The sequence below is a fragment of the Heteronotia binoei genome, chromosome 18 (genome assembly GCF_032191835.1).
Source record: "Heteronotia binoei isolate CCM8104 ecotype False Entrance Well chromosome 18, APGP_CSIRO_Hbin_v1, whole genome shotgun sequence".
Lineage (NCBI taxonomy): Eukaryota > Metazoa > Chordata > Lepidosauria > Squamata > Gekkonidae > Heteronotia > Heteronotia binoei.
The window spans coordinates 3,826,130-3,969,079 of NC_083240.1; the positions used below are offsets into that span (position 1 = coordinate 3,826,130).

General features: G+C 50.4%; 1 protein-coding gene and 1 non-coding gene across 2 annotated transcripts; one reads left to right on the plus strand and one right to left on the minus strand.

Annotated features, from left to right (window-relative positions):
- Positions 1-20,046: 20,046 nt before the first annotated feature.
- Positions 20,047-82,339, minus strand: DISP3 (dispatched RND transporter family member 3). The gene is made up of 20 exons (XM_060258766.1): positions 81,408-82,339; positions 79,562-79,781; positions 75,263-75,399; positions 69,742-69,876; positions 65,441-65,601; positions 62,378-62,517; positions 59,670-59,815; positions 48,127-48,288; positions 45,036-45,197; positions 43,831-43,956; positions 42,869-43,005; positions 39,271-39,452; positions 34,049-34,179; positions 31,846-32,021; positions 31,595-31,721; positions 29,905-30,050; positions 26,076-26,235; positions 23,171-23,284; positions 21,930-22,096; positions 20,047-20,472 (listed from the first exon to the last, which is right to left on the minus strand). The coding sequence occupies exons 1-20, from the start codon at positions 82,333-82,335 to the stop codon at positions 20,110-20,112; spliced, it is 4,020 nt and encodes a 1,339-aa protein (XP_060114749.1). The 5' UTR covers positions 82,336-82,339; the 3' UTR covers positions 20,047-20,109.
- Positions 82,340-131,152: 48,813 nt separating this feature from the next.
- Positions 131,153-131,224, plus strand: TRNAT-UGU (transfer RNA threonine (anticodon UGU)). The gene has a single exon. It is a non-coding gene; the product is annotated as a tRNA-Thr (tRNA).
- The last annotated feature ends 11,726 nt before the right edge of the window (positions 131,225-142,950 follow it).

Genomic DNA, 142,950 nt, shown 5'->3' on the forward strand with positions numbered 1-142,950 from the left:
ATTCAGACATTTGTACCCCACCTTTCCTCGTGGTTCAAGGCAGCTTACAATAACGGCCGCAAACCTTTTGAGTTTTAAACTGAAAATAAAATAGGAAACCCCCAAATCTCTCTCCCCTCTCTCCTTAAAGGACGCCTGCCATTCAAATAGGATTGCTGACTGTGGGTTAGGAAACGCCTGGCGATTTTGTGGGTGGAGCCTGGGGAAGGCAGGGGTTGGGGAGAGGAGGGGCCTCAGCATGACACAGTGCCATAGAGTCCACCCTCCAAAGCAGCCATTTTCTCCAGGGGTACAACAACAACACAAGTTGATCCGTGTTTGAATAATTGCACTGCGGCTCCAAAAGTAACAGCAATGAGAGAAAGCTGGAGAAGGGTTAAGAACTGTGAAACCATAAAGAATCCTGGAGATATGGTTCTTCTTTGTTCCTTGGTGAGATTTTTTTTTTTGCAGAACACCTCTAACTTCACCCAGACTACCGACTCTTGAAAGGAACTGAAGGCAGTGCCCAATAGCCCCTGCATGGCGAAAAAACTGATTGGGGGGGGAGAAAATACAGAGTACGTGTTCTGGTTTTGCATAGCTGCATAGAAATTGCTGTTACACTACATGTCGACTGCACTAAATGGTTTATTTATACGCACAATTTGGTGTGAGAGTATTCATCCAACTGGTGAGTTTCCCTGCAAATTTTCTCCAGGGCAGCTGAGCTCTGCCAGCTGGAGATCAGTTGCAAAAGCAGGAGTTCTCCAGGCCCCACCTGGAGGCTGGCAAGCCTACATCTGGGTGTAAGGTTGTGAGACCCACTCAGTGCCTTCTGCGAGGCTGAGATTTAATTGGTTGGACGTGGCTGGAAAAGTTGAAAAAGGCCTGGTTCTTGCCAAGTGTCAGAGGAGTTAGGCGAAATCGTTCCTTTTTTATGTCTGTCAGCGAGGTCGTCCAGAGAGGATGATGAGTCACTCCCTTTTTAGCCGTTCCTGACTGTGCAGATGACACGGCTCTGCCACCCAAACAGCTGGGGAACACACGCCTGTACAATGACTGCCACAGCATGTGCAAACAGACGCAGCCAGAGCCCGGCTGCAGGGCTCAGCACTGATAACCCAAATGTGCAAATATAGCAGGGGAGGGAAAGGAGAACTGGTTTGGAGGCTATACTCTGGCATTGGGTATGTTTGCTCCTTTAAACCCATCCTTTCTGACACCCCCCCTGTCTGCTGGGGATGCCAGCCTGCAGGTGGCACCTGGAGATCCCCCAGGAATTACAGCTCATCTCCAGACCAATGTTTCCTCTAAGCTGCAGAGTCTTGTGAGCAAAAATCTCACATTGTGAGCGACTGGCAGTAAAGCGGTAAGCTGCTGCATAAAGGATTGTGCTCCGGGGTCATCCTTCCTAAGCTAAGATAAAAATCTGTCAGCTGGAGGCCAAAAATCTGGGAGCTAGCTCACACTAACTCAGCTTAGAGGGAACACTGCTCCAGACTATAGTCTGGAGTTTCTCCAGTTCCCCTGGAGAAAATGGATGCTTTTGAGGGTAGACTCTATATGGCATTTTACCCCACTGAGGTTCTTATCCTCTTCAGGCTCCAACAACAACAAAAAAATCTCCCCCCCTCCCCCCCCAAAAAAAAATCTCCAGAAATTCTCTGTCAAGCATGCATATTTCTGTGTGCCATGATGGTCCCTAAGACAAAGAACAGAACACCTATCTCTCCTGCTCCCCCCTCTTTTACAACATAAGGGCAAGTAATAAATCCAACTGGCCCAAGGATGTTTAGGTTAGCCTGGCTGGTAACAGTGTGATGCGCCTCTCCCTGAGATTCACACAGACAGGTCTTATCTGGTCTCAGAGAAAGTGTGAGAAAGGGAGATGTTTTTAATAGCCTGCATTGCTTAGTAATAAAAGAGATACTATGTAGTAACCTTTGAACCCGTGACTCAGATTGCATCTGTATGTTATCCTTTGAAGCTATCCTAAAAAGTAACTACGTAATCGTGTATAGGTCATTACTTCCGAGGAGTCTGTCCTTGGCAAAGCTATGGAGTTTCTACAATAAAGCCACTTTTGATTCAATAACAAAAGACTGATTATTGGGAAATATCGATGCTTGACATTCTCAACCTGGAGCTGGCAACGCTATGCCTCCCGTCCCTCACCAGTGGCCGGGGGTGGGGGGGCACTGGCAACCCTAGCAAATGTATGCATTTGAGGCAGTGAGACACCCAGGGCTTTTTTTAGTAGAAAAAGCCCAGCAGGAACTCATTTGCATATTAGGCCACACCCCCTGGTGCCAAGCCAGCTGGAACTGCATTCCTGCTAAAAATAAAAAAGCCCTGGAAACACCACGCCCCATATCTAATGTAAGCCCTCCTATTCAAAACACTTCCTGGCAGTTCAGAAAGTTCTCTTGCAGAATTCTTTTGCTGGGACCCGGCGGGCTTCCTTCCCAATGCAGGATATTTCTGAACTTCACAAGTACACCGGGTAACGGCGAGGGCTTTCTCCAAATGTGATCTTAAGAACTTGTGGCATCTTTTTTTTTTGCAAAAGCCACCCAAGTGTAGTGGAGGGGGAAAAAAAAAATCTGTGGGTCTGAAAGTGAGAAAATGAAACCAGACACCTCCCTCAGTTGCAAATGAATCATTGCGTAAAGATTGGCTTGCGGCAGATCAAAGAAATGTAGCCCTGCTAATTTGTAGATTTTCTACCCTACAGAGGAACATCTGATGCTTTTCACACACCCCAATCTCCTCCCCCGGGAAACAGGCACATATGGATATGTGTTATTTTTAGGGTGCTAGATTTGGTGATCTGAGCTTGGAAAAAAGAACTCAGTTCCTTCTCCGGAATGCACAAAACTACAGCATGACACGTTCACTCAAACTCTTTTAAATTTCTGCTCTAAACTATTTGGTTTATGAATGTTTTCAAATTTATCCAGTGTTTGAACTTCCCAAATTTTGGAGCTCCGAATGACCTGATGCATTAGGACAGAGGTCCCCAAAGGAGGGGCCAGCCCCTGCCAGCGCCTTTTCTGGCTCCTGCCAAAAGTTTTTAAAAAGTGGGCAGAAGGAGATCACTTGTAAAAGCAGGAAGTCTCCAGGCCCTACCTGGAGGCTGGGATATGACCAAGCCCCACTTGGAGCCACTGTGACCATTTCAAGGTGCCACTGGAATTCCCACAGGTGCAAAACTGACCTTCCTCATCGGTCTCCATCCTCATCGGACCTTCCTCATCGGTTTTTTTGTAGAAAAAGCCCAGCAGGAACTCATTTGCATATTAGGCCACACCCCCGGCATCACCAGATGTGATATTGCCTGTTCAGTAGGTTACTTTTTGCATATTGACACAGAACAGTGCAGTGGAGCCTTGGCCAAGCTAGCTGGAACTGCGTTCCTGAGCATTCCTGCTTATGTGGCAATTATAACCATCAGAAATGCATGTACTGCAAAGCTTGTGCACAGAGCAAGAGTAGGAGAGGGAGAAAGAGAACGAGAGAGAGAGAGAGAGCAAGAAGCTTCTAAATGGAGAGCTGCAAGATTTAAGGACTCTGCATTTGTGTGCATAAATTGCCCACCCAAGGGAGGTGCAGAGAGAGAGACTCCGAGGTGGCTATTTAGAAGTCAGGCATGGGGTCGGGGAAGGAGACAGCGTGGGAGGGGAGCGCTGGGAAGAAATTCCAAGTGCTTCTTTAGCAAGAGGCTTTTGCCTCCGTGTGGCTGAGCAGTGAAGAGCTTCAAGGCCTGGTGTCTCCAGGTCAAGGATCTCTCACTTGTGTTGGGAAAGACCAGCAGATCTGCCTGCCAATTAAAGCAGACCGAAGCACTTAATGGACCAGTGGATTGGCTCAGCTTCACATGTGAAGATAAGCTCAGGGCAAGGTGAATAAAGAATGTTTTGCCTTCAGGAGTCCATGAGGTCAGTTCTTGGCCTCTGCACTTGAAGGATCTCAGGTACCTGAAGGACTGTGGCCAGTCATGCCAGACAGAATTTTCCTGCTATTTTTTGATCCAACCCTCCCCTTAAGGTGCTGAACATGTCACACCTTGGTCTCTGGTTTGGTGTAGTGGTAAAGAGCAGTGGATTCTAACCTGGAGAACTGGGTTTGATTCTCCACTCCTCCTCCACATGCAGCCAGCTGGGTGTCCTTGGACCAGTCCCAGTCCTTGCAGAGCTGTTCTGTCAAGAGCAGTTTCTATCAGAGCTCTCTCAGCCCTACCTACCTCACAGGTAGGGAAGGGCTGACAGAGCTCTGATAGAAGGGAAGGAGATTGTAAACTGCTCTGAAGCTCCAAGTGAAAGGCGGGGAATAAATCCAGTCTCTTCCTCCTCCTCCTCCATTTCACCCGGTGACTGAGTGACAGGAAGACCAAGGTCACCCAGTGAGAAGAAGATGAAGAAGAAGATATTGGATTTATATCCCGCCCTCCACTCCGAGGAGTCTCAGAGCGGCTCACAATCTCCTTTACCTTCCTCCCCCACAACAGTCACCCTGTGAGGTGGGTGGGGCTGGAGAGGGATCTCCCAGCAGCTGCCCTTTCAAGGACAGAGTCTCAGAGCGGCTCACAATCTCCTTTCCCTTCTCCCCCACAACAGTCACCCTGTGAGGTGGGTGGGGCTGGAGAGGGCTCTCACAGATGCTGCCCTTTCAAGGACAACCTCTGCCAGAGCTACGGCTGACCCAAGGCCATTCCAGCAGGTGCAAGTGGAGGAGTGGGGAATCAAACCCGATTCTCCCAGAGTCCGCACACTTAACCACTACACCAAACCAGCTCTCCAACACCAAACCAGCTTTCACGGCAGGGTAGGGGGGCTGAACCGCACAGATCTCTCCAGTCTTTGCCCAGCATGAACACTCCAGCAGGGGTTCTCTGCCTGGACCAATGATATAGATTCAGGAGTGGGTCACATGATGATCTGAAGCAGTAGAACAAACTTCAAGGCCAGTAGCATCTTTAAGACCAACAAAAGGTATAAGCTTTTTACAGGGTGGTTTGCCATTGCCTTCCCCAGTCATCTGCACTTTATCCCCAGCAAGCTGGGGACTCATTTTACCGACCTCAGAAGGATCGAAGGCTGAATCATCCTTGAGCCGGCTACCTGAACCCAGCTTTATAGGAGTCCTTTAAAAGACAAGCAAAGGGGGCAGCCTTGCATAGTGGTTATAGCACAGCTGGGAAAGTCTGAGGACTCTTATAATTCAGTTTCTGACCCTACTTTACACAATTTTTTTTTTTTAAAAAAAAACAGAAAGTAAAGATCTAGCCTCAACAGAGAAATCCAAAACTATAGGATACTGGTCAAATTTGGAAGCATATTTTGGAAATCAGTAACATTTGTTTTTAACCAGGGTTTTTTCATAGAAAAAGCCTTGCAGGAACTCATTTGCATATTAGGCCACACCCCTTGACATCATCGTTGTTCCACACAGGGCTTTTTTGGGTAGGAGAAGCCCCGCAGGAACTCATTTGCATATTAGGCCACACCCCTTGACAATCGTTTCACACAGGGCTTTGGGGGTAGGAGAAGCCCAGCTGGAACTCATTTGCCTATTAGGCCACACCCTCTGACACAAAGCCAGCCAGAACTGCGTTCCTGTGCATTCCTCCTCCCAAAAAAGCCCTGACTGTATCTGAATATTGTGTGAAATATACAGACTGTATCTTGCACACAACAGCTTATGCCAGAGGTAGCCAAACTTGCTTAACGTAAGAGCCACATAAAATAAATGTCAGATGTTTGAGAACCACAAGACTTGAACATTAGATATTTGAGAGCCACAAGAGGAAGGCAGGCAGGCAGGCAGTCAAATAGCTGGAAGAGGAGGAGGTAAAAAGAAAGCAATTTTAAATGCATTCTCCAAGCTACTGGCTGACTTGGCTTGGAGAAGTGATTGCAAGAGACAAAAGGCTTCTTCCAAGCCAGCCGACAAGGCAGCAGGGGCTTCAAGAGCCACACAAAATGAGTAAAAGAGTCACATGTGGCTCCTGAGCCACAATTCCCCACCCCCCACCCCGCTTATACCTTGAATAAAGTTTTGTTGGTCTTCAAGGTGCTGCTGCACTCAAAACTTTATTTAGTTTAATACAGCTGTTCTGCCAGGATAGGAACTCTAGGGAAATTTGGCTGCCAGTCAAAACGGGGCAGGAACTGCAACGCAATCGCAGGCTCCGTGATCTCTAGAGGGAAGAAGATAAACTCTCGACCTGCTTGGCGAGTAGAATGCAGGCGAGTCAAAGCCTTCTCCTTACAACAGACATCAAGAGAAAAGCGTTCATCTCAAAAGGCCCTTGGATGTTGCTCTAGATAGTTGAGCATCCTTTTTTTTTTTTTAAAAAAAAGAACCCCTCCCTCCCATTCCCTCCCCCGGAATAACCAACAGTGCCAACCATCAAAAAGCTACTGTCTCCTTGCTTCCTAGAAATTGGCAAATACTCCCTTGGTGTTTCTTTTTCAAAAGATTTGTCAACAGATTTGGGTCTCTGCTTTTTCGCTATTGTTTGCCTTGTGTATGCCTGTCATGCGGTTCCAAGACACCACTGAATGCAGCGGGCCTCTGTGCGTCATCTGGCTGCATCACGCTGATATATTGACGGACATCAAAACAAAGGCATCCATTTAACAGGGACAGATTCATTGTGAGGAGACAGACGACAGCACGGAAATAAAGACGGGCGAGTTAGATTCACGCAAGTGGGAAGCTGGGTCAAGAGGGGGAATTTTCCATTCAAAGCAGCTGGGATGAGGAATCTGAGATCCTTACTGATCCTTCCCTTGCTCCCATTAAGGTGTGCTGTGGAAAGGGCAGCACAGTCCGCCAGAGAGGGAGGAGAGGAAATCGGATCCCCAGCTGCTGGGAATTTGAACTCAGCACCTTGAACCTGAGTAGAAGCCTTCCCCAAGCCCATCAGCAAGGGATCAAAGAGACCCAAACACCCCTGTGAATTGTTGCAACTGATGGGTCGACTGAGAAACATCAACTGAGGGGTGACATGACAGGAGGTTTACAAGATGATGCATGGGGTGGAGAAGGCAGAGAAAGAAGTCCTTTTCGCCCTTTCTCACAATACAAGAACTCGTGGGCATTCGATGAAATTGCTGAGCAGTCAGGCTAGAACGGATAAAAGGAATTATTCTTCACCCAAAGGGTGATGAACACGTGGAATTCACTGCCCCAGGAGGTGGTGGTGGCTACAAACATAGACAGCTTCAAGAGGGGATCGGATAAACATATGGAGCAGAGGTCCATCAGTGGCTATTAGCCACAAGGTATAGATGGAACACTCTGTCTGGGGCAGTGATGCTCTGTATTCTTGGTTCTTGGGGGCAATAGTGGGAGGGCTTCTAGTGCCCTGGTCCCACTGATGGACCTCCTGATGGCCCCTGTGTTTTTTGGTTACTGTGTGACAGAGTGTTGGATGGGATGGGCCACTGTGTGTCATGACGAAACCTTACTCCCATCAAACTTTTAAAATTACTTTCTCCTGTGTGGCCACGGTGGAATGATGAAGATTTCTTTCTGCTTTATATGCTTTGGTTCTTTCCCCATTTTTTTTGTGGGGGAAAATATTAGAAAGTTTGTCAAAGTTTAGAGTTCAGCAAAATTCTTACAGAGGGGTTGCACAATAGAGCCTAGAAGCAAGGGCTTTTGGGGGGGAAGGGAGTTAAGAAAAAAGAGCACAATACAATCTAGAGGCTCCGGAGCTCCGCTCCTGTGAGCTCCTGCCCGAAATGAGGCCTGGTATTTTAATTGGCATAGCCGATGGACAATCAGAAACCCTGCTGGTTAAGACCTGGCCAACCACTTTCTAGAAATGCTTGGTGGGTGCTATGCCCAAGGACACCTCTTGGGAACACCGGATGTAATCTCTCAAGGCAATTAGAAGCGACTGAATCCTGCTAGGTTTTCCACTGGTGAAAAAGAAAGAACGTTCCTCTTTTGACAGCTAGAAAGGCTGCTGCGGGGATCACAGACTTGCACGGACAAAACCAGTCTGAATTCTTTATCCAACGGGCAGAGAGAAAGGAAACAAACGAGCCCCCGAAAGGAATGTCAAAATCTTTTTATTTACAACAGTCTCCAAAACCAACCAAAAACTTTGGGAACACAGGGCAGCAGGAGGGGGGTGGACAGGAAGGGCAGAGAGAAGGCAACCAAAACATATGCTCATAGTGGGTACATTACATGAGGAAATTGTGCTATGTAACCTTTTCTAAGCAACCCATCACTCAAATCCACATCCAAGGAGCAGAAATGCGTTCCCACCCCACTCGCCATCCCGTAACACTCAGCATTCTAGCCAACAGGTATTCCACCTTGCACTCTCTTCCCGGCACCCCTGTGGTCCCCACCTGTGCATAGCTAAGGCAGGTCAAGCCAACAGTAGGTTGGGTAAGATAGTGCCAAACAGAAAATTATGGGCCCAGCCCAGGTTGGAAATTCTGTAAGGGGCCCACCAGCCCACAAATCCCATTTCAAAATAAAGTCTGTCTTGACACACACAGCCCACACAGTTTGGGAAACTTAAAAGAATTAGGAAAATGTGTCTGAAGCTCCCCTCTCCATTTGAAGAAGAAGACCATAGATTTATACTTTGCCCTTCTCTCTGAATCAGAGTCTCAGAGTTGCTCACAATCTCCTTTACCTTTCCCCCCACAACATACAACCTGGGGCTGAGAGAGCTCTTGCAGCAGCTGCCCTTTCAAGGACAACTCCTACAAGAGCTATGGCTCACCCAAGGCCATGCCAGCAGGTGCAAGTGGAGGAGTGGGGAATCAAACCCGGTTCCCCCTGATAAGAGTCCACGCACTTCACCACTACACCAAACTGGCTCATTGGTTGAAAGAGCTGTTTCAACCAATGTGTGTCTCGATTCCAGGATTTATTTTAGAAACTCTTCTAAGTTAAGAAGTGACGAAGGAGAGGACCTGTGAAAATTCTAGAAAAACAAAGAACCGGGGAAATCTGCTTCTCCGTTCCACCAGGCTTGTGGGCTCGCCTTGGCAAATTCACAGTGGGAAAGGATTACAATTTCTGCGCCAGGATGATCAGCCCTTCCAAAGGTTGTCTTGGGCCAGCCAACGGCATCCTCCTTCTCCAGGTGGTGTTTGTGCACAGAACACCATTCTGCGCAAGACTTGGAGTAACTGAAAGCAGGGGTTCTTTTTTGGTAGCAGGAACTCCTTTGCATATTAGGCCACACCCCTCTGATGCAGCCAATCCTCCAAGAGCTTACAGGGCTCTTAGTACAAGTGCGCTGATCTTGATGTGGAAAAAGTCCAGAAAAGGGCAACTAGAATGATGAAAGGTTTGGAACATTTTCCCTATGACGAAAGGTTAAAACGCTTGGGGTTCTTTAGCTCTTTAGAGAAACATCGACTGAGGGGTGACATGATAGAGGTTTACAAGATTATGCATGGGATGGAGAAAGTAGAGAAAGAAGTCCTTTTCTCCCTTTCTCACAATATGAGAACTTATGGGCATTCAATTAAATTGCTGAGCAGTCAGGTTAAAATGGATAAAAGGAAGTCCTTCTTTACCCAAAGGGGGATTAACATGTGGAATTCACTGCCCCAGGAGGTGGTGGCGGCTACAAGCATAGCCAGCTTCAAGAGGGGATTGAATAAAAATATGGAGCAGACGTCCATCAGTGCCTATTAGCCACAGTGTATATGTATATATATAAAGCTAGAACCCTAACAGATTTACTAGGAAATAAGTCTCATTGAACTCAATGGGTAGGTATGTTTAGGACTGAACTGTAAAGGTGCAATCCTATTACAGTTACCTGGGAGTAAGCACCCTTGAACATAATTGGACTTACTTCTCAGTAGACATACACAGGAATGCACTGCTTGACATTATACACAGTGAAGAGGTGAAATCTCTATTGTTAACAGGGACATTTATGAACTTTCCCTCGTTGGAACATCTCCCAAAAGAAATTCTAAATGACTCTTGGCTCTTGTTGCCAAACAGCACCCCTGAATTACGAATTTTCAAAATGTTCAGAACATCGGAATTTTATGGCTCAGTTCTGTACATAGAAGAGCTGTACTGTAAGCTCCAGGAGGATTGGCTCCATCAGGAGTGTGTGGCCTTATATGCAATGGAGTTCCTGCTACAAAAACAGCCAAGGATGGATGCAGGCCTTTTTTTGTAGTAGGAACTCCTTTGCATATTAGGCCACACACCTAGGGTTGCCAAGTCCAATTCAAGAAATATCTGGGGGCTTTGGGGGTGGAGCCAGGAGACGTTGGGGGTGGAGCCAGGAGCAAGGGTGTGACAAGCATAAATGAACTCCAAAGGGAGTTCTGGCCATCACATTTAAAGGGACTGCACACCTTTTTAAATGCTTTCCTTCCACAGGAAATAATGAAGGATGGGGGCACCTTCTTTTGGGGCACATAGAATTGGACCCCCTGGTCCAATCTTTTTGAAACTTGGAGGGTATTTTGGAGAGAGGCACCAGATGCTATGCTGTGAATTTGGGGCCTCTACCTCAAAAGGCAGCCTCCCCGGAGCCCCAGATACCTGCAGACCCATTCTTCATTATTTCCTATGGGAATACATCTCCACAGGGAATAATAGAGTTCCCAGAAGACATTCCCCTCCCCTCCCTCCGCTTTCTGATTACCCTGAAGTGGGGGGAGGGCCTCCAAACCAGGGGATCCCCTGCCCCCACCTGGGGATTGGCAACCCTACACACACCCCTAATGTAGATAGTCCTCCAAGAGTTTACAGGGCTCTTCTTACAGGGCCTACTGTAAGCTCCAGGAGGATTGGCTGCATCAGGGGGGTGTAGCCTAATATGCAAAGAAGTTCCTGCTACAACCCCCCCCCCTGAACTGAAGTGTGTTGGTTCCACTTTGGAATTAAGGCCAGAGGTAATCTGGGAACACCAAACCTGAGAAGAAATTCTAAGGAGGAGAATTTGAGGGAAACCCTGATCTGCTGGAGGCATTCCGGCCATGGTACTGAGAGCTGGTGGAGGAAACAGACCTGTCCTTTGGAAGCGGAAGAGTGAAAGATCAGCAAGAGACTCCCCAAAACTGTATAAAGGTGTAGGGTTCATTTTTTACCCCAAGAGCCAAAAGTGAGGCGCTCTAACCACAGGAAACGGAGTAAGGAAGCAAATTAGCCAGGAATCCAGAGTGCTAGGATTCGAACTCCAGACATGCAGTTTGACCCTGAACAGCAGCTGAAAGAAAGCCCGATGTAGATCCAGCTCTGGGAAAGAGGGAGCTAACTCTGCCCACCCCACAGTTTCCTCAATTAAAGTTCCCTCTCCAGATTGCTTTAAGAGAATAAAAGACAGGTGCAACTAAATTGCCTCCAGCCTCTCCAAAGACCAGGGGGGGGGGGGGCGCCTTTTTGATCTGGAGTTAAGAACTGAGAAGCAGCAGAGAGTCCCTCTTCCCCAGCAAGGGGCCCGTTTGTATTTTGTAGTCTCACTATTTCAACTCAGAATTCCCCAGTTTGTTTTTTTGCTTTTTTTCTTGCACAAATAGAACTGCTGAGTCTTTGATTCCTTGTGCTGAATTTCTCCCAGTTCAATTCATAACCATATTTTTGCTTCAATGGCTTTGGAAATGACACACAACACACTAAAGGTCTACAATCAGCGTAAAAGAAAAACCAAACCAGGAGTGGGGCTTGGGGGGGGGGGGGCAACAGAAGCAGCCAAAACAAAGCAGCTCGCAATAAATGACAAAAAAAAAAAAAGAGTGAAAGGGTGTCTTTGGGCCTCCCTTGTCTCAGCCTGTGACCCTGATCCATACCAACCTCTTCCCCGTGAGGTGCTGCCTTTAAGAAGAAGACTGCAGATTTATACCCTGCCCTTCCCTCCGAATCAGAGACTCAGAGCGGCTTACAATATCTTCTTCCTCCACAACAGACACCCTGTGAGGTGGGTGAGGCTGAGAGGGCTCTCCCAGAAGCTGCCCGTTCAAGGCCAGAGTCTCAGAGCGGCTCACAATCGCCTTTATCTTCCTCCCCCACAACAGACACCCTGTGAGGTGGGTGGGGCTGAGAGGGCTCTCCCAGAAGCTGCCCGTTCAAGGCCAGAGTCTCAGAGCGGCTCACAATCGCCTTTATCTTCCTCCCCCACAACAGACACCCTGTGAGGTGGGTGGGGCTGCCCTTTCAAGGACAACTCTGCAAGAGCTATGGCTAATCCAAGGCCATTCCAGCAGCTGTAAGTGGAGGAGCTAGCAGGGTTGACCCTGGTCAGTATTTGGATGAGAGACCAAATGCTATGCAGAGGCAGGCAATGGCCAAACCACCTCTGAAGGTCTTTTGTCCTGTCCTGGATGCCCCAGGCAAGCTCAGTCTCTTCAGATCTCAGATGCTAAGCAGAGTCGGCCCTGATCGGTACTTGGATGGGAGACCACCGAGGAAGTCCCGGGTTGTGATGCAGACAGGGCCAGCCCTAGGGTGCACGGCGCCCCAGGCAGACTTGCCAACTGCCACCCCCTCCATGACTCTGCCCCCAGGCTGCCCCCTCCCCTTTTATCTGGCCCCTGCCCCCGTCACTGCTGATTGTAGCACTCTGCCTGGACAATGCTCAGAGAGTGATACAGAGACTGTGCGCCAGCCAGGAGCCCTGCCCGCCTCTCTCTGATGATTGGAATAATCAGGAAATGGGCAGGGAGGGCTTCTGGCTGGCGTGCAGTCTCTGCAGTGTTCCCTGAGCAATACAGAAATTTCACATTGGCCAGAAGCCCTCGCAGGCTGCAAAATTTGGGTCCAATGTGGCACCATCCCCAGCCCGGCACCCTAGGCAAATGCCAGTTTGGTGTAGTGGTTAAGTGCATGGACTGTTATCTGGGAGAACCGGGTTTGATTCCCCACTCCTCCACTTGCACCTGCTGGAATGGCTTTGGGTCAGCCATAGCTCTTGGAGTTGTCCTTGTGAGCCAGTTTGGTGTAAAGGTTAAGTGTGCAGACTCTTATCTGGAAGAACCGGGTTTGATTCCCCACTCCTCCACTTGCAGCTGCTAGAATGGCCTTGGGGCAGCCATAGTGGTGAAGTGAGCGGACTCTTATCTGGGAGAACCGGGTTTGATTCCTCACTCCTCCACTTGCACCTGCTGGAATGGCCTTGGGTCAGCCATAGCTCTGGCAGAGGTTGTCCTTGAAAGGGCAGCTGCTGTGAGAGCCCTCTCAGCCCCACCCACCTCACAGAGTGTCTGTTGTGGGGGGAGAAGATATAGGAGATTGTAAAGCGCTCTGAGTCTCTAATTCAGAGAGATGGGCGGGGTATAAATCTGCAATTCTTCTTCTTCTTGTCAGATCTCAGAAGCTAAGCAGGGTCGGCCCTAGTTAGTATCTGGATGGGGGAGATCATCAAGAAAGTCCAGGGTCGCTACACAGAGGCAGGCCACAGCAAACCGCCTCTGAACCCCCCGTTGCCTTTAAAAATCCTCCCGGGGCTGCCATGTCCGTTGTGACTTTACAGCCAAAAAAAATAAAAATAAAAATTCAGGGGGGTGAGCTGAAGGCAGTGGGGGAAGTGTTTGAGCGTTCTCTGAGGCAAGGATGATTTACAAAAGGAACAAGGAGACACCACCACCCCCCTCCGCCACCACCATCACCGGAGTGTGCCCAGTTTGTCTCTAAATCAATCAGCAGCGGCTCCGTCACTGGAGTGTTGGGGAGGATTTATGTCAGCCGCTGAGTAAATAACGGGCGCTTTATTACCTTCCCTGGAGAAGCAGCTTCTCCTGGAAGGAAAATTCAAGGCAAACAAATGACGCTCTGTGAACGGGCCAGCCCTAACTGGAACTGTGGAAAAACAAGGAAAAGGAGAGGAGACCTGAGGCAAAAGGAGGCCTGAAATCTCCTCACGTGTTTTCAAGCGTGTGTGTGGGGGGGGGGGGGGATTCCTACCCCATTCACTCGCTCTAGCAGTTCGGATAATTAAAAATTAGCCCTGATGGCTGAATGGAACCCCTGAATGGGTCACAGAATACCTGCGAATGCCAGTTGTGGGCAGGCTAGAGAGAGAGAAAAGAGACTGAAACAGACGCCCGATTCAGTGAGCCACCTGGAACTGCAGAGCAAAAGGCACTCTTCCAGGCAGCCCACGATTTCCCCATATACCCAGGGGATCACTTTGTAGAAAAAGAGGTTCTGGAGCTCATTAAAAAGGTAAAAGTAGTCTCCTCATTAAAAAGGTAAAAGTGTGCAAGCACCAGTCGTTTCCGACTCTGGTGGTGACGTTGCTTTCACAACGTTTTCACGGCAGACTTTTTACAGGGTGGTTTGCCATTGCCTTCTCCAGTCCATCTACACTTTACCCCCAGCAAGCTGGGGACTCATTTTACTGACCTCGGAAGGATGGAAGGCTAAGTCAACCTTGAGCTGGCTACTTGAACCCAGCTTCCGCCGGGATCGAACTCAGGTCGTGAGCAGAGAGCTCGGACTGCAGTACTGCACAACTTATTTGCATATGCCACACCCCCCTGACATTACCAGAAAGTATACTAAATTAGATCAGCTTAGCATCTACCTTAAAATGCTTCTTGAACAATAACTGTCCTGGTAAAACCTTACTCCCATACAGTGCTCTCTCTAAGCTAAGTGAGTGTGAACTAGCTCATAGTTTTTTAGCCTCTGGCTCACACGTTTTTGTCTCAGCTCAGGAAAACCGGCCCCAGAGCAAATTATTGTATGCAGTAGCTCACAACTTGAATGCCAGCAGCTCACAAAACTGAATTCTTGCTCACAAGACACTGCAGCTTGGAGGGAGTATACTTTTGAAATTACTTTTTCCTACATGGCCACAGTGGCATGATGAAGAATTCCATCTGTCTGCTTTACATTTTTGGGGTTATTTTCCCAGTCTTTGTGGGGGGCAAATATTAGAAAGTTAATCAAATCTTAGAGTTCAGCAAAATCCTCACATTTTGAACAATGGAGCTCAGAAGCAATTATTTGAGGGAGGGGGGGAAGAAAGAAAGAGAGCACAATAAAATTTAGAGGTTCTGGAGGTCCTTCCCAAAATGAGGCCTCTTCCAAGTTTCCTGGGGGGTAACAAGGAGACTTGGCTCTCTCTGTCCTATTCTTGCCTGCCAGATGTCCCCTAGAGTTTCAGCCCCTGAGATTTTGACCTCCTGCTTTTTGCGCGGCTTCCCTCGAGGTGCCAAAGGGGCCCAGAGCCTCTGCCAGAGCTCAGAACTGGGTCACAGCACAGACCAGAGAACTTGCCCCTTCTTTCCATTCTGAAGCCAGTTGCCCTGCTGGGAACGGAAGCTAGGGGGACCAGCTGCTGCAGCCCACATTCAGAGATGCAGCTATTGCAGAGCTATTTCCAGCTTCAGCCGTCTGGAGAAAGCTCACTGCCTGTAGATCAACCCTGGAAAATGCAACTCGGCGATACCGACCCACCCCCTGGCAAAGATTTTGCCAAGCACTGCCTCCCACCTTCCCAAACAGAATGCCGTGGCCATGAGGGCTAGGAACTTGGAAACAAAATATCAGCGCACACTGGCACAGAAACGCAGTACGTGCAGAGCTCAGCATAAGGCAATCCCTTCTATTTATTGCATCGCTGTATCTAACTGTAAACTGGCTCACCACCACCCCCTCCCCAACGTAGATGATGAACACTTCATATCTGGGTCACCTGCAAAGTCATGATTTCTACCTCTTGGGAGCTACCCAGGGTCTCAAGGTCTTTCATGCCACTTTCACATTACCTGATCCTTTCAGCTGGAGATGCTGCCGGGGATTGAACCTAGGACCTTTTGCATGCCCAGCAGATGCTCTGCCACTGAGCCGCACATAAGAAGAAGAATTGCAGATTTATACCCTGCCCTTCTCCCTGAATCAGAGACTCAGAGAGGCTCACAATCTCCCCTATCTTCTCCCCCCACAATAAACACCCTGTGAGGTGGGTGGGGCTGAGAGGGCTTTCACAGCAGCTGCCCTTTCAAGGACAACCCTCTGCCAGAGCTATGGCTGACCCAAGGCCATGCTAGCAGGTGCAAGGGGAGGAGTGGAGAATCAAACCCGGTTCTCCCAGATAAGAGAGCTCTGGCTGACCCAAGGCCATTCCAGCAGCTGCAAGTGGAGGAGTGGGGAATCAAACCCGGTTCTCCCAGATAAGAGTCTGCTCACTTAATCACTATGGCTGACCCAAGGCCATTCTAGCAGCTGCAAGTGGAGGAGTGGGGAATCAAACCCAGTTCTCCCAGATAAGAGTCTGCTCACTTAACCACTATGGCTGACCCAAGGCCATCCCTGCAGCTGCAAGTGGAGGAGTGGGGAATCAAACCCGGTTCTCCCAGATAAGAGAGCTCTGGCTGACCCAAGGCCATTCCAGCAGCTGCAAGTGGAGGAGTGGGGAATCAAACCCGGTTCTCCCAGATAAGAGAGCTCTGGCTGACCCAAGGCCATTCCAGCAGCTGCAAGTGGAGGAGTGGGGAATCAAACCCGGTTCTCCCAGATAAGAGTCTGCTCACTTAACCACTATGGCTGCCCCAAGGCCATTCCAGCAGCTGCAAGTGGAGGAGTGGGGATGGGGAATCAAACCCAGTTCTCCCAGATAAGAGTCCGCACACTTAACCACTACACCAAACTGGCTCTCTTAACAAACATGAAACTGCTTTATACTCAGCTAGACCCTCCTTGCATACACATACGCGCATACATACACTCCAGTTGGAATACATATCTCACAGGTGTGCCAACTTGCCAAGGGCTGCTGATCCATCGTGCCCCACGAGGCCTTTGCTCTTTGCGCTCTGCTTTTGCCAGTCTGGGCCAATTTCACAGCAAGGTCCTAAGTCTACTTCCCCGACCAAATGTGGATTGTGTACAAATGAGTGGGGGGGGGGCGAGTGTTGCAGCCCTCATGCGACCGTCTTTGCCATGCAATGTGGGCTCAGTTGCCACAGGAGGTGTGGCAACAGCAGTCCCACGAGGGCTGCAGCACATGCCCACCCCTCCGCTCCTTTGCCCACCAACCAGCCCCAGATGGTTTCTCAGCTTGAGCCCCCCATGGGAGAACTAGTTCTGGAGCCCTGTGAGTAATGTTCAAAATGCAGCCCCCTGGCAGATCGTCTCTCTCCCCCCCCCCCCCACCAGCTTTTTTGCCAGGGGAACAGCTGCGGCGCATATCAATGCAGACACTGAATTATATCCCAGTCTTAAGAATATGATGGGATCGGTGAGGCTTCAAATGTACTTGTTAATGGAGCCGGTTTTCAATTTCATTCGGAGCTTGAGACGAACCATCTGTTCTGAACAGGCGGTTCCGGGGTGTGTGTGTGTGAAAAGGAGGGCCCAATGCTTCTAGGGGGAGGGAAAGAAACTGGTATGTGGACCTTGATAGAAGTTGGCACCCCAGCTACATCCCTGGGCCTCCAGAAATTAAAACAGGAAATGGCCAACGACTTCCTGGGACAGAGGAAGAATTTCCTGTAGAGATTCCACAACTATTTAATCATGAGGACTAGCGACCAATGTTCCCTCTAAGCTACACAGACTCGTGAGCAAAAATTCTACTTTGTGGAGCTACTGGTGTTAAAGTTATGAGCTACTGGCATTAAAGTTGTGTGCTCTGGGGCCATCCTTCCTAAACTAAGACAAAAAATGTGTGATCTGGAAGCTAAAAATCTGCGAGCTAGCTCACGCTAACTCAGCTTAGAGGGAACACTGCTAGTGACCCAATTTGAAAGTCAAAAAAGCACACATGCCATGTCCCAGTGCATCAGACTCTGGGGGCTATGAAATTACTCTCTCCCCACAAGCACTGTTCTGAAAAACACACCATCTCCCATCTTTTCACGGACACCCCACCCCCCCACCCCAAATTCCATTAGCCCCTGTACTTCTTTTGGCTGCTACAGCATCCTGCATAAGAACATAAGAGAAGACATGTTAGATCAGGCCAATGGCCCATCCAGTCCAACATTCTGTGTCACACAGCTGCAAATCTCCCCTTTCCCCATGTCACCCTGTACAGGTGCTCAACATCCATCACAATAAAACCGAACACAGGTTCAGGGTGAGAGAAGCAGCTGGAAACTAAAGCACACCTGGAAACCATGGGGGGAGGGAGGGGGAAGAGAAACAAACAGGAAGAAGGGATTCATTTTCTTCTGGCCTTACAAAAAAGTCTTCTTATAAAATGAGATGCAGAAATTATGAGTCCCAACTGAAGTACAAAACCGCTGTTTGTCCAGAGAGGGAAAGAAGAAAACCACGGGTTCTCTTGTCCCTAGGGGGCAACGGGAGAGCAAAAGTTTGAAGTATCCTTCAGACATCCCCATGGGTCATTTAACCTCAAGAAACAGCTCTGTGTGTGTGAGTGTGTGTGTGTAGATCATGGCTGTGGTGCTCAGGAAAGGGAGGTCAAACCTCTCCCCGCCCCCTCCAAGGCCGATGTCTTTGAAGAAAGTCTTCCCCCTCAAATTGCTGGCTTTAACCATCAGAGGGTAAAAATGTTGAATATCTGTATTTTGCCTTCTCTTCCCCACTCGATCTCAAAGCAGGTTTTGACCTGAATGGCCTAGGCTAGCTACATCTTGTCAGATCTCAGGAGCTAAGCAGGGCCAGTCCTGATTGGTATTCGGATGGGGGAAACCACCAAGGAAGTCGTAGAATCATAGAGTTGGAAGGGACCTCCAGGGTCATCTAGTCCAACCCCCTGCACAATGCAGGAAACCCACAAATACCTACCCCAAATTCACAGGATCTTCATCGCTGTCAGGTGGCCCTCTAGCCTCTGTTTAAAAACCTCCAAGGAAGGAGAGCCCACCACCTCCTGAGGAAGCCTGTTCCACTGAGGAACAGCTCTAACTGTCAGAAAGTTCTTCCTAATGTCGAGACAGAGGGCGTTTTCGAACTGACCTTAATCGGCAGCGACGTCCCTCTTCACCGCGCAGGATCTGCGCGGATTTCGCACCAATTACTGCGGAGCACCCGGAAGAGCCGCAAGGTCCCGCGGCTTTTGCGTCGCAAATGGTTTTCGCTGAAAACCAACTTTACATTTGCGACGCAAAAGCCGCGGGACTTTGCAGTTCTTCCGGGTGCTCCGCAGCAATTGGTGCGAAATCCGCGCAGATCCTGGGACGTCGCTGCCGATTAAGGTCAGTGCGAAAACGCCCAGAAACTCTTTTGATTTAATTTCAACCCATTGGTTCTGGTCCTACCTTCTGGGGCCACAGAAAACAATTCCACACCATCCTCTCTAGGACAGCCCTTCAAGTACTTGAAGATGGTGATCCTATCACCTCTCAGCCGCCTGCTCTCCAGGCTAAACATGCCCAGCTCCTTCAACCTTTCCTCATAGGACTTGGTCTCCAGACCCCTCGCCATCTTCGTCGCCCTCCTCTGGACCCGTTCCAGCTTGTCTATATCCTTCTTAAGTCCTGGGTTGCTACGCAGAGGAAGGCAATGGCAAACCACCTCTGTTCCTCTCTTGTCTTGAAAACCTAACCAGAGGTTGCTAGAAGTCAACTGAACCTTGACTGGATTCTCCACCACTCCCAGGACTTAAACCAGCCTCTTTTTTGGGGGGGAGGGGGAAGGCAGTTTTGATCAGGGAAACATCACAGAGGGAAGTATTACCCCCCCACCACCCCAACCTTCTCCAGCACTCTGATCTCATTCCACACCTCCTTCTGTTGTGGCTGCTTTTTGAGGCTAAGTTAGGCACTGGGGGGAGGATCGAACCACAGGGCTCCACAAGAACGTGCAAGTTTGACCCACATTCTCCTCCACCTCCCTTCTCCCCTACTCCTGCCCAAAGGAAGAGAGATTCCAGTCGCCTGGAGAGAGAGAGAAAGGGAGGGGATCGAAGTGGGAAGGCCAAGCCAAGAGGAAGGCGATGGAGGCTGCGAGCCTTTCAAGTCATCCGGCATTCTCTGTGCACCCATCCATGCCCGCATGCAGGGGCTCACCCTGTGCACAAATGGACACCCAGGAAATTGCAAACGGGAAGAAAGAGCAAGTCCCCAAATTCTTCCTGACGCATTTCCACCTTCTAGCGTTTGATCTCTCAGGGTTCCTGCCATCCTCCAGTTTCAAAAGAAAAGGGGGAAGGAAAAGGAAATTGAAAGAGGTTGCGGGGCCTTTTTTGGGGTGGGGGGGTTAGAACTATAGGACCGTCCCGTTGGGGAGGGGGATCTTGAATCCGCTTCTCAATAGCCCCAGACCAACGCAGAGCCCCGCCACCCCGGCCAGCAGCACTCCGGCCAGGGCCTTGAGGAAGGAAGTCCGGCTGCGGGTGAAGGCTGCGGGACCCATGATGCTCAGCAGAGCGGTGCTCACAGTCAGGGTGTAGACGATGGAGACGCCGGTGTTGAGGGCCACGATCTTGCCGAACTTGGCAAACGGGGCGATGATGCAGAAGAAGAGGGGGACGGTGGCGATGACCGTGGTGACGGCGCTGGAGACGATGGCCACGCCCACGTGGCGGATGGCCTCGAGGGTGCGCCACTGGCGGCTGGAGCTGGCGTCCTGCGGAGGAGGGATTGAGGGGGCAGACAAGAGAACAGGAGTTACAGACGAGCGGAGGCAGAGAAGCGGGCGGCGCCGCGTGCCGACAGAAGCCGAGAAAAACAGCCGACAACACGGTTGGCAGGTGGAAGGCAAAACATCATTAGGAGAGACATTTTAAGCTCTTTGGTGAGTCACTTAGCCACACATCTTTATATATATATATACAAACACATAAAAGACATCTCTCTTGCAGCCTGCAAGAACTGGCGTTTACTTGCTCGCGGCCTTGCTTTGTTGTTTTCTCTCCCCCCCGCCCCACCCCGAGTTACTGTCCTATTTATAAAACTACTACAGACTTTGAGACCCACTTCTGAAATGTCAAATCAGCAGCGTCAGCAGAGGAGGCCTGTGGCACCAGGAAAGCGATTCTCCTCCTTTGAACCAAGTGGGTAAAGACCTTTCTTACAAAGGCTTTTAATACTTTCATTGGAAAAAGAAGAGAAGGGATTGGATTTATACCCTGCCCTTCACTACCCGAAGGAGTCTCAGTGTCTTACAGTCTCCTTTCCCTTCCTCTCCCCACACCAGACATCCTGTGAGGTAGGTGGAGCTGAGAGAGCTCTGACAGAACCTCAGAACCGGGTTAACAATTAAGCCAAGTAGACACTGGCCTATGGGCCTCCATGCCTTTAGGGGCCCCGGGCCAGTCTGGTGTAGTGGTGAAGTGTGCAGACTCTTATCCGGGGAGAACCGGGTTTGATTCCCCCACTCCTCCACTTGCACCTGCTGGAATGGCCTTGGGGCAGCCATAGTGGTGAAGTGAGCGGACTCTTATCTGGGAGAACCGGGGTTTGATTCCCCACTCCTCCACTTGCAGCTGCTGGAATTGCCTTGGGGCAGCCATAGTGGTGAAGTGAGCGGACTCTTATCTGGGAGAACTGGGTTTGATTCCCCACTCCTCCACTTGCAGCTGCTGGAATTGCCTTGGGGCAGCCATAGTGGCTAAGTGTGCGGACTCTTATCTGGGAGAACTGGGTTTGATTCCCCACTCCTCCACTTGCAGCTGCTGGAATGGCCTTGGGGCAGCCATAGTGGTTAAGTGTGCGGACTCTTATCTGGGAGAACCGGGTTTGATTCTCCACTCCTCCACTTGCAGCTGCTGAAATGGCCTTGGGATAGCCATAGTGGTTAAATGTGCAGACTCTTATCTGGGAGAACCAGGTTTGATTCCCCACTCCTCCACTTGCAGCTGCCGGAATGGCTTTGGGTCAGCCATAGCTCTCGCAGAGTTGTCCTTGAAAGGGCAGCTGCTGTGAGGGCTCTCTCAGCCCTGCCTATCTCACAGGGTGTCTGTGGGGGAGGAAGGGAAAGGAGATGGTGAGTCGCTTTGAGACTCAGAGTGGAGGATGGGATATAAATCCAACCGTCGTCGTCATCCTGCAGGCTCCCTGTGAGGCTAGAAGCCCCTGGCTCACCTCTGCCAGGTGAAGGGGCAGGTTCTCCCCTGCTAGAAGGTATCCTTCCACCAGGTGCACGCAGTAGTCGACTGAGGAGCCGACCAGGATGGAGAGAGAGATGGCTTCCACCGCCCCCATCTCCCAGCCGGACCAGTACATGATGGTCACCACAAGGCACACGACTCCTGCAAGAGGGAGAGAAACGGGTCATCTTTCCCCTAAAACACACCCTCTTCCAGGTCAACATGGAAATGACCCCTCCTTGTTTGGATTCTCACCCCTTAAGTCCTGACAGGCAAGACTCTGTTGTTCTTCTATGCCAGGCTGGGCCTCTCTTTTCCCTGCTAGCAGAGCTTAAAGCAGCCTAGGAGGGTATGAGCCTATGAAGCTGCCTTCTACTGAATCACACCCTCTTTGGTGCATCAAAGTCAGTATTGCTTACTCAGACTGGTTGCGGCTCTCCAGGGTCTCAAGCTGAGGTTTTTCACACCTATTTGCCTGGACCCTTTTTAGTTGGAGATGCCGGGGATTGAACCTGGGACCTTCTGCTTACCATGCAGATGCTCTGCCACTGAGCCACCATCCCTCCCCATGAACATCTGAAGCTGCCTTCTACTGAATCAGACCTCTCATGGTCCATCCAAGTCAGTCTTGTCTACTCAGACTGGCAGCAGCTCTCGAGGGTCTCAAGCGGAGGTTTTTCACACCTATTTGCCTGGACCCTTTTTTGTTGGAGATGCCGGGGATTGAACCTGGGACCTTCTGCTTACCAAGCAGATGCTCTACCACTGAGCCACCATCCCTCCCCTTTATATACTTTACTGTAGCATTAGTAGTAGTAGTAAAATGTACTGCGTAAAGCCATCGGCCATTATAATTACAGCAACTTACAAGTTGAAAGCAGCCAATGACTCTAAAATTAACACATTCAAATTTAGATAATTCACTATCTTAGTTACATACAGGTTTAGGTTTTATTAAATTTATACCCCATCCTCCCCACCAGGCAGGCTCAGGGCGGCTTACAATACAGCCCTCCCCCCCCCCACCCGTGACTCCATAATCAGGCTCTAATTGTCCAAGGAACAGCATCCAATTTACTGGCTTGGGGGCCAACCAGAATCCATTGAGACTGGGCACCTTCAGAGGTTGGCTTCTCTTCTGGGCCTCCACGGGAGAGCCACCCATACAAACGCCTCAGTATGCCAGTTGGTAAAATGGTGGCAAGACTCGTAGGGGCAGAGCTCCGCCTTCCATACCTAAAATGGTGAGCAAAACTGGAAGCAAGAGGAGGACGTGAGTGGTGAAGACAGCCACCGCAGCCACGCAGATCGCCAGCGACAGGATGAGGCCGTACAAGGCACTTTGCACACCTGGCGGGAGAAGGCGAAAAGGAGTGAGATGCATTTCTTCCCATTGACAACTGCTGACCAAGAAGCGTCATTAGAAGAAGGAGAAGACTTCAGATTTATACCCTGCCCTTCTCTCTGAATCAGAGACTCAGAGCGGCTTACAATCTCCTATATCGTCTCCCCCCACAACAGACACCCTGTGAGGCGGGTGGGGCTGAGAGGGCTCTCCCAGAAGCTGCCCTTTCAAGGACAACTGTGAAGGAGCTCTGGCTGACCCAAGGCCATTCCAGCAGCTGCAAGGGGAGGAGTGGGGAATCCAACCCGGTTCTCCCAGGTAAGAGTCCGCACACTTAACCACTACACCAAACTGGTGTAGAGAAGAAGAAGATATTGGATTTCTATCCCACCCTCCACTCTGAATCTCAGAGTCTCAGAGCAGCTCACAATCTCCTTTATCTACCTTCCCCACAACAGACACCCTATGAGGTGGGTGGGGCTGAGAGAGCTCTCACAGCAGCTGCCCTTTCAAGGACAACCTTTGCCAGAGCTATGGCTAACCCAAGGCCATGCTAGCAGCTGCAAATGGAGGAGTGGGGAATCAAACCCAGTTCTCCCAGATAAGAGTCCACACACTTAACCACTATGGCTGACCCAAGGCCATTCCAGCAGCTGCAAGTGGAGGAGTGGGGAATCAAACTCAATTCTCCCAGATAAGAGTCCGCTCACTTCACCACTATGGCTGACCTAAGGCCATTCCAGCAGCTGCAAGTGGAGGAGTGGGGAATCAAACCTGGTTCTCCCAGATAAGAGTCCACACACTTAACCACTATGGCTGACCCAAGGCCATTCCAGCAGCTGCAAGTGGAGGAGTGGGGAATCAAACCCTGTTCTCCCAGTTAAGAGTCCGCACACTTAACCACTATGGCTGACCTAAGGCCATTCCAGAAGCTGCAAGTGGAGGAGTGGGGAATCAAACCTGGTTCTCCCAGATAAGAGTCCACTCACTTAACCACTATGGCTGACCCAAGGCCATTCCAGCAGCTGCAAGTGGAGGAGTGGGGAATCAAACCGGTTCTCTCAGATAAGAGTTCTCACACTTAACCACTATGGCTGACCTAAGGCCATTCCAGCAGCTGCAAGTGGAGGAGTGGGGAATCAAACCTGGTTCTCCCAGGTAAGAGTCCACACACTTAACCACTATGGCTGACCCAAGGCCATTCCAGCAGCTGCAAGTGGAGGAGTGGGGAATCAAACCCTGTTCTCCCAGATAAGAGTCCACACACTTAACCACTATGGCTGACCTAAGGCCATTCCAGCAGCTGCAAGTGGAGCAGTGGGGAATCAAACCCGGTTCTCCCAGATAAGAGTCCGCTCACTTCACCACTATGGCTGACCCAAGGCCATTCCAGCAGCTGCAAGTGGAGGAGTGGGGAATCAAACCCTGTTCTCCCAGATAAGAGTCCACTCGCTTAACCACTATGGCTGACCCAAGGCCATTCCAGCAGCTGCAAGGGGAGGAGTGGGGAATCAAACCCGGTTCTCCCAGATAAGCGTCCGCTCACTTAACCACTATGGCTGACCCAAGGCCATTCCAGCAGCTGCAAGGGGAGGAGTGGGGAATCAAACCCGGTTCTCCCAGATAAGAGTCCGCTCACTTAACCACTATGGCTGACCCAAGGCCATTCCAGCAGGTGCAAGTGGAGGAGTGGGGAATCAAACCCGGTTCTCCCAGATAAGAGTCCGCTCACTTAACCACTATGGCTGACCCAAGGCCATTCCAGCAGGTGCAAGTGGAGGAGTGGGGAATCAAACCTGGTTCTCCCAGATAAGCGTCCGCTCACTTAACCACTATGGCTGACCCAAGGCCATTCCAGCAGGTGCAAGTGGAGGAGTGGGGAATCAAACCTGGTTCTCCCAGATAAGAGTCCGCTCACTTAACCACTATGGCTGACCCAAGGCCATTCCAGCAGGTGCAAGTGGAGGAGTGGGGAATCAAACCTGGTTCTCCCAGATAAGAGTCCGCTCACTTAACCACTATGGCTGACCCAAGGCCATTCCAGCAGGTGCAAGCGGAGGAGTGGGGAATCAAACCCGGTTCTCCCAGATAAGAGTCCGCTCACTTCACCACTATGGCTGCCCCAAGGCCATTCCAGCAGGTGCAAGTGGAGGACTGGGGAATCAAACCCGGTTCTCCCAGATAAGAGTCCGCTCACTTCACCCCTATGGCTGACCCAAGGCCATTCCAGCAGGTGCAAGTGGAGGACTGGGGAATCAAACCCGGTTCTCCCAGATAAGAGTCCGCTCACTTCACCCCTATGGCTGACCCAAGGCCATTCCAGCAGGTGCAAGTGGAGGACTGGGGAATCAAACCCGGTTCTCCCAGATAAGAGTCCGCTCACTTCACCACTATGGCTGCCCCAAGGCTATTCCAGCAGGTGCAAGTGGAGGAGTGGGGAATCAAACCTGGTTCTCCCAGATAAGAGTCCGCTCACTTCACCACTATGGCTGCCCCAAGGCCATTCCAGCAGGTGCAAGTGGAGGACTGGGGAATCGAACCCTGTTCTCCCAGATAAGAGACTGCACACTTAACCACTACACCGAACTGGCTCTCTGTCACTGTGCAGCGTAGGCTGGTGTGATCCTATCAGATCTCGGAATCCAAGCTGGTCACCACTTAGATGGGAGACCACCAAGGAAGTCGAGGGTGGCTGCGCAGAGAGGGGGGCAATGGCCAGCCACCTCCGAGTGTTTCTTGCCTTGAAAACTTGGCCAGCGGAGAGGGAGGGGGGCAGGAAGACAGAAGGCCACCTGCCTATGATCTCCATGAAGATCTGCTTCCAGTGCTCGCAGGTCTGAAAGCCCTGGCGCAAGGCCGAGTCCTCGGGAAAGAGACGCAGCTGGTCTTGCAGGAAAGATTCCCACTTGAGATAGTCCGAGTAGGTCTGGAAGGAGGATTTCCCCTTGTAGGTGGTCTGGAAGGGGAAGAGGGAGAGGGCTAGGAAAGAAGCTTGGCCACGTGATGGACTCGGAGATTCACACACAGAGAAACACTCCCTCTCTTAGGTTTTCGGTTGAGGCAGCGGGTGCCCTGTTCCAGCAACTGTTCCATCAGTTGGCCTCCCTTGTTGTGACGTCATGCTTCATTATGGTGCTTATTATGGTGCTGCATCTTATTATTAACACCATCGCTTTTCTGGGGCCAAAAGCTGCTGTATCTTTATTTTATTTATTTATTATTTATTATTTGATTTGATTTATACCCAGCCCTCCCCGCCGAAGTAGGCTCAGGCCGGCTTACAACATAAAATCCCAGAAACAATCAAAGTAATAGGTATTGAAAATACACATTCGGCAATAAAATAAAATGGTTAAAACAATTAAAACAGAAAAACAGACTATTAAGTTGGTGCTGTTCTGATGGCGATGGCCTTCTTCTACAGCTCTTAAATACCGGTGCCAGTCAATTGTATGCCAGCCGGAAGAGGACAGTCTTACAGGCCTTGCAGAACTGCATCAGGTTCTGCAAGGCTCTCATCTCATCAGGAAGTCAGTTCCACCAGCAGGGGGCTATGATTGAGAAGGCCCTGTCTCTAGTTGATTTCAATTGGGCCTCCTTCAGCCCGGGGATTACTAACAGATGAGATCCCGATCTAAGTACTCTCTGGGGAACATGTGGGGAGAGACGGTCCCTAAGGTAGGCAGGTCCTCAGCCATACAGGGCTTTAAAGGAAATAACCAGCACCTTGTAATGAACCCGGTATACTACTGGCAGTCAGTGCAGTTCCCGGAGTCCCGGCTGAATGTGCTCCCGCCTTGGAAGCCCCAATAACAGCTGAGCGGCCGCGTTCTGCACTAGCTGCAACTTCTGGGTTCGGCACAAGGGCAGCCCCATGTAGAGGACATTACAGTAGTCCAGCCTCGAGGTGACCGTTGCATGGATCACTGTTGCCAGGTCGCCGTGCTCCGGGAAGGGGACCAACTGCCTTGCCCACCTACTGATAACGCCCTTTATTTTGTTTTATTGTTCTGTCGTTTTGCTTTTTATCGTATCGTTTTAAATGTAAATTGTAGCTTTTTATTGTTCAATTTATGTTGTAATCCACCCTGAGCCCGTTACAGAAAAGGGTGGGATATAAGTCTACTAAATAAATAAATAAAAAGAAATAGGTCTTTTTCTCTCTCCCTGCCCAGCCAGCGTCCTGCAGAGTTAGGGATACGCTGCTTGATATTATTAGATTTAAGCAAGCAGGGATATGCGAAATTCGGAGGGGGGGGGGATCCCACTTCCTCCCCACCTACATGTTGAGCCCAGGCATGACACCAGATTCCCTCAGCTGCTTCTGGCCTGGCTGCAGGGGCTGTGAAGTCTGGGAGCACAGCGGCTGCTCAGACGCTGCCACCACCACAGCCAGGCCGGGCAGAGACCCAGGGAGGCACGGTGGCTCAGTGGTAGAGCATCTGCTTGGGAAGCAGAAGGTCCCAGGTTCAATCCCCGGCATCTCCAAAAAAGGGTCCAGGCAAATAGGTGTGAAAAACCTCAGCTTGAGACCCTGGAGAGCCGCTGCCAGTCTGAGAAGACAATACTGACTTTGATGGACCAAAGGTCTGATTCAGTATAAGGCAGCTTCTTATGTTCATATATGTTCAGACCCTGGACTCCTCCAGGACTCAGAAATTTTTATTTATTTATTTATTTTTATTTTATTTATCGACGTTCTATTTATATCCCGTCCATTCTGTACAGACGCAAGGCGACTAACAGCATAAAATAGACCAGGGGTCGCCAACGGTAGCTCTCCAGATGTTTTCTGCCTACAGCTCCCATCAGCCCCAGCCAGCATGGCTGCTGGCTGGGGCTGATGGTAGTTGTAGGCAGAAAACATCTAGAGAGCCACTGTTGTCCACCTCTGAAATAGTAAACAAAGACAGTATTAAAACAAGAAAACAATCATATAAACGACGACGGTGCTACTTCAGGCGGATCATGTAATATTTCCTTTCTCGCGCGCGCAGATCCTGGGCAGTTAGCAATCAAAGCGCTATGGATCCAGATGTGGCGGCAGCCCTCTCCCGTGAGATGTTCTACGCCATCCAAAACAGCTCAGTCTTGCAAGCACTGCAGAACTGCAATAAATTCCCGCAGGGCCCTGATGGCTTCTGGAAGGGTGCTCCAAAGGAAATAAGTCCATTGTCTGCACAGGGACAGACGACGTTATTGTTTTGGAGGGAGAACTAAAAAAAACCCTCGGTGCAATTTTTTTTAATGTCCAAGTTTGCAGAACTATTTGTTTGCGGTCAGCATAGTCCCAGTCTGCAGATTTAGATATCTGCAGATCAGACCCCACTTGAATATTAGAAGAAGAAGATGATATTGGATTTATATCCCGCCCTCCACTCCGAAGAGTCTCAGAGCGGCTCACAATCTCCTTTACCTTCCTCCCCCACAACAGACACCCTGTGAGGTGGGTGGGGCTGAGAGGGCTCTCACAGCAGCTGCCCTTTCAAGGACAACCTCTGCCAGAGCTATGGCTGACCCAAGGCCATCTTAGCAGGTGCAAGTGGAGGAGTGGGGAATCAAACCCGGTTCTCCCAGATAAGAGTCTGCACACTTAACCACTACACCAAACTGGCTAGAATATCAGATTGAAGCTTTGATTAAGCTTGAACCTGAATGGGCCAGCTGGACTCAGCCATTAGACAGCCGGTGGCCTGGAGCAACTCAGCACCTTCTCAACTGTGCCTGGGAGGGGGTGATGTAGGTTCTTGAACTGTGGTGGGTGGGCGGGTGGAAGAGAGACAGGGAGTCATTTTGGCCTGGACACTTGGGACATCTTCTAGATACTGAACCAGCACAAATCTGGGCGAGAAACTTGCTTGCCCCTTGAAAGCCCTTCAAAAGATGAAATCGCTACACATTTGGCATGAGCATCCCTGCTTCCTTTTGGGGGAAGGAGGAGGAGGAGGAAGAAGAAGAAGAGGAGTTGGGTTTATACCCCACTTTTTACTACCCAGTGGAGTCTTGGAGCAACTTACAATCTCCTTCCCTTCCTCTCCCCCACAACAGGCACCTTGTGAGGTAGGTGGGGCTGGGAGAGTGCTTTTGAAAAGCTACTTTTGAGAGAACAGTGACTGACCCAAGGTCATCCAGCTGGCTGCATGTGGAGGAATGGGGAATCAAACCCATTTCCCCAGATTAGAGTCTGCTGCTCTTAACCACTACACTAAACTGGCTCTCAGATTAAGGAATGGGGATGCCAAGTTCCTGGACCGAGCAGGGGTTCCCCCGCCCCGGAGGTTCCCAACCCACCAGCCCGAATTGGGCCGGCGGGGGGGTGGGATCCTTCCCCGATGTCGACAGTGTGATGGCATCACTCTATGGTTTTCCTGGATGCTCTAGCAGTTTGGGAGGGAAAACTCTACGGTATTTATTATACCACAGAGTTTTCCCTTCCAAATTGCTAGGGCGTCTGGGAAAACCATAGAGTTTTCCCAGAAGCTCCTAGAGTGGCTGGCGCGTGATGTCGCTGGTGTGATGATGTCATCAGAGGCTGCGGGGGACTTGGCAAACCTAATAAGGAAGGCCCCAAACCCCTTCAAGGCACAAGAATTGGGCAATGGAAACAAGGTGGGGGGACACTCACTGACTCGAAGGCCATGGAAATCCACTGTACTTTCCCATCTTTCACACCCACTGCCCCATGGGAGAGCTGACCAGGAAGAAGGTTTGGCTCCGGAAGATTCTTACACTCCGGGTGGAGCCTCTGAAGGAAGGAGGAGATGCTGTAGCCTGCAACGAGACAGACAGCCTTTTTTCACACAATCCGGAACAGCCAAGGCCAGAGCAGAACAGAAAATCTTGCTGAAGCCTGAAAAAAAAAATATCCAGAGTGTTTTGTCCACACATTGGAGGTTAACTTGGATTGATTTCAGGGTATTGTTTCTCTGAAGGACACGGAACACAAGTATTTATTTTGGGGTCTTGAATCAGCCACTCCCTTTGTGTTTTTCAAATGAAAAACCAAGATATTCCATTCCAAAGTTAATGTTGGTGGGGACAATCACAGAACAGCCTGACTTGGATGGCCCAGGAGAGCCTGCACCCAGCAGGTCTTGAAAACAAAGTGGAGCTGCCCTGGGCCTCAGGGCCTTGTTTGTAGCAGGAACTCCTTTGCATATTAGGCCAACCCCCCCGGATGTAGCCAGTCCTCCAAGAGATTACAGTAGGCCCTGTAAGAAGAGCCCCGTCAGCTCTTGGAGGATCGCCTACATCCAGGGGGTGTGGCCTAATATGCAAAGGAGCTCCTGCTTCCAAAAAAGCCCCTGGTCAGTCCTTGGATGCAAGATCGCCAAGCAAGTCCAGGGGTTGCAATGCAGAGGCAGGCAATGGCAAGCCACCTCTGTTCATCTGTCCTGACCTGGATGGGCCAGGCTAGACCGATCTCATCAGATCCTAGAAGCTAAGCCTGGTTACAACTTGGATGGGAGCCCACCAAAGAAGTTCAGGGATGCTACGCAGAGGCAGGAGATGGCAAACCACCTCTGAATGTCTCTTGCCTCGAAAACCCTACAGGGTAGATATAAGTTGGCTGCCACTTGATGGCTCTTCCCACCACCACCGATCTTAGAGGACCTCAGTGTATGTGTTCCAGTTGTGAACCATGGGACAAAAGGAAGAAGAAGAAGAAGGAAGAAGAAGGAAGAAGAAGAAGAAGAAAGAAGAAGGAAGAATAAAGAAGAAGAAGGAAGAAGAAGAAAGAAGGAAGAAGAAAGAAGAAGGAAGAAGAAGGAAGAATAAAGAAGAAGAAGGAAGAAGAAGGAAGAAGAAAGAAAGAAGAAAGAAGGAAGAAGAAGAAGGAAGAAGAAAGAAGAAGAAGGAAGAAGAAGAAGAAAGAAGAAGGAAGAAGAAGGAAGAAAAAGAAAGAAGAAGGAAGAAGGAAGAAAAAGAAAGAAGGAAGAAGAAGGAAGAAAAAGAAAGAAGAAGAAGAAGAAGAAGAAGAAGAAGATGATGACGACAACAGATTTTTACCCTGCTTTCCACTCTGAATCTCAGAGCAACTCACAATCTCCATTACCTTCCACTCCCGCAACCGACACCCTGTGAGGAGGATGGGGCTGAGAGAGCTCTTACAGTAGCTGCCCTTTCAAGGACAGCTCTGCAAGAGCTATGGCTGACCCAGGGCCATTGCAGAAGGTGCAAGCGGAGGAGCAAGGAAACAAACCTGGTCCTCTCGGACAGGTGTCTGCACACTTAACCGCTACACCAAACTGGCTCGCAATGGCTCCACGCCCCCCCCACCAAAATTTCACCCCAGAGGCCTGATGAGGACCTACCCGAGGGCAAGCACTGGGCTCCTCCGGGCTTGACCAGCTCAGCATTCCCAGCAATGGCCTTACAGATCCGACACAAGTTGCCAATCTCTTTGAAGAGGTCGAATCTCTCATCGTAGATGACGCTGCCCTTTCGCAAGGAGACAAAAGCAGCAGGACAGAACCACATGAGACAATACAAGTTTGGCCAAGGGGAGGACGGGCAGTGAAGGGGTCCGCTTTTCCCACCCACCCGTGCAGGAAGACCTGTGTACCATATCCCCGATGACGTGGTTGTCCATGTGCCGGGTGCGGTTCACTCCTAGTATTCCGAACACCACAAACACCATGGCCCCCGTGTCCACCAAGGGACGCACGGCTGGCTTCCCGCAGCCAGAACTCCCGCAAGGGTTGAATCCAGAAGTGACTGAAAGCTTGACTTTGGGAGAGGCTGCAGAGGAGAGATAAAGGAAGTAGTTAGGATTGCATAAAACCTGTCTATTTCTACGGAGTGTCCCCCTTTGCCTCCCTCTGCACGGAGCCATCACCAGGAAATCTAAACTGGGGAAGATACCCTTGTGTTTCCGACTTATCTCTTGCATGTCGTTTTCTTCCCCCAGAAAAAGAAAAAAGAAAAACAGCTGTGCACATCGATGAGCTCTGAAGAGCAGGCCTTGAATTCAGCAGCAGCTCACAGGAACGCAGCTCCTGAACCTTTCTGAGGGTTCCCCCTCCTCCCCACCTACCTTGTTCATTGAATAGGAGGTGCAGCTGCATAACAATCCCTGGATTAGGAAAGGAGGCAGCCAGCCAGCCAGCCATCAGGGGCTTTGCTGCATCCCCAGAAGCCCTCATTAACCCCTGGAGAAGCTCGCACCACCCTTTCTCTACTTCTTATGTGATTTTGGGTGGTGGGTAGCTTGCTGGCCTTTTGACTGTGGCGGGGCTGCCAAGGGGAGCCTCAGGCAAGCGAGGCCTGCTTCGGCAGGTTGGGTCTCTAGCTAGCCCAAGCAGGCCTCGCTTGCCCGGGGCTCTCCTTTCTTGCGTCAGGTTACTTTTGGCTGGTGTGTGGGGGGTGGGACATGCTAATGAGTTAGGCTAATGAACTCTGACACCTATTTTCCCACAAAACGACCCCTGCTGAAGAGACAGTGAGTCCCAGGGAACCTCCTGAGAAGAGGAGAAAGAGCTCCCTGCAGAATCTAGTACATCATCAGCCCAAGAAGACATGACATTGTCTCGTGGGGACGTCTTGGGGGACCGGTTCGGCTCAGGACTGTGGTGTGGTGGAGGAGAGGCTCCTGGCTTCCTGCCTGAACCATTTCTCCGAACCAAAATGGCTCCAGAAGAAGTTATTTGCCCTGTTTTGAAGATGCTCGTGCAGTATTCCAGGCATAAAAAGGTAAAGGTAGTCCCCCGCGCAAGCACCAGTTGCTTCCGACTCTGGGGTGATGTCACATCACGACTTTTTAACGGGGTGGTTTGCCATTGCCTTCCCTAATCATCTATGCTTCCCCGCCCCCAGCAAGCTGGGGACTCATTTTACCGACCTCGGAAGGATGGAGGGCTGAGTCAACCTTGAACCGACTACCTGAACCCAGCTTCTGCCGGGATCGAACTCAGGTTGTGAGCAGAACTTGGACTGCAGGACTGCAACTTTACCGCTCTGCGCCATGGGGCATTCCAGGTGTGCCCAGCTCCAAAATGAGGCAAACCACTCCTCTGGAGAACCCAGAGCGGGTTGGTTAGAAGCTCTATCGGGTCATTTGGCCCTGACTCTCCTCCGTCCAAAATCCAAGCCATATTTTGTATACCCCAAGATGCTTGCAGAATGGCCAACCAAGCGTATCTATCGGTGCCTTTGGGGATTTGGCGGGAATACTTTTAACAGTTGCAGTTAGCAAAGAAGAAAAGGAAATCTGAAGTTTTGCAACTTGCTAGCGAGACTGGAGGGAGCTCTTCGGAAGCGCTGTTTCATGGCATTACTTGGTGAACACATCTGTAGATAAATGTGATTGGTCCTCACAAGGAAAGTGTACTGAACCCGTCTTGATGAAGTTTCCTAATCTCTTGAAAATGCAAGAAGTGGGAAACAATACTGAAAGCCAGGGCTTTTTTTGTAGCAGGAACTCCTTTGCATATTAGGCCACACACACACCCCCCGATGTAGCCAATCCTCCAAGAGCTTTCAGGGCTCTTAGTACAGGGCCTACTGTAAGCTCCAGGAGGTTGTCTACATCAGAGGGTGTGGCCTAATCAGAGCTTTTTGTAGCAGGAACTCCTTTGTATATTAGGCCATACGCCCCTGCTGTAGCCAATCCTCCAAGAGCTTACAGTAAGCCCTGTAATAAGAGCCTTGTAAGCTCTTGGAGGATTGGCTACAGCAGGGCTGTGTGGCCTAATATGCAAAGGAGCTCCTGCTATAAAAAAAAAAAAAGCCCTGCTGAAAGCAACCCAAGATTTATTTCCACCACTCACCTTTCTCGCTGGGTACAAACAAGAATCCTTTGTTGGGTCCGTCTGGACTAGAACTCAGGAGGCAGCCGGGAGGCGTCATGCACACTCTGCCATGATACGGGGGCTTGTGTGACTGAGCAAAATAGAGCTTCCTAAAAGGAAGAAGAGGGATTAATGGACTACAGCGCTCAGCAAAAGCTACACATTCCTTTTGGCTCCAGCACTATTCTAGTTCACTCACGGGGTAGGGTGGGATATAAGCAGGCCTTAGATTCAGCAGGAGCTCACAGGAGCACAGCTCCTGAACCTTTTAAGGCTTCCCCTTCCTCCTCCTAGGGTTGCCAAGTCCAATTCAAGAAATATCTGGGGACTTTGGGGGTGGAGCCAGGAGACGTTAGGGGTGGAGCCAAGATCAAGGCTGTGACAAGCATAATTGAACTCCAAAGGGAGTTCTGGCCATCACATTTAAAGGGACGGCACACCTTTTCAATTCCTTCCTTCCATAGGAAATAATGGATAGGGGCACCTTCTTTTGGGGCTCATAGAATTGGACCCCCTGGTCCAATCTTTTTGAAACTTGGGGGAGGTATTTTGGGGAGAGGTACTAGATGCTGTACTGAAAATTTGGTGTCACTACCCCCAAAAAAAGCCCCACCCCCAGTGCCCCAGATACCTGCAGATCAATTCTCCATGATTTTCTATGGGAATAAATCTCCATAGGGAATAACAGAGTTCCCAGCAGACATTTCCCTCCCCTCCCCCCACTTTCTGACGACCCTGAAGCCGGGGGAGGGTCTCCAAACCGGAGGATCCCCTGCCCCCACCTGGGGATTGGCAACCCTACCTCCTCCCCACCTTGCCCATTGAATGGTAGGTGCAGCTGCATAACAGTCCCTGGATGAGCCCCACCACCTATTTTTCTACAAAGCGACCCCTGGATATAAAATTAAATGAATACACAAATCCCCCTTTAGATACAGTTATCATAGGTTCCATTCATTTTCCAACAGAACTTAGTAGGAGAGAAAGTTTTTTCCAAAACAGCAAGGGAAAGTCTCAGTTCTTAATTTCAGCTTCTCACACAGCTTTTAAAGTCAGAGAAGCTGTTTCTTAAAAAAACAAGTCGCTGTCCCATCTGCAGAATTCGGAGAAGAACAGCACTTAACACAAAATCAGGAGAATAAAATACAGGGGAATCGGCGGTGCACATGAAAACAGCAGCTTAATAGTGGCACGGCTCCGTAGTCAAATACGTGAGCCTTAATCGCAAAAATAACCTAATTAAGGAACAGAAATGTACCTTTGTAGATTTAAATCAGATTCAGATGATAGATATGTTCTTTTCTTGCGTTTGCTTCTTTTAATTTCTTTTGACCCATTCATTTTTGTTACTCTTAACAAATGGGCCTTTTCAATTTGTACGTCAATGCCCCTGTTTAACTGAAGTTTCTTAAAATGTCCTTGCTTCTAACAAAGGAACTGAAGAAGAACTGGGGAAGATCCTGCCGGATAGCAGCAGGTGAGCTGTACCTTTCTGTGCTTCATCTGCTTTCTATGCAGATTTCCACCCCCCCCCCCTTCATCTAGGCATGCCAAAGGCTCTTGTCCTTTGGCTCTTAGCCTGAGGGTCAGAGGGCTAGCAGCTGGGCAGAAGATTAGTTTGCAGAGACAGAAGACCTGCTTGGCAACTGAAAGCCTGCCCTGTCTTTCTGGCTCAAAACTACGTCGTTTTCTCTGGTCGTTTTCGCACTCACCTTAATCAGCAGCGATGACCCTCTTCACCGCGCAGGATCTGCGCGGATTTCGCACTAATTGCCGCGGAGCACCCAGAAGAGCCGGAAAGTCCCGGCGCAAACGGAAACCGCCAAAAACCAGTTTCTGTTTGCGCCGCAAAAGCGCCGGGACTTTCCGGATCTTCTGGGTGCTCCGCGGCAATTAGTGCGAAATCCGCGCAGATCCTGCGCGGTGAAGAGGGTTGTCGCTGCTGATTAAGGTGAGTGCGAAAACGACCTCTGTGTATCTTCAGGAGAAAAGCAGAATACAAATATACTAAACCAGTCCCTCAATCTTGGGAGCTGTAGTTCTGTGGAAAAGCTGCAGTTCTGAACCTGAAAAGACTTACCAGCTCCCAGTTAAACCCATTTCAGAACCATCTGGACAAGTCAGATCGGTGGCATCAGAGGCTGGATCATCCTCCAGGCTGTGAGCTGTGGCAAGGTGAAAGCACAGCACAGCCTCCAGAGGAGGACAAAAAAAGGTCAAGGTCGTCCCCTGTGCAAGCACCAGTCGTTTCCAACTCTGGGGTGACGTTGCTTTCACAACGGCAGACTTTTTATGGGGTGGTTTGCCATGGCCATGGCCTTCCCCAGTCATCTACGCTTCCCACCCCACCCCAGCAAGCTGGGGACTCCTTTGACAGACCTCAGAAGGATGGAAGGCAGAGTCAACCTGGAGCCGGCTACCTGAAAACCCAGCTTCTGCCGGGATCGAACTCAGGTCGCGAGCAGAGGGCTCTGACTACAGTACTGCAGCTTGACCACTCTGCGCCATGGGGCTCTTAAGGTAGTCCCCTGCACAAGCACCAGTCGCTTCTGACTCTAGGGTGACGTTGCTTTCACAACGTTTTCACAGCAGACTTTTTATGGGGTGGTTTGCCATTGCCTTCCCCAGTCATCTACACTTTCCTCCCAGCAAGCTGGGGACTCCTTTGACCGACCTCGGAAGGATGGAAGGCTGAGTCAACCTGGAGCCGGCTACCTGAAAACCCAGCTTCCGATGGGGATTGAACTCAGGTCGTGACTGCAGAGGGCTCTCTGAATCTTATTGCTGCAACTACTGAGGCTCATATGAACATATGAAGCTGCCTTATACTGAATCAGACCCTCGGTCCATCAAAGTCAGTATTGTCTTCTCAGACTGGCAGCGGCTCTCCAGGGTCTCAAGCTGAGGTTTTTCACACCTATTTGCCTGGCCCCTTTTTTGGAGATGCCAGGGATTGAACCTGGGACCTTCTGCTTCCCAAGCAGATGCTCTACCACTGAGCCACCATCCCTCCTGCCTGGTGGTGCGGACTGAGCGAGGTGGTTAGGAGGGCTCCTGCTCTCCTGGCTTCCCGCAAATGATGCAAAAATTAACTATCCAAGAAGGTTTTTCCACACAGGGAATCGGGTTACACTGCACAGAGTGGTTTACAAACTTCTTTAGATAAATAATTAAGGTTTGTGGTCTACACTGCTCTGTTCCTTTTATTGCATAGGGTTGCCAAGTCCAATTCAAGAAATATCTGGGAACTCTGCGGGTGGAGCTCCAAAGGGAGTTCTGGCCACCACACTGAAAGGGACCGCACGCCTTTGAAATGCCTTCCCTGCACTGGAAATCATGAAGGATAGGGGCATCTTCTTTGGGGGCTCATAGAATTGGACCTCCCGGCTCAATCTTTTTGAAACTCGGAGGGTGTTTTGAGGAGAGCTGTTGGCTGCTTTGCTGCAAATATGGTGCCTCTACATCAGAAAACAGGCCCTCCTAGAGCCCAAGATACCTGTGGATCAATTCTCCATCAATCTCCATAGGGAATAATGGAGTGCCCAGCAGACACTTCCATCCCCCCCCTTCTGATGACCCTGAAGCAGGGAGAGGGCCTCAAAACTGGGGGATCCCCTGCCCCCACCTGGGGATTGGCAACATTATTATTGCAAGAGGGATCCCATTTAACTGTATTGAAATGCATGGAGTCCAGATTAAAGATTGTGATCTATACTGCTCTGTTGAGCTGATGGGAGGTTGGATCCCATTTAAGTAATTTCTGTACTGCCTAATGTGTCCTGTGGATACTTAGGCTTCGCTTCAGTTCTTTCTGGTTGTTCCAGACTTCTAAAATCCTCATGCCTTGGATACTGAATGCCCCATTTTTGTGACTGTACTGGCTCATTATGTGCAAGCCATCAGGTTGGTCTGAAGCAATAGAAGATAGTTAGAATCCCGTGGGACCTTAAAACCAACCACATTTAATTCTGGCTATAAGCTTTTGTTTACATGCACACACACACACACTTCTAATCTGACTTGAGTCCCTGTTAGAAATGTGGGCTATAAATAATACAATCAGGGCTTTCTTAGTAGCAGGAACTCCTTTGCCTATTAGGCCACACACCTCTGATGTAACCAATCCTCCTGGAGCTTACAGCAAGCCCTGTACTCAGAGCCCTGTAAGCTCTTGGGGGATTGGCTACATCAGGGAGGTGTGGCCTAATATGCAAAGGAGTTTCTGCTACAAAAAAAGCCCTACCTTTGCACATTAAGCCACATACACCTGATGTAGCCAATCTTCCTGGAGCTTACAGCAGGCCCTGCACTAAGAGCCCTGTGAGCTCTTGGGGGATTGGCTACATCAGGGAGGTGTGGCCTAATATGCAAAGGAGTTTCTGCTACAAAAAAAGCCCTACCTTTGCACATTAAGCCACATACCCCTGATGTAGCCAATCCTCCTGGAGCTTACAGCAGGCCCTGCACTAAGAGCCCTGTAAGCTCTTGGGGGATTGGCTACATCAGGGAGGTGTGGCCTAATATGCAAAGGAGTTTCTGCAACCAAAAAAGCCCTACCTTTGCACATTAAGCTACACACCCCTGATGAAGCCAATCCTCCTGGAGCTTACAGCAGGCCCTGCACTAAGAGCCCTGTATGCTCTTGGGGGATTGGCTATATCAGGGAGGTGCGGCCTGATATGTAAAGGAGTTTCTGCTACAAAAAAAGCCCCAAATGTAATTAATGTCAAAAAGCAACCCATAAGGGCTATGAATATGGTTTTGAACTCTAAAGCTGGGGTTCCCAGGGACTGGGGTATCAAACATAAGGCCCGAGGGATGGAACCGGTCCATTCAGGGCTCTTAGCCCATGAGCAACTGGCATGTATGGAAATGTAAGTTCCTTCCCCTTTTATGGTATCCCTTGGAAAAAAACCTACTCTTGCATATGATTCAATGCATTAATTGGGGCTTTTGTGGGTTCCCCAGTAAATCAATTGCTTTCACCGCTAGGAATTGATTGCTTCTGTTTGCGTTTTGAGTGAAAAAATAATATTGTTGCTTGAGTTTGGCTGTGTCCTTTATCAAGTTCACATCTCCGGTGCCTGGCATTACGTCTTATGGCAGACGGGGGCTGGCCGGACACAGTGACATTTAAGCCCGACCTGGCCCTCGTAACAAACGAGTTTGACGCCGCTTGGTGCCCGAGTGGGCGGAGTTACCGGGTTCGCTGCTGCTCCTCGGCAGCCACGTAGAAGCTGAAGTCAAATTTCCATCCCCTCTTGGCGTCGCAGGACAAAGTGGTCATCATCCACTTCTTGGGGCTCGTCTGTTGGAGATGCCCTACTGTGGACATACAAGCGGTCAGCCTCTTGCTGAAGTTCCCGTAAGGAACTTTATACACCTAAGCAATGGATTAATGAAAACAGAACACTTCACTACACTTGTCCGGAGCCAGGGAAGGGGGCACAAAAGAGATTAGCATCGCAATTCCCTGCCCTGCAGCTGAGCTGGCCAGAATGTACAATGCTCAAATCCAATCTAATACAACGAAAGAAGCAAATTGTGCGCGAAGCCGTTTTGGATTGTCGCACCACCCAAGACTGCAAGCAGAGGACCGCAGGACTGAATCGTGTTCTCTATCCAAAGTTACCTGTCGGTAGCAAAACTAAAAAGGTAAAAAGGTAGTCCCCCTGCGCAAGCACCAGTCGTTTCCCACTCTGGGGTGACGTTGCTTTCACAACGTTTTCACGGCAGACTTTTTACGGGGTGGTTTGCCATTGCCTTCCCCAGTCGTCTACGCTTTCCCCCTTGCAAGCTGGGGACTCATTTTACCGACCTCGGAAGGATGGAAGGCTGAGTCAACCTCGAGCCGGCTACCTGAACCAGCTTTCGCTGGGATCAAACTCAGGTCGTGAGCGGAGGGCTCCGACTGCAGTACTGCAGCTTTACCACTGTGCCACGGGGCTCTTCCATAGCAAAACTACCACCGCACAAATGCAGGGGTGGGGGTTGATTCTGCTTTAGATTTCTTCCTCAGATGCTACTTTTCTCAGTATGGGCTGCTTTTAGATGGGATCTCTTATCTGCAATCAATGTCCACGGGCAGGGAAAAGTTAAGGTTTCCTAGCCCTATCAGGCCAGCCCTGGAGAACCGAAGTTAGCCTGATCTCCTTGGGTCTTGGAAGGTACACAGGCTCAGCTCTGGTTGGTATTTGCAGGGGAGACCGCCAAGGAAGTCCAGGGTCATAACACAGTGGCAGGCAATGGCCAACCACCTCTGAACCTTGAAAACCCTCTGAGGTTACCATAAGTCAGCTGTGATCAGTGTTCCCTCTAAGCTGAGTTAGTGTGAGCTAGCTCACGGGGGGTTTTTGAGGCTCAAGCGCACATATTTTTGTCTTAGCTCGGGAAGAGTGGCCCCAGAGCACAATAATTTATGCAGCAGCTCACAACTTTAATTGCCAGTCAATCACAAAGTAGGATTTTTGCTCACAAGACTCCTCAGCTTAGAGGGAGTATTGGCTGCGACTTTACGGCCCTTTCCACCACCACCGCATCTTTTCATGTTCGTGTTTATTTTACGCAATGGTTTGCATTCTCTGCTTTGCTCTCTCGGCTTTGGAGACAGGTTTGTATTCTGCACACATCAGGTCTGGTTTTTATGCAATCAGCTACGGCATTAATACATATATGCTAACTGACTGATATGCAAGTAACGTTGAAAAAAACGCGTGCATGATTTTACACCAGGAAAAACCAATGCAAGGAAACAAACAAAAAGCAACCTGAAAGTAAACCGTTTCAGGTTTGATAGGCCCTAGGAGAAGAGAAGAGGACACAGGGATCTGAGGGCTGCAAAGGAGACCTGAGCAACTGGAAACCATTCCAACGGTGAGGTGTGGTGCACTGGCCAGGGTATAGGACATTAGGAGCAGTTAGGACTGCAGCTATCTCACTGTGAGAACTGGAAGAAGGTTGCTGCTTCAAGAGAGGATTGGATAAAGATATGGAGCAGAGGTCCATCAGTGGCTATTAGCCACAGGGTATTGTTGGAACTCTCTGTCTGGGACAGAGATGCTGTGTATTCTTGGAGGGGGGGCAACAATGGGAGGGATTCTAGTGTCCTGGCCCCACTGGTGGACCTCCTGATGGCGCCTGTTTTTTTGGGCCACTCTGTGACACAGAGTGTTGGACTGGATGGGCCACTGGCCTGATCCAACACAGCTTCTCTTATGCTCTTATGTCTAGGGCAGTGATGCTCTGTATTCTTGGTGCTGGGGGGACAGGGACAACAGTGAGAGCTTCTAGTGCCCTGGCCCCACTGGTGGACCTCCTGATGGCACTTGGGGCTTTCTGGCCACGGTATGACACAGAGTGTTGGACTGGATGGGCCACTGGCCTGATCCAACAAAGCTTCTCTTATGCTCTTATGTCTAGGGCAGTGATGCTCTGTATTCTTGGTGCTGGGGGGGGCACAGTGGGAGGGCTTCTGGTGTCCTGGCCCCACTGGTGAACCTCCTGATGGCACTTGGGGTTTTCTGGCCACTGTGTGACACAGAGTGTTGGACTAGATGGGCCATTGGCCTGACCCAACAGGGCTTCTCTTAGGTTCTTATCTTCTGGGCCATGACAAAAAGGAAGTCTTCAGTCACGCAGTCCCCCACCTGCAGTCAAAGTGGTACAGCCCATTTCACCACCTGATCTGCTCCTTGAGTAGACCAGCCCCCCCCCCCCAAGTGCTGGTGAGCCCTAGCTGCATCCCAAGACCCCCTGATGCCAGGAAACTCTGCAACATGCAAGGGGGCAGTCTGCAGTTCTAATTAATTGGCATATATCAGGCATATATCAGGGGTGGCCAAGGGTAGCTCTCCAGATGTTTTTTGCCTACAACTCCCATCAACCCCAGCCAGCATGGCCAATGGCTGGGGCTGATGGGAGTTGTAGGCAAAAAACATCTGGAGAGCTATCGTTGGCCACCCCTGGCACACACACACACACACACACACACACACACACACACACACATATATATATATATATATATATATATATATATATATATATATATATATGTATCTATTTTCCATAACTGATTTTGCTTCAGACAATTATGGGAAGGGACAAAGACATCCGGCCACTGGAAATATTACTCAGCAGCACCCCATAGCATGTGCTATTCCACCAGTGACTCACAGGGGTGGAATTCTAGCAGGAGCTCCTTTGCATATTAGGCCACACCCCCTAAAGTAGCCAATCTTCCAAGAGCTTACAAAAAAGAGCCCTGTGAGCTCCTGGAGGATTGGCCACATCAGGGGGGGGAGGTAGTCTAATATGCAAAGGAGCTCCTGCTAGGATTCCACCTCTGCTTGTGAGTGTCTGAACTAAAAGGACTAGAGACATGCACCTTCTTTTAGACAAAAAAAGAGAAATCCCAGAAAATACAGGTCTTTCCGCATGTACATGTGGTGAACTAGGAATACATGCAGTTTGTACATATACCCAGAGGGGGGGGGGGGGTTTGTAGCAGGAACTCATTTACATATTAGGCCACACACCCCGATGTAGCCAATCCTCCTGGAGCTTACAGTAGGCCTTGTAAGAAGAGCCCTGTAAGTTCTTGGAGGAGTGGCTGCATCAGGGGTGTGTGGCCTAATACGCAAAGGAGTTCCTGCTCAAAAAAACCCAAACCCTGCATATACTCCACAGAGAGATGCAGGGAAAGCAGAGGGTCCCAATTCATATCCCATTTCCACGCCCCCCCCCACGAATTTCTGTCACCTTCCTCTTAGATTCCTCAGCAATATTCTTGCAACTCACCTGAAAAGAGGGGACCTCCCCTTCTCCTGGGGAGACGGTTTGCCAAGGAGCTGGGACAGTGGAATTGAGGGAGAACCTGTAGACGGCTGGCCGGCCTTTGCTCTTGGCTTTGAAGATGTAGACTGTCCCTTGGGGATCTGGAGAACACGGGAAGCAAAGTCATCCTGGGGCAGGGACTTTAGGAACAAAGACTATTGCAATGAAGAAGCACAGAAGTGAACTTTGAGCAAGCTTGACCAAGGCAGCCCATTAACTGGAGTCCCTTGTCTGTGCTAATAATTCTCGTATCCCTTTCCAACAAAGAATGGGACAGCCAATCCAAGGTGGTTGTGGACAGGGCTTTTTAAAAAGAAAAAGCCCAGCAGGAACTCATTTGCATATTAGGCCACACCCCTGGCACCAAGTCAGCTGGAACTGCATTCCTGCGTGTTGTGGGGATTTAATTTTAATTTAATTGAATTTTTGGATTTCTATCCCATCCTATCCCGTAAGCAGGTTCAGGGTGGCTTACAATAGTAAAAATCCAAGAGAGTTAAAATAATATAATAAAAACAAAACATTACAAGATTAGGAGCAGCACAGTAAACAATTTTACAGACAGAGGCAGCAAAACCACCCAATGGCATGTGGTTGATGGCTAACAGCACAATAGAAACACCGTAACGGTGAAATGCTGTGGGAAGCGATGACTTTCAAGGACGCCCACTGGATTAATTCAAAACCTGGCGGAAGAGCTCCGTTTTACAGGCTCTGCAAAACCTTGGAAAGTCTTGCAGGGCCCAGATCTCCAGCGGGAGCTCATTCCACCAGGTAGGGGCCCAGACCGAAAAGGCCCTGACCCTCGTCCTTAGGACTAGGGACTATGAGAAGATGTTGAGCAGCAGACTTCAGAGTCTAGGGGTGGGTTCATATGGGGGAGGAGGTCCCGATAAGGACAGATGAGAGCATGCTCACACACTCACCCTGCAAAGCCCCATCGCTCGCTACGCTCCCACGAGTGCCCCACGCTGGCCCCGATCCCCGTTTCTTCTTCTCTAAAGAGGTGCGGATGTTATTTTGCAGGTTGCGGGGCTTTTCCTGAAACAAGCCTGTCGCACAAGGTTAGTCAGGGAAGAAAAGGGACTTGGGATGGAAAAGTGTTAAGCACAGCTGCTGGTTTCCCCCACCACCACCCACCCATCCCTTCCCCTTTGAGTTGCACCATTAATATATCTTGGTTGGAAAGGACTTTGACATTTTTGTAAGCCCTTAAGGGGAAGGAGCGCGTCTTATTTTGACGAAGTTGCTCTTTGGAACATGTCATGAACTGTGGAGAGAATTTCCAGGGCTTTCTAAAATAGCAGATTCTAAGCTCACCGCTGCTGGATGAGCTTAGAAGGATTTTAAAAGGGGATTTAGACAAATTCATGGAAGAAAGAGCAATGAAAAGGCTACACGTCGTAATAGCTCAGTAGACTCTCCATGTTCAAAGGCAGCGAACCTCTGACTGCTGGATGCATGAACCAAACAAGGGAAAGTTGCTAAGGCTTTCTTGGCTTGCTTGCGGAAGAAGAAGGAGTTACTGGATTTATATACCCTGCCTGTCATTCTGAATCTCGGAGTCTCAAAGCAGCCTACAATTTCCTTTACCTTCCTCCCCCACAGCAAACACCCTGGGAGGTAGGTGGGGCTGGGAGAGCTCTCACAGAAGCTGCCCTTTCAAGGACAGCTCTGCGAGAGCTATGGCTGACCCAAGGCCATTCCAGCAGCTGCAACTGACAATGATGATACTGGATTTATATCTCAGAGTCTCAGAGCAGCCTACAATTTCTTTTACCTTGCTCCCCCACAACAGACACCCTGTGAGGTGGGTGGTGCTGAGAGAGCTCTCCCAGAAGCTGCCCTTTTAAGGACAACCTCTGCGATTCCCCTCTTGAAGATGACTCAAGGCCATTCCAGCAGCTGCAAGTGGAGGAGTGGGGAATCAAACCAGGTTCTTCCAGATAACAGTCCACACACTTAACTACTAGGGCTGACCCAAGGCCATTCCAGCAGCTGCAGGTTCTTCCAGATAAGAGTCCATACACTCGACCACTACTCCAAACTGGCTCTCAGAGGAAACCAAGCCGGGATTTACACCAGCATCCTGCAGTGTCCCACCGCTGACAGTCGGGCAAGTAGAACTCACCGGAACAGGTGACGCAGGAGATGCCTTCAGCACTCAAGTTATACTTGAGGTCCAGCAGCACCTGGATGTTGGTGTCCGGCCTGAAGAGGAGGGGGGCACGGCTTGCTGGGCGGAGTCGGCTGGCGAAGAAGATGGAGAGGAGGAGAACGGTCAAGAACAGCCCTAGAAGAAGAGACGGGATGAGAATCCAGGCACATGTCATTGGTTGTTTTTGTTTTAAATTAAAATATAACACATTACAGCACAAGAACATGTACAGGTAAATAAGAACATAAGAGGAGCCATGTTGGATCAGACCAGTGGCCCATCCAGCGCAACACTCTTGGTTGGAAAGGACTTTGACATTTTTGTCACACAGGGGCAAAAAACCAACAACAGGTGCCATCAGGAGGTCCATCAGTGGGGCCAGGACACTAGAAGTCCTCACCCTGTTGCCCCTCCCAAGCACCAAGAATATAGAGCATCCTTGCCCCAGACAGAGAGTTCCAACAATACGCTGTGGCTAATAGCCACTGATGGACCTCTGCTCCATATGTTGATCCAATCCCCTCTTGAAGCTGGCTATGCTTGTAGCCGCCACCACCTCCTGTGGCAGTGAATTCCACGTGTTAATCACCCTTTGGGTGAAGAAGGACTTCCTTTTATCTGTTCTAACCTGACTGCTCAGCAATTTCATTGAATGCCCACGAATTCTTGTATTGTGAGAAAGGGAGAAAAGTACTTCTTTCTCTACCTTCTCTATCCCATGCATAATCTTGTAAACCTCTCTACCTATAAGATTTTACACCGGGGTGGGGGCTCTCCTGCTTTGGGGGTCCCCAATCCACTGACCCACAATGGGTTCGAGGGGGGATTCCTGTCTGCCATTGGCTGCCGATGACATCACTCGGAAGTGACTTCATCGCACTGGGAACATGGTGCTCCAGCCACTCTGGGAGTTTCCAGGAAAACTCTATGGTTTTCCCTGACAGTCTAGCAGTTTGGGAGGAAAACTCTATGGTACCATAGAGTTTTCCTCCCAAATTGCTAGACTGTCCGGGAAAACCATAGAGTTTTCCTGAAAACACCCAGAGCGGCCAGATCACAATGTTACTGGGGCAATGACATCACTTCCAAGTGACATCATCACATGTAAAAAATCCCCTGCCGGAGTCCACGGCAGACTTGGCAACCCTCTTAGCTTCTGAGATCTGACAAGATCAGGCTACTTGAGCTATGCAGCTCAGGGCATGATTCCAACATAACGGAGATAAACCAAGCTGCAAACATGTAACAACAGACTGTGCAGCAAGATAACTCATCCAGTAATGGGGGGAAATCAGCAGAGACAGCCCTATTTACCAGCTGGGCTACTCCAATGGACTCTCCCCAGTCCAATATGAAAGAACATTTTAGAGCTAGAAAGAGAGAGAGGGAGAGAGAGCGCGAATGGAAACTTTTCATTTGAAAGGGATTCTGGTGACCCATTGAACCGATGCTGCCTGCTCTCCGCAAACGGGGGCCTGCCAGGTGCTCAATCGACCTCTTGGCTTCGCTGCCTACCTGCGAGTAGCAAAAACAGGGCAGCAGGTTGATGGTCGCGGGCAGGTTGCCACAGGTGGCTGGCAAGCCCCAACGAACTCAACGGGTCGTTAAGTCAGGCAGGTTGCTCCGAAATTTATGCAGGGCTCTCCCCACTCGCGACGTGCGGGCAACTCCATCTATTTGAAATCATAACTCGGCTGCAAGGTTCCTCCCAGCGCCACCGTATCGAGCGACACAGCTCCCGGAACAGACCCTGCAGCTTCTCCATATTTGCATTTCCTTTCAGCTGGCTTCACAGGCAATGCCAGGTTTTAGTAATCATTTTGGATTTCCCAGAGAGGAAGAAAGGGGTTTGAGCCAAGTAAAAAAGAAATCTGTGCAGAGGAAAAGCTGAATCGGGTGACCGACAGATCATGCAGAAAACAGCCTCTGCTGGGCTGCTTAGAAAAATCTCCTCTTGTGCTGTTTCGCCTGGGCAGGCCTCTTTTGATCCCATCTGTCTCCAATCATGCATTGCTCAGATCCTTTGCAGCCATAAGAGCCAGAAGACTGGGCTTTTTATTTTTTCAGGAGGCTGAAATCTTCCTCTTCCCAATTTCTCAAACTGGAGAGCCAGTTTGGTGTAGTGGTTAAGTGAGCGGACTCTTATCTGGGAGAACCGGGCTTGATTCCCCACTCCTCCACTTGCAGCTGCTGGAATGGCCTCGGGTCAGCCATAGCTCTGGCAGAGGTTGTCCTTGAAAAGGCAGCCCTCTCAGCCCCACCCACCTCACAGGGTGTCTGTTGTGGGGGAGGAAGATAAAGGAGATTGTGAGCCACTCTGAGACTCTTTGGAGTGGAGGGCGGGATATAAATCCAATATCTTCGTCTTCTTTTAATCTGGGCTTTTTTTGTAGCAGGAACTCCTTTGCATATTAGGCCACACACCCCTGATGTAGCCAGTCCTCCAAGAGCTTACAGAGCTCTTCTTACAGGGCCTACTGTAAGCTCTAGGAGGAATGGCTACGCCAGAGGGGTGTAGCCTAATATGCAAAGGAGTTCCTGCTACAAAAAAATGCCCTGTGGTACATTAAAATGTTCACAACATATTTACTGGATAGAACTAAGGTAATAATGCTATCATATTAAGTTTAAGAGAAATTAAAGTGTTCGAAGCCTGAATTTGTGATATTATGACAATAATCAGAAGACTGGATTTGTAATAGTATGATAATACTTGAATGCACCGTTAGAGTTTTCGATGAGCTGCATTGAATTGCAAATGCAGAAGGGGGATATCCATGTATATTTATACTTATAATAAGAAGCTCTTTCTTTCTTTCTTTCTTTCTTTCTTTCTTTCTTTCTTTCTTTCTTTCTTTCTTTCTTTCTTTCTTTCTTTCTTTCTTTCTTTCTTTCTTTCTTTCTTTCTTTCCTTCCTTCCTTGCTTTCTTTCACTCTGAGTTCTTTAAAACCAAATAGAATCTTTTTTTTGGGGGGGGGGAGGGAATGCTCATAACCTGACTTCCTTGGCCAGGCCCAAGGTGGTTTCTGGGGTCTGTGTTCTAAACACACACGGCCCACTTACCAACAACCAGCCATCTGCTCTTCACCGCCGACCACAGCACCCAGCGCTGGAGGAGCTCTTGCACGTGAGCGATCAGGTGACCCTGGCCGGCCTTCTTTGGGGGCATCTGCAGGCCCTCGGGAAGCACCGAGACCAAGGGAACGTCCCCCATTTCCAGACTGACTATAAAGAGGAGGAGAGAATGAAGTCGAGACTCCACGATGCGCGGATCACGTAGAAAAGCTTAGCATTCTGGTCTAGATTCCACCATCCCCCCAAAACATTTTTAAAACATAATGTCTATTAATGGATGCCATATTTCTGGAGGGAAAGGCTGTTCAGATTTTTTGATTTGCCTATGCTAAAAAAGGTAAAGATAGTTCCCTGTGCAAGCACCAGTCGTTTCCGACTTGGGGTGATGTCGCATCTACCTGAACATAACAAGAGCTCAGCTTCTGGAGGAAATGGCAGTTTCAGAGAGTGGACTCTATGGTGTGCCATAGAGTCTAGGAGAAACAGCCATTCCAGAGCGGCATCACATTCCATTCAGCTCACTCCCCAAATTCTGTCCCTCTCCTGGCACGTCCCCCCCCCCCCCGCCCAAAAAAAATTCTCCAGGGACTTTTCAAGCCAGAAGCGGCAACCCTTGCCTTGCTAGATCTACTTGATTGAGAGCCCTGCCCCCAGCCTTAGAACCACAGAGTTGGAAGGGACCTCCAGGATCATCTAGTCCAACCCCCTGCACAATGCAGGAAACTCACAAACCCCTCCCCCTAAATTCACAGGATCTTCATTACTGTCAGATGGCCATCTAGCCTCTGTTTAAAGACCTCCAAGGAAGGAGAGCCCACCACCTCTCAAGGAGGAAGCCCGTTCCACTGAGGAACCACTCTAACCGTCAGGAAGTTCTTCCTAATGTTGAGCTGGGAATTCTTTGGATTTAATTTCAACCCATTGGTTCTGGTCCTGCCTTCTGGGGCCACAGAAAACAATTCCACACCATCCTCTAGATGACAGTCCTTCAAGTACTTGAAGATGGTGATCCTATCATCTCTCAGTCGCCTCCTCTCCAGGCTAAACATGCCCAGCTCCTTCAACCTTTCCTCATAGGACTTGGTCTCCAGACCCCTCATCATCTTTATTGCCCTCCTCTGGACCTGTTGAAGCTTGTCTATAGCCTTGGAGGACTCCAAACACAGCACATCGCCTTCTCTCCCTGTATGTGCCCAGCATTTACTAGTTCGAGGTAGGCAGCTTTTGATCATGAAGGTTCTGTTAAGTGATCATGGCCAACTGCTACAGAAAGGTTTTATTCACCGCAACGCTGCTTTTGGAAAATGAAGCAAAGAGGAAAGCCAAGGTGCTCAGCCTTCGTTTTCCAGCCATGGTCAGCTAAGATGCTTCTGGGAAACCCACAAAAAGGTCACAAACACACACACATGGACCTACCCCACCGTTACCCAGCATCTCGACTGATATCTCGAAAAGAGTGATTCAAATGTGGAACGTGCGGCCGGAGGACAGCCAGTTTGGTGTAGTGGTTAAATGCACAAACTCTTATCTGGGAGAACCAGGTTTGATTCCCCACTCCTCCACTTGCACCTGCTGGAATGGCCTTGGGTCAGCCATAGTGGTGAAGTGAGCGGACTCTTATCTGGGAGAACCGGGTTTGATTCCCCACTCCTCCACATGTACCTGCTGATGTGACCTTCTCTCAGGGCTGTTCTGCTCAAGAGCAGTTTCTGTCAGAGCTCTCTCAGCCCCACCTACCTCACAGGGTGTCTGTTGTGGGGAGGGGAAGGGAAAGGACATTTATAAACCTTTGGGTAGTGAAGGGCAGGGTATAAATCCAATCTCTTCTTTTTCTTCTCTTCTACTGATGGCCGCAGGAATAAACAATTTTCAAGGGATAAGATGGATTCGTGGAGGATAAGTCTATCAATGGCTACTGCTAGCCATGGTGGGTGAGGGGAACCTCCACATTCAGAGGCACTAATCCCCTGAATCCCAGAACCAGGAGGCCACATCAGGGGAAGGCCTCAGCCTCCATGCCTTGTTGGCCCTCCAGAGGAACTGGTTGGCCACTGGTGAGACAGGAGGCTGGACTAGATGGACCCTGATGTGACCCAGCAGGGCTCTTCTGATGCTCTTCTCAGGGGAAGGCCTCAGCCTCTCTGCCCTGTAGTTGGCCCTCCAGAGGAACTGGCTGGCCACTGTGTGAGACAGGAGGCTGGACTAGATGGACCCTCACTGGTCTGACCCAGCAGGGCTTTTGTGATGCTCTTCTTAGGGAAAGGCCTTGGCTTCTCTGCCCTGTTGTTGGCCCTCCAGAGGAACTGGCTGGCCACTATTTGAGATACAGGAGCCTGGACTAGATGGATCCTCCCTGGTCTGATCCAGCAGGGTTCTGCATCTCACGTTCATATGTTCTTCAAATGCTCTTCATCAGTTTGGACCATCTCAGAGTGCCTTGCTGGCTGCAGGGAAGCAGTGCGGGACTTGCCTGGACCCCTCCCAAGCCGTGAACGGAGCCTCATCCATCAGTGTAGCGATTCAGGAATAAGAACTACGCTCCTGCCTTTATTAGCATTGCACGCCAGAGCACGCACACATATTTCCACAGCCGCTTTCCCTGCCCAGTTGACCCGAGGGGATCTCAGAGCAATATTGTTCTCCTGCCTCACGTTAGTCCAGAAGAGCAGGCAAGAAACCATTTTCCATACATTACCATGCAGTGCAGGGAGGGCGTAGGAAAGACCCTGGGGGGCCTGCAGCCGGATCTCAAAACCCTTCCAGCCAGTGGTAGACTGGGTCTAAAAATATTGGTTGCCAGGAGACAAAAGGGGGCCCACCCACAACTACAAGGCTATCGTTTAATTTTTTTATAAGAAATAAATACAATTTTCCCAAAATACTTAAGTGTGGGAAAGGTATAATTAAAACTTGTGTGAAATATATTTATCTGTATCTGTAACGTAATTACAGTGTACATATATTGTACATGTTACTGGCAGTATACATTAGATACTAAATGTAAAGGGGAGGGACTGCGGCTCAGTGGTAGAGCATCTGCTTGGGAAGCAGAAGGTCCCAGGTTCAATCCCTGGCATCTCCAAAAAAGGGTCCAGGCAAATAGGTGTGAAAAACCTCAGCTTGAGACCCTGGAGAGCTGCTGCCAGTCTGAGAAGACAAGACTGACTTAAAGGGAGGGATGGTGGCTCAGTGGTAGAGCATCTGCTTGGGAAACAGAAGCTCCCAGGTTCAATCCCCAGCATCTCCAACAAAAAAGGGTCCAGGCAAATAGGCGTGAAAAACCTCAGCTTGAGACCCTGGAGAGCTGCTGCCAGTCTGAGAAGACAAGACTGACTTAAAGGGAGGGATGGTGGCTCAGTGGTAGAGCATCTGCTTGGGAAACAGAAGCTCCCAGGTTCAATCCCCAGCATCTCCAACAAAAAAGGGTCCAGGCAAGTAGGCGTGAAAAACCTCAGCTTGAGACCCTGGAGAGCCACTGCCAGTCTGAGAAGACAAGACTGACTTTGATGGACCAGAGGTCTGATTCAGTATAAGGCAGCTTCAGGTGTTCATAAAGACAGATTGCATTTTCTCCAGGCGGCTGAGATCTGCCAGCTGGATGATCAGTTGCAGAAGCAGGAGATCCCCAGGCCCTACCTGGAGGCTGGCAACCCCAAATACAAAGTAAATTTTAATGGCATTACAGTAACAATACTGGAACTTCTATTATATTTTCAAGCTACTAAAATGTTCATTAATATTTTAAACAGATTGTCTAAAGTTTAAGAGGGCTCACTTGCCATCAGGCAACCTGATACCCTGGACAGTCCGCCACTGCCTCCAGCTGTTTGCTGGGAGGTGCTGAACTCTGCTTGCGGGGGGGGGGGGGGGGGGACGAGACATGAGACCCTCCAAAGTCCGCATTACAGCCTGAGCCTCCTGTCTAAGGCTCCAGTTTCAGAGGGCTGGCTGTACTTCCTGGCTTAGGGAATCTTTCTTTCCTCTTTGCTTGTTAAGAAGCAACAGGAAGGGATGGAGGCTGAGGCCATAAAAACAAGGGAACTGCAAGGCAAAATCTCACGTAAGAACATTAAAAAGAGCCTTGCTGGATCAGACCAGGGAGGGTCCATCTAGTCCAGCATCCTGTCTCACACGGTGGCCAACCAGTTCCTCCGGAGGCCAACAACAGAGCAGAGAGGCCAAGGTCTTCAGAAGAACATCAGAAGAGCCTTGCTGGATCAGACCAGTGATGATCTATCTAATCCAGCCTCCTGTCTCACACAGTGGCCAGCCAGTTCCTCTAGAGGGCCAACAACAGGGCAGAGAGGCCAAGGTCTTCAGAAGAACAACAGAAGAGCCCTGCTGGATCAGACCAGGAAGGGTCCATCTAATCCAGCCTCCTGTCTCACACGGTGGCCAACCAGTTCCTACGGAGGCCAACAACAGAGCAGAGAGGCCAAGGTCTTCAGAAGAACATCAGAAGAGCCCTGCTGGATCAGACCAGTGAGAGTCCATCTAGTCCAGCCTCCTGTCTCACATAGTGGCTAGCCAGTTCCTCTGGAGGGCCAACAACAGGGCGGAGAGGCCAAGGTCTTCAGAAGAACATCAGAAGAGCCTTGCTGGATCAGACCAGTGAGGATCCATCTAGTCCAGCCTCCTGTCTCACACAGTGGCCAGCCAGTTCCTCTGGAGGGCCAACAACAGGGCAGAGAGGCCAAGTCTTCAGAAGAACAACAGAAGAGCCCTGCTGTATCAGACCAGGGAGGGTCCATCTAATCCAGCCTCCTGTCTCACACGGTGGCCAACCAGTTCCTCCGGAGGCCAACAACAGAGCAGAGAGGCCAAGGTCTTCAGAAGAACATCAGAAGAGCCCTGCTGGATCAGACCAGTGAGAGTCAATCTAGTCCAGCCTCCTGTCTCACACAGTGGCCAGCCAGTTCCTCTGGAGGGCCAACAACAGGGCAGAGAGGCCAAGTCTTCAGAAGAACAACAGAAGAGCTTTGCTGGATCAGACCAGGGAGGGTCCATCTCATCCAGCCTCCTGTCTCACACGGTGGCCAACCAGTTCCTACGGAGGCCAACAACAGGGCAGAGAGGCCAAGGTCTTCAGAAGAACATCAGAAGAGCCCTGCTGGATCAGACCAGTGAGAGTCCATCTAGTCCAGCCTCCTGTCTCACATAGTGGCTAGCCAGTTCCTCTGGAGGGCCAACAACAGGGCAGAGAGGCCAAGGTCTTCAGAAGAACATCAGAAGAGCCTTGCTGGATCAGACCAGTGAGGATCCATCTAGTCCAGCCTCCTGTCTCACACAGTGGCCAGCCAGTTCCTCTGGAGGGCCAACAACAGGGCAGAGAGGCCAAGTCTTCAGAAGAACAACAGAAGAGCCCTGCTGTATCAGACCAGGGAGGGTCCATCTAATCCAGCCTCCTGTCTCACACGGTGGCCAACCAGTTCCTCCGGAGGCCAACAACAGAGCAGAGAGGCCAAGGTCTTCAGAAGAACATCAGAAGAGCCCTGCTGGATCAGACCAGTGAGAGTCAATCTAGTCCAGCCTCCTGTCTCACACAGTGGCCAGCCAGTTCCTCTGGAGGGCCAACAACAGGGCAGAGAGGCCAAGTCTTCAGAAGAACAACAGAAGAGCTTTGCTGGATCAGACCAGGGAGGGTCCATCTCATCCAGCCTCCTGTCTCACACGGTGGCCAACCAGTTCCTACGGAGGCCAACAACAGGGCAGAGAGGCCAAGGTCAGAAGAACATCAGAAGAGCCCTGCTGGATCAGACCAGTGAGAGTCCATCTAGTCCAGCCTCCTGTCTCACATAGTGGCTAGCCAGTTCCTCTGGAGGGCCAACAACAGGGCAGAGAGGCCAAGGTCTTCAGAAGAACATCAGAAGAGCCTTGCTGGATCAGACCAGTGAGGATCCATCTAGTCCAGCCTCCTGTCTCACACAGTGGCCAGCCAGTTCCTCTGGAGGGCCAACAACAGGGCAGAGAGGCCAAGTCTTCAGAAGAACAACAGAAGAGCCCTGCTGTATCAGACCAGGGAGGGTCCATCTAATCCAGCCTCCTGTCTCACACGGTGGCCAACCAGTTCCTCCGGAGGCCAACAACAGAGCAGAGAGGCCAAGGTCTTCAGAAGAACATCAGAAGAGCCCTGCTGGATCAGACCAGTGAGAGTCAATCTAGTCCAGCCTCCTGTCTCACACAGTGGCCAGCCAGTTCCTCTGGAGGGCCAACAACAGGGCAGAGAGGCCAAGTCTTCAGAAGAACAACAGAAGAGCTTTGCTGGATCAGACCAGGGAGGGTCCATCTCATCCAGCCTCCTGTCTCACACGGTGGCCAACCAGTTCCTACGGAGGCCAACAACAGGGCAGAGAGGCCAAGGTCTTCAGAAGAACATCAGAAGAGCCCTGCTGGATCAGACCAATAAGAGTCCATCTAGTCCAGCATCCTGTCTCACATAGTGGCTAGCCAGTTCCTCTGGAGGGCCAACAACAGGGCAGAGAGGCCAAGGTCTTCAGAAGAACATCAGAAGAGCCTTGCTGGATCAGACCAGTGAGGATCCATCTAGTCCAGCCTCCTGTCTCACACAGTGGCCAGCCAGTTCCTCTGGAGGGCCAACAACAGGGCAGAGAGGCCAAGGTCTTCAAAAGAACATCAGAAGAGCCTTGCTGGATCAGACCAGTGAGGATCCATCTAGTCCAGCCTCCTGTCTCACACAGTGGCCAGCCAGTTCCTCTGGAGGGCCAACAACAGGGCAGAGAGGCCAAGGTCTTCAGAAGAACAACAGAAGAGCCCTGCTGGATCAGACCAAGGAGGGTCCATCTAGTCCAGCCTCCTGTCTCACACAGTGGCCAACCAGTTCCTCTGGAGGCCAACAACAGGGCAGAGAGGCTGAGCATAAGAACATCAGAAGAGCCCTGCTGGATCAGACCAGGGAGGGTCCATCTAGTCCAGCCTCCTGTCTCACACAAAGTACAGCCAGTCCATCTAGTGCAGCCCTGAGATGATGAGGGGTCTGGAGACCAAGTCCTATGAGGAAAGGTTGAAGGAGCTGGGCATGTTTAGCCTGGGGAGGAGGCGACTGAGAGATGATAGGATCACCATCTTCAAGTGCTTGAAGGGCTGTCATCTAGAGGATGGTGTGGAATTGTTTTCTGTGGCCCCAGAAGGCAGGACCAGAACCAATGGGTTGAAATTAAATCCAAAGAATTCCCAGCTCAACATTAGGAAGAACTTCCTGACAGTTAGAGTGGTTCCTCAGTGGAACGGGTTTCCTCCTTGAGAGGTGGTGGGCTTCCTCCTGGAGGGCCGACACCAGGGCAGAGAGGTCGAGACCTTCCCCTGCTGTTACCTCCTGACACTGGTTGAGACCTCCTTGGAATACCAGGAGGCAGAGGCAGGCGGTATGCACCTCCCTGAATATCCTCCAGGCCACCAGTAGGGGTCAGTCAACAGAGGTCGCTATGACTTCCAGGTATTCACACACGCACACATATTAAAAATACAAAAATATACCCCCCCCCCCAGCACCAGAATAGACAGTGTTTCATTGGGCAGCTGTGCTAGTCTGCCATAAAAGAGCTGAGTTCAGCAGCACCTCAGAGAAGATTTCCAGGGTCTGAGCTTGCAAGAGCCAGCGCTCCCTTGACCAGATAGACCAATGGTCTTTCCAGCGCTTGCTAGCCAAGCAATCAGGAAATGAACTTGGGACCTCCTGCATGTCAAGCATGTCGCCTGCTTTCTACCATCTCAAGCCTTCCAGACATCACTATCCAAACACCACGTTCAAGCAGCAAGACCATGTGCCTCTCTTCCCAACAGCTGTAAGGGAAGACCCTCTTTGGGATTTAAGGCCAGACCAACAAGATTTTGGGCGTAGGAGCTTTCAAGAATTAAAGCTTCCTGGAGATTGGATTCTCAAAAGCTTATACCAGCAGTGGCCAAACTTGCTTAACGTAAGAGTCACACAGAATAAAGGTCAGAAGTTTGAGAGCCTCAAGACAAGGAAGGAAGGGAGGAATGGAGGAAGGGAGGAAGGGAGGAAGGGAGGGAGGGAGGGAGGGAGGGAGGAAGGAAGGAAGGAAGGAAGGAAGGAAGGAAGGAAGGAAGGAAGGAAGGAAGGAAGGAAGGAAGGAAGGAAGGAAGGAAGGAAGGAAGGAAGGAAGGAAGGAAGGAAGGAAGGAAGGGAGGGAGGGAGGGAGGGAGGGAGGGACAGAGGGAGGAAGGAGGAAGGGAGGGGAGGAGAAAGGAAGGAGGGGAGGGAGGGTGAAAGGAAGGAAGGAAGGAAGGAAAGGAGGGAGGAAGGAAGGAAGCAAGGGAGGAGGGGAGGGAGAAAGGAAGGAAGGAAGGAAGGAAGGAAGGAAGGAAGGAAGGAAGGAAGGAAGGAAGGAAGGAAGGAAGGAAGGAAGGAAGGAAGGAAGGGAGGGAGGGAGGGAGGGAGGAAGTGGCTATTAGCCACAGTATATGTATAAATATGTGTGTGTGTGTGTGTATGTATGTATATGTTTGTGTGTGCGTATATATATACACACACACACATATATTGGCCACTGTGTGACACAGAGTGTTGGACTGGATGGGCCACTGGCCTGATCCAACATGGCTTCTCTTATGTTCTTATTAAGAGGGGATTGGATAAAAGTATGGAGCAGAGGTCCATCAGTGGCTATTAGGCACAGTATATTATCCACAGGAAGGAAGGAAGGTATTTGGGGGAGGTGGAAGTGGAAAGAAAGCAACTTTAACTTCCAACACCTTCTCCAAGCTGGCCAGTGGGGCAGTGGGGGCTTTCGCGAAACGTGTGGAAGAGCCCCATGCGGCTCCTGAGCCACAGTTCGGCCACCCCTGCCTTATACCTTATGACGTGGCCTCCAATCAGGCGATGGACCTAGTGTCTTCCATGGCGACACTAGGACTCTCCCAAGTAGTTACGACACCCACTCACCAGGCAGGTCACATGTTAGACTTGATCTTCGCGTCGGGAGTCTTAGTGAACGATCTTGCTTCTATAGCAGTGCCATGGTCGGATCACTATGCCCTCAAGGCTCGTGTGGACGTCCCACCCCAAACCCGTTTGGGCGGCGAGCTTATTTTAGCTCGCCCGCGGAGCCTGATGGACCCGGAACGGTTCCTGACGGCTCTGCGGGATCCCTGCCCCCCTGGCGATTCCCTCGATGACCTGGTGGAGTCCTGGAATAACAGGCTCGCTGGGGCCATCGACGAGATCGCACCTAGGCGTCCTCTGCGCCCTCGTTCAAGGCCGACACCCTGGTATAACCAGGAGTTGCGGCGGTTGAAACGGGGACTCAGACGACTAGAGAGGCAATGGCGGCGTACTCGAGACGAAGCGACTCGAACATCTTATAGAGAGTTTATGAAGTCCTATGAGATGGCAGTCAAGGCCGCAAAGAAAACATACTTTGCGGCGGAGATTGCGTCCGCAATTTCGCGCCCGGCACAACTGTTCAACACAATTCGGACCCTTACAACACTGCCACAGGGCAGGCCAAACGCTAATGAATTGGAAATTGGCTGTGAGGCTTTTGCGAATTTTTTTGCGGATAAAATCGCATCGCTCCGCTCCGACTCCCCTGTCATATTAGATACAGTTAGCGAACCTGAGGCTCCATGCCTGTCTTCGGACTGTGTACTGGACGGCTTCAGTGCGCTCAGCCTGGAAGAAGTTGACAGGATCCTCCTATCTGCACGCCCGACAACTTGTAAATTGGACCCATGCCCCTCTTGGCTTATTAAGACCTGCCAGAGGGAGCTAAGATATCCTATACGGGATATCATAAACAGATCCCTACTGGAGGGGCATTTTCCATCAGCGCTTAAGGAGGCGGTGGTCCGTCCCCTCTTGAAGAAAACAACATTAGATCCGGCCGAATTGGCACACTATCGGCCGGTCTCGAATTTGCCCTTTTTGGGCAAACTTATTGAGAGGGCAGTGGCGTTGCAGCTACAGAGTTTCCTGGAGGATGCTTCTGTCCTTGACCCCTACCAATCTGGCTTCCGCCCGGGCCATGGGACGGAGACGGTGCTGGTCGCCCTGGTGGATGACCTTCAGCGGCATCTGGATCAAGGCGGCTCGGCGGTGCTGATGCTGTTGGACCTATCGGCAGCGTTCGATACGGTCGACCATCGGCTTCTGGCGCGCCGCCTTGCCGACGCTGGGATTCAGGGGCTGGCCTTGCAATGGCTTTCCTCTTTCCTTGATGGTCGGGGACAAAGGGTGGCGATTGGGGAGGAACTGTCCCAGAGGCACACGCTTGACTGCGGCGTGCCTCAAGGGGCGGTACTTTCCCCGATGTTATTCAACATCTATATGTGCCCCCTTGCCCAGATTGCCCGAAGGTATGGGCTGGGTTGTCATCAATATGCGGACGACACCCAGCTCTATCTGCTTATGGACGGCCGGCCCGCCTGCGTCCCAGAAAATCTGGACCGGGCGTTACAGGCAGTGGCTAGGTGGCTTAGGCTGAGCGGGCTGAAGCTGAACCCGGCGAAGACAGAGGTCCTTTGCTTGGGTCGCTGCGGCCCGGGAAGGGAAATCCCCCTGCCAGTTTTTGACGGCGCGCCATTGACAGCGTCGGGCAGGGTCAAGAGCCTGGGGGTGCTGTTGGAGCCTTCTCTGACGATGGAGGCTCAGATAGCAGCCACTGCCAAGTCCGCTTTTTTTCACCTTAGGCGGGCGAGACAGTTGGCCCCCTTCCTGGAGCGCGACGACCTAGCAACAGTGATTCATGCTACGGTCACCTCGAGGCTGGACTACTGTAATGCCCTCTACATGGGGCTACCCTTGTGCCGGACCCGGAAACTGCAGTTGGTGCAGAACGCTGCTGCCCGGCTGCTATTAGGGCTCCCAAGATGGGAGCACATTCGGCCGGGGCTCCGGGATCTGCACTGGCTGCCAGTAACATTCCGAGTCCAGTACAAGGTGTTGGTCATTACCTTTAAAGCCCTGTATGGCCTAGGACCTGCCTACCTTAGGGACCGTCTCTCCCCACACGTTCCCCAGAGAGTACTACGTTCCGGCTCACAAAATCTGCTGGTAGTCCCTGGGCCAAAGGAGGCCCGCCTAAAATCCACCAGGGATCGGGCCTTCTCAACAGCGGCACCTTACTGGTGGAACCAGCTGCCGGAGGAGGTGCGGGCCCTGCGGGACTTAGGGCAGTTCCGCAGGGCCTGCAAGACAGCCCTCTTCCGGCAGGCCTATAACACCTAACTGATACTTTGGATGGAACATCTTTGGATGGAACAAAATGCTCTTATAGACCGCTGGCTTTATTTTATCTTGTTTTATTAACTATGCTTTTATTGTATCTGTAAATGTTTAAATGGAACTGTATGAATCATTGTGTTGTGAGCCGCCCTGAGACACTCCGGTGAGAAGGGCGGGATATAAGTCCATCAAATAAATAAATAAATAAAAATACCCTGGAACTCCTCTTGCTGGTTTCTAAGGCACTAACAGGACTGGAAGCTCGTTCTTCTACTGCAAAGCCGCCTGGCTTCCCTCTGAAACTAGCTCTCTGGGAGGAAAGGCTTACCTGGCTCCTCTTCCACATCCAGCAAAGGGATATCGTCATCCAGGTAAGGCAGAGTCCCCGGGCTGGGCCCACTCGCAGCCTCTGAAGGGATGAACAGGCTGTCTGCGATGTGCAGGGTGTCCTCCTTCGCACACTTCTGACCGCAGCTGTTGCAGAGGAAGGAACGGTTTGCCAAGTAAAGCCTTTGAAAGCCATTTGGCCTTTCTAACAGCCGCGGGTCTGTTCGGCTGGCAACGTCGGCCGCTGATGGCAGACTGACCGTCAGCAGCACTCACTGGAGACAAGCATCAGGTGCGCGAGATGTACAAGCAATTTCCTCTGCTAATGCACCAGGAGAGCTGCAGGCATGCCAAGGGTCACCGTCTGCTGCTGCCTGCCCAGATGAGCCCCACTCCTCCCCCTCCCCATGCGCTCCAGAATAATCATGTCCTGGCTCCCTCCTAGAATTCTAGAGTTGGAAGGGACCCCCAGGGTCATCTAGTCCAACCCCCTGCACAATGCAGGAAACTCACAAACACTCCCCCTAAATTCACAGGATCCTCATTGCTGTCAGGTGGCCATCTAGCCTCTGCTGAAAAACCTCCAAGGAAGGAGAGCCCACCACCTCCCAAGGAGGAAGCCTGTTCCACTGAGGAATTACTCTAATCTCACAAACACCTCCCCCTAAATTCACAGGATCCACATTGCTGTCAGATGGCCATCTAGCCCGTTTAAAAACCTCCAAGGAAGGAGAGCCCACCACCTCCCGAGGAAGCCTGTTCCACTGAGGAACCGCTCTAATGGTCAGGCAGTTCATAGAATCACAAAGTTGGAAGAGACTTCTAGGGTCATCTAGTCCAACCCCCTGCACAATGCAGAAAACTCACAAATGCCTCCCCCTAAAATCACAGGACCCTCATTGCTGTCAGATGGCCATCTAGCCTCTGTTTAAAAACCTCCAAGGAAGGAGAGCCCACCACCTCCCGAAAAAGCCTGTTCCACTGAGGAACCGCTCTAACGGTCAGGAAGTTCTTCCTAATGTTGAGCCGGAAACTGTTTTTGATTTAATTTCAACTCATTGGTTCTGGTCCTACCTTCTGGGGCCACAGAAAACACTTTTTGCCACTTTGTGACACAGAGTGTTGGACTGGATGGGCCATTGGCCTGATCTAACATGACTTCTCTTATGTTCTTAAAACAATTCCACACCATCCTCTATAGGACAGCCCTTCAAGTACTTGAAGATGGTGATCCTATCACCTCTCAGCCACCTCCTCTCCAGGCTAAACATCCCCAGCTCCTTCAACCTTTCCTCATAGGACTTGGTCTCCAGACCTCTCACCATCTTCATCGCCCTCCTCTGGACCCGTTCCAGCTTGTCTAGATCCTTCTTTAAATGTGGTGGCCGGGGACTCTGCCTTATCCTGTGGGTAGGGCTGCCGGATCCAGTTCAAGAAATATCTGGGGGACTTTAGGGGTAGAGTCAGGAGGCATCGGGGCGGAGCCAGGGGCACGGTTGTGAGTGACAAGAATAACTGAACTCCAAAGGGAGTTCTGGCCGTCACATTGAAAGGGACCGCACACCTTTTAAATGCCTTCCCTCCATTGGAAAGAATGAAGGATAGGGGCACCTTCTTTTAGCAACTTGTAGTGTGGTTTGAGGAGAGGCAGTGGATGCTATGCTGAAAATATGTCGTCTCTATCTCAAAAAACAGCCTCCCCAGAGTCCCAGATACCTGCAGATCAATTCTCCATTATACCCTAAGGGAATCGATCCCCATAGGGAATAATGGAGTGCCCAGCAGACATTTCCCTTCCCCCCTCACTTTCTGATGCCCCTGAAGCAGGGGAAGGGCCTCCAAACCAGGGGATCCCCTGCCCCCCCTGGGGATTGGCAACCCTACTTTAGATCTGGGGGTGGAGCCTGGGGAGAGTTTAAAAAAAATGACCTGGTTATAGCAGACAAGAATTGGGCCACCATTTGGTGTAACTGCAGGACTAACACGGAGACAGATCAAGATGGGTCGCTGGGTTGGTTTGTGAGTAGCAGCAGAAAAGAGGGAGAGTCCAGAAGGACCTTGAAGACTAACACCATTTGTGGTGGGGAGGAGGAGTGAATTCTAGCTGTATCGGAAGAAGTGAGCAGTGACTCAGGAAAGTTGCTTCCCTGCCACGAATTTGGTTAGTCTTGAAGGTGCTTCTGGAGTGGACTCTGGCTCTCCTCCACCGCAGGACCAGCATCAGCCAAAACATTTCTACAGGATCTCTTCTGATTCTTCCCACCACCCCATAAAGTAGATCAGCGCTGACTCAATTCATATGCAAAAGACTAGCCTCGGGACTCCTGGTGTTGCAGGTTGGGGGACTCAGGCAGAAGAGCGCAGCAGGCACAGATGGAAGATTCCAAGGGGAGATTTCTCACCCCGTCGCCCAACCCCTTCTCTGCAAAGCAGGGCTTTTTTTTTAATAGAAAAAGGAACTCAGTATGAACTCATTTGCATATTAGGCCATGCCCTCTGAGATCTCATTTGCATATTAGGCCACACCCTCTGACATCGCCACTGTTTCACGCAGGGCTGCTTTTTGTAAAAAAAAAAAAAATCCCAGCAGGAACTCATTTGCGTCTTAGGCCACATCTCCTGACACCAAGCCAGCCGGAACTGCGTTCCTGTACATCCCTGCTCAAAAAAACCCCTGCTGCTAAGGGACACCAGTTTCCCCAACCTCACCTGGCCTGGCAGGCTTCCTCCAGAGGGGACAGGTACTGCGACCAGATGCCCAGAGCGGCAGGCATGGTGAAGAGGACGGCCACCCAGCAGCAGGAGACGATCAGCGACATGAAGAGCCCAAAGTCGTGCACAGCTGGGATCTGCGGAGAGAGCAGCGGGGAGTCTGGGAGCCCAGCCTGGGATCTTCCCAGGAACAAGGCAAGGGACAGGGCTGCAATTAGAGTGAAGAAGGGCAGCGTGAGGGTTTGGGGAGGACGGAGCAGGCGGCTGTCGAAAGAGGCCCTTTTCATTTCTTTTCCTACCCCAGCCTTTTCAAAAAAAGCCTTCTCGTTTTGCCTATTTGCATCGATCCATTAATGCACAGTTAATACAAACAATTGATTTAAAATTTACAGAATGTTAACAGGGAAGCGTTGGCAGAAGGAAGCGGGGAAATGTGGTGAAAATAAAAAGCTCACTGCATCCATTTGCATGCAAGAGAGGGGAAATCAAATCAGGGCTCCTTCAAGTAAAAAGCTCCGGGCTGGGAAATTTGGAATCATCTCAACTGCCAATCAATGACGGATCCACAGGGAGAGAAGAGGAATCACCCTGTTGTGGACACAACACACATCCAAAATTTGCACAAGTTTGAAGCGTTGGCAACTTCTCAAAGCTTTAGTGCCAAAATTCCTAAACTTGGAAACAAGAGTTGAGATTTAAAAATGCTTGGAAACACATTTTTATTTTTAAAAAATAAAAACATTTCATTAACTCCTGCCATTAAAAATGAGCCAAAAGAAGACTGGTTGGCTAAACAGATTCAGTCCTGATCTTGGCTTTTCCTCCTAAAGCTTGAGGCTGTTGATTGGCAGGCGAGCTCGAGAATGACACCAAAAAGGCACGTCTGAATTGATTTAGGGAGTTTGCCACATACCCTCCACCCTCCAGATGTGGCAATGGTGCTTAGCTTTGATCGCCTTGAAAGAAATTAGACAGCTTGATGGAAGACAGGCCTATCAAAAACTGTTAACTACCATAGCTAAATGTAACTTCCTTGTTCAGGGGAAGTCTGCCTTGGAGTTCTGAGAAATCTGGCTTGGAAAATTCAGAAGGCTTTTGCATCTGGTTAGAGAAGAGGTTCACGAATGGCTTGCTCCGAATAGAAATATAATGCAGAGAGCATATTGCCATCAAAATACAGAAGGCTTTTGCATCTAGTTAAAGAAAAGGTTCACGAATGGCTTGCTCCTAATAGAAGTATAATGCAGAGAGCATTTTGCCATCAAAATACAGAAGACTTTTGCATCTGGTTAGAAGAGGTTCAGAACTGGCTTGCTCCTAATAGAAATATAATGCAGAGAGCATATTGCCAACAAAATACAGAAGGCCTTTGCATCTGGTTAGAGAAAAGGTTCACGAATGGCTTGCTCCTAATAGAAATATAATGCAGAGAGCATATTGCCATCAAAATACAGAAGGCTTTTGCATCTGGTTAGAGAAGAGGTTCACGAATGGCTTGCTTCTAATAGAAATATAATGCAGAGAGCATTTTGTCATCAAAATATAGAAGGCTTTTGCATCTGGTTAGGGAAGAGGTTCAGGACTGGCTTGCTCCTAATATAAATATAACACAGAGGGTATTTAACCAGCAAAATTCAGAAGGCTTTTGCATCTGGTTAGAGAAGAGGTTCACGAATGGCTTGTTTCGAATAGAAATATAATGCAGAGAGCATATTGCCATCAAAATACAGAAGACTTTTGCATCTAGTTAGAGAAAAGGTTCACGAATGGCTTGCTCCTAATAGAAGTATAATGCAGAGAGCATTTTGCCATCAAAATACAGAAGGCTTTTGCATCTGGTTAGAGAAGAGGTTCAGAACTGGCTTGCTCCTAATAGAAATATAATGCAGAGAGCATATTGCCAACAAAATACAGAAGGCCTTTGCATCTGGTTAGAGAAAAGGTTCATGAATGGCTTGCTCCTAATAGAAATATAATGCAGAGAGCATTTTGTCATCAAAATATAGAAGGCTTTTGCATCTGGTTAGGGAAGAGGTTCAGGACTAGCTTGCTCCTAATATAAATATAACACAGAGGGTATTTAACCAGCAAAATTCAGAAGGCTTTTGCATCCGGTTAGAGAAGAGGTTCAGGAATGACTTGCTCCTAATATAAACACTTAAGTGGTTTTGAGAGATAATTTCTCAATATATTTTTAAAATTATTCATTTCTCTATCTCTCTATCTCCCTATCTATCTCCCTATCTATCTCCCTATCTATCTCCCTATCTATCTATCTATCTATCTATCTATCTATCTATCTATCTATCTATCTATCTATCTATCTATCTATTCAGTTCCATTTAGCTTTGTGTAGTATCTCGTTATAATTACTATGGTTTATTCCAGGATGAGAAATTTTTAAGGCAATAAAGAGGTTGCAGAGAGCATTTTGCCAGCCAAATTCAGATGGCTTTTGCATCTGTTTAGAGAAGAGGTGAAGTCCTGGCTGGCTCCCAGTATCAACACTGAATTGTAACAAGAGGTTGATAACTTAGAAGAAAACAGGAACACCCCTGAGGAAGACTTTTGATGAAATAAGCCTAAATCTGGGTGCTCATTGGGTGGACTTTGTAATATTGTAAAGCTGTACTTCTTTATAACGTGTACAAAAGAATTATACGATTCTTTAAAAAGTTTTACTAAATGTGCTAGCCAGCATACCACAATGTGGGCTTGTTTCGATTTCCTGTAATCGGATGCTGGCCTAGATAGGCCTGAGGTAAGACAATTCTTTACATCCCCTTTTTTGAGAGTGTAACCTCTGAAGAAGAAATTGCTGGAAGATTTTTGGCTTTCAGAGGAAGGAGAGGTTAGGGAGATTTGGGGGGTGGAGCCTGGAGAGGGCGGGGTTTGGAGAGGGGAGGGTCTTAGCAGGGTACAATGCCACAGAGCCCACCCTCCCGAGCAGCCATTTTCTCCGTGGAAACTAATCTAGGCCAAGTGGAGACCACTTGTAATAGCGGGAGATCTCTTGGTGCCGCCTGGAGGTTGGCAACCCCAGAAGAAGTTCCTGCTCACCTGAGAGAAAATGTTGGCCGCATAGGCCGCAGCAGTGGTCAGGGAGGTGAAGAAGGTGGCTTTGCCCGCCGTCTGGACCGTATGGATCATCCGCAGCTGGAGGTCTTTCAGGTGAGTGGCTTGCCGGTAGGTGTTTATGAAGACAAAGACGTCATCCACACCTGGGGCATCCCAAAAGGAAGCGGTGGGGGGAGGACACCAGAAATCGCTTAGAACCAACTGAGTCAGCCGCCTGCCTACTACGTCTCTTGGGACCGAGTGCGAGAAGGTGTACATTCAGCAGAAGGGATACAGATAAATGCTGGAACACTAAGGCCAGTTGCCCACTCTCCCCCCTCCAGCCAGGGCTTTTTTGTAGCAGGAACTCCTTTGCATATTAGGCCACACACCCCGATGTAGCCAATCCTTTGAGAGCTTACAGGGTTCTTAGTACAAGGCCTACTGGAAACTCCAGGAGGATTGGCGACATCGGAGGGGTGTGTGGCCTGATATGCAAAGGAGTGCCAGCTACAAAAAAAGCCCTGCCCCAACGCACTTTCCAGGGCTGTTGCACAAAGTAACACACGGAGGAGAGAATGGTGTGTCCTCTGCCCCGAACTCTTGGAAGGAAAGGAGATTAACAGGACCGGAAACACCGGACGTGGAGACATCTTCCATGCAGAAGATCCCAAATCCAGAGGGGCACAGTAGTTAAATATTGTCAGACTAGTATCTGGGAGCTCCAGGTTCGAATTCCCACTCATGCCATGGAAGCTGGTTGGATGACCTTGGACCAGTCGCACTCTCTCAGCCTAACCCACCTCGCAGGGTTGTTGTGAGGAGAAAGGCAGGGTACAAATGAAGTGACGGACTAAAATAAACCCAATCCTCAGCTTCTCCAGTGAAAGGATCACAACAGATAGGGCCTTCTTTGCAGCAGGAGCTCCTTTGCGTAATAGGCCACGCCCCCCCCCCCGATGTAGCCAATCCTCCGAGAGCTTACAGGGCTCTTCTTACGGGGCCTACTGTAAACTCCAAGAGGATTCGCTACATCAGAGGGGTGTGGCCTAATATGCAAAGGAGCTTTTGCTACAAAAAAAAAAACCCCTGACAACAGATATTGGGAAAAACCTTTCTCTGGTGGAGACCTTCGAAGAAGAGGCAAGGCTGAGTGTGATAAGTCAACCGGTCTCATTTGGAATACTGTGTGCAATTCTGGTCACCACACCTCAAAAAGGATATTATAGCATTGGAAAAAGTCCAGAAAAAGGCAACTAGAATGATTAAGGGGTTGGAACACTTTCCCTATGAAGAAAGGTTGAAACGCTTGGGGCTCTTTAGCTTGGAGAAACGCCGACTGCGGGGTGACAAGATAGAGGTTTATAAGATGATGCGTGGGATGGAGAAAGTAGAGAAAGAAGTACTTTTCTCCCTTTCTCACAATACAAGAACTCATCGGCATTCGATGAAATTGCTGAGCAGTCGGGTTAAAATGGATAAAAGGAAGCACTTCTTCACCCAAAGGGTGATTAACATGTGGAATTCACTGCCACAGGAGGTGGTGGCAGCTGCAAGCATAGCCAACTTCAAGAGGGGATTGGATAAAAATATGGAGCAGAGATCCATCAGTGGCTATTAGCCACAGTGTGTGTATATATATGTGTGTTTGTATACACATAATTTTTTTGGCCACTGTGTGACACAGAGTGTTGGACTAGATGGCCCATTGGCCTGATCCAACATGGCTTCTCTTATGTTCTTCTGTGACACAGAGTGTTGGACTGGATGGGCCACTGGCCTGATCCAACAGGGCTTCTCTTATGTTCTTCTGTGACACAGAGTGTTGGACTGGATGGGCCACTGGCCTGATCCAACAGGGCTTCTCTTATGTTCTTCTGTGACACAGAGTGCTGGACTGGATGGGCCACTGGCCTGATCCAACAGGGCTTCTCTTATGTTCTTATGTGACACAGAGTGTTGGACTGGATGGGCCACTGGCCTGATCCAACAGGGCTTCTCTTATGTTCTTCTGTGACACAGAGTGTTGGACTGGAGGGGCCACTGGCCTGATCCAACAGGGCTTCTCTTATGTTCTTATGTGACACAGAGTGTTGGACTGGATGGGCCATTGGCCTGATCCAACAGGGCTTCTCTTATGTTCGTATGTGACACAGAGTGTTGGACTGGATGGGCCACTGGCCTGATCCAACAGGGCTTCTCTTATGTTCTTATGTGACACAGAGGGTTGGACTGGATGGGCCATTGGCCTGATCCAACAGGGCTTCTCTTATGTTCTTATGAGACACAGAGTGTTGGACTGGATGGGCCACTGGCCTGATCCAACAGGGCTTCTCTTATGTTCTTATGTGACACAGAGGGTTGGACTGGATGGGCCATTGGCCTGATCCAACAGGGCTTCTCTTATGTTCTTAACCATCTGACTCCACACAAGGCAGCTTCAGGGAAACGAACTCATTTTCAATGCTGCTTATTATTCCCTCTTCCAGTTTTAGGAAGCTTTTCCCTCTCCCACTTCAAACTTCTGCCACCTAACCAGAAATCTGCCCGGCTCAGTTCAGAATTAAGCCTCGTTGTTTATCGGTGGCCAAAGCTACCCCCAAGGGCAGAAATGCCTTGGCCAAAGCAAAACACTCTGCAACCCTGCTCAGGTTTTGATCAATTTCCCAGCACATGAGCCGGTGGGGTGGGGGGGGAGCATCGCGCAGGGTCCCCCTCCCAGCAAGCTTGGCTCTTGGGTCTTCATAAAAGCCCTGCAGAATTCGGGCTGCGAGATCTAAGACCGACCTCGGCTGCTCTGCAAAATGAACTGCTGGATGGCACAGATCAAAAGTCTCGCCGAGAGAACTCGAAGGAGACGCTCGGAATTTAGAGCAGAAGATTTAAAAATTGACTTGTCAACCTGGAAGCGCAGCAACAGAGCTGCAGCAAGGGCTGTGATAAAAACAGTAAAAGGATCTGAACGCCGGCAGTCAGGGAACGTTACTGTATTTTTATACATTGTGACTGAAATGTGGAAGACAGAAGATGGCCCCTTCAAGAACCAGGGAGAGAGTTTAAAACCCCTCTTTCCCTTCAAACGCTGACATATGTGAAAGTACATGATACTTTACCAAGTTCCACAAGCCAAAAATATAAATATACACAGCAAAGCTAAATCGTGCCATCGATCTCTGCGCTTTGAAGGCAGCTCTCCGGAATCACAAGCAGAGAAAGGTGTTTCCCAAAGGCCTGCTATTGGAGATCCTTTAATGGAAGAGGCTGGATTGAACCGGGGACTACTGCATGTGAAACAGGTGCTCTGCTGCTAAGAAACAAGAGCCTTCTTGTGTGTTAATCCCGGCCTTCTTCAAAGGAGCTCAACATAGCCTCTGTAGCTCTCTCTTGCCCCAAGAGTCAGTTTGGCATAGTGGTTAAGTGTGCAGACTTTTGTCTGGGAGAGCCAGGTTTGATTCCCCACTCCTCCACTTGCAGCTGCTGGAATGGCCTTGAGTCAGCCAAAGCTCTTGCAGAGCTGTCCTTGAAAGGGCAGCTTCTGGGAGAGCTCTCTCAGCCCCACCTGGCTTACGGAGTGTCTGGTGTGGAGGAGGAAGGGAAAGGAGATTGTTGGCCACTCTGAGACTCTGTCCTTGAAAGGGCAGCTTCCGGGAGAGCTCTCTCAGTCCCACCCACCTCACAGGGTGTCTGTTGTGGGGGTAGGAGATAAAGGAGATTGTAAGCTGCTCTGAGACTCTGATTCAGAAAGAAGGGCAGGGTATTAATCTGTGGTCTTCTTGTTCTTCTTCTATATTTTCATCCAGTTTAGTGAGTTAGGCTAGGCTTTAGGAGAGTGAGCAGCTCAAAGTCATTCAGTGAGTACATGGTAAGCAGGGATTTGAACCCAGGCCTCTGTAGTCTAGCATTCTAACCACTACGAGACAATGAGCTTTTCTGCATTCCCATATTCCTTGCTTGTGTGTTCCTGGTATTTTGTGGAGCTTGTCCTTTGCTCCCTCTAGTGGTCGATTCAACATTACATTGCTTTATGTTCACCATAAAAATCTGCAGTTTAAATCTGTGGGGAGATATGCCAGACACAACGCAATGTAATATTGAACTGGCCACTAGAGGGAGCAAATCACACAGAGATTGGGGGGGAATGAAGCAGAGAAACACAAAAGCAAGGAGAATGAGGAACAATCCACTGTCTCTCAAAAGAGGCTCTGTTCCCAAGGAGCATACAAACATAGTGTTGGCAGTGGAAGAGGTGACAAAGGAAAATGCAGCTTTCTGGGACAGGCACACACAAGCCACAGGCAGCTTACCTATCCCCACAACCACGAAAGCAGCGACTCCATTCAAGATTCCCAGGTACTGAATTCCAAACACAACGTGGTAAAGAAAAAGGGCCACCAAACAGCTGAGCCCTATGCTAGCAATCCCAAAAAAAGATAGGAACACTGCAGGAGAGAGAGAGAGAGAGAGAAGATAGACAGGCAGTCAGAGACACAAGAGCACATTCACACCCAGATACCCAAGACTTGATTACCAACAGTATTTCGAGCAGGGGTGGCCAAACTTGCTTAATGTAAGAATGTCAGATGTTTGAAAGCTGCAGGACATGAATGTCAGATGTTTGAGATCCGGGAGGGAGGGAAGGGAGGAAAGCAGGAGGCAGGCAAGAAGGCAAATACATGGAGGAGGGAGGGAGAGGTGGCAAGAAAGCAACTTTAACTTTAAATGCCTTCTACGAGCCGCTGGCTGGCTTGGTTTGGAGAAGTGATTTAAAGAGAGAAATGCCTTCTCCAAGCCTGCTGAAGGGGAAGTGGAGGGGGGGGCCCTCAAGAGCCACACACTATGTGTGAAAGAGCCCCATGTGGCTCCCGAGCTGCAGTTTGGCCACCCCTGATTTAGAGACTCTCAGCTTATTGTGTGGATATATTTATTTATTTAAAAAATGTCATTAGCTGCCTTTCTCGCTTGCGGTACTCAAAGCAAATAAAACCACAGTTACAATATTCACAAAAGATGACAGTCTGAAAACTCAATTCAGGCTGCCGAAAAATAAAAACGGCAGAGCTTTTTTTGTAGCAGGAACTGCTTTGCATATTAGGCCATGCCCCCCCCCCCCAATGTAGTCAATCCTCCAAGAGCTCACAGGGCCTACTCTAAGCTCCATTAGGATTGGCTACAGCAGGGCCTAATATGCAAAGGAATTCCTGCTACAACAAAAGCCCTGAAAAATGGAATTAGACAAATGCAATAAAATGGTCTTCTGTTACCTCCTAAAGATCAAAAATGAAGGGGCCATACACTGGAGAGGTTGTTCCAAAACCTTGGGGCTGCCACCGAGAAGGCCCTCTCTTGTGTACCCACCAGCTGATTGGAGGGACACTCAGGAAGGCCCTCCCTGCAATCTTAATTCCCAGGCAGGAATGTACTGGAGAAGGCAGTCTTTCAGAGACTCTGATCCTAAACTATGTGTCAAGCATCGATATTTCTCACACTTTCTCTGAGAGCAGATAAGACCTGACTGTGTGAATCTGGGGGAGAGGCACCGTTACTAACAAGGCTAACCTAAACATTCTTGGGCCAGATGGATTAATTATTCACCCTTCGGTTGTAAAGGAGAGGGGAGCAGGCTAGGTTGGTGTTCTGCTCTTTGTCTTGTGAACTATCATGGCACACAGAAATATGCATGCCTGACACTATGTAGGCCTTTAAAGCACAAAACCAACACCCTGAATTGGGCTTGGGAGCAGATCAGTAGCCAGTGCGACTGTTGTTGTAACAGGGAATGAACCATGCTGGGAAGTCTTGCCCTCGGAGGTGACACTGAACGGCACTGAAACTTCCACCTCCACCATTTTCTGAGGGTTTGTGGGCAGTAGGGTTGCCAATCCCCAGGTGGGGGCAGGGGATCCCCTGGTTTGGAGACCCTCCCCCTGCTTCAGGGTCATCAGAAAGCAAGGGAGGGAGGGAAATGTCTGCTGGGCACTCCATTATTCCCTATGGAGATCGATTCCCATAGAGTATAATGGAGAATTGATCCATCATGATGATGATGATGATACTGGATTTATATCCCACCCTCCACTCAGAGTCTCAGAGAGGCTCACAATCTCCTTTATCTTCCTCCCCCACAACAGGCACCCTATGAGGTGGGTGGAGCTGAGAGAGCTCTTACAGCAGCTGCCCTTTCAAGGACAACCTCTGCCAGAGCTATGGCTGACCCAAGGCCATTCCAGCAGGTGCAAGTGGAGGAGTGGGGAATCAAACCCAGTTCTCCCAGATAAGAGTCCGCTCACTTAACCTCTGCAAGTGGAGGAGAAGAAGACTGCATTTATTCCCCGCCCTTCTCTCATAATCAGAGACTCAGAGCAGCTCACAGTCTCCTTTATCTTCCTCCCCCACAACAGACACCCTGTGAAGTGGGTGGGGCTGAGAGGACTCTCACAGTAGCTGCCCTTTTAAGGACAACCTCTGCAAGAGCTATGGCTAACCCAAAGCCATGCCAGCAGGTGCAAGTGGTGGAGTGGGGGAATCAAACCCAGTTCTCCCAGATAAGAGTCCTCTCACTTAACCTCTACACCAAACTGGCTCTCCATGGGTATCTGGGGCTTTGGGAGGGGCTGTTTTCTGAGATAGAGGCACTGAATTTGCAGCATAGCATCCGGTGCCTCTCCTCAAAACACCCTCCAAGTTTCAAAAAGAGTTGACCGGACTGTTACCCCCAAAGAAGGTGCCCCTATCCTTCCTTATTTCCAGTGGAGGGAAGGCATTTAAAAGGCGTTCAGTCCCTTTCAATGAGATGGCCAGAACTCCCTTTTGGATTTCAATTCTGCTTGTCACTCCCTGGCTCCTGGCTCCACCCCCAACATCTCCTGGCTCAGATCACTTGGCCCTTCCCTTCCCCAGCACCCTCAGAGGACGCTGGGGAAGGGAAACCACTCTTTCTCGAAACTGGTGCCCTAGGTAGGGCTACCAGTTCCCAGCTGGGTTTGGTAAATACAGAGGATACCCAGTAAACGTTTGGCAAAAATTTGCAATGTATCCGAGTAGCACATACAAGATTCTTAAAGAAATATTATTTAAAGACACAATGCAACATCTCCTAAAGAATGCAAAAAGTCCCAGTGTACAAAATTCTCTGATGCAGTCCAGACTCCAGTACTTAGAATACTGTTTTTGATGGAAATAACTCCTCGGAGAAGGAATAATAGGAGACCGGTTTCGGCCGCGCCTTCCTCAGTCACGAGTTGCAGCGCACATCACTGCGCGTTTCTCCTCCCATTTCACAGACGTTCATTTGCTAGTGGGGACCCAGTCCTCCTCCTTCTATGGGCAACACCTCACATTGAATTGATACTGCTGGGATGCAACCGTACACTGAGACTTTTTGCATTCTTTATACAATTTTGTTGCATTGTGTCTTTAGCCAGTTTGGTGTAGTGGTTAAGTGGACTCTTATCTGGGAGAACCGGGTTTGATTCTCCACTCCTCCACTTGCAGCTGCTGGAATGGCCGTGGGTCAGCCATAGTGGTTAAGTGAGCAGACTCTTATCTGGGAGAACCGGGTTTGATTCCCCACTCCTCCACTTGCAGCTGCTGGAATGTCCTTGGGTCAGCAATAGTGGTTAAGTGTGCGGACTCTTGTATGGGAGAACCAGGTTTGATTCCCCACTCCTCCACTTGCAGCTGCCGGAATGTCCTTGGGTCAGCCATAGTGGTTAAGTGTGTGGACTCTTATCTGGGAGAACCGGGTTTGATTCCCCACTCCTCCCCTTGCAGCTGCTGGAATGGCCTTGGGTCAGCCATAGTGGTTAAGTGTGCGGACTCTTATCTGGGAGAACCAGGTTTGATTCCCCACTCCTCCACTTGCAGCTGCTGGAATGTCCTTGGGTCAGTCATAGTGGTTAAGTGAGCAGACTCTTGTCTGGGAGAACTGGGTTTGATTCCCCACTCCTCCCCTTGCAGCTGCTGGAATGTCCTTGGGTCAGCCATAGTGGTTAAGTGTGTGGACTCTTATCTGGGAGAACTGGGTTTGATTCCCCACTCCTCCACTTGCAGCTGCTGGAATGTCCTTGGGTCAGCCATAGTGGTTAAGTGTGCGTACTCTTATCTGGGAGAACCAGGTTTGATTCCGCACTCCTCCACTTGCAGCTGCTGGAATGTCCTTGGGTCAGCCATAGTGGTTAAGTGTGCGGACTCTTATCTGGGAGAACCAGGTTTGATTCCCCACTCCTCCACTTGCAGCTGCTGGAATGTCCTTGGGTCAGTCATAGTGGTTAAGTGAGCGGACTCTTGTCTGGGAGAACCAGGTTTGATTCCCCACACCTCCACTTGCACCTGCTAGCATGGCCTTGGGTCAGCCATAGCTCTGGCAGAGGTTGTCCTTGAAAGGGCAGCTGCTGTGAGAGCCCTCTCCAGCCCCGCCCACCTCACAGGGTGTCTGTTGTGGGGGAGGAAGGTAAAGGAGATTGTGAGCCACTCTGAGACTCTTTGGAGTGGAGGGTGGGATATAAATCCAATATCTTCTTCTTCTTTAAATAATATTTGAATCTTGTATGTGCTACTCGGATACATTGTAATTTTTTGCCAAATCCCCAGGTGGGGGCAGGGGATCCCCCAGTTTTGTGGCCTCCCCCCCGCTTCAGGGTCATCAGACAGCGGGGGCAGGGGAGGGAAGTGTCTCCTGGGCACTCCATTATTCCCTATGGAGACTTGATCCACTAGTATCTGGGGCTCTGGGGGGTGTATGGTTTGAGGTAGAGGCACCAAATTTTCAGCATATCATCCAGTGCCTCTCCCCAAAATAACCCCCACATTTCAGAACAATTGGACCAGGGGGTCCAATTCTATGAGCCCCAAATAAGGTGCCCCTATCCTTCATTATTTCCTATGGAAGGAAGAAGAAGATATTGGATTTATATCCCGCCCTCCACTCCGAAGAGTCTCAGAGCGGCTCACAATCTCCTTTCCCTTCCTCCCCCACAACAGACACCCTGTGAGGTAGATGAAGATATTGGATTTATATCCCGCCCTTCACTCAGAAGAGTCTCAGAGCGGCTCACAATCTCCTTTCCCTTCCTCCCCCACAACAGACACCCTGTGAGGTGGGTGGGGCTGAGAGGACTCTCACAGCAGCTGCCCTTTCAAGGACAACCTCTACCAGAGCTATGGCTGACCCAAGGCCATGCCAGCAGCTGCAAGTGGAGGAGTGGGGAATCAAACCCGGTTCTCCCAGATAAGAGTACACTCACTTAACCACTACATCAAACTGGCTTTCCATTTAAAAGCTGTGCATTTAAAAGGCATGTAAAAAGCCGTGCGGTCCCTTTAAATATGATAGCCAGAACTCCCTTTGGAGTTCAATGATGCTTGTCACACCCTTGCTCCAGGCCCCACCCCCAAAGTCTCCTGGCTCCACCCCCAAAGTTCCCAGATAGTTCTTGAATCGGACTAGGCAACCCTAGCCCTAGGCAATCACTTAGTTTGCTGACTCCCATGCACCAGCTGTGTTCAGAAGGAAGAATCACACAGCCGCTGCCCAGCCAGCTCCCTCACTGCAAGCGGGGATGGGGGGCGCCTGCCCCACAGTAAGGTGGTGCCCAAGGCGGCCACCTACCTCGCCGACTCCCACGCGCTGGCCCTGGGGGGGCGGCATCGCTTACAGGAGCCTGAAGAAGTCTCCTGGGTAGTGGAACAGAGTTAGCACAAGCCCATCTCCGCGCAATTAGTTGTCATCGATAAAACATCAGCTGACCGTTCTGCACCATTAACCCCAGCAAGGAAGGTCAGGCCGGAACTCCAAGAGGGAGCGGCTTTATTTCTCTCACGGCTCACCTGAGCAAGAGGCCAGGATGTAGACCAAGACTGCGATGCAGCTGCTGCTGATGAAAGCCAGCATCATGTCGTTGTTGAACGTCTTCCTCACTTCGTAGTCGAACAAATCCGTCCCTCCGTAAAGCACCTGCACTTTGCTGGGGAAACACAAGAGGGGGAGAAGTCAGCGCTTCCTGGAGAACATCAGGGGGGTGGGGGGGGTGGAAAGGGAGGAGGAGGAGCAGGAGGAGAGGAGGAAGAGGAAGAAGAAGACTGCAGATTTATACCCCACCCTTCTCTCTGAAGCAGAGTCTCAGAGCGGCTTACAATCTCCTATATCTTCTCCCCCCACAGCAGACACCCTGTGAGGTAGGTGGGGCTGAGAGAGCTCTGATAGAAACTGCCCTTTCAAGGACAACCTCTGTGAGAGCTTTGGCTGACCCAAGACCATTCCAGCAGCTGCAAGTGGAGGAGTGGGGAATCAGACCCGTTTCTCCCAGATAAGAGTCCGCACACTTCACCACTGCACCAAACTGGGAGGAGGAGAAGGAGATTGGATTTATTACCCCCTTTCACTACCTGAAAGAGTCTGGGTGGCTTTACAATATCCCACAACAGATACCCTGTGAGGTAAGTGGGGCTGAGAGAGCTCTGATAGAAATTGCTCTTTCCAGAACAGCTCTGACAGATTTATGACAGGCCCAAGGTCACCCAGCTGGCTGCATGTGGAGGAGTGGGGACTCAAAACCCACTTCTTTCAGATTGGAGTCCTTGCATTTAACCACTACACCAAACCAACTCTCAAGTGGGGATATCTGAATGAACTAAATTAGGTTTGCCAGCCTCCAAATGTTGGCTTAAGTTCTCCCGGGATCAGAGCTGATCTTCAGGCAACAGAGATTAGTTCCCCTGGAGAAAATGGCCGCTTAGGAATGTGGACTCCGTGGCCTTATACCCCACTGACGCCCTTTCCCTCCCCAAAACCCGCCTTCCTCATCCTTCATCCTCAAAACCTCCAGTTATTTCCCAAGCCAGCTCAAAGCCTCTCTGTGTAACAAAAATAATACTCATTATTCCTACATATCCAGAATTTACTAGTAACTAACACAGGGCTTACAGTGATAGCCAAACATAATACAAACAAGCATATTTCTGCAACCCAAAATCCCTCCGGAACCGAAAGCACACCCTTGCTCCTACTGCATGATGGATCGATGCCCTATAGAAAAAATACGGAGCTGAAATACAAGTCTGGCGATATCCAAGACCAGTCCAATATTGTTTCCAGTGCAGAAGGATATTTTCATTTCATTTTATTCTATTTATATCCCTCCCTCCCCACCGAGGCGGCTCAGGGCGGATATGAAGATAATTTGCAGGCATTCCAAGGAGACATTGAAACAAAGCCATGAAACAAAAATTAAAAGCACCACTTGCCTACTGAATCAACAAAAAAGAAGACGGTCCCAAGAAGAAGAGTCTCTGCATTCGAAACAATATTGGGCTGGTCTTGGAGAGCCAGTTTGGTGTAGTGGTTAAGTGTGCAGACTCTTATCTGAAAGAACCGGGTTTGATTCCCCACTCCTCCACTTGCACCAGCTGGAATGGCCTTGGGTCAGCCATGGCTCTGGCAGAGGTTGTCCTTGAAAGGGCAGCTGCTGTGAGAGCCCTCTCCAGCCCCACCCACCTCACAGGGTGTCTGTTGTGGGGGGAGGAAGGGAAAGGAGATTGTGAGCCGCTCTGAGACTCTTCCGAGTGGAGGGTGGGATATAAATCCAATATCTTCATCTACCTCACAGGGTGTCTGTTGTGGGGGGAGGAAGGGAAAGGAGATTGTGAGCCGCTCTGAGACTCTTCCGAGTGGAGGGTGGGATATAAATCCAATATCTTCATCTACCTCACAGGGTGTCTGTTGTGGGGGAGGATGGGAAAGGAGATTGTGAGCCGCTCTGAGACTCTTCGGAGTGGAGGGCATGATATAAATCCAATATCTTCATCTACTTCACAGGGCGTCTGTTGTGGGGGAGGATGGGAAAGGAGATTGTGAGCCGCTCTGAGACTCTTCCGAGTGGAGGGCGGGATATAAATCCAATATCTTCTTCTTGGATATTGTCGGACTTGTATTACAGCTCCGTATTTTTTCTATAGGACATCGATCCATCATGCAGAAGGAGCAAGCGTGTGCTTTCGGTTCCGGAGGGATTTTGTGTTGCATAAATATGTTTATAGTACGTTTGGCTATCACTGTAAGCCCTGTGTAGGTTACTAGTAAATACTGGATAAGTAGGAATAATAATGAGTAATGTTTTTGTTACACGGAGAGGCTTTGAGGTGTTTTCTTTTACAGTAACCTTCGTGGTCCCGGCTTTGATTGCTACATTTCCCAACCCAGAGCAGACAACCCTAAATAGTTTTGGAAAGTCAGTCTAATTGCCCCTGTCCTGAGATAAGCCAGCAATGCAACCAGGGCTTTTCTTGTAGCAGGAACTCCTTTGCATATTAGGCCACTCCCCCTGATGCAGCCAATCCTCTGAGAGCTTACAGTAGGCCCTGTACGAAGAGCCCTGTTAGAGTTGCCAATCCCCAGTTGGGTATAATCGGGGGGGGAAAAGGGAAAAGCACAGCAAAGGAAAGATTCAGAGTGCTTCATGCAATATATATTATACATGCGACATGAATACCAATGAGCTGCTTAATATTTCTTTATGAGCATACATAAGCATAACAAAATGTGCAGTACATATACTTAGTTGCGACCTGGTAAGTCCACAACAGCGCATTCACATAAGTTACAAAGTCCACAATGTTTACACAAGTAAGTATTAGGCAAGGTAACAAAACAGAATGCTCCAGAAAGAAAACAAGTCGAAGTTGGACACGCTTCCCCCGGTAATAGGCGTGTTTCGATGGCGTATCTTCGTCCACAACACAACTCTTCTGGAACTAAACATAAACAGTAATGCCGTACATGCCATGCACCACATGCCGTACATGCCATGCACCACTAGAATCTCCTTTATCTTCCTCCCCCACCACAGACACCCTGTGAGGTGGGTGGGGCTGAGAGGGCTCTCCCAGCAGCTGCCCTTTCAAGGACAACCTCTGCCAGAGCTATGGCTGACGCAAGGCCGTTCCAGCAGCTGCAAGTGGAGGTGTGGGGAATCAAACCCGGTTCTCCCAGATAAGAGTCCCCACACTTAACGACTACACCAAACTGGCTCTCCATTGGTAGTCAAGTTGTGAGCTACTGGCATTAAAGTTGTGAGCTACTGGCATTAAGAAGAAGAAGAAGAAGAAGAAGAAGATATTGGATTTATATCCCGCCCTCCACTCCGAAGAGTCTCAGAGTGGCTCACAATCTCCTTTACCTTCGTCCCCCACAACAGACACCCTGTGAGGTGGGTGGGGCTGAGAGGGCTCTCACAGCAGCTTCCCTTTCAAGGACAACCTCTGCCAGAGCTATGGCTGACCCAAGGCCATTCCAGCAGGTGCAAGTGGAGGAGCGGGGAATCAAACCCGGTTCTTCCAGATAAGAGTCCACGCACTTAACCACTACACCAAACTGGCTCATTAAAGTTGTGAGCTACTGGCCTTAAAGTTGTGAGCTACTGGCCTTAAAGCTGCGAGCTACTGGCCTTAAAGTTGTGGGCTACTGCATAAATTATTGTGCTCTGGGCCATTTTTCCTGAGCTCAGACAAAAATGCGTGAGCTGGAGGCTAAAAATCTGTGAGCCAGCTCACACTAACTCAGTTTAGAGGGAACACTGATCAGGGGTGTGTGGCCTAATATGCAAAGGAGTTCCTGCTACAAAAAAAAGCCTTGAATGCAACTGGATACTTCCAAGGACACCAGTGAACCTCGATCCCTTTCCCACTCTCGACAGGGACAAAGAAGATCCTTCCAAACAACTGATAAACTCAGCAGCTATTTCTTCTCAGAGTAGCCAGATTAGATGCTTCTGGAGAAGGTGACGGCCCATGCGGAGAAAAAGATGCCTCTTGTCTCCCTGCCTTTCTGGGGGAACTTAGGAAGTCGCTGTTGATCTGCCGCTCCCAAAACCAGCAATTCTGCCTGGAATCTTAATCAGCGTTTATTATATTAACGCACAAAAGCGTAATAATCCATCTGATTCAGGGACTGTGGCAGCCTAGAGAAAGAGGCTCTCAGCAAAGGCAATCCAAGATAATTGAAGTCAGGAAGACAATAAAACTGTTGCAGAAAAGGAGAGCGGCAGCCAGGTACCCTTCGTTGCAAGTTTGGCCAGTCCCTGTTCCATGCACCATCTGGAGGTCATTGAAATCTGCCCCCCCCACTCTCACCTGGTGGATTGTTTGGCCAGCAAGGCCACGTAAGTGACCACGAAGCTCTGGAACTTCCTGCGCTGCTCTTCCCACCGGTCTTCCACGGAGTAGTAGCTGGGCAAGGGGGCCCCAAAGAGGATCTCGCTGCGCAAAAGGGAGCTTTTCATGTTGTCGGCCGACAGGCCCTCGTCCACGTACCAGTAGAACTCGGGGTGGGTCATGGCCAGCTCCAGCGAACCTAGAGGCCGGCAGGAAAAACCAGCTTGGAACCTGCCCACAGCAATCCGACTTGCAACTGACCTGCTCAGTCTCTTGCGGTGAACCGATGGCGTCTCCAAGCAACCAGACCGCAGAGCCCTTGATGTGTTACAGCCAATGTTCCCTCTAAGCTGCAGAGTCCGGTGAGCAAAAATTCTACTTTGTGAGCTCCTGGCATTAAAGTTGTGAGCTCCTGCATAAATTATTGTGCTCTGGGATCATCCTTCCTGAGCTAAGAGCAAAATGTGTGAGCTGGAGGTTAAAAATCTGTGAGCTAGTGTCAAGCATGCATATATCTAAGTGCCATGATGGTTTCTTAGACAGAGAGCAGCCCACTAGTATCCACCGCCCCCCTCCTCTTTACAACGGTTGGGCAAGCAGTAAATTTATCTAGCCCAAGGATGTTTACGCTACCGCCTGGCTGGTAAAGCTGTGAGGTGCCTCTCCCCCAGATTCACGCAGACAGTTCTCGGAGAACTGTGAGAAAGGGAGATGTTTTTAATAGCCTAAATTCCTTAGTAATAAAAGAGATACTGTGTAGGAATCTTTGAACCCATGACTCAAATTGCATCTTTATACTATCCTTTGAAGTAATCCTATATAGCAACTATGTACCCATGTATACGTCATTACTTCCAAGGATTCTGTCCTTGGTAAAGCTTCTGAGTTTCTACAATAAAACAACTTTTGATTTAACAACAAAAAAACGGTTATTGAGAAATATCGATGCTTGACAACTAGCTCACGCTAACTCAGCTTAGAGGGAACACTGGCTACAGCCCTGCTTTTCTGTGCATGGCAGAACAGTAATGTTGAAAGGCATGAACCGGATGGGCAGGACCAGTTGTGGTTCAAGACCCACATGGTTCGAATGCTATTAAAATAGTACAGCTCCACTGTGGGATGCAGCTGTAGACAACTGAGTCCCCTGGTAGGGACTGGAACAGATTAAGAGCACCAAGGAAATTTTTTTTCATACAGATCATGAGCGATACTCCTAAGCTGTGGAGCCTGGTGAGCAAAATTTCTACTTTGTGAGCTACTGGCATTAAAGCTGTAAGTGAGCGATTCTGCTGCGGCATAAATCAGTGTGCTCTGGGGCCGTCCTTCCGGAGCTAAGACACAAATGTGTGAGTCAGAGGCTAAAAAACTGGGAGCTGGCTCACACTAACTCAGCTTCGAGGGAACGCTGGTCACGAGCATCAGAACTATCTGACATAGTCACGAGATGGGCAACCGGCTCATTTGCAAGGCTGCATTAGATCTATACCAGCCTCTGGCCACAGACATTTCATCTGTCCAGTGGTTGGGCTTCCAGATGCCCATCAAATGTTTTTAGAAAGTGGGCTGGGCCAGGTGAGGCTTTTTGCCCAGGAGGGCATCTGATTGGAGATTTGATTGGCTGTTCAGATATTTAAAACCACTGCTTTGACAGCAGCTGCCACCAGAGGGCGGGGATTTTCCCTGGGCAACTGAAGGCAAGCTGTGGCAGCCATTTTGTGGCAGCTGTTCTATAGCCACATCCACCACACTGCCCCAGAATTCCAAAGGTGCCCCCGGGCTCAGAAAGGGTGGGGACCCCTACTCTGATCCCCCCCAAACTCACCTCGGATGTCAGCAAGGTCCTGTCCAAGGCCATCATAGTAGATTTTTCCGCCTCTCTCAGTGGGGAAGAAATAGGTCATGAGCGAACTAGGTGGGGAACAATAGGAGTAGGAGCCCAGAGGGAGGTCTTTGAGGACCTCATGGGGCTTCCAGCAGAACTCTCGGAAATGAGGGTGGTCCATAATCTTGCGTTCGATCTCATGGATGGTGACCAAGCGCTCAGAAGTGAAGATGTTGTTCTCGGCATCTCCCCGGGCTAGGAAAATGAGTTCGATGCGCCAATGCGCGTGGGTTTGGGTGTTGGTGCTCACAACGGTATTAGAGTATTCCCAGTGGGGTGGGGCATTCCGTGTTTGGCGGGAAGTTTGGTTGGCTGAACTAGGTTGGTCCTGGGGAGAGAGAGTAGTCCGCTCCCCTTCCACGCTGCGTTTTTGCCTGGCTGCACCCAGCGGCGTGGCGTTCAAGTGGAGATGCTGCAGTTGCTCAAAGATCAGCCTCTGCAGGGTCTCCGAGGTGAAGTCAGCCAGGTCCCGGCGGTTGCGGCCCCAGGAGCCAAACTGGGACTTGAGGGCTGAGGCGAGCGCGTCAAAGCGCTGTGAGGACTCGTGGTTGCGAATCTCAAAGGCGTTGTATGAGATATCGATGTCCAAAGCTGGGTAGTGCAGGAACATCACTGTGGCAAGGGTGGTGGGAATGGCGCAGCCCAAGAAGAGGATAAGACCGGCAGAGTACGGGTTGGTGAAGATCCAACCCACAAGGTTCCAAAAGCTGGAGGTCAGCACGGCTGGGGTTGAGGTCCGTGGCCTGGCGCTCCACCGGCATTTCCCACAAAGCCGGGGCCCTTCGACTCTTTTGCAGGGTCCAAAAGCCACCTCCTCTTCCTCATTCAGCCACCCGTCCTGCAACAAGGGGTCATCCTCTGCATCCATCTTTGGTGCTACATCAACGGGGAAGAGAAAGGAGGAGCCAGCTGTTAGAAGAAGAAGATACTGGATTTATATCCTGCCCTTCACTCTGAATTTCAGAGTCTCAGTGCGGCTCACAATCTCCTTTATCTTCCTCCCCAACAACAGACACCCTGTGAGGTGGGTGGGGCTGAGAGGGCTCTCGCAGCAGCTGCACTTTCAAGGACAACCTCTGCTATGGCTGACCCAAGGCCATTCCAGCAGGTGCAAGTGGAGGAGCGGGGAATCAAACCCGGTTCTCCCAGATAAGAGTCCGCACTTTTAACCATTATGGCTGCCCCAAGGCCATTCCAGCAGGTGCAAGTGGAGGAGAGGGGTATCTAACCCAGTTCTCCCAGATAAGAGTCAGCACACTTAATCACTACACTAAACTAGCTCTCCAGACTAGACTAGACTAGAACCCCAGCAGCCACTGCATCAGCTTGCTAGCAAAGGCGACTTATCAAGGTGTGAGCAACCCATCTTCTTCAAAGTCAACTTTCACCTTTGAGAGCTAAGAAATTCCCATTCAGAAGGCATCAAACTTGGCTTTGACAGATTCTAGGAATGTGTATTAGATGACTACCCAGGGGTGGAATTCTAGCAGGAGCTCCTTTGCATATTAGGCCACACACCCCTGATGTGACCCATCCTTCAAGAGCTTACAAGGCTTTTTTGTAAGTTCTTGGAGGATTGGCTACATCATGTGGTGTGTGGCCTAATATGCAAAGGAGCTCCTGCTAGAATTCCACCCTTAGCTACATCCATCATAAGATCTGTGGGAAGGTCTGTAGTTCAGCGGGAGGGGGCCATGCTTGATACATATGAAGGTTCAATCTACAGCATTTCTGGTTAAAGTATACACAAGGAAGGACCTCTGCCTTAGAACTTGCTGTCCAAACAGACGGCCATGACCTGGATAGACTCTGTAGACAAAGACAGCTCTCAAAGAGAATTAGATTTTTTGGAGAAGAAGTCTTATCAGTGGCTACCAGCAAGGGCCATTTAGTAGAAAAAGAGGTGATGAGCACAATCATTTGTATATGCCACACATCCCCGACATCATCGGAAGGTGTACTAAATTATAGCATCTACCTTAAAATGCTTCTTGAATTATAATTGTCATAATAAAACTTTACTCCCATCATACTTTTAAAATTACTTTCTCCTATGTGGCCACAGCGGCATGATGGAAGTGAGGTTATGTTTTGGTTATTTTCCAGGTTGTTTTGTGGGGAAAATATTAGAAAGTTTGTCAAATCTTAACGTTCAGCAGAATTCACACGGGGGGGTTGAGCAATGGAGCCCAGAAACATGCATTTGGAGGGTGGGGGTAAGAAAGAAAGAGCACAATAAAATTTAGAGGTTCTGGAGCTCCTGTGAGCACCTTCCCAAAATGAGCCCTGGCTACTAGCCATGATGACTAAAGGGAACCTCCATTTCAGAGGCAGTCAACCTCTGAATAACAGTGCCAGGAGGCAAAAGCAGAGGAAGGCCTCAGCCTCTCTGGCCTGTTGTTGGACCTCCAGAGGAACTGGCTGGCCACTGTGTCAGAGAGGATACTGGACTAGATGGACCTTCACTGGTCAGATCCAGGAGGGCTCTTCTGATGTTCTTCTCAGGGGAAGGCCTCGGCCTCTCTGCCCTGTTGTTGGCCCTCCAGAGGAACTGGCTGGCCCCTGTGTGAGACAGGAGGCTGGACTAGATGGACCCTCACTGGTCTGATCCAGCAGGGCTCTTCTGATGTTCTTCTCAGGGGAAGGCCTCAGCCTCTCTGCCCTGTTGTTGGCCCTCCAGAGGAACTGGTTGGCCACTGAGTGGGACAGGAGGCTGGACTAGGTGGACCCTCACTGGTCTGATCCAGCAGGACTCTTCTTAACTTCATTTCTTCATTATACTATGTGTCTCCAGGAGATGGGATGAAACCTTGCTGGATCAAGGGTATGCATCACATAGGAGATCCAACACTTACAAGGATTTGTGTATGCTCCTTGTAATTACAAAGCCAGTTTGGAATACTAGTCAGAGGGCCAGATTAGGACTGGAGAATGCAGTTGTAAGAATTGCCTCAGTAAATTAGGCAAGATTTTGAAGGTGGCATCTTGGGAGGGTGCAATTTGGAGAGGATGTGCAGATGACATTCTAGGAATCCCCCCCCATCTCTATGGTAAAGATCACAGAGATGTAGGGGAATTCGTAGAGTGTCGCTATAGAGTCCATTTCCCCCCTGCTCTTCAGTTTCTCAGAGGTGAGGGACTGAGACAGAGGGCCGGGGATTATCTGCCACAGATGGGGCAAATGTCAATCCTACTGTATAGAATGGCCCTGGATTTAAACTACCTCGGGGCTGCCACAAGGTGAAATGGGGGAGACACTCTGTATGCTTGCCAGAGTTCTTTGGAGAGAAGGGGAGAATGAAAATGCAATAGATGGTTATTTTGACTCCGCATCTTTCTTTGACTTTCATGTCTTCATGGCGTAGCCACGCAACAGCACACCAAGTTCCATATTCCAAAAGTTTCTTGAACAGCATCCCCGCCCCCAATTCCTCCATCACAACATTTTCAAAAAACAGTTTCCCAGCATTGCAGAGGGCGGTCTGTTGTTCAAAACTCAACCACTCCAGTGAACAACCATTAATCCTTCGTTTTACAAAGCAAATCTCCAAATCCCAACCGGAAAGCTGAGTAGAATGGACATTTCGTCCAAGCCCAAAGGCAATTTTGGTTTCAAAAATTAATTTCCTTCATATAAAATATCCTAATTATACATGAATATACCTTCCCCAAGCACACATCCAACATTCCTTAATTAGCAAAGTTCTCAAATTGTTATTGGCAAGCCTCTCGGAGCCTCCGCTGAATAAACAATTTATAAAACTTAATTCTAAAACCACCTCAAATGTGTTTGGCATAAAATGAATGTGTCATTGTTCAAGTTGACACCTTAAACGTTTCCCAACATACATACATTAATGTTTTAATACTGTCTGCCTTCCAACGCATTCAGGCTGGCATGCATGGTTTTCCTTAGCCCGTTTCTCTACACAACAGTCCTACAAGGTAGGTCGGTGTGAAAGGGGGAGTAAAAGAAAGGTAGAGAGCACAGGTCCGGGGAGTATCAGGATCTTGATAGAGGTTCACAAAATTATGCATGCAATAGAGAAGGTAGAGAAAGAAGTATTTTTCTGCTCTCATTCACAATACAAATACTCATGGGCACTCAATGAAATTAATGAGCAGTAGATTTAGAACAGATAAAAGGAAGTACTTCTTCACCCAAAGAGTAATTAACAGGTGGAATTCACTGCCACAGGAAGTGGTGGTGAAGCACAGACAGCTTCAAGAGGGGATTAGATAAACATATGGAGCAGTGGTCCATCAGTAGCTCTTAGCCATAATGTATTGATTGAATATGGCGAGGGCAGTGATACTCTGTATTCTTGGTGTATGGGGAGGAGAGCACAGTCAGAAGGCTTCTGGAGTTCTGGCCCTGCTTGTGGACCTCCTGATGGGTTTTGGCCCCTGTGTGACACAGAGTGTTGGACTGGATGGACCATTGGCCTCATCCAACCTGGCTTCTCTTATGTCTGGGGCAATGATGCTCTGATTTCTTGATGCTTGGGGGGCCACAGTGGGAGTCTGGCCCTGCTTGTGGACCTCCTGATGGCCCCTGGGTTTTGGCCCCTGAGTGACATGGAGTGTTGGACCAGATGGACTATTGGCCTGATTCAGTATGGCCTCTCATGTTCTCATATTACCTGGTTTCATGGCGGAGGAGGGAGTTGTCCTGATCCAGCACTCTAACCAAAACCTCACACAAGTTTTACAGTTATAAATTGAATGTAGCTCTCCCCAGACCTCACTTTCTGTTGCATCCTCTGCACCACATTAAACCAGCCTAATCCAGCATCCCATCTCACACAGTGGCCAACCAGCTATTTGGGAGGGCCAATAACAAGCCAGAAAGGTCCAGGCCTTCATAAGAACATTAGAAGAGCCCTGTTGAATCAGTCCAATGAATGTCCATCTAGTCCAGCCTCCTGTCTCACACAGTGGCCAACCAGTTCCTCTGGTGGGGCTGAGAGCGCTCTCACAGCAGCTGCCCTTTCAAGGACAACCTCTGCCAGAGCTCTGGCTGACCCGAGGCCATTTCAGCAGTTGCAAGTGGAAGAGTGGGGAATCAAACCCGGTTCTCCCAGATAAGAGCCTGCACACTTAACCACTACACCAAACTGGCTCAAAAGGAGGTGCTCCTCCTATGAAGCCATGGCCCCAAGATCAAATGATGCTCCCACGAGTGATCCAGTTCAAGAAGACACCCAATCACATCCAAAGCCAAGGCATGAGGGAGGGGTCATGGCTCAGTGGCAGAGCATCTGCTTGGCCTGCAGAAGGTCCCAGTTTTGATCACAGGCATCTCCAGTTGAAAGGACCAGGCAGGAGGGGATGGGAAAGACCTTTCCCAGCCTGAGTAGTCAAGATGGACTTTGATGGACTCAGGGTCTGATTCAATATAAGGCCGCTTCATGTGTTCAAGTAGTTGAAGAGAGAATTTTGGAGGACACACGGCTCAGCAGCAGAGCATCTCTTTGGCATGCAGAAGGTCCCAGGTTCAATCCCTGGTGTCTCCAGTTAAGGATCAGGTTGCAGGTGATGAAGAAGACCTCTGCCTGAGTCCCTGGAGAGCTGCTGCCAGTCGGAGTAGACAAGGCTCTGATTCAGTCAAAAGCAATTTCAGGGATCTTCAGGCCTCTGCGACTTTATCCTGTTCTTTCGCAGACCTTGAAGTCCCAGAAGGAGCAAAACAGGCTACTTTACTTCTGTTAGCCCCCTCCGCTCTCCTGCTGGGAAGAGAGCGCCTTGAATCATTCATCCAAGCACCGCCTTTGGGCACCTGGGCGCATTCTCTCCCCATACAGAGCAGCCTGGACCGCTGCGCCGTGGAACTTTTTAAAATTTACTGGCCTTGTCCGGCAGTCTGCCCGGGAACACTTTATGCTTCAGAATGAAATACGCGGCGGCCCTTTCTTCCTCTCATTAAGGCCGAGAGTAGATCAGTGTGCCCCTTCGCTGTATTTATACCCTTGTTATTTATACTCCCCGCTGGAACAAACACAGCAAGATCATGGCCCTTTCTCTCCATCACAAGCTGCTCGCCAAGGGGCAGAGGGCAGCCCTGCAAGACTTGAGAGATGGATGAAAATGAACCAGGCAACAACTGGGGGGCGGGGGCATGCCTCATTCACCAGCTCCAACTGCAAAACTACCCATTCAGAGGGCAATAAGCACCTGCCATCTGGTAGGGTTGCCAATCCGCAGGTGGGGGCAGGGGATCCCCCGGTTTGGAGGCCCTCCCCCCACTTCAGGGTCATCAGAAAGCAGGGGGAGGGGAGGGAAATGTCTGCTGGGAACTCTAGTATTCCCTATGGAGACTGATTCCGATAGGAAATAATAGAGAATTGATCCGTGGGTATCTGGGGGGGGCTGTTTTTTTGAGGCAGAGGCACCAAATTTTCAGCATAGCATCCAGAGCCTCTCCCCAAAATACCCTACAGGTTTCAAAAAGATTGGACCAGGGGGTCCAATTCTAGGATCCCCCAAAGAAGGTGCCCCTATCCTTCACTATTTCCTATGGAAGGAAGGCATTTGAAAAGGTGTGCCGTCCCCTTTAAATGTGATGGCCAGAGCTCCCTTTGGAGTTCAACGATGCTTGTCATACACTTGCTCCTGGCTCCATCGGCAATGTCTCCTGGCTCCACCCCCAATGTCTCCTGGCTCCACCCCCAAAGTCCCCAGATATTTCTTGAATTGGACTTGGCAACCCTACCATCTGGCCGACACAGATGTTGTCAAGTTAGGGGAGAACACGGATGCTGCCCTCGTTCAGTTCCTTGCTATTTCCTTATATAATCAGCACAAACAGTTTCTTATGGATGGGTACCACATGGGTGCCATGGCACCCGAAGCCGTCCTAGGTGCCTCACAAGTGCCTTTAGAAAGTGGACACAGGGCCAAGTGGTAGGGTTGCCTGGTCCAAGTAAAAAAATATCTGGGGACTTTGGGGTGGAGCCAGAAGCAAGGTTGTGACAAGCATAATTGAACTCCGAAGGGAGTTCTGGCCACCACATTTCAAGGGACTGCACACTTTTTTTTTTTTCCTCAAATGCCTTCCCTCCATTGGAAATAATGAAGGATAGAGGCACCTTCTTCCGGGGCTCATAGAAATGGACCCCTTGGTCCAATCTTTTTGAAACTCAGAGGGTCTTTTGAGGAGAGGCACCAGATGTTACACTGAAAAATTGGTGCCTCTGCCTCAAAACGTAGCTCCCTAGAGACCCACAGATCAATTCTCCATTATACCCCATGGCAATCGGTCCCCATAGAGTATAATGGAGTGCCCAGCAGACATTTCCCTCCTCCTCCCGCTCTCTGATAACCCTGAAGCAGAGGGAGGGCCTCCAAACCAGGGGATCCCCTGCCCCCACCTGGGGATTGGCAACCCTATTAACACGGCGATCTAATTATCAATCCCGGTGCAAGTCCTGGACTCGTCCTTAGCTAAAGGGCTCACCTTCTCCATAGCCCATTGCTGAACTGAGTCCCCCTCTACCCATAAAATGGGTGCAAAATCAGAGCGGCAACTCCAGTATCCGAGTTTCTCCCCGCACCCCCCCACACACACACACACCGTCCCCGCAAGCAACAAAAACTCTGTTATCTTTCCCCCGGCAATTTCCACATTGGCAAGGTTCTCTTTGTTGTCTGACCCCGGAAGTCACAGGCAATTTCGAAACACAGGCAAGAACCAATTTGAGCCTTCACCTTTCCGCAAGGTCCCACGTTTGATGGGGCTCCGAACGCGAGGCTCTAACGTGGCCTCCTTGCGAGCGCCTCCCAACAGAAAACCGAGTCCTCCTAGCTGGCAAAGATTAGCACCAGGGAGAAAAAATACACCTTGTGATTAAATCAAGTGGTGCTTTATTTCCTTTTAAACCACTTTATTGGATTTTCAGAGACCGGGAGGTGGGGGGGGAGGGGGGGCAAGGAACGGGAGCCAACATTATGCACCGAAAGGATTTTGGCTGGATAGTACAGAGAATGTAAAAAACAAAGGGGGAAAGACAGCAGAGGATCGTGGATTTCATGAAGCCAGGCAGCTGCATTGTATTGAATCAGCTCCTCACAGTCCTCCTACCTCCATTTTCCTGGCTGCAAGTCTAGGGTTGCCAATCCCCAGGTGGAAGCAGGGGATCCCCTGGTTTGGAGGCCCTCCCCCTACTTCAGGGTCATCAGAAAGGGAGAGGGGGAGAGAAATGTTTGCCGGGCACTCCATTATTCCCTATGGAGACCAATTTCCATAGTGCAGGGGTGGCCAACGGTAGCTCTCCAGATGTTTTTTTGCCTACAACTCCCATCAGCCCCAGCCGTTGGCCATGCTGGCTGGGGCTGATGGGAGTTGTAGGCAAAAAACATCTGGAGAGCTACCGTTGGCCACCCCTGCCATAGGGTATAACGGAGAATTGATCTGTGGGTATCTGGGGCTCGTGGTGGGGGGGCCCCTGTTTTTTGAGGTAGTGTTAGTTTAGCACAAGGAAGTGAGAATTAACACCAAAAGATTCTCAGGCTCCTTCTGTCCAAGGAAGAAGAAAAAAGAAAGGGGGGTTTTCGAGCTGGCACCAAATTTGTGGCATAGCATTTGATGCCTCTCCTCAAAACACCCTTCAAGTTTCAAAAAGATTGGACCAGGGGAACTCTAAGAGACTATGCTTTAGAGATATTCAAAAAGGAGTGGAAGAAATTTAAAGGATATAAGGAGAAAGAGTGGAAGGTGAAAAGACATTGGACAATTTTTTAGTATTAATGAGAAAAATATATATATATTGAACTTTGATCGGTTAGTAGTACCTTTAGTATTGAACTTGAATCTATAACTTCGGGGAAGTCAACATTGGAGGGAGGGGGGATTGAAATATCATATGGGTTAGTACTCAAAATTTATAATTAAGTTTTGTAACCATATGTTATCAATAAATTGTTAAAACACAAAAAAAGATTGGACCAGGGGGTCCAATTCTATGAGCCCCAAAAGAAGATGCCCCTAGCCCTCATTCTTTTCGATGGAGGGAAGACGTTTAAAAGATGTGCGTTGGACCCTTTCAATGCGAAGGCCAGAACTCCCTTTGGAGTTCAATGATGCTTGTCACAACCTTGCTCCTGGCTCCACCCCCAAAGTCCCCGAATATTTCTCGAATTGAACTTGGCGACCCTAGGTGTATCTGGCGGCGGTGCTGCTGGTCCAAGTGCAAAGGAAAGCCTTTCTCAACATCTGGGACTATTTACGATGCCGGGGGTGGGGACTGATCTGGGGACCTCCTACTGGCCGAGAGAGCCCTCTGGAACTGCCTCAAAGCCCCTCCCCGTAACACTGCCTCATACAGAGTCAGACCTCTGAGCCACCTAGCTCTGTATTTCTTCCTCTGACCAGCTGCCGCTCTAGGTGGTCTCGGGGTGGGGGTGGGGGACCCTTTTCCCTGCAGCGCCTGACCCGAGAGATCCTTGAGGTGGAATTCTAGCAGGAGCTCCTTTGCATACTAGGCCACATGCCCCTGATGGAGCCAATCCTCCAAGAGCTTACAAAGAAGGCTGCAGATTTATGCCCCACCCTTCTCTCTGAATCAGAGACTCAGAGCGGTTTACAATCTCTTATATCTTCTCCCCCCACAACAGACACCCTGTGAGGTGGGTGGGGCTGAGAGGGCTCTCACAGCAGCTGCCCTTTCAAGGACAACTCTCGAGAAAGCTCTGGCTGACCCAAGGCCATTCCAGCAGGTGCAAATGGAGGAGTGGGGAATCAAACCTCCTCCCGCTTTCTGATGACCCTGAAGCAGGGGAGGGCCTTCAAACCGGGGGATCCCCTGCCCCCACCTGGGGATCGGCAACCCTATGTTGGACTGGAGGGGCCAGTGGCCTGATCCAATATGGCTTCTTATGTCTGGGGAATCAAACCCAGTTCTCTCAGATAAGAGTCCACACACTTAAGAAGAAAACTGCAGATTTATGCCCCACCCTTCTCTCTGAATCAGAGACTCAGAGCACTTCTGGAGTTCTGGCCCCATTGGTGGACCTCCTGATGGCACCTGTTTTTTTTTACCAGTGTTGGACTGGATGGGCCACTGGCCTGATCCATCATGGCTTCTCTTAGGTTCTTAGAAGCTCTGCCCAGCAAAACATGTGACTGCCTAGAGTTGCCAGCCTCACAATCTCCTGTTGTTACAATTGATCTTAGGGTTGCCAGCCTCCTGGTGGGGCCTGGAGATCTCCTGCTTTCCCAACGGATCTCCAGCTGGCAGAGATCAGCTCCCCCGAGAAAATGGCTGCTTGGAAGGGTGGACTCTAAGACATTCTCCCATGCTGCGGCCCCTCCCCTCCCCTCCCCAAACCAAACCCTCTCCCAGAACCACCCCCAAAGTCTCCAGGTATTTTCCAACCCAGACCTGGCAACAACCCTAATTGATCCCCAGACAAGCAAAATATGTTCCCCTGGAGAAAATACGGTAGCTTCCTTGGAGGGTGGGCCCTCTGGAATTGGAGGCCCCTCCCCTTCCACAAAACCTGCCTTCCCCTGGCTGGTTCCGCCCCCAAATCTACAGACATTTCCCAAGCCGGAGCTGGTGGCCACCCGACAGGACATAAGAACATAAGAGAAGCCATGTTGGATCAGGCCAACGGCCCATCAAGTCCAACACTCTGTGTCACACAGTGGCAAAAAATTTTATATACACACATACACTGTGGCTAATAGCCACTGATGGACCTGTGCTCCATATTTTTATCTAATCCCCTCTTGAAGGTGGCTATACTTGTGGCCGCCACCACCTCCTGTGGCAGTGAATTCCACATGTTAATCACCCTTTGGGTGAAGAAGGACTTCCTTTTATCCGCTTTAACCTGTCTGCTCAGCAATTTCATCGAATGCCCACGAGTTCTTGTATTGTGAGAAAGGGAGAAAAGGACTTCTTTCTCTACTTTCTCCATTCCATGCATTATCTTGTAAACCTCTATCATGTCACCCCGCAGTCGACGTTTCTCCAAGCTAAAGAGTCCCAAGCGTTTCAACCTTTCTTCATAGGGAAAGTGCTCCAGCCCTTTAATCATTCTAGTTGCCATTCTCTGCACCTTCTCTAAAGCTATAATATCCTTTTTGAGGTGCGGCGACCAGAACTGCACACAGTACTCCAAATAAAGAACACCGGCTTTTCTCACCTCCCCCCCCCCTCTCCTAGGCAGAGGACTTTCCCAGGCCTTGGTCTAAGCAAACCAGTGACCAGCAAGTGCTCACTCAACCCACTCTGAAGCTTCCTTATAGCAAATCAGACATTTTGTTCATCTCGTCCTGAACTGTCTCCAACTTAGGGTTGCCAATCCCCAGGTGGGGGCAGGGGATCCCCCGGTTTGGAGACTCTCCCCCCGCTTCAGGGTCATCAGAAAGCGGGGGGGAGGGGAGGGAAATATCTGCTGGGAACTCTCTTATTTCCTATAGAGATTTATTCCCATAGAAAATAATGGAGAATTGATCTGCGGGTATCTGGGGCTCTGGGGGGGCTGTGTTTTGAGGTAGAGGCACCAAATTTTCAGTACAGCATCTAGTGCTTCTCCCCAAAATATCCCCCAAGTTTCAAAACGATTGGACCAGGGGGTCCAATTCTATGAGCCCCAAAAGAAGGTGCCCCTATACTTCATTATTTCCTATGGAAGAAAGGAATTTTAAAAGAAGTAGAAGAAGAAGATGAAGATATTGGATTTATATCCCGCCCTCCACTCCGAAGAGTCTCAGAGCGGCTTACAATCTCCTTTACCTTCCTCCCCCACAACAGACACCCTGTGAGGTGGGTGGGGCTGGAGAGGGCTCTCACAGCAGCTGCCCTTTCAAGGACAACCTCTGCCAGAGCTATGGCTGACCCAAGGCCATTCCAGCAGGTGCAAGTGGAGGAGTGGGGAATCAAACCCGGTTCTCCCAGATAAGAGTCCGCACACTTAACCACTACACCAAACTGGCTACACCAAAGGTGTGCCCGTCCCTTTAAATGTGATGGCCAGAACTCCCTTGGAGTTCAATTATGCTTGTCACAGCCTTGATCTTGGCTCCACCCCAATGTCTCCTGGCTCCACCCCCAAAGTCCCCAGATATTTCTTAAATTGGACTTGGCAACCCTACTCCAACTGGCAGAAGCTTCCAGGCAGGGAAAGGTCTTGCCCACGTGTTGTGCCCAGGACTTGCATCCCAAGAGTCTTTGACCGGAGATGCTGGGAGACTTCTGCAGGCAACACAAGGCAAAGAATCACAGAATCGGAGAGCTGGAAAGGACCTCCAGAGTCATCTAGTCCAACCCCCTGCACAATGCAGGAAACTCACAAATACCTCCCCCTCCCGCTCCCACACACATCCCCTGTGACCCCTGCAGGCTCCGTGCCCAGAAGATGGCAAAATCTTCCAGGATTACTGGTGAGCTACAGTTTGGCAAAATGTCCAGACTGGCAAATGGCAGTTTGCAATGGGCACAAAATCCACAAGGAGACGAGGAATCGCCCATTGAGAAGACGGCAGTTTCTGCCTGTTCCTGGGCTCCTGTGTAGTAAAAATGACTTTGTGAATTTACCAACAGCAGGGGGGAAACTTTCCTTAGAAATGTCGAGAAAGGAACGCCTGGGCAGTTCACCCCAAACCTTGCCTGGCTGTGCAGGCTTCCGCATCCTTGGAGACATTAAACAAACTCATCCTCTTCTTCTCTCCAGCAAAATCGACTCAGTCGTCATCCCTGCAGCCTCATTGCAATTTCCCAGGCTGATTGGAATAATTGCTTCATTAGTTGTTTTTAAGGCGCCGCGGAGCTAGGGCAGTGGGGCGGGGGGCACCACATCCACAAGAGGAATTATTTGCCTCCATATGTCAAGATGAGGAGGGGGCACTTCCCAGCTGCAGAAAAGTCGGAAGATCAAGACGCCAGGGCCTTTCCAAAAACGTAGCCCCATGGAAGAGAAACCCACCCCCCACCCCAACTCCAGACTGGATATTTTAACAGTTATGCTCAGCTTCAGGGGCTCATAAAGCCGACTCAGCTGAGAAGATGGCTGTTAAAGGATCTGAGAGAACATGAGCAAAGCACTCTGAAGACTCCGACGCACTCGCAGCTCTGATCGGGAACGGCGGAACATTTTAGAAAAACGGTAGAACAGTTTACAAAAAACCCCCTCCAAGAACTGGAAGAGAAGTGGGAAAAGGAGAGGAGAGGTCCTAGTTGAGGCTGGGAGAATCTCCCCCTCCCCATTTTTCTTTACTGGGGAGATACCAAGGCTCAGCAGTGTTGGGTCTGGTTTAGGATGGCTGGACTGTTCAGGCAGTCGCCCTTCCCTTCACATGGCAGCGTGCTCTTTCTGAGCTTCAGCACAGCAGCCTGGCCTAGTCAAATGGTTACCACACTATCTCACAAAGTGCACAGAGAGCCTTTGCTGTTAGTTAAGAAACCAAAACTGGGGGATTTATTCAATGCAACACGTAAGTATCGTGGGGAGAAAGAGCATCTAAACTATTCTAGCTAAGTGGATGGCTTTGGATTATAGTAGGCCATCTGCTCTCAGTTCAGTTCAGAAGGAGAGACACCATGCTGTTCCTCCTGATGCATGCAGTAAGAAGAAGAAGGAAGAGGAGGAGCACAGGAAGAAGGATGTTCCCTGAGTTTACATTTGTTGTGTATGTGACTTCGTATTAAGATGTGGATTGTTAGTTCCATGCCAGGCTCATTGGAGCCCTTAGGACAGAGCTTGGGGACATGGGAACAATGGGAAGCAGGATTCAAATCTCCACTTCTCCAGACCAACTGCTAGCCCCTGTTGGTTCAAATGACCCAATGGCGTTCTAGCGCAGGGACTTTGGTGGGTATATAGTTGGTCCCATTGGCCCAGTTGAGCAGTCCAAGTTTAACCGTTGCCATGCCGTGATTACACAATAAAGAGCTTTGATTCACCGCAACCAAGCCTCCTCATGTATCAAACATTTCCCTCCTCCGCCCTCACTTTCTGATGACCCACCTGGGGACTGGCAATCCTAGCCGTACCCATCCTGAGATCGGCAGTACAAATCCCTGCTTAGATTATCAGTCCATCCAGCCCAACATCCTCTCCTGGCTTGTGACTGACTCCTTTTCGCTCCCCCATCCCAGCAACCTGTCGACACACAGCAAGAGAGCCACCAGCCCCTTTGGCTGGGCCCCTGTTGGGTCTTCTCAAGGAGATTCGGGCCCCCTCAGCAACTGGTGTAACTGTCAAAGGCAATGCTATTATTCTCTCCAGGTTCAGGAGGTTCACTGCTGTGCAAGAGATGCTTCCGAATAAAAGCCGACACGTTCCAAATTTGTCACACGCAGACAGAGAGATGCAGAATCACCCCCTGCCACCACCTCCGCTTCATGCCTGGTCTGCTACTTCTGCCCTCCTGAGGTTCTGCAACCCTCCAGCCCAGGTTTAACAAACTGGCTGCAAAGATCTGTTTCAGATCCATTGCATAAATTCATATTAGGGTTGCACGTTGCATCAATAGGTTCAAAGTAGGGTTGACAGGTCGGTGTTGGAAAATACCTGGAGACTTGGGAGGGGGAGTGGATCTGGGAGAGGGCGGGGCTTGGAGATGGGAGAGGTCTCAGCATGACACAGTGCCAGAGAGCCCCCCCTTCCAAGCAGCCATTCTCTCCAGGGGAGCTGATCTCTGCCAACTGGAGATCAGTTGTAAAAGCGGGAGATCTCCAGGTTCCACCTGGAGGCTGGTGACTCTAGTTCATGCTCTCCGGCTGCTTTGTGCTACACACATTCAAGAAAAACAGAGGAGTGCTCCTGTCCAGCACCTTTTCACAGGAGAAAACACAATCTTAAGAGAACATAAGAGAAGCCATGTTGGATCATGCCAATGGCCCATCCAGTCCAACACTCTGTGTCACATAAGAACATAAGAGAAGCCATGTTGGATCAGGCCAATGGCCCATCCAGTCCAACACTCTGTGTCACACAGTGGCCAAAAAAAACCCAGGTGCCATCAGGAGGTCCACCAGTGAGGCCAGGACACTAGAAGCCCTCCCACTGTGGCCCACCCCAAGCACCAAAAATACAGAGAATTACTGCCCCAGACATAAGAACATAAGAGAAGCCATGTTGGATCAGGCCAATGGCCCATCCAGTCCAACACTCTGTGTCACACAGTGGCAAAAAAAACCCCAGGTGCCATCGGAAGGTCCAATAGTGGGGCCAGGACACCAGAAGCCCTCCCACCGTGCTTCCCCCCACGAAGCAGCAAAAATACAGAGCATCACTTGCCCTGGACAGAGAGTTCCAACAATACATGCTGTGACTAATAGCCGCTGACGGACCTCTGCTCCAGATGTTGATTCAATCCCCTCTTGAAGCTGGCTATGCTTGCGTATCTTCCCATGTTGTTGGTGGTGGGGGAACTGGATTCATTAATGCTAATTTTTCAGCTTCATGGAGATTGGCGTCCAAGGCAGGCGGGTCGGTGTGGGACTGCTGCGGCTTTCTCCTCTGAAGCCAAGGCCTGGCAACCCGAGGAGGGCTTCTTTCCTTTCCCCCCTTAATTCAGAGAAGAGCCAGGGAGGGGAGGGAGAGCATCGCTGTGTTTAAAGAAGAACACGTCCTCTGATCTGCTGCCGAAGACCCGGCTCAGCTTCGTGCCAGCAGCACAATCCATGCAGAAAAAGAAGGACGTTGCAACATTTCCACAGCTCAACAGGCAGGGCCTTCACACCACCGAGCCAGGCAGGGGGGGCGGAGGGGGGAGAGCCGGTCAGCCACACCGAGAGAAGCTGATTAACGGCTTTTGAGCCTTACCTGCTGCCAGGTACGCAGGACTTCAAAACCTAACCCGCACTGCTGCTCTCCTTTGCCGGCTGCGGGTTTTTTTTTCCACCGGAACGGCTAAGCCGCGATTAAGCTTGGCATACCATGGTTCCTCTTCTTTCAGCCCCTGCATACCGTCTGCTTATGGAAATACTGCTTTGAACCCATGGGACAAGCCGGCCGGAAGAGGGGATTTTTTATTAGGTGTTTCTGCTCTTTGTTTGGATTAGTTTCTTTGGCTGCTTTCAGCTGACGCTTTTTAAAAAAAAATCTGCCAGTTTTTACTGTTTTAATCTCTCCTGTTGGAGCGCATCGCCGTTGATTCATCGGGGTTCCCACGACTGTCAACAGTTCTGTCCTCCTGGAGCGGCCAGCCATTGCAGTGGTTCTGTCCCTACCAGGCAGGGGGTCATTTTGTAGAAAAAGAGGTGCCGGAGCTCATTAGCACAACTCGTTTGCATGTGCCACCCATCCCCTGACATCGCTGGAAGGTGTACTAAATGAGAACAGCTCAGCATCTACCTTAAAATGCTTCTTGAATTAGAACTGTCATAATAAAACCTTACTCCCATTCTTCCTCCTTGCTACTAGCAACATCCTTTAACAGCAACAACAGCTCTGCTGAATACATGAACATGTGAAGCTGCCTTATACTCAGGGCTTTTTTTGTATCAGGAACTCCTCTGCATATTAGGCCACACACCCCTGACGTAGCCAGTCCTCCTGGAGCTTCTAGTAGGCCCTGGAAGAAAAGCCCTGTAAGCTCCAGGAGGATTGGCTACATCAGAAGGAGAAGAAGATATTGGATTTATATTCTCTCCTCCACTCCGAATTTCAGAGTCTCATAGTGGCTCACAATCTCCTTTATCTTCCCCCCCTACAACAGACACCCTGTGAGGTGGGTGGGGCTGAGAGGGCTCTCACAGCAGCTGCCCTTTCAAGGACAACCTCTGCCAGAGCTCTGGCTGACCCAAGGCCATTCCAGCAGCTGCAAGTGGAGGAGTGGAGAATCAAACCCGGTTCTCCCAGATAAGAGTCTGCACACTTAACCACTATGGCTGCCCCAAGGCCATTCCAGCAGGTGCAAGGGGAGGAGTGGGGAATCAAACCCGGTTCTCCCAGATAAGAGTCCATGCACAACCTCTACACCAAACTGATGTGGCTTAGAATGCAAAGGAGTTCCTGCTACAAAAACAGTCCTGCTTATACTGAAGGGATAATACTGCTTATACTGAAGGACCTTTGGTCCCTTCAAATCAGTATCATCTGCACAGACCAGTAGCAGTGATCCGGGGTCTCAGACTGAGATCTTTTGCACCACCTTCTACCTGATTCTTGACTGGAGATGCTGGAGATCGAACGTGGGACCTTCTCCGTGTCGAGCAGATGCTCTGCCACTGAGCCACAGCCCCTGCCAAAGGTCTGCACTTCAGACATGTATGGTCCAATGCTTTAGCACACCCTAAGATCTGCTCAGTTTTGGAAATGTCCAGCTAACTAGAGCTGGTGTAACTGAGTGATGGGTTCCATAGAAAGCAGGTAGGGTTGCCAAGTCCAATTCAAGAAATATCTGGGGACTTTGGGGGTGGAGCCAGGAGACTTTGTGGGGGGAGCCAGGAGACATTGGGGTGGAGCCAAGATCAAGGCTGTGACAAGCATAATTGAACTCCAAAGGGAGTTCTGGCCATCACATTTAAAGGGACAGCACCTTTTCAATGCCTTCCTTCCATAGGCACCTTCTTTTGGGGCTCATAGAATTGGACCCCCTGGTCCAATCGTTTTGAAACTTGGGGGATATTTTGGGGAGAGGCACTAGATGCTGTACTGAAAATTTGGTGCCTCTACCTCAAAACGTAGCCCCCTCAGAGCCCCAGATACCCGCAGATCAATTCTCCATTATTTTCTATGGGAATAAATCTCCATAGGGAATAACAGAGTTCCCAGCAGACATTTCCCTCCCCTCCCCCTGCTTTCTGACGACCCTGAAGTGGGGGGAGGGCTTCCAAACCGGGGGGATCCCCTGCCCCCACCTGGGGATTGGCAACCCTAAAAGCAGGCCTCTCATTTCAGAGGAGGGAACATCTTATCTTTGCTTTAAGTGGGTTTCCCGAGAATAAAAGCATTTCCCTGCTGCTGCTCCGCCTCTTTCCTTGTCACTAAACCCTGCTTTATCGCCACACATGATGCGGCAGAAAACCTGTCACCCGAAGTCCTCCCCCCCACTCCTGTGCATTGATACCAATGACAATGTACATGCACAAAAGACAGAGAGCCCATAATGATAAAGATTACAGCTCTCTCCAAAAAAGAATGCAGTTTAAAAAGTACAGGAGAGAAAAGAGACAGTCTTGCTTTCAGTTCTTTGGGAATTGTTATTATTATTAAGAAGACCCTAAAAAAATAGGCCGGGAAAGAAACAGAGAAGGCCTTGAAAGTAAGCCATGCATTCAATATAATAAAAAAGTAGGTGCGCTAGTACTGTATACACACAATAACATGAAGAATACAATAGAACAACAAATTCAATAAAGCACTTAAAATGCCGCAAAATTCCACAGCAAAGCGGAGCTTCGACGGCAATACGTTGAACGGTAAAGCCAAAAATAGCAACTTCAAAGAGTCAACCGGGACTCTGAAGAAGAACATCAGTTATAACAAAAATTCAAATATTCAAAAGAAAAAGAAAAAAGAAGCCGCTTGCAATTGGGCTGGAAACACAATGCCACGGGATGGGATACACGAATGAGAAGACGCAGGGCTCCACAGGGCACGCATTCTCATCGAGCGTAAGTAGAAAAGAACGAGAGAGTCCAGGAGCAATTGGGGGTAGACAATGTTCCCTCTAAGCTGCAGAGTCTTCTGAGCAAAAATTCTACTTTGTGAGCTACCAGCCTGAAAGTCGTGAGCTGCTGCGTCAATTGGTGTGCTCTGGGGTCATCCTTCCTGAGTTAAGACAGAAAATATGTGAGCTGGAGGGTAAAAATCTGTGCATTAGCTCATGCTAACTCAGCTCAGAGGGAACACTGGTGGTAAGGCATGTGAGCAGTGGCCCCCTGTTGAGTATCGGACTCTGCACCCGCGCCGCGCAAGCCGGGACGTCCTCGGGTTACCTGGCGCAGCGCGGGAAAAGTCACCGCCAATCAAGACCAAGCGCGGGAAGTTTAACTGGCCAGGATTGGGCTGGCCAGCAGGGGGGTTGATCCGGGGTGCATGTATATATTAGCGGACCCGGCCGCGTGTTCCCCAGTTCTGTAATGTACCAGCGATTAAAGACCAATGCCTTTACCACGTCTCGTCTCCCAGTACATTACACTGGCGACGAGGATGGGATCTAGATAGGTCCGGCCGGAGGCGAGGAAGGCGAGAGACCGCAGGATCGGGCAGCCCGCCGCCACCATGGCGAACTCGAGCGTAACGACGGGCCATCTTGCGGAATTCAACCCGGAGCACCCCGAGAGATGGGAGACCTACACCGAAAGGGTCGAGTGCTACCTGCGGGCGAACCTGATCGACGATGACGAGAGAAAGAGAGACGTCCTGCTGAGCGTCTGTGGCGAAGAGACCTTCGAGATCGCACGAGGTCTCTCCGCTCCAGCTAAGCTGACGGAGAGGACCTACCGGGAAGTCGTGAGGCTCCTCACGGGCCACTTTTCACCCCAACCGTCCATCGTCGCCCGCCGATTCCTCTTCCACAAGAGGGACCAAAAGTCGGGGGAGACAGCGGCGGTCTACCTGGCGGCCCTTCGGCAGATCGCCGGAAATTGCAACTTTGACAAAAGGGACGAAGCCCTGCGGGACCGTTTCGTCTGGGGCCTCCGCGACGAGCGATTGCAGCAGAAGCTCTTCGCGAAGGAGGAGCTAACGCTACAACAAGCCTTCAACGAGGCAACGGCCTTCGAGAGGGCCACCAAGGCGTTCGGCCAGCCACGAGGTGAAGCAGTCCACCAAGGGGAAACGGAGCCAGAAGACCGAACAGAGGAAGAAGCGTTTCAACTCCGGCGGCCCCAAAGAACGGACACAAGGGCCCCCACTAGACAGCGAGCGACGGAGAGGGCCACCGCCACCACCGGTCCCAGGTGCGCCAGCTGCGGCGACCCCCACGAGCGCCGGGACTGCCCGTACCGCAACCTGGACTGCCGCAGCTGCGGAAAGACGGGCCACATCGCTCGGGCTTGCCGGGCCAAGAACAGCCGCCGACAACCATCAGCGCATCACGACTCCCTGGACACCCACACGACGGCATCCACCACTCTGCAGGTATTGAACTTGCCCCTATCGGCCCCAGACAAGGTCAAAATGTCGGTCCTAATCGAGGGCGCCCCCTGCACCATGGAAGTGGACTCGGGTTCCTCCATCTCCATCATTTCGGAGGAAACCCTCAAGAAACTATGCCCCCACCGCCGCCTTCAAACGAGGCCAGCGGACTTCGTACTGAGGGACTTTCAGAAGAACCCAGTACACATCGTGGGGTGGGCCCGGGTGCATGTGGAAAGAAGGGGTTTCAGAGGGCCCCTGGACATCCTAGTGGTCAAGCGCCAACTGACCACACTTCTAGGGTTGGCTTGGTTCAATCCCCTGGGGATCCAGCTGGTGGGGGTGGACCACTTGCAGGCAAGCAATTTCGACGGGGTCTGCCGAGAGTTCCCCGAGGTCTTTGATGGGTCTTTGGGGAGCTATAAGGGTCCGCCCATCACCCTACCGATTGACCCAATGGTCAGGCCCATAAGGCTTAAAGCGAGGCGCGTCCCGTTCGCCCTTAAGCCGAAAATAGAGGCAGAACTGGACCGCCTAACGGCCCAGGGCGTCCTAGAACCGGTAACATACGCGGAATGGGAAACCCCCATAGTAACGCCCGTCAAACCCAATGGGGAGGTGAGGATCTGCGCTGACTACAAGTGCACGATCAATAAGGCGCTACAAGACAACCCCTACCCAGTCCCGGTGGTCAGCCACGTCCTAGCAGCGCTAGCCGGGGCGAAGGTTTTTGGGAAGCTGGACTTAGCACAAGCATACCAGCAACTGCCGGTCGACGCTAAGACAGCGGAGGCGCAGACGATCGTGACCCACAGGGGCGCGTTCAGGGTTAAACGGCTGCAGTTCGGGGTCAGTGTGGCTCCGGGGATATTCCAGAGCATAATGGACTCTCTCCTTAAAGGGATCCCCGGAGTTCAACCCTTCTTTGACGACGTTTTAATCGCCGCCCCCAATGAAGGAGAGTTCTGCTGCCGCCTGCGCGAGGTCCTCAGGCGGTTCCAAGCGGCGGGGCTGAGAGTCAAAAAGGAGAAATGTTTGTTAGGGGTCCCGCGAGTGGAGTTCCTGGGGTTCGCCGTGGACGCGGCGGGGATACACCCGACGGCGGACAAGACCAGGGCTATAGTCCAGGCTCCTGCGCCCAAATGCAAGGCAGAACTACAGAGTTTTTTAGGATTGTTGAACTTTTATCACACGTTCCTACCGCACAAAGCCGCCGTAGCGGAACCGTTGCACCGTTTGCTGGATAAACAGGCCCTGTGGGTCTGGGGCCAACGCCAAGCCGCGGCGTTCCAAGCAGTGAAGGACCTCTTGGTCTCTAACGCGGTACTTCACCACTACGACGAAAACCTACCCCTGATCCTAGCTTGCGACGCCTCCCCCTACGGAGTAGGAGCGGTTGTGGGGCACCAACTCCCGGACGGGAGGGAAGTGCCAGTCGCGTACTATTCACGGACTCTATCTCCAGCGGAGCGGAACTACGCTCAAATTGACAAGGAGGCCTTGGCGATCGTGGCGGGGGTGCACAAGTTCAACGACTACCTCTACGGTAGGCGTTTCACCATCGCCACGGACCACAAGCCGCTCCTGGGCCTCCTAGCTCCAGACCGTCAGACCCCCCAAATCCTATCCCAGAGGGTCCTGAGGTGGAACCAGTTCCTGAACTCCTACACGTATGAACTGGTCCACCGCCCGGGGAAAGCCATGGGACACGCCGATGCCCTCAGCCGCCTGCCGCTCCCCATGACAGAACCGGATCCCGCCCCTGCACATGGGGTAATGCTCATTGAATCGCTCCCCGAGCGCCCCCTGCACGCGGCGGAGGTGGCTCGGGCAACAGGGAGGGACCGCATCCTGGCACGGGTCAGGGACTGGGTGGGGAGGGGGTGGCCATCAGGCAAAGTCGAAGACGCGTTCAGGCCATTCGCGTCCAGGAAGGACGAGCTATCAACCCACAAGGGGTGTGTGCTTTGGGGCAGTCGGGTGGTGGTTCCCCCCCCCTTGCGCAAGCAGGTGCTGGAAGACCTCCACGAGACCCACCCGGGCATCGTGAGGATGAAAGCCCTGGCCCGTAGTTATGTGTGGTGGCCGGGCATGGATGAGGAGATAGAGGGGTGGGTGAGGAGGTGCCAACCCTGCCAAGAATCCCGGCCCGATCCCCCATCAGCCCCGGTCCACAGATGGGAGTCTAACAGGCGACCATGGTCCCGCCTCCACTTAGATTTTGCAGGCCCGTATCAGGGCCAAATCTTTTTTATACTTGTGGATGCCTACACAAAATGGCTGGAGGTGATTCCAGTAGCCTCAACCTCCACAGCAGCAGCCGTCCGGGCACTCAGGAGGGTCCTATGCACGCACGGGATCCCAGACACCCTGGTGACGGATAACGGTACTGCATTCACCTCCCGGGAATTCCGGGAGTTCACGGAGAGGTACCTCATACGACACATAAGATCCGCACCCTTCCATCCGGCCACCAACGGCCAGGCAGAGCGGATGGTGCGGACCACCAAGGAAGCACTGGGGAGAATAGTACAAGGGGATTGGGACCACCGCCTCTCAGCCTTCCTGTTCCACAACAGGATCACCCCAAACCCTATAACGGGATCCAGCCCCGCAGAACTGCTTATGGGGAGGAAACTGACAACACGCCTAGACAGGCTGCACCCCGACCGGGCCCCCGAGGTCCGCGGGTCCCCAGAGGTCCGGGAGGCGGTGCGGGGGTTCTTTCCGGGTGACCCGGTATACGCGAAGAACTTCGCAAGCGGTCCCGAGTGGGTCGCGGGGAGAGTCCTTAGGGTGACAGGTTCCAGGTCATACGAGGTGACCACCGAGGGGGGCCAGGTACTAAGGCGGCACATAGATCAGCTGCGCCGCCGCACCCTACCCGAAGAAACAGAGGAGGTAGGGAATAGGGATCCGCGGGCAACCGAAGGTCCGGAAGGGCGCTCGCCAATACAGGAACTACCCACTTATGACGCCCCCAGAGACACCGAACCAGAGCCGGAGCCTGAAACAGACCCCAACATCCCGCAGCCAGAAGCAGCATCGCCCACAACGGAACCAGCCTCCGCACCAAGAGCGACCCCGAGGAGATCGACACGGGAACGGAGAGCACCGGCGTACCTCCGGGACTATGTGGTTTAAACTAAGGGGGGAGGAGTGTTGAGTATCGGACTCTGCACCCGCGCCGCGCAAGCCGGGACGTCCTCGGGTTACCTGGCGCAGCGCGGGAAAAGTCACCGCCAATCAAGACCAAGCGCGGGAAGTTTAACTGGCCAGGATTGGGCTGGCCAGCAGGGGGGTTGATCCGGGTTGCATGTATATATTAGCGGACCCGGCCGCGTGTTCCCCAGTTCTGTAATGTACCAGCGATTAAAGACCAATGCCTTTACCACGTCTCGTCTCCCAGTACATTACACCCCCAAAAGCTCCCCCCCCACACACAAATTTGGTTAGTGTTTAAGGTGCTCCCGAACTCTGGCTCTTTTCTGCTGCTAGAGACAAACTAACGTGGCTACCAGTCTTGATCTACCTCCGAAAGCACAAGGAAGACCTTGGGCCTGCCTCTCTCCCCCTCACTCACTCGGCCTAGCTCTCCTCCCAGGGTTGTTGTGTGTCTGGAATGGACAGGGAAGATCCATGGGTGCTAGTCAGGAGAAAGAGTGCGAAACACACAAAGTCAAGTTAATAGCCATTGTAATGTCCCCCATTTGGCAGTGGGTTCCCAGGCTGGAGTGCTCACACGGGCACCCGTTCTCAGATCCATTCAGCCGAGACAAGCTGGCTCAAAGCATCAGCTGTCGATTTGCTAGGACACAACTCCAGCTGCCAGCATCTTCAGCTAACGTGCAAAACACAGGGAATTGCCTCCAAGGAGGTCATAATCAACAATAGATGGGGGGTGGGGGAGAGAAGAATGAACGTGGACAGGTTCATTTCCAAGTATTGAAGACTCAGCTACAGTTACTGATGGATTTCCTCCATCTAGGGTCGCCAATCCCCAGGTGGGAGCAGGGGATCCCCCGGTTTGGAGGCCCTCCCCCCTCTTCAGGGTCATCAGAAAGCGGGGGGGGGGAGGGTTCCTGCCCTAAAATTCATAATTTGGGGGGTCTTATGTTACAAGAAATTATGGAAATCACTGGAGAATCTTTCCCCTTTTCCCCAGAGACTGTTCTGTTAGGCTGGTGGCCCAATCCATAGGGTTGCCAATCCCCAGGTGGGGGCAGGGGATCCCCCATTTTGGAGGCTCTCCCCCCCGCTTCAGGGTCATCAGAAAGCTGGGGGAGGGGAGGGAAATGTCTGCTGGGAACTGTTATTCCCTATGGAGATTTATTCCCATAGAAAATCATGGAGAATTGATCCGTGGGTATCTGGGGCTCTGGGGGGGCTATTTTTTGGGGTAGAGGCACCAAATTTTCAGTATAGCATCTAGTGCCTCTCCCCAAAATACCCCCCAAGTTTCAAAAATATTGGACCAGGGGGTCCAATTCTATGAGCCCCAAAAGAAGGTGCCCCTATCTTTCATGATTTCCTATGGAAGGAAGGAATTGAAAAGGTGTGCCGTCCCTTTAAATGTGATGGCCAGAACTCCCTTTGGAATTCAATTATGCTTGTCACAGCCTTGATCTTTGCTCCACCCCTAATGTCTCCTGGCTCCACCCACAAAGTCTCCTGGCTCCACCCACAAAGTCCCCAGATATTTCTTGAATTGGACTTGGCAACCCTACCAATCCACCATCAAGCCCTCACGCTGGAAAGACAAGGCTCTGCCTTCAAAACATGCGCAGAGAACGCGACTGTGGGATTATTTCCTACTAAGTAAAATCTCCACTGATAGCGCTGATGCTCTGACAGAACGTACTGGTTCCAAATAGTGGAATATCTCACCAAACATAATATTCTCCCCCCCCCCAATTTTTTTTTATCATGATATGCTCTATTTCTAATATGTTCTGGGCTCGCTTTCTCTCCTCTGGTCTGAATACAAAAACTGTGAGCTTGATTAACTGGATTTCTTAATAGAATATTGGGACAGTTGTTTGTACATTCCTACAGTAGAATCAGTCAACAGAATGTATTTTCACTGGATGCTCTTCAGTATAATTGTATGGCTGCTCCTTGGTTCTCTGTTTTATGGATTACTCTTTCTTTTTCTTGTTTTTTAAAAATTTGTTTATTATATCCTTAAATTTGTTTATTATATTATTTGAGGTGATAGATTACAGCGTTCTTTGTTGTAAACTGAAAATCTGTTAATAAAAATCTAATTAAAAAAAAGAAAGAAAGCGGGGGGGGGATGTCTGCTGGGCACTCCCTTATTCCTTATGGAGACTTATTCCCATAGGAAATAATGGCGAATTGATCCACAGGTATCTGGGGCTCTGGGGGGGCTGTTATTTGAGGCAGAGGCACCAAATTTACAGCACAGCATCTGATGCCTTTCCTCAAAACACCCTCCAAGTTTCAAAAAGATTGGACCAGGAGGTCCAACTCTTTGAGCCCCCAAAGAAGGTGCCCCTATCCTTCATTATTTGCAATGGAGGGAAGGCATTTTAAAGGTTTCCAGTCCCTTTAAATATGATGGGGACTGATCTCCCTTCGGAGTTCAATTAAGATTGTCGCACCCTTGCTCCTGGCTCCACCCCCAAGATCCCCAGATATTTGTTGAAGTAGACTTGGCAACCCTACCTCCACCCCTTTCCTTGACCATTCCAGAATTGGGCTCATTGCTCATGCTTCATTGCTCTCAAATTCTGGGTCAACTTGTAGAAGTTCGCACACACCTAAAGCTGCCTTCTATTGAACCAGACCCTTGTTTCATCAAGGTTAGTATTGGCAGCAGCTCTCCAAGGTCTCAGGCAGAGGTCTTTCCCAGCACTCACTCCCAGATATTTTAACTGAAGACCCTGGGCAATGAACCTGGGGCCTACCACTGAGCAACAGCTCCTTCCCAAGTTCCAAAACTGAAAAATGGGAAGAGCTCTTTACAGACACTTTTGGTTCCAACCACCCCCCGGCATCTGAAGGCACACATCCATCTTGATTTTCTGTCGCATTTATCTTGCTCAGAGCCAGATTAACGATTAGGCCAAGTAGACACTGGCCTATGGGCCTCCATGCCTTTAGGGGCCCCGGGCCAGCTCCCCTCCCCCCCCCCGTTTCCCCCCTGCTTGCAGCCCTCCCAGCCTGCATGTGCAGCCAGCAACTGAGCTGTTCTTTGCCCGACTTCCCTGGTGCGGCTGCTGCCGGCGTTGTGGCCAAGTTTGCCTCTCTCTGCCTCTCCCCTGCAGCTTAGTCAAGGGGGCTTTTGAGAAGGGGCCTGCGGGCTGCAGTGGGGGCCGTGGACAGACATTCAGGCTCTGAGATAATTTGCGAGGCGGCCCCCGAGATTTTGACTGCCTAGGGGCCTCCACAGGGTTTTATCCGGCACTGATCTTGCTCTTCCTCAAAGAAGTTCAGAGCTGTTTTATATGCTTCTCCCTTTCTAGCAGTATCCCTGAGAAGCAGACCGGGCTGAGAGAAAGTGAGCTTCAAACCAGAGTGAGAATTGAGAAGGTCATGGCTCAGTGGTGGAGCCTCTGCTTGGCATGCAGAAGGTCTCAGGTTCAATCCCCGGCATCTCCAGTTTAAAAGCACCAGGCAGGTGGCAAAGTGAAAGACTTCGGCCCGAGTCCCTGGAGAGCTGGTGCCAGTTTGAGCAGACAATACTGACTTTTGAGCTGGACCGAGGTTCTGATTCAGTACAAGGCAGCTCCATGCGTGTGTTCCATGCATGTGAACTGAATAATCTCTCCTAAAGTGCCGTTCAGTGCTCTAAACGGTGCGCGCCATCACCCATAAAAGACATCTGTTTTTCTAGGCAACAGATACGATAGCTTCCCACCCCAAGCTTTCCTTCGTTCTGGATTTTTTGTTTGCGGCACAGCTCCTGCCAATGCTAACTCCGGTCAGGTTGATCAAGTGATTAATTATTCATTTCAGCTTTTAATATTTTATTGTTGTGTTTTTACTGTAGACTCAGCGTGCAAACAGCAATGCTCAGAGGGAACAGCTTTTTTTTACAAATAATCATACCCAAAACTGAATGCCCTAGGAAAACTTAAACACACACACACACACCCGAAATCAAAGGCTCTGATACTCTCCTAAAGCAGCAGCTGTTGGAGGAGGCTGCCCACTGCCTCTTGCATGAGTCGTTGTTCCCTGACCAAAATATGAGAATAGATTTCTTTCCCGGCACAACACCTCTAAAGAACAATATATTGGTATAGTATTTAGAACAACATATAGTCACAGAAATGTAATGCAATGAAACTTGAAATATATTGCATCCCACCCCAACTAAAAAAGAAAAAATGCTTCACACTTGAGAGGAGACAAACGGAACAGGGTAAAGAAATCTGTTAACTTCCCACAATTAGAAAAGATCTCTTACACACTTACTCGTATTTTGACATATTTATTGCTTCAACCGTTGCTCCCCCTTAATTGGATCTGTACAGCTGCTGACCCTGAGCACTTGGCTTGTTGTTCCTGCCTTGTCTCAGATATCTACATTATGTTAGATGCTAATTTGCTTCTCAACCCACCCTGTCTATAAATTTGAACGATTTACTTTGAACGGCATTTTATCTGAAGAAGTGTGCTTGGACACAAAAGCTCATACCTTGAATAAAACTTTGTTGGTCTTAAAAGTGCCCCTGGACTCAAATTTTATTCTATTGCTCTAGACCAACATGGCTACCCACCTGGATCTATCTTCCTTCCTTCTAACTCACTACTGAGCCACTGGGATAGAGCCAGGTGGACAGCTGTGTTGGGCTGAAGCAACAGAACTAAGCTGGAGTCCAATGGCACCTTTAAGACCAACAAAGTTTTATTCAGAATGCAAGCTTCCACCATCCCAAGGCAATAAATGTAGAGTCTAAATTGCTCTATTTCTCCTCAAGCATGGGAGAAATGTCGCCTGCGGGGTGACATGATAGAGGTTGACAAGATTATGCATGGGATGGAGAAAGTAGAGAAATAAGTCCTTTTCTCACTTTCTCACAATACAAGAACTCGTGGGCATTTGATGAAATTGCTGAGCAGTCGGGTTAAAATGGATAAAAGGAAGTCCTTCTTCACCCAAAGGGTGATTAACATGTGGAATTCACTGCCACAGGAGGTGGTGGCGACTACACGCATAGACAGCTTCAAGAGGGGGTTAGATAAAAATAGGGAGCAGAGGTCCATCAGTGGCTATTAGCCACAGTGTGTATATATGTGTGTGTGTGTGTCTCTTCCTTTGAGAACACACGCATAGCTGGTCTTGAGGACAAAAGGAGATTGAGGAAGAATCGCACTGCTACAGCACCAACCCTAAATCAGACTTTTCCCTGCAGCCACTGCGGCCGGACCTGCCTGTCCCGCATTGGTCTTGTCAGCCACCAGCGAGCCTGCAGCAGACGTGGACTATTGCACCCTTCTTAAATCTTCGTTCGCGAAGCCAAGCCGAGAGAGAGAGAGTGTGTATATATACATATACATCATTTTCTTGGGCGCTGTGTGACACAGAGTGTTGGACTGGATGGGCCATTGGCCTGATCCAACATGGCTTCTCTTATGTTCTTATGGTTAAACTGAGAACACCTCTAAGAAAAAGAGGTTCTCAGTTTAACCCATGTTTGAAGAGAAATAGCAATTAAACTACATTTATTGTCTTGGGACTGTGGACTCTCAACATCATTCTCAATTTCTGACATGTTTACTGCTTTTGCTGTTTTCCCACACAGTTGATGCCATCCAGACCAAACTTGCTGTTTTTTCCAATTTGTTAATTTCACTATTTTGCGATTGGATTCCAACTTGGTGCTATTTTGCATGCTTAACCACAGCCCACCAGCTGTACGTAGCACTGCTCACTGTACCCCATTTCATCGTCTGATGAAGCGTGGATGCACACGAAAGCTTACATTCTCCTGGACTCCAGCTTTGCTCTATCTACTGGCAGCAGGCAATCTTCTTTGCTGAGCTAACTGCAGAGAAGGGCTGCCTTTGGTGTATCTCTGCATGAGTCATTCATGGACTCACTGCCTCCTTTTCAACTTATGCATGTCTGATCTCCTTGTCAGGTGTTAGAAAGTCACAGGATTCCACAAATAATTTAACAAAGAGAGCCAAAACTGGGGGCAGATTCAGTATTGGGGTGGGGGGGAGAGATTATACAAGGAGTAAGGCCGAGCAAACATCTTTTATTCCATAATTCTGCTGTTAAGTGTTCTTCATCCTTCTCGTTAGCCACTGCAGATCTATGAACTGAGTTTATGTGGAATTGCAATGCAGTTTGAAAAGGGCTGTGCTCAATAATCCCATAACAAGATCCAAATGCATGAGCGCTTCTCTCCCCCCTTCAATGAAAAATGCAGAAGATCCCATGAGCACTTTGCAGTCCAGGATATGGAGGATTTTGACAACCAGCGTGGTGTAGCAATGAGCATCCAGAGCTGGGATCGAAGAGACCAAAGTTCAAATCCCCATGCCAGCATCAGACTCTAAACTTACCAGGTGACTTTGGACTATTCGTATACACTTTTCTTCACAGGCAGGCCTCAGATTCAGCAGGAGCTCACAGGAGCACAGCTCCTGAACCTTTCTGAGGGTTCCCCCTCCTCCTCCCCACCTTGTCCATTAAATAGCAGGCGCAGCTGCATAACAATCCCTGGATGAGCTCCGCTACCTATTTTTCTACAAAGCAACCCCTGTTCACAGGTGAGGACAAACTAGGAAAGGACGACAGATCAAGATGGAAACAGAGAACCACATACACTATTCTGCACACTGCAGAGAAGAGCAGGCCAAGACGGTACTATAGAATGGAGGTTTCTGGGGAAGGAATTTGGAATCCCTGCTGCTTAAACCCATGTTCCCCACTTCCAGTTCTTGTGTGTGTAAACAGACCTCCGAATCCTCATCTCCTTTTCTTTCCCTCCACCAAGTCTCTCTCTCACCCCACCCCTAAAACGAAGAACACGGACTGTGTTCTGTACATACATCAAGCAGCATTATAAACATCGTGCAAAATGACATGGGTATCTCAGACAAAAAGGGCGACAAAACCAACGGCGAAAGGCTGCGCTCCGAAATCCCGGACAAAAATATAAGTGAACAGAAAACCAGAACAAAATAAAGGCTCAACTCAAATTCCAAAGCGTATCCAGTCAGCAGGGAAAAGCTGCCTCCCAGCTCTGGTTTGGGCTCCATAAATCAAGAGCAGCGGAGAGATATCCGTCGTCTTCCCACAGCCTCAAATAAAGCATCCGTGAGTCAAGGAATAGGTATTAAAAAGGGTGCATGGCAGGTTTTACTGGAGTATTCAGGCCCCCTTTAAAAAAAAAGGGGGGGGGGGAAACACACAAAACCTGCAGTCTATTTTTTTTGTTTTTTGTTTTTTTTAAATTGAGTCACTTTCATGCTCTCCTGGGCCCCTCCATCTTTCCTTTTCAATCCAGACATAAAAAGGGGTTTGCAGGACGGGGTTTGGTGCGCGGAGCTGAAAGCTGACGAGAAAAAAAACCATTGCTGGTGGGGGGAGGGAAAAGGAGGAAATTTCAAGAGACACATCTGGGCTGGTTTCAATTTACAGGTCTGAGGCAAGAGTGAAGGGGGAGGGAGAGCTGCGCTTTTGAGCATAGCTCTGTTACAACGCTTCCCATGCAAGATCGCTTTTTTTCATTTTGGAAAGGGAGGCCTTATAGGGCTTGTCAAAAGGTGTGTGTGAGAGTGCGCGTGTGAGAGGGGGGGAGCAGCCTCTCTCTCTCTCATGCACAAAGATGTTCCTTTGATTAGAGAGAGGCCTGTTTGACACACACCAAGAGGCAGAGATGGCCGACATGAAAGAGAATCTCTTCCAAAGCAAAGGAGGTGGGAGAGAGGCAGGAACAGCGACCGGGGGACTGTGTCACGCCTGCCTTGGGAGCGATACTGTGCCCCTCTGAGCAAAGACTCCATTCTCCCTCCGAGGAGATCCAATTATTCCTCAAGTACCTCCTCGCGCAAAAGTAGGCATCAACCCACTAAATAAGTCCCTCAGTGTAAAAGAGAAGAGCCAGGATGAGCATCCACCCGGTTCCAAAAGAGGCAGTCCAGGTTCCCAGAGTAGGACTAGAAGAGCTGAATTACCAAACAGCTGCGACTGTACTTTTGAAGCTACCTTATTAGGCCTGAGGCTGGGAAATAAGAACCTAAGAGGAGCTCTGCTGGATCAGTCCATCTAGTCTAGCATCCTGTCTCATACGGTGGCCAACCAGTTCTTCTGGATGGTCAACAAAAGGGCACAGAGGCCGAGACCTCCTGATGTTGCCTCCTGGCTCTGGGATTCAATCACCATTGACAGACTTATCCTCCGCCATGAATCTGTCTAACCCCCACCCCCTCACCCTTTAAAGCTGAGTGCTGGCCATCACTATATCCTATGGCGGTGAATTCCACATTTGAATCACTTCTCCATCCATCCTGAACCCACTGCCTATCAGTTTCATTGCATGCCCGCCAATTCTAGGCTTTTGGAAGACAGGAAATTTTCTCCTTGTTAGCACTCGCTGCCCTATGCAAAATGTTATACGCCTCTATCATGTCCCACCCCCCACCCCTTAATCTTCTCTTTTCTGAACAGAGTCCCAGGCTCTTCAGCCTTTCCTCCAAGGGAAAGGGCTCCCTCATCATCTTGGTCTTCTGCACTTGTTCCAGCTCTGCAGTGTCCTTTTTGAGACACAGTGGCCAGAACTGTACAAGGTATCTAAAAAAAAAAGACATGGTAGAGCTAGAGAAAGGACAAAAGAGATGATGGTGATGATGACGATATTGGTTTTATATTCCCCCTTCTGCCCCAAATCTCAGAGTGGCTCACAATCTCCTTTATCTTCCTCCCCAACAACAGACACCCTGTGAGGTGGGTGGGGCTGAGAGAGTTCTCCCAGAAACTGCCCTTTAAGGGGCAGCACTGTGAGAGCTATGGCTGAACCCAAGGCCATTCCAGCAGCTGCAAGTGGAGGAGGGTCTGTAACCACTACACCAAACCGGCTTTACAATCTTCTTTATCTTCTTCCCCCACAACAGACACCCTGTGAGGTAGGTGGGGCTGAGAGAGCTCTGACAGAAGCTCTGCCCTTTCAAGGACAGCCCTGCCAGAGCTATGGCTGACCCAAGGCCATTCCAGCAGCTGCAAGTGGAGGAGGGGGAGAATCAAACCCGGTTCTCCCAGATAACAGTCTGCTCACTTAACCACTATGGCTGACCCAAGGCCATTCCAGCAGCTGCTGGTGGAGGAGTGGGGAATCAAACCTGGTTCTTCCAGATAAGAGTCCACACACTTAACCACTACACCAGACTGGCTTGAGAGTGATCAAGACAATGAAGGTTTTGGAGATTTGGGTAGTGGAGCCTGAGGACGCCAGCATTAGAGAGAGGGACTTCAATGCAGTATAATGCTACAGAACATCTTTCCAAGTGGTTGTTTTCTCCAGGTGAACTGATCTCTGGAGAGATCAGCTTTAATCCCAGAAGATCTCCAGCTACCACCTGGAGGCTAGCAACCTTATGCCTTAAAATGAGTCAGAAAATAGAGTTGCCAGCCTCCAGGTGAGGCCTGGAGATCTCCCACTTTTACACCTGCTTTCCAGCTGGCAGAGATCAGCTCTCCTGGAGAATATGGCTCCTTGGGAGGGTGGACTCTGTGGCATTGCATCATGTTGAGGCCCCTCCCCTCCCCAAACCCCGCCTTCTCCCAGATCCACCCCCAAAGTCTCCAGGTATTTCCCAGCACAGACTTGGCAACCCTAGCAGAAGATCGATCCTTCTAGCTCAGTTCTGTCCACTCTGAACTGGCAGGAACTTCTCAGGGTTTGCCAAGCGTCAGCGATAAGGAAGATGCCAGGGATTCAATAGGGCTGCCAGCTATGGGCTCAGAAATGTCTGGAGGTTTGGGAGGTAGAATCTGGGGAGGGCAAGACTTAGGGAAGGAAGGGGCTTCGGCACGGTACAATCCCACAGAGTCCACCCTCCAAAGCAGCCATTTCCTCCAAGAGAACTGATTTGAGATCAATTGTAAAAGTGAGAGATCTCCAGGCCCCACCTGGAGGCTTGGCAACCCTTCTGCCTGCAAGGCAAGCACTGTGCCTTTGAGCGGCAGCCTTTGTGCACATGGGAAGCACCAACTTCCCAGCACGTGTAGGCTCCACTTCCCAGAATCCTCGGCCGGGAGCCATGACAGTTATGAGCTAATAGGAAACCTCTGCCAAGTTTGTGGGCCGTTGGACTGAGCTCACCCCCTTGACGGCCCTGCCGTGCACTCCTGGGCCGTAAGAAGCAACACGGAGCCAACAGCTCCTTAACCAGCCAGATGGTGCGAGCACACGCCTCGTGCCCACCCTCGCCCTCCTCTGCCACAGCAGCGTTCAGGCGGTCAGCACTGCCCACTCCCTGGCAGCCCAATAATCTCTATTAACAAAGCCTGGCGCAAAAGAGGGCTCGGCGCTGCCAGCTCAGAGGCATGCTGGGACTCCAGGCAGATGGCAAGAAAAATGTTCCGAGGCAAAGACGGAGGAAGAACAAAGAGCGCTTGGTCTGCAGCGGCTCTTTCCCCCCTACAAGGAGCCAGGTGGTCTGAGGACAAAGCCAGTCAAGGAATTCTATAGGAGACTCCCTCTCTCTCTCCCCACCCCCCTCCAAACAGGCATTCGGAGAAAGAAGAGTTGTGATTTCAGCCCCTGATTTGGATGGGGTGGGTTAACTCTTTCCCCCTGCACGTCAATCACAGCAGCCCCTTCCTGGTATCTTACTAGCCCTTGGGGGGCCGAACTTGCTAAGAAGAAGAAGACGACGACGACTGCAGATTTATACCCTGCCCTTCTCTCTGAATCAGAGACTAGGAGTGGCTTACAATTTCCTATATCTTCTCCCCCCACAACAGACACCCTGTGAGGTGGCTGGGGCTGAGAGAGCTTTCACAGCAGCTGCCCTTTCAAGGGCAACTCCTGCGAGAGTTGGCCATTCCAGCAGCTGCAAGTGGAGGAGTGGGGAATCACACCTGGTTCTCCCAGATAAGAGCCCGCTCACTTAACCACTACGCTAAACTGGCTCTCACAGAGCCACACAGAATAAATGTCAGATGTTGGAAGGAAGGAAGGAAGGAAGGAAGGAAGGAAGGAAGGAAGGAAGGAAGGAAGGAAGGAAGGAAGGAAGGAAGGAAGGAAGGAAGGAAGGAAGGAAGGAAGGAAGGAAGGAGAGGTGGAAAGAAAACAATTTTAACTTTAAATGCATTAAACTCCTGCGAGAGCTATGGCTAACCCAAGACCATTCCGGCAGCTGCCAAGTGGAGGGGAATCAAACCTGCTTCTCTCAGATAAGTCTGCACACTTAACCACTATGCCAAACTGGCTCTCACAGAGCCACACAGAATAAATGTCAGATGTTGGAAGGAAGGAAGGAAGGAAGGAAGGAAGGAAGGAAGGAAGGAAGGAAGGAAGGAAGGAAGGAAGGAAGGAAGGAAGGAAGGAAGGAAGGAAGGAAGGAAGGAAGGAAGGAAGATTGAGAGGTGGAAAGAAAACAACTTTAACTTTAAATGCATTCTCCGAGCCACCAGCTGGCCTGGCTTGGAGTGGTGGCTTCAAGAGCCAGACGATATGTGGCCACCCCTGGACTAGCCTTATCAGATAAGGAGGCAGAAACTAACCGTCCTCTCTGGGCCTGTGTTCCTTCCTTTCAAAGCTACCTGGAGAACTCTGCTTTCAAACTGTGAAATTACCATAGAAGGAGACATGCCCCTCCCCTGGGGTTGCCCTGATCCAAACGGGGACCCTGCAACTCCTACTATTTTCATTTCTTTAAAAAAACTGATCTGGACCTCCCCACACCGAGTTAGGGATGCCAGCCTCCAGATGGGACCTGAGACCCCCTGGAATTAGGGCTACCAAGCCCCCGGTCCAGGCGGGGGTTCCCCACCCGGGAAGTTTCCAACTCGCTGGCCCACCCTGGGCTGGTGGGGGGAATCTCCCCCGATGTCGTCAGCACAATGACATCACCTGGAAGTGACGTCATCACACCAGCGAAGTCACGCAGCGGCCGCTCTAGGTGTTTCCGGGAAAACTCTATGGTTTTCCCAGATGCTCTAGTCATTTGGGAGGGGAAACTCTAAGGTACAATAGCTCCTCAAACCCCACCCTCCTGCAAAAATTTAGGACACTGGAGCTGACAATCCTAGACAGGGTTCCCAGCCTCCAGGTGGGGCCTGGAGATTTCCTGCTTTTACAACTGATCTCCAGTTGGTAGAGAGCTCCCATTAGAGAAAATGGCTACTTGGAAGGGTGGATTCTATGGCACTGGGCCATGCTGAGGCCCCTAACCCCACCCTCTCCAGGATACACCCCAAAAGAGTGCGAACTGCACGGACCATTTGGTCTGATCCAACATGGCTTCTCTTATGCTCTCATTTGGACATTCTTAAATCCCCATCACAAACAAGTAGCCAGCGCTGCTTTTGGGAATCACATCTCTCTGCCCAGGGTCAAGAAATGCCACATCCTTCGCAGGAACTGAATATATCACCACCAGCAAATAAATATTTAAGGACACAGTGCCACCAAACCACAGGACAGAAAATGGAGTCAAAGCACGCAGCTTTTGCCCCGAGTGGAAAAGAGGGTGGTTGCATTAACATTTTAAGCACATTCATAATTAATTTGCAAAAAGACTGTTTGGAGATGGGGTGTTTTTTTTAAAAAAAGCTGATGGCAACGAAGTCTGTTGGATCTCCCTTTCCTTCGGTACAATTTGCATTCTTTCTCTCCTGCGCTTTCCGCGGCTAGAACGACTTCTGTTTTCAGTTTTAATTTAGCTTCTTCTTTTTTTTTTAAATAATATTTACCCAGTTCTTTAAAAAAAAGGACAGCCACACCACCACCCACAAAGCCATGGGGAGGGGCGGGGATCACATATTTCTAAGCTGCTTAACACACTCCATTCTCATGTTCTTGCTATCTGGCAAGGCATTTCAAAATTGCTTTCCCCACCCTCCCCCCAACGTTGTTTTCCCCAAACTGAAAGGAAAGCAGATGTTTTTCGGAGGCACCCTAGAGCTGCGCAGTACATTTCGACGACTCCTTCTCAAGATCACCCCCCCCCCCCAAAGAGTTTTTCTTTAAATAAACTTGCCTCAATCCTTTTCCTCAAACCTGCGCTTTGTCAGCACAACGTTTCTCTTCAGGACACGCTCTGCTGAACCAGACGACTGCTTAGGACAGCATTCTAGAAGAGTGGCTCAAAGGTCACTCGCACGTCTGGACTCAATTTTTTTGTCTGGCATCCACCCGATCATCAGGAAGGCTGCGGGGGGGGGGGCAGGAAGGAAAGCAAGGAAGGGGTTGCATCGGCCTAGAGATCAATTGTGATGGTGCAAGATGACCTGGGAGAGAAGCTTTCTTCAGCTTCAATAGCCCCCACCCCGGTAGCCGGCAAACTAGGGAAGAGAGGGGCCAAAAGCTTGGGACCAGGGGACCCGTTTTGCATGCAGAAGGGTCAAACCATAGCAGCTCCAGTGGAAGCCCTGCCCTGTTGCTGGCCCTCCAGAGGGACTGGTTGGCTACTTTGTGAGACAGGATGCTGGACTAGATGGACCCTCACTAGTCTGATCCAGCAGGGCTCTTTTGATATTCTTCACAGGGGAAGGCCTCGGTCTTTCTGCCCTGTTGTTGGCCCTCCAGAGGAACTGGCTGGCCACTGTGTGAGACAGGATGCTGGACTAGATGGACCCTCACTAGTCTGATCCAGCAGGGCTCTTTTGATATTCTTCACAGGGGAAGGCCTCGGTCTCTCTTTCCTGTTGTTGGCCCTCCAGAGGAACTGGTTGGCCACTGTGTGAGACAGGATGCTGGACTAGATGGACCCTCACTAGTCTGATCCAGCAGGGCTCTTTTGATATTCTTCACAGGGGAAGGCCTCGGTCTTTCTGCCCTGTTGTTGGCCCTCCAGAGGAACTGGCTGGCCACTGTGTGAGACAGGATGCTGGACTAGATGGACCCTTACTGCTCTGACCCAGTAGGGCTCTTCTGATATTCTTCACAGGGGAAGGCCTCAGCCTCTCTGCCGTGTTGTTGGCCCTCCAGAGAAACCAAGTGCCATCAGGAGGTCCATCAGTGGGGCAAGGACACTAGAAGCCCTCACACTGTGCCCCCTCCCAAGCACCAAGAATACAGAGCATCACTGCCCTAGGCAGAGATACACTGTGGCTAATAGCCACTGATGGACCTCTGCTCCATATTTTTATCCAATCCCCTCTTGAAGCTGGCTATGCTTGTAGCCGCCACCACCTCCTGTGGCAGTGAATTCCACGTGTTAATCACCCTTTGGGTGAAGAAATACTTCCCTTTATCCGTTTTAACCCGACTGCTCAGCAATTTCATTGAATGCCAACGAGTTCTCATTTTGTGAGAAAGGGAGGAAAGTACTTCTTTCTCTACCTTCTCTATCCCATGCATTATCTTGTAAACTTCTATCACACCTCCTCTCGGTCGACGTTTCTCCATGTTAAAGAGCCCCAAGCATTTCAACCTTTCTTCATAGGGAAAGTGTTCCAACCCTTTCATCATTCTAGGATATAGGAAACTGCTTCACATCACTTCACTGGACCATTTTTCAGAGGTGGGGGGAGGGAAGAAGCTTCCCTTCAGAGTCAATTTTTTCTGCCATACCCCATCAAAGCTGTGCCCCCCCTTCCAGTTTTCTGAGTTATACCTTTGCGGATGCCAGTCACAGTTGCTGATGAAACGTCAGGTCTCACAACGCCAAGACCATGGCTATACACCCCGGAAAACCTACAACTCTCTTCAACTACTTGAAAACGTGAAGTTGTCCCTTTACTGCAGGGGTGGCCAACGGTAGCTCTCCGGATGTTTTTTTGCCTACAACTCCCATCAGCCCCAGCCAGCATGCTGGCTGGAGCTGATGGGAGTTGTAGGCAAAAAAAAAATCTGGAGAGCTACCGTTGGCCACCCCTGCTTTACTGAATTGGACCCTTGGTCCTTCAAGTTCAATACTGTCTACTACTTTGGGTTACGACTTCAAGAAAACTGCAGAGACTTTTTTGCTTGAATTACAATTAGAAAAATTTCCAAAGGAAGACAGGACTTTAATTTGGTACTTGCTCTCAGCTGCTAGGACATTGTATGCGCAGCTGTGGAAACAAGAAAAAATACCAGAGAAATAGGACTGGATTATGAAAGTTTTATCGTGGAGTGAGATGGACAAACTAACTAGAACTCTAAGAGACTATGATTTAGACATATTCAAAAAGGAGTGGAAGAAATTTAAAGGATATATGGAGAAAGAGTGGAATGGAAAAAGACATTGGACAATTTTTTAGTATTAATGAGAAAAAAAATATTGAATTTGGATCGGTTAGTAGTACCTTTAGTATTGAACTTAAATCTATAACATCGGGGAAGTCAACATTGGAGGGAGGGGGGATTGAATTACCATATGGGTTAGTATAGAAAATTTTATAATTAAGTTTTGTAACCATATGTTATCAATAAATTGTTAAAACACAATACTGTCTACTCAGACTGACAGCTGCTCTTTCACATCACCTACTAATCAGTACTGAACTTGGGACTTTGAGTGCCAAGAAGATGCTCTTCCACTGAGCCACAGTCGCCTTCTCCTAAGCCAGGGGTGTCTAACATGTGGCCCAGGGGCCGAATCAGGCCACCAGAGGGCTCCTATCAGGCCCCCAAGCAACTGGATGTCATCTGCTTCCTTTGCCTTCTCTCTTGCTCCATTCTGCATCACAGCTTGCTCAATCACACAGGAGCTACAGAGAAAAACCTCTATTTTCTCCATTGGCTGAGGCTCCTCCGTTGGGGAGGAAGGGGCAGGGAGGCAGAGCTTGCTTTGCCAGGCTCTCTTGATCACACAACTGAGCCAAGCCTCTCTTCCTTCTATTGGCTGAGGCTCCTCCCCATTCTGGTCCGCTGGGGGAGAAATGAAAGAGCCAGAGCTTCCTTTGCCCAGTTCCCTGGGCCCCATGGGAGAGATACAAAGAAAGCACCTTTAAGACCAATGAGTGCTAATGTTTTAAGCGTGTTTTAGCTTGTTTTTTTTTTAATCTTTAATCGTGTTTGTCTGTGTCCTTTATAAAGTATCTCTGTCTGATACCTAATCTTAAATAGGAACACACATGGCGGGGTCCAACATGGCCTGGCCCAACAAGGTCTCATTTATGTCAGATCCGGCCTTCGTAACAGATGAGTTTGACACCCCTGTCCTAAGCCATCAGGACAGGCATCCCACAAAATCACGGCTCCTCCTTTGCCTGCTTGAGCTGGTCCTTTTGCAGAAGGCCCAGGGGGCTGAGCGGAAGGTTCTTTGCAATCCTAGCAGGTCCCCCTCCCTCTACCAGAGAGCGTTTTGCACCACCGTAAAGACAAACTGATTTATTGCTGTGGAGCTTTTGGTGGCCACTGGAGCCCCCTTCATCCTCACTCTGGGAAGCTCTCGTCCACAAAAAGCTTCCATCAAAATTAATCTGTTTGTCTTTTAGAAAACTGCTTTAGAGACCGGGGGCCCCTCCCTGGATTATTATCAGGACACCGTCTGCATCTGCTGGTGGCTGAATGAGGCAGTCATGGAGAGCAACGTGAACACCTGGAATCCTAGAATTGGAAGGGACCTCCAGGATCATCAACCCCCTGAACAGTGCAGGAAACTCACAAACACCTCCCCCCTAAAATCCACAGGATCTTAATTGCTGTCAGATGGCCTCTGTTGAAAAACCTCCAAGGAAGGAGAGCCCACCACCTCCCGAGGAAGCCTGTTCCACTGAGGAACCGCTCTAACTGTCAAGAGATTCTTCCTAATGTTGAGCCAGAAACTCTTTTGATTTAATTTCAACCCTTTGGTTCCGGTCCTGCCTTCTGGGGCCACAGAAAACAATTCCACCCCATCCTCTAGATGACAGCCCTTCAAGGACTTGAAGATGGCAATTGTTATCACCTCTCAGCCGCATGAGCTTTAAATGGGCACTTCCTAAATCTTAGGAGACAAGCAAAAGAGCAGCCTTCACTTTCCTCATTGGCGATCCCATTTCTAGAGAGCCGGTATACATATTTGGAGAAGAAACACCTTCCCTGTAGGCTTCCTGGAGGCAGCTCGCTGGCCATGGAGAGGCAGTTTGGGATAGTGGTGAAGTGTGCCAACTCTTATCTGGGAAAACTGGGTTTGATTCCCCACTCCTCCACTTGCAGCTGCTGGAATCGCCTTGGGTCAGCCATCGCTCTCACAGTGCTGCCCTTGAAAGGGCAGCTGCTGAAGAAGAAGAAGACATTGGATTTATATTCCGCCCTCCACTCAAGAGTCTCAGAGTGGCTCACAATCTCCTTTATCTCCCTCCCCCACAACAGACACCCTGTGAGGTGGGTGGGGCTGAGAGGACTCTCACAGCAGCTGCCCTTTCAAGGACAACCTCTGCCAGAGCTATGGCTGACCCAAGGCCATGCCAGCAGCTCCAAGTGGAGGAGTGGGGAATCAAACCTGGTTCTCCCAGATAAGAGTCCGCACACTTAACCACTACACCAAACTGGCTCTCAAACTGAGAGCCCTCTCAGCCTCACCTACTTCACAGGGTGTTTGTTGTGGTGGAGGAAAGTCAAGGAGATTCGAAGTTGCTCTGAGATTCAGAGAGAAGGGCAGGGTATAAAACCAATAACTTCTGTTTCTTCTTCTTGACGGGATACTGGAGTAGATGGACGTTTGGTCCGACTAAGCCAGGGGTGGCCAAACTTGCTTAACATAAGAGCCTCATAGAATAAATGTCAGATGTCTGAGAGCCGCACGACATGAACATCAGATGTTTGAGAGCTGTGAGACAAGGAAGGAAGGCAAATAGATGGGGTGAGAGGAGGGAGAGAGAGGTGGAAAGAACTCGAACTCTAAATGCATTCTCCAAGCTGCCAGCTGGCTTGCAGAAGTGATTTAAAAAGACAAATGCCTTCTCCAAGCTGATGGAGCAGTGGGGCCACAGTTCGGCCACCCCTGGATTGAGCAGTATCCTTCTGAAGGTCTGTGAGTCATGATGACTTCAGTATCCTTCTGAAGACCAACAAGGATACCCAAAAGAGAGGGCTGTTACTTTGATCCCTGACACAGAGTGGGGCGGGGAGGCGTTTCCAAAGCCATCCAGTTGGCCATTGTTGGTCGTCTCATTCTGGAATAATGAGATTCTTTCGTTTGTTGCTAAAGAGCCGGTTCTGCATTCATACCTATTTCTGTTCTCTACATTATTATTATTATGGTCAGTTTTTCTCACTGAGGCTCGAAGCAGATGACATAGCATATAGTGTAATCAATAAAACTAGAGAGGGGCTGTGGCACAGTGGAAGTGGCTCTGCTTGGCATGCAGGAAGTCCCAGGTTCAATCCCCGGCATCTTCCGTTAAAAGGGCCAGGTAGGAAGGGATGTGGAAGACCTCGGTCTGAGACCCTGGAGAGTATGAGCAGAGAACACTGCCTTCGATGGACCACAGGTCTGATTCAATATAAGATAGCTTAATGTGTTCAAAATGGGGCAGCCATAGCATCATAGAATCATAGAGTCGGAAGGGATCCCCAGGGTCATCTAGTCCAACCCCCTGCACAATGCATAAAATTCACAAACGCCTCCCCCTAAATTCACAGGATTTGCATTGCTGTCAGATAGCCATGTAGTCTCCAAGGAAGGGGAGCCCACCACCTCCTGAGGAAGCCTGTTCCACCGAGGAACCGCTCTAACTATCAGGAAGTTCTTCCTAATGTTGAGCCTGAAATTCTTCGGATTTAATTTCAACCCATTGGTTCTGGTTCAGCCTTCTGGAGCCAGAGAAAACCATTCTGCACCATCCTCTAGATGACTTGAAGTACTTGAAGATGGACAGTGCAATGAACAGTGCAATGGGGTTTGGACCAATGTTCCCTCTAAGCTAGAGTCTTGTGAGCAAAAATTCTACTTTTTGAGCTACTGGCATCAAAGTTGTGAGCTACTGCATACATTATTTTGCTCTAGGGCCCTCTTTCCTGAGCTGAGACAAAAAAGCGTGTGAGTCAGAGGCTAAAAACCTGTGAGCTAGCTCGCACTAACTTAGCTTAGAGGGAAAACTGGTTTGGACTACAGCAATCCGAAAGCAAACAGAATTCTGACTTGGCCATGATATATTTGACATCCTTGTCTTTCTCTCTGCCCCCTAAGCATATGTGGGAGGGCGTCTTAACATACAGAAAAGGTGCTGTGTAAGAGGAGATGACACCAGTGGTGCAATGGAACCTCCACAGGGAGAGGCAGTATATCTCTGAATCCCAGACAGTAGGGACAACCACAATTGTTACCTTCACACGTTGCTGGTTGTTTCCTGGAAACTTCGGGTTGTCTGCAGCTGGAAACAAGATGACGGAGCTTGGGCCTGATCCAGCAGAGCTCTTGTGCCCCAAACTCGCTCCCCCTCCCCCAAAAAAGAGTACCTATTGTTGAAAAGCATCCTCTGCTTTGTTGCAATTCTATTCAGATTTCCCAGCTGGAGGGAGGAAAACGGAACTTCTTCTAGGAGCCCCTAATGCAGTTTCCCTCTCTCCCTATTAAACCCCAACAGAGAGATTCATGACCACAGCGGCTGCTTTGGACCCTCTTGCCGGAAACCTAGCAACTGAAGGAACTATTCCTTGAAGGGGGGAACCTGGGAGAGAGCGAGATTGATTTCTATCTTCTTGAATCATACCAGGAAGCCCTATCAAGCCAGCCTTTAGCTCTCTGGGTTACAACAGAGAAATAGATGGGCGGCAAGGGGACTATCTTGACAGAAGAGGAAGCTGGCAGCTGCCAGGATCCTGCAGGAAATCAACTCCCTTTCCAGATGGGCAAGACAAGAGCGAGGTCTATAAGCCAGGCAGTCTGCTCTGCAAGACAGGGGAGAGTGCTCTGAGTGGCCCTGCATCGAGACCAGATCTCTGCTACGGATTCTGGATATGTCCTTGGAAAGCTCCCTTGTCTTTCAGTCTCAGGTCCCCCCTAGAGAAATGGGAAGAAGGAGAAGGAGAAGAAGGAGGAGGAGGAGAAGAAGGAGAAGAAGGAGGAGAAGGAGGAGAAGAAGGAGAAAAAGAAGAAGAAAAAGAAGAACTGCAGATCTATATCTCGCCCTTCTCTCTGAATCAGAGACTCAGAGCGGCTTTAAAAAGGTGAAGGTGCAAGCACCTATCGTTTCCAATTCACGACAGACTTTTTAATGAGGTGGTTTGCCGTTGCCTTCCCCAGTAATCTACACCATGGATGGCCAATGGTAGCTCTCCAGATGTTTTTTTGCCTACAATTCCCATCAGCCCCAGCCATTGGCCATGCTGGCTGGGGCTGATGGGAGTTGTAGGCAAAAAACATCTGGAGAGCTACCGTTGGCCGCTCCTGATCTACACTTTCCCCCCAGCAAGCTGGGGACTCATTTTACCCACCTTGGAAGGATGGAAGGCTGAGTCAACCTTGAGCCGGCTACCTGAACCCAGCTTCCGCCAAGATCGAACTCAGGTCGTGAGGAGAGAGTTCGGACTGCAGTACTGCAGCTTTACCACTCTGTGCCACAGGGCTGTCAAAGAGGCTTACAATCTCCTATATATTCTCCCCCCACAACAGACACCCTGTGAGGTGGGTGGGGCTGAGAGAGCTTTCCCAGAAGCCGCCCCTTCAAGGACAACTCCTACAAGAGCTATGGCTAACCCAAGGCCATTCCAGCAGCTGCAAGGGGAGGAGTGGGGAATCAAACCTGGTTCTCCCAGATAAGAGTCCATGCACTTAACTACTACACCAAACTGGAAGAAGAGGCTAACCTCATACAGCTACTCGAGTGACCATATAGCATCTAGTCCATCCATCGATTCCAGCATCCAGTTTCCCATGGCAGCCATACAGGTGAATTCATGCAGCTGCTGTTAACCGAGTCAAACTATCTAGGCTCATAGATCCAGAGGAGTTAGCCTGTTCCTGCAAAATAGAGGTGTCCAGTAGCACCTTTAAGACTTAACAAATTTTATTGTAGCGGAAGCTTTCGAGAAACACAGCTCTCTTCATCAGATACATGGAGGGTGTCTGGAAACTGACCAGACTCGGATTGAATAGGGACTTCGGATGGTTAACAGGAAGCCATTTCCTAATATTCGGCTGGCTATTAGGGACATTTTTTTTACAGTCCGAGTAGTTCAGAGGTGGAACCAGCCGCCCAGGAAGGTGGGGAGCTCCCCTTCGTCGGCAGTCTTCAAAACGCGGCTGGATGATTATTTGTTGGAGATGCTTTTGGCTGATCCTGCATGGAGCGGGGGTTGGGCTAGAAGATGGGCTGTAGGGCCCCTTCCAACTCTAAGATTCTATGACTCTATCTCATTACCAGAAGTAACTGCCTTTCACTTTCAGATATTCCATTCAGATTCATCGACAGAAGGAAATGGTCCCGCCCAGCCTGGGTTGCACATTCTCCCTTTCTCATGACTTCTGCACCTGCTTTGCATTTACCTGGCACTTCCTTCCTGCATCCACTCCCCCCTCCCCTTCCCACCAGTGTCCCCTCTAGGCTGAGCTAGTGGGAGCCTCCAGCTCACACACTTGTTGTCCTAGCTCAGGAAAAACGGCCCCAGAGCACAATAATTTATGCAGGAGCTCACAACTTTAATACCAGTCGCTCACAAAGTAGAATTTTTGCTCACAAGACTCCGCGGCTTAAAGGTAACACGGCTTACCACCGACATACCTCTGGCTGGTTTCAGCATACCCTCCATGCATCTGGCCAAGAGAGCTGTGTTTCTTGAAAGCTTATACGACAATGAAATTTGTTAGTCTTAAAGGCGCTATGGGACTCTTTACTATTCTCTACCTCAGGGGTGACCAACGGTAGCTCTCCAGATGTTTCCCCCCCTACAACTCCCATCAGCCCCAGCCAGCATGGCCAATGGCTGGAGCTGATGGGAGTTGTAGGCAAAAAACATCTGGAGAGCTACCGTTGGCCACCCTTGCTCTAGCTCGTCATGCTTTCCCTGTGGCTGGCAGCCGCTCACCAGCATCTGGGGCAGAGAAAGGCCTTTCTTTGTTCCTGCTATCCACAAGCCTTTTTCGGAAGAGGCCAGAACAGCCCTGAGCAGGTAAAGCAGTTATTCAAGTACGGGATCCTGGGCCCGGAGGCTCCCCTGAAGAGCTCCGCAAAACCAGCAGTCAAGAAAGGCACGAGGGAGATTGCACTGTCTGTTCCGGCAGCCTGGTATTCAAAGGTAGACTGCCTTGGAATAAGGGAGTTCTATCAGAGCTGTTGCTAAACTGCCCGCCTCCATTTGTTCCTAGAGTCTGGTATTCAAATTTAAGCTGTTTCTGAACCAAGAGGTCCCATCCGAGCTGTTGGGATCTGTTCTGTTTATTCCCGGTGTTTGGTATTCAAGGGCAGGTTGCCTCCGAATACAGAGCTTGCATCAGAGCGTGGATAATACTTCCCTGTGTTCAGTTTAAAGTGACATACTGTTGCCAAAGCAAGATTCTTTTTTGTATTTAACACACAACGACATATCTAGACTCTATGTTAAGAAAGTAATTACACAATTTGCATCGTTAAAAAATAGTGCTAGACAGAGAAACGACAAAGAGAGCTTTAACTTTTGAAAGCTTATGCCCCAAAACTCGTCTCAGTCTCTAAGTCGTTACTGGGTTCAAATCTAGTTGCTAGCTAGAGGACAACAGTGGTGGTTGTTTTGGTCACAGGCAATGTTCGCTCTAAGCTGCAGAGTCTTCTGAGCAAAAATTCTACTTTGTGAGCTACTGGCATCCAAGTTGTGAGCTGCTGCATAAATTAGTGTGCTACGGGGCCGTTTTTCCTGAACGAAGGCAAAAACGTGTGAGCTGGAGCCTAAAAATCTGTGAGCTTGCTCACGCTAACTCAGCTTCGAGGGAACACTGCTCACAGGTACTCAGGATTAGCTGTCTCGGTCAGTTTGTGACTCTCTGGTCACCCGGAGCAAGACAGACTAGACTGACTCCAATCATCCAGTTCTTTTGCATTTCTCCTCCACGGCACATGCTACGGACTAGCAACTTCTGCAGACTGGTTTGCCAAAGGGGAACTTCGGAGCTGAGCTGCCTAATCTTAGAAACTCTCACGCTAATTGCTTCTGCGAGTGGACAAAGCAAAACGTAAAAGAGATGCTCACGCGAAGGAAAGCAAACCGAGAGGGAAGTCCACAAAAGCACCCGGCATCTCTTTGCACACCAGCCAAAAGGACCGGAACACAATGTGCCGTCCCCCAACGAGGCCAGAATGGTTGTGCCGCGTCGTGCAGTCCTAACACACAAAGGTGGAGTCGTTGGGAAACTAGTGAAGCCCAGCTGTTAAATTCACCCAGGAGCTTCCGAGTGCAAATTTCACTCCTGCCACCAAAACGACACTGTGCTCTTCGGCAAGCTCTTCTCCCATCCAGCTGCAATGTGAAGATGGCACTTGCCTGCCTTATGGGGCTGTTGTAAGGATTCCAACAAGACCACGTCCACAAGGCACTATTGAGTCAAACTGCAGGTTCATCAAAAGAAAGTCGCATTTCAGAGAGAACAGGGACGACTGACAGATGGAACACCCTACTAAAAAACTAAAAATCGAACCAAATAAACTCAATGACCAAACCTAGATAGGACTGCTTTGCCCTGATTTGCACTAACTCTGGTTTCTTCACACAGGGGTTTCCCTCAGCATCGCCATGACTGGCTGCGTACCCCGCGTGCATTTTGCCACGGAGCGACAGCCCTTCGGAATGCAAAAATCATAACTCCGATCTAGCTGCACATCCAAGTGGATCATTGGAAGGGCACAGTCGACGCCGGAGAAATAAGTGTCCTCTCTAAAGCAGATCTAGGAACCCAGAACGGAGAGTCCTTTTGACACCACTCGTATTCTGAATGAAAAAGTCCTGCGGGGAACTGGATGTCCTGTTCCTTTCAGGAGATGCTCTGAAGGATAACCTCCCTCTCTTCCTACAGAAGTACACAGATGCGAAGACATCACTCAAAATACCTCTCTTTGGGCACAAACGACAGCCCCCTTCCCCACTGAATATATGAACCAGACCGCAGGTCCATCGAAGTCAGTCTTCTGCACTCCGACTGGCAGCAGCTCTCTGGGTCTCAAGCTGAGGTCTTTCCCATCCCCTACGACCCAGTCCTTTCATCTGGAGATGCCGGGGATTGAACCGGGGACTTTCCACATGCCAAAGCAGATCCTCTCCCACCGAACCTTGGGGCATCCTTTCCCTCCCCTCCAGCACCAATCCTTTTCCGCCCCCCTCTTCCCCCTTCACATCACTCGACTCCCATCAAGCAGCATTTGTAGTTCTGAGTCCTACCTTTCTCCTGCTGGGTTGGAAACTTCGTGGAGATGCAGCGGGCGCAGGGGGAAGCCGTAACCGTCCCTTTCAGCAGACAGCAGGGCGGGCCAGGGTTTTGCAGACACCCCCGCCACGCACACAACACACACGCCCTCCCCCCCCCACCACCACCGTCTCAGACCCAAACCAGCTGCCTACCCACCCCCCTCTAGAACAGACCTGGGGGCTGGAGAGCAGGAAAAGTTCCAGCGGGAGTCAAAGCAAGAAGAGGGAGAAGCCCCTCCAAAGACCCAACCAACTAGCCTCCTGCAGTCTCAGGTCGCGGGCTAACCCTTTCTTTTGAGGGTCCCAAGGGGGCAGCCCCAATGCTCCAGGGGCAACCCTCTAACTCCCCCTGGGCCGGCAGAAGCACGCTCAGCTACTCAGAGCCCCCCCCCCTCCCCGTGGCCGCCAGAAGCCCAGCGCCCCCCCCCCCCCCTCTCGGGGCTCAGCCCTAGAGATCAACGGCCAGGCGCCCTTCTTTCTCACGCAGACCCGGAGCCCCACACCACCCCGCTGCTCAGGGGCTCGAGCGAGGGCCCCCCCTCCAGGCACTTGGGGGAGGGGCGAGGTCGAGAAGACAAGACAAGACAAGACAAGACCCCTTTCCCCCCAGCCCAAAGCGAGAAGGCGCACTTGGAGGGCAGCGCCCCCGAGAGACCGAGGGGTTCTCCTTTCCAATCCCCCCCCCACGGACTTGACGCAGCGCCAATGAAGCCCCCCCCCTCCAATGCACCCTAAGGGGACCGGGCTGGGGAGCGCGCCTCCCGCGGCGGCATCCTGAGTCCCTCGGCGCGGCGCAAGGCGAGCTCTGCATGCGCCTGAGCCCGGGCTTCGCGGGGGCGCGCGGCGGCGGCGGCAGCACCAGCAGCACCGCACCACTCTGGACAGCGCCTCTCCAGGCAGCCGCCGCCGCCTCCTTTTATACTCCGCCCCGGGAGCGTTCGGCCCCTCCCTTCCCGGGCCGCTACCACCGCCTCCCTTGCAGGGGGGGGGGGGAGACGAGGCGGCAGCTGCAGCAGCAGCCCCAGCGCAGGCTCCGCAGCCCGGCCCAGCGCCCCTGCCAGCCCCGCGGAGAGCTGCGGCCGAGAGAGCTGCGCGCCCTCGGTTGGCCTCCCCCGCAGGAAGGGCGCAATGGTCGCGCCCGGGATTCCTTGCTTAGAAGCGCCGCGGCCGGGCGGGCGGAACGCTAAAGCGGCGGGGGGGGGGGGGCTGGGCTGAGCTCGGGGAGGGATTGCGTGGGTTACGCGCCAGCAGAGCCCGTCGGGCTTCCTCGCGAGCAAGCGACGCGTGATGAGGTTGGGCTGCCGCGCCTGTGCGGGGGAAGGCGCCCCGGGGGGGTGGGGGTCCCGCCGCACGCGTTTCAGCTGAAGTTGTTTGCCGCGGAGCGACGGTGACGGCGGCTCAGTGGGAGAGCTAGGGTTGCCAAGTCCCATTCAAGAAATAGCTGGGGACTTTGGGGGTGGAGCCGGGAGACTTTGGGGGCGGAGCCAGGAGTAAGGTGGCGACAAGCGTAATCGAACTCCAGAGGGAGTTCTGGCCGGCACATTTTGAAGGGACTGCACACCTTTTAAATGTCTTCTCTCTGGGGTTTTTTGGCAGAAAAAGCCCAGCAGGAACTCATTTGCATATTAGGCCACACCCCCTGATGCCGAGCCAGCCGGAACTGCGTTCCTGCGCGTTCCTGCTTTTAAAAAGGCCCTGCCTTTTCTCCATTGGAAATAATGAAGGATAGGAGCGCCTTCTTTTGGTGCTCAGACCCCCTGGTCCAATCCTTTTGAAACATGGAGGGTGCTTTGAGGAGGGGCACCGGATGCTGTGCTGAAAATGTGGTGCCTCTATCTCAAAAAACAGCCCCCCTCCAGAGCCCAAGATACCCGCGGATCAATTCTCCATTATACCCTATAGGAATCGGTCTCCATAGGGAATAATGTAGTGTCCATCAGACATAATAATAATACATTTTATTTATATCCCGCCCTCCCCACCGAAGCAGGCTCATTTCCCTCCCCCCCCCCCGCTTTCTGATGACCCTAAAGCAGGGGGAGGGCCTCCAAATCCGGGGATCCCCTGCCCCCACCAGGGGATTGGCAACCATAGGTAAAGCATCTGCTTGGTAAGCAGAAAGTCCCAGGTTCAATCCCCGGCATCTCCAACTGAAAAGGTTCCAGGCAAGTAGGCGTGGAAAACCTCAGCTTGAGACCCTGGAGAGCCATGAATGGGGCTGTGGCTCAGCGGTAGAGCATCTGCTTTGTAAGCAGAAGGTCCCAGGTTCAGTCCCCGGCATCTCCAACTCAAAATGGTCCAGGCAAGTAGGCGTGGAAAACCTCAGCTGGAGACCCTGGAGAGCAGGGAAGGGATGGTGGCTCAGTGGCAGAGCATCTGCCTGGCAAGCAGAAGGTCCCAGGTTCAATCCCTGGCATCTCCAACTCAAAATGGTCCAGGCAAATAGGGCGTGAAAAACCTCCGCTTGAGACCCTGGAGAGCCGCTGCCAGTCTGAGTAGACAAGACTGACTTGGGTGGACCATGAGAGGTCTGATTCAGTAGAAGGCAGCTTCATATGAGGCCAGCAGTTTCTGCAGTTTGTGGGAATGAGGCCGGAGCGTTCGTTTGGATCCCCACTCCCCGTTCTGCCCAGGCGTCGCTGCCTCCCCTTGGGTATCCATTGGATTATTAAGATCCTGGTTCTTCCTCAGGGTACAAAGGAGCCTCCTCCCCCCACCTAAAGGACTCCTAGGCAGACCGGCCAGCTGGCCCATTTCTGGCAGGGGTGGGTTGCGTTACGGGTCCCGCGGGGAGTGCCCGCTGAGCCGAGTGGGGCCCTGATTCCACTGGCAATCCTGCTAAATAATTTCTATTGCACCTTCTCCTCCAGAGGTTTTTGAGGTGGCCCCACCTACAATGAATGTCAACACACACACACACACAAAATAAATCACACGTGTGCGTTTTGTTCCATCAAGTCCTTTTCAACTTATGGCACAACCCTATGAATGAATGATCTCCAAAACAGCCTGCAGTTAACAGCCTCGCTCGAGTCTTGCCAACGGAGGGTCCTCATGCAGTGCTGCATTGAACCCTGTGGGGACCCGTAGGCAGTCAAAATCTCGGAGGCTCCCTCGCAAATCATCTCAGCGCTGGAGCGCCTGCCCCACTGCCTGCGGCCCCCTCTGCAGCCTGCTGGCACCTTCTCAAAAGCCCCTCTGACAAAGCTGCAGGGGAGAGGCAGAGAGAGGCAAGCTTGGCTACACCGCCAGCCAGTTGGGCAAAGAGCGGCTCAGTTGCTGGCTGCGTGTGCAGGCTGGGAGGGCTGCAAGCAGGAGGAAACGGGGGGAAAGTCAGCCCAAGGCCCCTAAAGGTGTGGGGGCCCATAGGTCAGTGCTTACTTAGTCTAATTCTTAATCCGGCCCTGTTTTCATGACTTCCTTGATGGGAGTCCAGCCATTTCCTGTGGAAACTGATTCCTGCAACCTTTCACCATTCCCAGCATTATTGTCTTTCCAGTGACTCTTGTCTTCTCCTAATGTGGCCCCCAAAAGTACAATAGCTTTAGTTGGATCCTTTCAGCTTCTAGGGAGAGTTCTGGCATGATTGAATCCAGAATTCCATTGTCCTTTGGCCTTGCAGGGTGTCTGCCAAGCTCTCCGCCAACACCACATTTCCAATGAGTCAACTTTCTTCCTGTCGGGTTTCTTCATTGTCCAGAATTCATATCCAAAATTGTCCAGAATGCACATCACACCGGGTTTGATTCCCCACTCTTCCACTTGCAGCTGCTGGAATGGCCCTGGGTTAGCCATAGCTCTCGTAGGGGTTGTCCTTGAAAGGGCAGCTGCCGTGAGAGCCCTCTCAGCCCCACCCACCTCACAGGGTGTCTGTTGTGGGGGGAGGAGATAAAGAAGATAGTAAGCTGCTCTGAGACTGATACAGAGAGAAGGGTGGGGAATAAATCTGCAGTCTTCTTCTTCTTCCATACCTAGTAAAGGGAAATATCATTGCATGGAGTCTCTTGAGCTTGGATACCAGTGACACTTCCTTGCACACTCATTAATACACAGGAAGCTGCCTTAGACTACTGAATCAGAGTAGACCCTTACGATCAGTGTTGACTATTCAGACTGGCAGCAGGTCTCCCGGGTATTTAGATGGAGGTCTTTCCTGTTACCTCCTACTTGGTCCTTTTAAACTGGAGATACCGGGGATTGAACCTGGGACCTTCTATGTGCCAAGCAGAGGCTCTGCCACTGAGCCCTTGGCTCGTCCCCCCTGCCTGCCCATTTACCAAAGGAAACAACGCTTACTAAATAAACATCTCACTGGCTGAGTTAACATGAGCCAGATCACAGGTTTTTTTCGCCTCCAGCTCGCACATTTTGTCCTCAGTTCAGGAAAAAAATGGCCCCAGAGCAAGCTAAACGATGCAGCAGCTCACGACTTCCACGCCAGTAGCTCATGAAGCAGAAGTTTTGCTCACGAGACTCCAGAGCTAAGAGGGAGTTTTGCATCTCACCCCTACGCTTCGGGATCTTTTCTAGCTCCGTCTCGGCTGCCCTTCCAGATCTCAAGATCTCCTGACTTCTGGGTTGCAGTCTCCATGCAGGCCAGTGACAAGGCCCAGGAGAGTGAGTGTGCCTTTGCGGCTATGGGGGGTGTGTGTGTGTGTGTGAGTGTAGGGCGTCCCAAGCCCCCTCCCTCCACCTCATAGAGAGAATTCCCTGGAGGAGAAAATCTGTTGGGGCCCGCCTGCAGTCTGTAATGGCCTGCTATATCAGGGCTGCGCAGTGTCAAACGCTGAGTAATGGGAAATTTAATGAAGAGAGATGAGCTGAGGATGGATTTTAAACTGCGCCGGAGGATGGAAGGATTCCCCTTCCCCCCCTTCTCCCCCCTCTCTTCTCTCTCCCCCCGACTGCCGAAGAGTAGCAGGGGGAACAGATCATGTTCTGACTCAGATGCCACTGCGTTCCCTTCTGGAATCATGTGAATCTTGAGTCATGAGCATGACCCAGGAGGGCCGGGGAGGTGGAGGGGCACCCTTGCAAGGGTCTGGAGGGAACAGCGGGCTGGAGGGGGTCTCGAGAGAGTGGGGGGCAGCTGCTCCTCCATGCCCCTCCCTTCCAGAAGTCATCTCTTGTCGAAACTGATTTTCTTCCTGGCAACACAGAATATATATCTGCAGCCCTGCATATGGGCAGGGGACAGCATATGTTCTCCACTTTGTTTTCTTTTTGTATTCGTGTGTGTGGGGGAGGGGGGGAGGGAGAGAGAGTGAGTGCACAGATAAAAGGAAGTCCTTCTCCACCCAAAGGGTGATTAACACACGGGATTCACTGCCACAGGAGGTGGTGGCGGCTACAAGCATAGCCAGCTTCAAGAGGGGATTGGATACACCTATGGAGCCGAGGTCCATCAGTGGCTATTAGTCACAAGGTATAGATGGAACTCTTTGTCTGGGGCAAGGGATGATCTGTATTCTTGGTGCTTGGGGGGGCACAGTGGGAGGGCTTCTAGTGTCCTGGCCCCACTGGTGGACCTCCTGATGGCACCTGTGTGACACAGAGTGTTGGGCTGGATGGGCCATTGGCCTGATCCAACAGGGCTTCTCTTATGTTCTTATGTGACACAGAGTGTTGGAGTGGATGGGCCATTGGCCTGATCCAACATGGCTTCTCTTATGTTCTTATGTGACACAGAGTGTTGGAGTGGATGGGCCATTGGCCTGATCCAACATGGCTTCTCTTATGTGACACAGAGTGTTGGACTGGATGGGCCATTGGCCTGATCCAACAAGGCTTCTCTTATATTCTTATGTGACACAGAGTGTTGGGCCGGATGAGTCATTGGCCTGATCCAACAGGGCTTCTCTTATGTTCTTATGTGACACAGAGTGTTGGGCTGGATGGGTCATTGGCCTGATCCAACATGGCTTCTCTTATGTTCTTATGTGACACAGAGTGTTGGAGTGGATGGGCCATTGGCCTGATCCAACATGGCTTCTCTTATGTTCTTATGTGACACAGAGTGTTGGACTGGATGGGCCATTGGCCTGATCCAACAAGGCTTCTCTTATATTCTTATGTGACACAGAGTGTTGGGCTGGATGGGTCATTGGCCTGATCCAACATGGCTTCTCTTATGTTCTTATGTGACACAGAGTGTTGGAGTGGATGGGCCATTGGCCTGATCCAACATGGCTTCTCTTATGTTCTTATGTGACACAGAGTGTTGGGCTGGATGGGCCATTGGCCTGATGCAACATGGTTTCTCTTATGTTCTTATGTGACACAGAGTGTTGGGCTGGATGGGTCATTGGCCTGATCCAACATGGCTTCTCTTATGTTCTCTATGCCAGAGGCACTGATCTCTTGGATTTTGTGCAGGTAGCTGGCAAGGTGGTAATATATGACGGGGTGGCCAATGGTAGCTCTCCAGGTGTGTTTTGCCTACATCTCCCATCAGCCCCAGCCATTGGCCATGCTGGCTGGGGCTGATGGGAGTTGTAGGCAGAAAACATCTGGAGAGCTACTGTTGGCCACCCCTGATATATGAGGCTGAGGAGGGACAGATTTAGGGCTTTTTTTGTAGCAGGAACTCCTTTGCCACAGGAGGTGGTGGCGGCTACATGCATAGACAGCTTCAAGAGGGGATTCGATCAACATATGGCGCAGAGACCCATCAGTGGTTATTAGCCACAGCGTATTGTTGGAACTCTGTCTGGCACAGTGATGCTCTGTAGTCTTGGTGCCTGGGGTGGGGCAACAATGGGAGGGCTTCTATTGTCCTGACCCCACCGATGGACCTCCTAGTTGCATCTATTTTTTTTGGCTACTGTGTGACACAGTGTTGGACTGGAGGGGCCACTGGCCTGATCCAACATGGCTTCTCTTATGTTCTTCTGTGACACAGAGTGTTGGACTGGATGGGCCACTGGCCTGATCCAACATGGCTTCTCTTATGTTCTTCTGTGACACAGAGTGTTGGACTGGAGCGGCCATTGGCCTGATCCAACATGGCTTCTCTTATGTTCTTCTGTGACACAGAGTGTTGGACTGGAGGGGCCACTGGCCTGATCCAACATGGCTTCTCTTATGTTCTTCTGTGACACAGAGTGTTGGACTGGAGGGGCCACTGGCCTGATCCAACATGGCTTCTCTTATGTTCTTCTGTGACACAGAGTGTTGGACTGGATGGGCCACTGGCCTGATCCAACATGGCTTCTCTTATGTTCTTCTGTGACACAGAGTGTTGGACTGGAGCGGCCATTGGCCTGATCCAACATGGCTTCTCTTATGTTCTTCTGTGACACAGAGTGTTGGACTGGAGCGGCCATTGGCCTGATCCAACATGGCTTCTCTTATGTTCTTCTGTGACACAGAGTGTTGGACTGGATGGGCCACTGGCCTGATCCAACATGGCTCCTCTTATGTTCTTATGTGACACAGAGTGTTGGACTGGAGGGGCCACTGGCCTGATCCAACATGGCTCCTCTTATGTTCTTATGTGACACAGAGTGTGGGACTGGAGGGGCCACTGGCCTGATCCAGCATGGCTTCTCTTATGTTCTTATGTGACACAGAGTGTTGGACTGGAGGGGCCACTGGCCTGATCCAACATGGCTCCTCTTATGTTCTTCTGTGACACAGAGTGTTGGACTGGAGCGGCCATTGGCCTGATCCAACATGGCTTCTCTTATGTTCTTCTGTGACACAGAGTGTTGGACTGGAGCGGCCATTGGCCTGATCCAACATGGCTTCTCTTATGTTCTTCTGTGACACAGAGTGTTGGACTGGAGCGGCCATTGGCCTGATCCAACATGGCTTCTCTTATGTTCTTCTGTGACACAGAGTGTTGGACTGGAGCGGCCATTGGCCTGATCCAACATGGCTTCTCTTATGTTCTTCTGTGACACAGAGTGTTGGACTGGATGGGCCACTGGCCTGATCCAACATGGCTCCTCTTATGTTCTTATGTGACACAGAGTGTTGGACTGGAGGGGCCACTGGCCTGATCCAACATGGCTCCTCTTATGTTCTTATGTGACACAGAGTGTTGGACTGGAGGGGCCACTGGCCTGATCCAACATGGCTCCTCTTATGTTCTTATGTGACACAGAGTGTTGGACTGGAGGGGCCACTGGCCTGATCCAACATGGCTCCTCTTATGTTCTTATGTGACACAGAGTGTTGGACTGGAGGGGCCACTGGCCTGATCCAATATGGCTCCTCTTATGTTCTTATGTGACACAGAGTGTTGGACTGGATGGGCCATTGGCCTGATCCAACAGGGCTTCTCTTATGTTCTTCTGTGTGTGTAAAGTGCAATCCCAAGTTGGGTCCAGGGGATCCCCTGGTTTGGAGGCCCTCCCTCCACTTCAGGGTTATCAGGAAGACTAGGCCCATAAGGTATAATGGAGAATTGATCTGTGGGTATCTGAGGCTCTGAGGGAGCCTGTTTTTTGAGGCAGAAGCACCACATTGTCAGCATAGCATCTGGTGTCTCTCTTCAACCCCCTTCCCCAGTTTCAAAAAGGTTGGGCCAGGAGGTCCAATTCTAGGAGCCCCAAAAGAAGGTGCCCCCATCCTCCATTATTTCCAACGAAGGAAAGGCATTTAAAAGGAATGCAATGGGCAGAACTCCCTTTGGAGTTCACTCGTGCTTGTCACCACTTGCTCATGGCTCCACCCCCAAAGTCCCCAGATATTTCCAGAGTCAGACCTGGCAACCCCAGTTTATAGTCTCTTTCCCACGGAGACCCAAAGCAGATTACATAGCAGAAATCAATATGGTCAACAGGATGGGACATCCACTAGACTGGAGTCCCCGACTTTTTTGAGCCTGAGGGCACCTTGAAATCATGACACCCCATGGTGGGCGCAGCAACAAATAGGCTGCAGGAGGAAGAGATGGAGCCAGCTGCAAAAGGGCTTCACCAAGAGGAGGCGGAGCCAGCCACAACAGGGCTTCACCAAGAGGAGGCGGAGCCAGCCACAACAGGGCTTCACCAAGAGGAGGCGGAGCCAGCCACAAAAGGGCTTCAGCAAGAAGAGGCGGAGCCAGCCACAAAAAGGCTTCACTAAGAGGAGGCGGAGCCAGCCACAAAAGGGCTTCAGCAAGAGGAGGCGGAGCCAGCCACAAAAGGGCTTCAGCAAGAGGAGGCGGAGCCAGCCACAAAAAGGCTTCACCAAGAGGAGGCGGAACCAGCCACAACAGGGCTTCACCAAGAGGAGGCGGAGCCAGCCACAACAGGGCTTCACCAAGAGGAGGCGGAGCCAGCCACAAAAGGGCTTCAGCAAGAAGAGGCGGAGCCAGCCACAAAAAGGCTTCACCAAGAGGAGGCGGAGCCAGCCACAAAAGGGCTTCAGCAAGAAGAGGCGGAGCCAGCCACAAAAAGGCTTCACTAAGAGGAGGCGGAGCCAGCCACAAAAGGGCTTCAGCAAGAGGAGGCGGAGCCAGCCACAAAAGGGCTTCAGCAAGAGGAGGCGGAGCCAGCCACAAAAGGGCTTCAGCAAGAGGAGGCGGAGCCAGCCACAAAAGGGCTTCAGCAAGAGGAGGCGGAGCCAGCCACAAAAGGGCTTCAGCAAGAGGAGGCGGAGCCAGCCACAACAGGGCTTCACCAAGAGGAGGCGGAGCCAGCCACAACAGGGCTTCACCAAGAGGAGGCGGAGCCAGCCACAACAGGGCTTCACCAAGAGGAGGCGGAGCCAGCCACAACAGGGCTTCACCAAGAGGAGGCGGAGCCAGCCACAACAGGGCTGCAACAGCTCACCTGCAACCATACAGTGAAGATCTTTGTGCTTTGGTGGAAGCTGCTGCTGCTGCCAAACCGGCATTTACAAAGAAAACTTGCATGGCTAATCAAACCGCTAATAGCCAGAAAGGAAGCCTTGCTGAGCAAAAGCCCTACCTGGTTCCACCCACTTCCTAAAAACCTTTGGCAGGCACTAGAGAAATAGGTCAGCAGGTGCCATGGCAGTGCCCACTGGCACCACGTTGGGGCTCCCAGCGATAAACAACACCATCGGGTCTGAATTACAGCTCATGCCCCGCTGAGAGCAATCCGAGAAAAACTGCTGCCTACATCAGCCATTTTTTGAACCTTCCAAATTCATATGGGCCTTTAAGAAACAGGCTTTTAGAAAGGCCCCACCCGAGAACGCTGGAGTGTCCTTGTTCCAGTGGCTGGTTCTTCTAAGACAGAGATGTCACAGGGCAAGATCACAGCTGTATTTTAAGAAGGAGAGTGTTTGCTAATATAGTCCCCCCCAAAAAAGGACAGAGCACCTTTTAGTTGAACAAGCTGAGCCCACGCTGACATAAGGGACAGCAATCAATCAAGCCAACCCAGAGCCTGGTAAACAGCTGTGGATTTGCATTCCCTGCTGGGTCCCCGTGCTCCGTGCATAATGAGGCTCTCCGTAATGAGCTCCACAGCACTTCACAAGTCAGGCCAGGAAAGAGGCATCAGCTGGGGGGAGGTTTCTTGACCACCTTCTAATACAGAGGGAGCCAAACTGTGGCTTGGAAGCCACATGTGGCTCTTTCACACATATTGTGTGGCTCTCAATGCCCCCACTACCCTGTTGACCAGCTTGGAAAAGGCATTTGTCTCTTTAAATCACTTCTGGAGACCCAGTTTGGTGTAGTGGTTAAGTGTGCGGACTCTTATCTGGAAGAACCGGGTTTGATTCCCCACTCCTCCACTTGCACCTGCTAGCATGACCTTGGGTCAGCCATAGCTCTGGCAGAGGTTGTCCTTGAAAGGGCAGCTGCTGTGAGAGCCCTCTCCAGCCCCACCGACCTCACAGGGTGTCTGTTGTGGGGGAGGAAGGTAAAGGAGATTGTGAGCTGCTCTGAGACTCTTCAGAGTGGAGGGCGGGATATAAATCCAATATCATCTTCTTCTTCTCCTAGCCAAGACAGCCAGCAGCTTGGAGAATGCATTTAAAGTTGCTTTCTTTGCACTTCTCCCCTTCCCATCTATTTGCCTGCCTGCCTGCCTTCCTTGCTCATACATTAAGCAAGTTTGGCTACCCCTCTTCTAACACAATCATTCTTGGGACTCTCTATAAAAGGGTTGTACATTTACAGGGCGGGGAACCTTTTTGATTTTATGACTCCTGCACACATAGACGCATCTCCAAATGTATCAACACTCTGTGTCACATAAGAACAGACGAGAAGCCATGTTGGATCAGGTCAATGGCCCATCCAGTCCAACACTCTGTGTCACATAAGAACAGAAGAAAAGCCATGTTGGATCAGGCCAATGGCCCATCCACTCCAACACTCTTTGTCACATAAGAACAGAAGAGAAGCCATGTTGGATCAGGTCAATGGCCCATCCACTCCAACACTCTGTGTCACGTAAGAACAGAAGAAAAGCCATGTTGGATCAGGTCAATGGCCCATCCAGTCCAACACTCTGTGTCACATAAGAACAGAAGAGAAGCCATGTTGGATCAGGCCAATGGCCCATCCACTCCAACACTCTGTGTCACATAAGAACAGAAGAGAAGCCATGTTGGATCAGGTCAATGGCCCATCCACTCCAACACTCTGTGTCACGTAAGAAAAGCCATGTTGGATCAGGCTTCCCATCAACTCCAACACTCTGTGTCACGTAAGATCAGAAGAGTAGCCATGTTGGATCAGGCCAATGGCCCATCCACTCCAACACTCTGTATCACATAAGAACAGAAGAGAAGCCTTGCTGGATCAGGCCAATGGCCGATCCACTCCAACACTCTGTGTCACATAACAGAAGAGAAGCCATGTTGGATCAGGCCAGTGGCCCCTCCAGTACAACACTCTGTGTCACACAGTGGCCAAAAAACCAGGCACCATCAGGAGGTCCAGCAGTGGGGCCAGGACACTCGAAGCCCTCCCATTGTTGTCCCCCACCCCCCACGCACTAAGAATACAGAGCATCACTGCTCCAGACTCAAGGTTACTTTGCATTAATCAGCATGTCCAGGTTAGCTTGGTTAGGTGTAAAAAGGGAGGCAATTTCTATTCTTTAGGAAGTTGGAAAAAGGCATGTCTGCCACCTGGTTTATCTACTTTTCCAGGGGGGAAAAACACACCAGGATTTGTACTACCTGCCACTTGGACCTTCAAACCAAGTTTGAACCAGCTGAATATTCCCGGGCCGAGAGAGGCCAAACTGAAGAACACAAGGGACTGGGCCTTCTCTATTGCAGCTCCACACCTATGAAATCAACTTCCGAAGTGCGGGCCCTGCGGAGTCTTGACCAATTCCCCAGGGCCTGCAAGACCACTCTCTTTAAGATGGCCTTCGCTGAATGTTGAGCTAACGAGAGATTCGCTGCTGTTGTATTCCGCCATCGATTTAAAAAAACAAAACAAAACTGTAATTTAGCACCATAACTGTTAATTTTAATTTGGAATGTTGATTTAAATGATGGTTTTATAATGTGGTATTTATTGAATCATGTGATTTTATTGTATTGTATTATATTGTATCGTATTGCACTAAAATGTTGTGAGCCGCCCTGAGCCCGCTTCGGCGGGAAGGGCGGGATATAAATAAAAAGTATTATTCTTCTTCTTCAAACAGAGGCCTTCTTCACCTAAAGTCACCTAAAGCCCCCTTCTTCTTTACAACCAATACATTGCACTTATTCAGTCAAGCCAAAAGGAAATCAACCCTGACTGCTCCCTGGAAGGTCAGGTACTGAAGCTGGAGCTCAAATACTTTGGCCACCAAATGAGAAGGGAGCACTCACTGGAGAAGTCCCTGATGCTGGGAAAGACTGAAGGCAAAAAGAAGAAAAAGGTGGTCTCCTGTGCAAGCACTGAGTCATTACTGACCATGGGGTGATGTCACCTCAGGACGTTTTCATGGCAGACTTTTTACAGGGTGGTTGCTGGGGATAAAGTGTAGATGACTGGGGAAGGCAATGGCAAACCACACCGTAAAAAGTCTGCTGTGAAAACGTTGTGAAAGCAACGTCACCCCAGAGTTGGAAACAACTGCTGCTTGCACAGGGGACCTTTCCTTTCCTTGCCATTGCCTTCCCCAGTCATCTACACTTGATCCCCAGGAAGCTGGGTACTCATTTCACTGACCTTGAAAGGAAGAAAGGCTGAGTGAACCTTGAGCTGGCTATCTGAACCCAGCTTCTGCCGGGATCAAACTCGGGATCAAAATCTACCCCACAGGGTGTCTGTTGTGAGGGGGGGGGAGGTAAAGGAGATTGTGAGCTGCTCTGAGATTCTTCAGAGTGGAGGGCGGGATATAAATCCAATATCTTCATCTACCTCACAGGGTGTCTGTTGTGGGGGAGGAAGGGAAAGGAGATTGTGAGCCGCCCTGAGACTCTTTGGAGTGGAGGGCGGGATATAAATCCAATATCTTCATCTACCTCACAGGGTGTCTGTTGTGGGGGAGGAAGGGAAAGGAGATTGTGAGCCGCCCTGAGACTCTTTGGAGTGGAGGGCGGGATATAAATCCAATATCTTCATCTACCTCACAGGGTGTCTGTTGTGGGGGAGGAAGGGAAAGGAGATTGTGAGCCCTTCTGAGACTCTTCGGAGTGGAGGGCGGGATATAAATCCAATATCTTCATCTACCTCACAGGGTGTCTGTTGTGGGGGAGGGAGATAAAGGAGATTGTGAGCCGCTCTGAGACTCTTCAGAGTGGGGGGCGGGATATAAATCCAATATCTTCTTCTTCTTCAGGTGGGTCAGATGATAATAGACCTTGCGAAGCAATAGAACAAAGTTAGAGTCCAATGGCACCTCTATGAGTCAAAACTCCTGTTGTTTTATACTCCCAAAATCTTGCTGTTCTCTAAGTCCTACAGGACTAAGCTCTCGTTCTTCCATAACAGGTGTTGTCTGTCATCTTTCCACTCCCCCATCTTTCTCAGGTGCTGTCGGTTCCTCGTCCTTTCCGGAATGACACCCAGCTGCTGGTTGGTGCCCACGGTTTTGTTTATGGCTCTGCCTAGAACTTCTGAAGGTTTGTCTAGGCCAAGCAACACAGCCTGAGCA

Excerpts from the sequence above, each read along its gene's own strand:
- DISP3 (XM_060258766.1), bottom strand. The coding sequence starts at position 82,335 with ATGGATGCAGAGGATGACCCCTTGTTGCAGGACGGGTGGCTGAATGAG. Across the intron at positions 34,180-39,270 it reads GAGGAGCAGCAGCGAACCCG|GAAGCTCTATTTTGCTCAGT; the intron begins GTAACTCCGCCC and ends TCTTCCTTTTAG. Across the intron at positions 31,722-31,845 it reads ACCACGTCATCGGGGATATG|GGCAGCGTCATCTACGATGA; the intron begins GTACACAGGTCT and ends TCCTTGCGAAAG.